This window comes from Microcaecilia unicolor, chromosome 6, assembly GCF_901765095.1.
Source record: "Microcaecilia unicolor chromosome 6, aMicUni1.1, whole genome shotgun sequence".
Classification (NCBI taxonomy): domain Eukaryota; kingdom Metazoa; phylum Chordata; class Amphibia; order Gymnophiona; family Siphonopidae; genus Microcaecilia; species Microcaecilia unicolor.
Window position 1 is genome coordinate 333,198,443 of NC_044036.1, and position 141,608 is coordinate 333,340,050.

General features: G+C 45.5%; 1 protein-coding gene and 1 long non-coding RNA gene across 7 annotated transcripts; one reads left to right on the forward strand and one right to left on the reverse strand.

Moving 5' to 3' along the window:
- Positions 1-22,258: 22,258 nt before the first annotated feature.
- FAM20A (FAM20A golgi associated secretory pathway pseudokinase) lies at positions 22,259-104,510 on the reverse strand. Of its 6 annotated transcripts, none has more exons than XM_030208491.1 (11): positions 103,731-104,223; positions 60,633-60,820; positions 54,421-54,471; positions 52,744-52,822; positions 46,416-46,504; positions 44,716-44,856; positions 38,748-38,928; positions 36,106-36,215; positions 31,145-31,226; positions 29,096-29,155; positions 22,259-22,866 (listed from the first exon to the last, which is right to left on the reverse strand). In XM_030208491.1, exons 1-11 carry the CDS (start codon positions 104,069-104,071, stop codon positions 22,632-22,634), a joined length of 1,557 nt encoding a protein of 518 aa, XP_030064351.1. In that variant the 5' UTR covers positions 104,072-104,223; the 3' UTR covers positions 22,259-22,631. The 6 variants fall into 6 exon arrangements, with proteins under 6 accessions (XP_030064351.1, XP_030064352.1, XP_030064354.1 ...); XM_030208492.1 differs by having other exon boundaries at positions 44,716-44,831; positions 46,416-46,508; positions 103,731-104,217; XM_030208494.1 differs by lacking the exon at positions 44,716-44,856 and having other exon boundaries at positions 103,731-104,224.
- LOC115473489 lies at positions 84,758-99,127 on the forward strand. Its single transcript, XR_003942669.1, has 3 exons — positions 84,758-84,846; positions 94,548-94,553; positions 99,117-99,127. It is a non-coding gene; the product is annotated as an uncharacterized LOC115473489 (long non-coding RNA).
- Positions 104,511-141,608: the final 37,098 nt, after the last annotated feature.

A 141,608-nucleotide genomic window follows, 5' to 3' on the forward strand; every position in this document is an offset into this window, starting at 1 on the left:
TCTGGAGTAATGCCTTCAGTGCAGGTGTTAACTCGCACGGAAACCATTACTTCCTTGCCCAGCTAGTAAAACCCGTGGTGATGCTTTCTGAATGGGCCCTTGAGTGTGTTCATATAGTTGCAACTAGTCAGCTGTAAAGTAGTGGACTCTTTTTAACAGAACATCTGTTGCACTAAATTGTTTTTAGAATTATTTTATAAAGAGTACTGGGAAGCCACAGAACTGAAATCACGTTTCCATTATGTAACTTCCCTCTATTCCAGAACCTGTGGGATAGTTGTGTCTATCAACCAGCAGGTGGAGATAGAAAATACTGAGGAGCTGGACTGGATGCCAAGAGAGAGATGTCTCAGCTCAGTTTTCCGATCTCTGTCTGAGCTGTCTGACTTCTGTGATTGTGTCTTGTAGGAATTTCCCCAGGGAATTTGATAGCAAGCTCTCTGCCACTCTGCGGGAGCCTAGGGCTCCTGTTTACCCTACCCACATGACCATCTGTTTTCAGTGACGTGAACGATGTACCAGAAGTCTGTTCTTAGCTGTCCTTATTTACCTTGCTCTCTGTCTTTGGGTCTTGAGGCGCGTGCTGAATTTATTTTCCACTTTTGTTTCTAGCCTCACCGTATTGGACTCAGGATGTCATCTTACAGTTTCACTTCATCTGTTCTTCTTTTGTTCTCTCGATGACTACCGTATACTTTTGTGTCCTCAGGGGACTCGAGTGACACTCCTGGGAGTACAAATCCCAGCCGATGCTTGATAGGTAACCGTCGTTCTACCACTTCTACGTACCCTCCTACTGCCTTGGTTCGATATCTCTCCCCAGTCCTGTCGTCCTCAACTGCCTCCTGGGTTGTTAAATTGCAGATCCCTCCAAGCCATAACATAGTAACATAGTAGATGACGGCAGAAAAAGACCTGCACGGTCCATCCAGTCTGCCCAACAAGATAACTCATATTTGCTGCTTTTTGTGTATACCCTACTTTGATTTGTACCTGTGCTCTTCAGGGCACAGACCGTATAAGTCTGCCCCGCACTATCCCCGCCTCCCAACCACCAGCCCCACCTCCCAACCACCGGCTCTGGCACAGACCGTACAAGTCTGTCCAGCACTATCCCCGCCTCCCAACCACCAGTCCCGCTTCCCACCACCGGCTCTGGCACAGACCGTACAAGTCTGCCCAGCACTATCCCTGCCTCCCAACCACCAGCCCCGCCTCCCGATCCTGACTAAGCTTCTGAGGATCCATTCCTTCGACACAGGATTCCTTTATGCTTATGATCATATCCTTACTTTGTCTTAAAATCCTCTGCTTGACAGAAAATTTGGATAAAAAATTATGTCTGCCATCAGGTTATGAAGTTGTTTTCAGGGCAAGGCCCACAAAGACTGGAGAAAGTCTTGCCATCAGAACTTCAACTAGCAGAGCTGACTCCTCTCTTTTTCTGCTCTTAGACACTTGTAGTTTGTGTTCAGGCTCTTATTTATTTGTTGCATTTGCGTCCCACATTTTGCCACCAATTTGCAGGCTCAATGTGGCTTACATTACACTGGCCATTTCCAGATAGAGAATTACAGGTTATATTACATTAGGGCAGATGAGTGGTACAATAGAATACAGAGAGGTATTGCATTGAAGATCCTGAATGAGTTATAGAATAAGTTAGATAGTCACATATAGAAGTTACTTAATGAGTTATAAGTTATATAATCAAATATAGAAAGTTCATTTCTGGCATGAGAGACAGTTCGATCCGGCATAATAACTAAAGTGGTAGTGTACCGTATTTTTCGGACTATAAGACGCACCGGACCATAAGACGCACCTAGGTTTTAGAGGAGGGAAATAGGAAAAAAAAATTTGCTTTTTCCCTCCTCTAAAACCTAGGTGCTCCGGTGCGTCTTGTCCGAATCCCTCCCTCCGAGTTCGGGATCGCCCTCCCCCCGGCCCTGTCACCACTTCTCCCTACTCATGCGATCTTCCCTGGTGGTCTAGTGACGTCGGGGCAGGAAAGAGCCCCCTCTTTCCTGCCCAGTGCGCTGCGCTCCATCCTCCTGTATGCATTGCTGCCTGACGGTCTCGGCGAGATTCAAAATGGCCGCCAAGAATTGAAGTCTCGGCGGCCATTTTGAATCTCGCCTAGACCATCATCACAGGCAGCATACAGGAGGATGGAGAGCAGCGCGCTGGGCAGGAAAGAGGGGGCTCTTTCCTGCCCCGACGTCACTAGACCACCAGGGAAGATTGCGTGACGTGAGTAGGGAGAAGTGGTGACAGGGCCGGGTTGAGGGCGATCCCGAACTAGGAGGGAGGGAGGGAAATCTCTACCTTGGGACTATAAGACGCACCCCCCATTTTCCTCCCAAATTTGGGGGGAAAAAAGTGCGTCTTATAGTCCGAAAAATACGGTATATTGTGTAGCTTTATGAGGGGCAGTGAAGGTTAAATCTGATGTAAAGATTCTGATGTAAAGGCTCCTATTCCTTTGGTCTTTTTTATTATGTTAACTGTCCTCCTTCTCTGAACCAGCTGCAGTGGGACAACTATATCCAGACCCTGATAGATGCAACAATTCATTACCCCAACATTCTTCTCTTAGGTGATTTTAATACCCCATGTTGATACCCTGAGTCATCCCTGTCTACTCTTGCTGACCTCGATTTTCAGCAATGAGTTTCTTTCCCTACCCATAAAGGAGGACATACACCAGATTTGATTATTTGTCAGTGTGACTCAGCCCTGTTACCATCTTTCACCTATTCACAAATTCCTTGATCTGATCACTTTATCATTCGTTTTTACATATCGCTCTCACTTCCTCTATGTATTCAGCAAACACCTCCTAAATTTTCACGATTTCTTGCCTAGATGGATTCTTAGAATTTTCTATTTCCCCCTCTTTGTTTTTTTTTTTATCCATCAGATTTTGACTCATTAGGCCTTGAGTCTATGGTAAATAGTCTTCTATGATCCTGTTCTCTGCGTTGGATGAGATTGCTCCTCAAGAGCTGAAATTCCTTGTCAGGTTCATATAAGCAACCCTGGTATTATTCAGGACTACACTTATTAAAAAGACAAATTGTAAAGCAGAACGCATATGGCAGAAAACAAAATTGGTCGATAACCTAATTGCCAAACTAAACTTAGAAATGATCATTTTCAATTAAAGAAACAAATGACTGTATTTGAGGGATCATGTAAACAAAACCTCCGATTTGACTAAGGAACCATTTACAATATTCTGTAGTCTAACTTCAAGCAACTCTACTGGACCATTCAAGCACATTAGGTCCCTCAGCTGAAGAGCTTGCACAGTATTTCTCTAACAAGGTGCAGGATCTTGTTAGTTCCCTTTTTTTTGTTTGTTTTTGTTTTGTTACATTTGTACCCCGCTTTTTTCCCACTCATGGCAGGCTCAATGCGGCTTACATGGGGCAATGGAGAGTTAAGTGACTTGCCCAGAGTCACAAGGAGCTGCCTGTGCCTGAAGTGGGAATCGAACTCAGTTCCTCAGTTCCCCAGGACCAAAGTCCACCACCCTAACCACTAGGCCACTCCTCCACTGTTGCTACTATTTGAGATTCTACATGGAATGTTGCTATTCCACTAGCAACATTCCATGTAGAAGTTGGCCCTTGCAGATCACCAATGTGGCCGCGCAGGCTTCTGCTTCTGCTTCTGTGAGTCTGACGTCCTGCACGTACGTGCAGGACGTCAGACTCACAGAAACAGAAGCCTGCGCAGCCTTCTACATGGAATGTTGCTAGTGGAATAGCAACATTCCATGTAGAATCTCCAATAGTAGCAACATTCCATGTAGAATCTCCAATAGTATCTATTTTACTGTCATAGTAATGCTTGAATGTTTTCACTTATATACACTGTCAGCTAGCACATTTGCTTATTTCCGATCTGAGGAAGAAGGGCAACCTTCGAAAGCTAATCAAGAAATGTATTAAGTTATGTCCAATAAAAAAGGTATCATCTTATTTTCTTTCCATGTTTTATTTTGTTTGATTTTTATAGATTCTACATGGAATGTTGCTATTCCACTAGCAACATTCCATGTAGAAGTCGGCCCTTGCAGATCACCAATGTGGCCGCGCAGGCTTCTGTGAGTCTGACATCCTGCACGTACGTGCAGGACGCCAGACTCACAGAAACAGAAGCCTGCGCAGCCTTCTACATGGAATGTTGCTAGTGGAATAGCAACATTCCATGTAGAATCTCCAATAGTAGCAACATTCCATGTAGAATCTCCAATAGTATCTATTTTATTTTTGTTACATTTGTACCCTGCGCTTTCCCACTCATGGCAGGCTCAATGCGGCTTACATAGGGCAATGGAGAGTTAAGTGACTTGCCCAGAGTCACAAGGAGCTGCCTGTGCCTGAAGTGGGAATCGAACTCGGGTCCTCGGTTCCCCAGGACCAAAGTCCACCACCCTAACCACTAGGCCACTCATCCTTCTGGCTGCCGGCCCTTCCTCAGCCTCTTCCTTGTTGCCCCCACTGGTTACTGGCATGCAGGTGCAAACCCAGCCCTCTACCCTCTATCTCAGCAAGTCCTTGTGGTCTTCATTTATTTATTTATTTATTTGCTGCATTTGTATCCCACATTTTCCCACTTATTTGCAGGCTCAATGTGGCTTACAATGTATTACAACAACAATCACATTAATGGAATAAGAATTTCAGAATATAGATACAGATAAGGTGCATAAGAATATCATGACAATCATATTAACGGAATAAGAGTTTCAGAATTATTACAAATAAGGTGCATAAGAATATCATGTAGGATTAGAAGTGGATAATTAGATAAGGCATAATATAATGATATCAGGACAAGATACAATATTCAGTAATGAGGGTGTAATTAAAATAAATTAGAAGAGTTCCATAATAGTTGTTTCTGGTGTAGTTTAGGAGTCAGATCGTTATGGGGGATCCTTTTTGTATGTCTTTTTGAACAAGTAAGTCTTCAGTAATTTCCAGAAGGTTGTCAAGTCGTGTGCTGTTTTTATGGTGATCGGTAATTATAAGTACATAAGTAATGCCACACTGGGAAAAGACCAAGGGTCCATCGAGCCCAGCATCCTGTCCACGACAGCGGCCAATCCAGGCCAAGGGCACCTGGCAAGCGTCCCAAACGTACAAACATTCTATACATGTTATTCCCGGAATTGTGGATTTTTCCCAAGTCCATTTAGTAGCGGTTTATGGACTTGTCCTTTAGGAAACCGTCTAACCCCTTTTTAAACTCTGCCAAGCTAACCGCCTTCACCATGTTCTCCGGCAACGAATTCCAGAGTTTAATTATGCGTTGGGTGAAGAAAAATGTTCTCCGATTTGTTTTAAATTTACTACACTGTAGTTTCATCGCATGCCCCCTAGTCCTAGTATTTTTGGAAAGCGTGAACAGATGCTTCACATCCACCTGTTCCACTCTTCCCCTCAGCCGTCTCTTCTCCAAGCTGAAAAGCCCTAGCCTCCTTAGTCTTTCTTCATAGGGAAGTCGTCCCATCCCCGTTATCATTTTAGTCGCCCTTCGCTGCACCTTCTCCAATTCCACTGTGTCTTTCTTGAGATGCGGCGACCAGAATTGAACACAAGGTGCGGTCGCACCAATGAGCGATATAACGGCATTATAACATCCTCACACCTGTTTTCCATACCTTTCCTAATAATACCCAACATTCTATTCGCTTTCCGAGCCACAGCAGGACACTGAGCAGAAGGTTTCAGTGTATTATCGACGACGACACCCAGATCTCTTTCTTGGTCCGTAACTCCTAACGTGGAACCTTGCATGACGTAGCTATAATTCGGGTTCCTCTTTCCCACATGCATCACTTTGCACTTGCTCACATTAAGCGTCATCTGCCATTTAGATGCCCAGTCTCATAAGGTCCTCTTGTAATTTTTCACAATCCTCTTGCGATTTAACAACTTTGAATAACTTTGTGTTGTCAGCAAATTTAATTACCTCACTAGTTACTCCCATCTCTAGGTCATTTATAAATATGTTAAAAAGCAGCAGTCCCAGCACAGACCCCTGAGGAACCCCATTAATTACACTTCTCCATTGAGAATACTGACCATTTAACCCTACTCTGTTTTCTATCTTTTAACCAGTTTTTAATCCACAATAGGAAAGTACCGCCTATTCCATGACTCTCCAATTTCCTCTAGAGTCTTTCATAAGGTACTTAGTCAAACGCCTTTTGAAAATCCAGATACACAATGTCCAACCGGCTCACCTTTATTCACATGTTTGTTCACCCCTTCAAAGAAATGTAATAATCCATGTTGGTTTTGTCTTATCCATGCTTTTGAATATGCTCTGTAATTTTGTGGCTTGTTCACTGGTGGTTTTATTGTTCCCCAAATCACTTTGAATCTCTTTGACACTACAGTTCACCCTGTAGAATCACTTCGATACCACAGAGTTATATTAGATTATATTAGATTATATATATATATATGAGAGCATTTTCCATCTCACAGATAGGCTGCAGAGAATACCTTCTCCTGCTTTAGACTTAGCCTGGCCTCAGAATGACATCCTATAGTATATCTCCTATCAAACTGAGCTCTCTTTTTCATCAAGCACTGCCATTTCCTCCCCTTTGAACTTCGTGGGTGTGGCTTGGATCTCTTTCAGGGAGAGAAAACTAACAACTTATAGCAGCAGCTTCAGAGAGCATTTTCCATCTCACAGATAGGCTGCAGAGAATACCTTCTCCTGCTTTAGACTTAGCCTGGCCTCAGAATGACATCCTATAGTATATCTCCTATCAAACTGAGCTCTCTTTTTCATCAAGCACTGCCATTTCCTCCCCTCACCCTCCCCACTGACAGTTTGAACTTCGTGGGTGTGGCTTGGATCTCTTTCAGGGAGAGAAAACTAACAACCAGTGTTGCCAGGTGGGCGGTTTTACCGCCCAATTGGGCGGTTTTCCGCGACCCGCCGCGGGAAATTTTTGCCCGCGGCGGGTTGCGGTTTTTTGGGCTGGTTTTTGTGCTTCGGGCGGTTTTTTTCGGCCGCGGGGGGGCGGGGTTAGTGACGTTTTTGGGTGGGGTTAATGACGTTTTGGGCGGGGTTAGTGACGTGGGAGGCGGGGCCGATGACGTGGGAGGCGGGGCCGATGACGGGGAGGCGGGGCCGATGACGTGAGAGGCGGGGCCGATGACGGGGAGGCGGGGCCGGTGACGTGGGAGGCGGGGCCGGTGACGGCGGGGGCGGGGTTGATGACGCGGGGGTGGGGGTGTCAGGGGCGGGGTTTGTGTTTGGGCGGTTTTTGGGCTGTTTTTTGGGCTCCAGTGGGCTGGAAAAAAATTTTCCACCTGGCAACCCTGCTAACAACTTATAGCAGCAGCTTCAGAGAGCATTTTCCATCTCACAGATAGGCTGCAGAGAATACCTTCTCCTGCTTTAGACTTAGCCTGGCCTCAGAATGACATCCTATAGTATATCTCCTATCAAACTGAGCTCTCTTTTTCATCAAGCACTGCCATTTCCTCCCCTCACCCTCCCCACTGACAGTTTGAACTTCGTGGGTGTGGCTTGGATCTCTTTCAGGGAGAGAAAACTAACAACTTATAGCAGCAGCTTCAGAGAGCATTTTCCATCTCACAGATAGGCTGCAGAGAATACCTTCTCCTGCTTTAGACTTAATCCTACCCACCCTACCCCTCTACCCACCCACCCCTAGAGTGACATGTCTTATATAACCTCCCTATCAACCCACTCATTACTTTACCTCACCCATTTCTATTCTTCTATCACCTTCTCCCACTACTCCAACCAGAGTTACACCTAATCACACTGACCACCCTTCAACATCTTCTGTCCTTCTGTGACTGTTCTCTTGTGCTTGACTGCTTAAATATTTTAAATTTAAATGCTTTACTTTTTGTCTATTAGATTGTAAGCTCTTTGAGCAGGGACTGTCTTTCTTCTGTGTTTGTACAGCGCTGCGTACACTTTGTAGCGCTCTAGAAATGTTAAATAGTAGTAGTAGTAGTAGATTCCGGACTCACCTTCTCCCTGCAAATTTCTAGCATATGCAAAACTAGTTTCCTTGTATTCCACCAGCTCTGTTCCATTCACAGATTCTTCCGTTAAGTCACCTTTCACTCGCTAGTCTTATCTTTACTGGTTACTCGACTATTGCAATATCATATACATAGGATGCTGTCAGTCATGTCCAAAAAAACTGCAATCAGTTCAGAACACTGCTACAAAATTTGCTGCTTTCACAAATTTGACCACATTTCCCCACTATTACAAAACTTTCACTGGCTTCCAATTGAAAAATGCATTCTGTTCAAGCTACTTGCCCTCATTTTTAAAGCCCTTAGACTTGGTCTCCCCCAGTATCTGGCATCTCTTATCATCCCTTATTCCCATGCCCGTCTTCTCCGCTTCTTAAACGACCACTAGTTTGTCCTTCCCAATTCAAAAAGTGCCCAACTCGAAGTTACATGTCATCATGTCTTTTTCTTTGCTAATGCTTTCCATTGGAACTCTCTCCAACTTCCTATTTGATCAGAATCGTCTTTTTAAAAATCTTCAAGCAGGTATTAAAAGCCTGGTTCTTCAGACAATCATTCAACTCTGCAGTACGAAGAACAAGGGCTTGGCATTGGTTTCTCTGGCTTTTATTCTGTTACTCTTATCTGGTATTGTTTTTGCCCTCCCCCTCCCCCTACTCTTCCTCTCTTTGTCTCTGTTCCCTGCCCTACCCTCAGCTTGATTGAAAGGATGTCTACTGTGACTCTTTCCTATCAGAATGTGTAGTTCCTTTTCCTACTTTTGATTTGTGATTAGTTTATGTAAACCGCTCAGATCTGCAAGTCATCTTGGGCGGTACAGCAAGTTTTATTAAACTATATCTCCAGCAGGTGGATGGACACGCTTCTCAACCTCTAGTTCTGCCTGATTTGCTGCAGGTCCAGTTGGTCAGCTAGTTCCCAGTTGAGCTTTGTGGGTGGCTTAAGTCTGCAAAGTCATATATGGAGATCCCTGTCTCTGGTTCCCCTGCGAATTTACTGCTTCCCTCCCTTCACTTCTCCCTTGTTTGCTGTGGAGCTCTCAGTTTCCAGCACAACTTTTATATTAAAAAAAAAAAAAGAAAGAAAGAAGGAAAGGTTTTCTGGAGAACGTGGGACAGAATAGCGGTCCTGAGCCTTTCTTATCTGTGGTGAGACTGAGCTTGAGGGGAGCAGCCGGCAGTAGTAAGTCTGACTAAAGTTTGATTCGGACCCACTTGGAGGGCTGCAAGTTCTACTTGGTTCTACTCTGACTAACCACTTGGGACTATTGTGCTGCGCTTTTGCTGGTCTGGGTGAATGGCAACTTCTGCTGTGGGACCTACCAGCTGACGCTGGGGCGTAAATGCATGCAAGTCAGGGATATGGGGGAAATGGGCACCATTTTTTCGGGGCAGACTGGCAGTGAGGGACAGGCTTTTCTGATCATGTGTGGAGCATAGCTGCCATTTTACAACCTCAGGGCTCAGCAGAGCATTCAGCTGCAGTTTATATTGCAGGGGCAGTCAGAGTTGTTGGAAGGTGCTTCAGTTTCTTACCCCGCTGCCCCTTCAGCTCCTAAGAGACCTCGTTTAGCTTTATCTACCCACTCCTGGAGGTCTATCTCTGCTGCTCCCTCTTTATCAGATGCGGCCTTGGTCTATTCAGAGGAGCCATTAGAGGATGCCAGGATTCAACCCACTCTAGTTATTGCTTTTAAACATCTCACAGGTTGGGGAATAGTGGAAAGCTAAGGAATGGAAGGAGAAGTTAGGTCTTACCTGATATTTTTCTTTCCATTAGTACTTCCCTCTATTTCGGAGGCCCGCCCGAGGTTTCTGAAATGTTTAGTCGGTGTGAAGTAATGGCTCAAATAACGACTGTCACCTTGCATGGTGCTTCCTGCATGTCTCTTGTTCTCTACAAGTTGTCCAGAAATGAGAGAGGTCCACACATGTTCACTCAACTGGTTAGTGTTAGTTTAGCGAGTTATTTAAGGTTGTTGTGTTTATTCTGAGTTTCTCCTTGGTGCTTGTCTACATAAATACTGTGGAGCTGAGCTGGACTGGATGCCAAGAGAGAATATCTCAGCTTAGTTTTTAGTTTTTTATCTCCACCTGCTGGTTGATGGACAAGACTATCCCACAGGTTCTGGAATAGTAGGAAGGACTAATGGAAAGAAAATGATCAGGTAAGACATAATGTGTCCTTTTGCTACTTTAACGTCATGTGTAAATTTTTGAAATAATTATTAAATAATTGTGTTTGTTGCTCTTTTCTTAGATCAGCTTTAGTGCTTTTTAACAGTCTGAAAGGTGCCCAGTGCAGTGGCTTTGTGTCTTGATTTGTCCAGAGACATGCTAACGTTAAAAGTGAACCAATGAAGGCCAACCTGGGATGTAAAAAAAATTACACTTAACATTTAATTCAACCTGATCAATGAAAAATTTGGAAAGCGCTACAAAATTTGTGCATATATATGGTTTTGACCATTTTCTGATGTTACGTTATATTGAACACTTGGAAATACATAATATAAATTAAATGTTTCTCTGTGGTTTTGATATTTGTCTAAAGCCTTAGCAAAGCAAGTATTTTCATATAGTTGAAGCCATTTTGTTATAGTTTGCCTGCATTTGTAATCTGAAAACAAAAATGGATATAATTATCATTTATCAATCAATGGAGAATGGAATGCTATCCTACTGAACTTATCACTTTGAACCCTCTAGAGTGTCACCCTTCCTCTGCCCTCATCCTGATCACACATGTTGAAAGGAATGGATGCAAAGTATTGTATGTAAGGTAGCAGAGGAGAGGAAATGCCATGAGCTTCTATAGGCAGAAACCCTTTTCGCTACTTGCAGAAGCTTTTCATTTGAGAATGCTATTGCATGCGTCTGATGAAGTGGGATCTCAAATGCTCATGCCTCAAATTGGTTAGTCCATCAAATATCATCAACCTCTTTGACATTTTTAGGACTCAAACAGTAGTTATCTTTAAGGTCATAGCTAACCACAAAAGATACTGGGAGTTTTACTTCTCACTGTGGTGATCAGGTATTGTTGTTTGATGTTGACCATTGTGCTTCCCATTTTAAGACAAGCAATAACTATATCCCAGTATCCACCAGTACCTAATTAAACCAACTACACAAAAGCTGGGGAAAACCGAATCATTCAAAAACTACTCAATACACAACGTGCATATGCAAATTAATGCACTCCCGAAGCCCATAAAAACAACGCAAGATTTAACTATCTTCCGAAGACTATTGAAAACCGACTTATTCAAGAAGGCATACCACAAACAACCGTCCTAATTACTAAACAATAAGATTGAAGAATAAGGCTGGATGGACCTTAATCACACGATCGAATAACCTCAATGCTTTTAATAAACAATCCCACTTCTAATCTAATATCGATTACTATGTAACCACACAATGCTGACTAACCTCATTGCCAAACATCACTTTTACCCTAATGTTGACACCTACGCAAGATCATAATGTATTCTTATACCATGTATGTAAATACTGACTGTAAAACCATGTGCAACTCTGTAGACCAGAAATGGCAAATGCCACGACGGCAAAAAATAAGCCACATTGAGCCTGCAAATAGGTGGGAAAATGTGGGATACAAATGCTACAAATAAAATAAAAATAAAATAAAAATATGCAAATTAATGCTAGAGAAGAGTCCTCAGAGATGTGACTCGCTCATGTGGTGGTCTAGAATATCTAAACCGCTATAGAAGGTGGATGTTTTTCGTTCATTGGGCCTTCTTGTCACCGCATGATAACTTTTTTACTTGAGAATCAATTTTATAATCTTAAAATATCAACACCCAAATTTAACGGCTATATTGGAAGAATCCATAACTGAAGTGACAACTCGCGGTACTTTAATTATTTCCTTAATATTTGAGCAAGACTTAAGTTCACTGATGAGATTGTACTTTAAAAATCTCCAGAAACCATTTTATGGTCAAAGAATATGGATCTATCCTGACGTTACTAGAGTAACTCAGGAAAGACGTAGAAAATTTTTGTTACAGAGGGATAGAGTGAGAGAAATGGGAGCTTCATTTCTACTCGCCTACCCCTGTAAATGTATTGTCAAATATTTGAATAACAAGTATATTTTTTATGATCCTGAACAATTACAGGGTTTCGTAGATAGGAAAAGCTTGAACTGAGAATAATTATAAGAAATAGCGAGAAAATATCAGAAGTAATGCCACTGACAAATAGACAATGTTTCCTTTTATTAATCTCTCCTATATGATTTTCACTGCCTTTTCCCCCTCTGAAGATTGAGGTCTGAGAAAGAGATATGATTGTTATAATATTATTTGCTTGAGACCTGTGGGTCCAGATGTTTATTTTCCTTTAATATGATCTCTGTATTTTCACAAGTGTGTTGTTATTACAACTTGTATATTGTTTAAATAATAATAATAAAAAAAATATCAATACCCAACACACCGTGCACAACATGCAACTTGCTACATATCAAAATGTACACTAAATTACACACAGGTCTCTAAAACATACATACAAATAACTGCAATGGCCCTTACTGAAGTATAATAAATCACAGTTACAACATTTCTTAATAACTAACAAAATATCGAAATGAATCAAAAATAGACTTTTCACTTACCTCAGTGCTGCTGGGTTAAGAATATCATGCTTGGCAGCACTGCGAACGGCATCCTTCCATAAATGATGACTACCGTGTCCAGCTATGACTGTTGAAGACAACTCCTTTCAGCTCCCTTACATGGCCAACGCTGCATGTTTCATTAGTGGCTGCTTCAGGGACTTGGGTGTGGTGTGCCTTCTCCTCCCAAGTGTGGTTGCCTGAAACAGCAGCTGGCTGGGCCTTCTCCTGCCAGTCATTATTAAGATATTTTGTAACTGTGGTGTATTATACAGTTATTTGTATGACTGTTTTAGAAACCACAGTGTGTATTTAGTGTACGTTTTGATATGTAGAGAGTTGCATGTTGTGCACTGTGTATTGGGTATTAATATTTTGATATAACATTATAAAATTGGTTCTCAAGTGCAAGTTACCGCACGGTGACATGAAGGCTTGATGAATGAAAAACATATCCACCCTTTATTTGGTTTTAGACTGGGATATAATTATACCTGGCTACAATCTATTCAGAAAAGACAAGAGTAGGAAAAAAAGGGTGGGGGATTGGCAATATATGTTAGGAATAATATTAAAGTGACAGAATTGCAGGACATGTGGGTTAAGGAAGAAGCACTGGGGCTTAATCTGGAAAGAGGGAATGGAAAAAGTATGAGGAAAGGCTAAAGCGGCTAGGGCTCTCCAGCTTGGAGAAAAGGTGGCTGAGGAGAGATATGATAGAGGTCTATAAAATAATGAGTGGAGTTGAACGGGTAGATGTGAACCGTCTGTTCACGCTTTCCAAAAATACTAGCACTAGGGGGCATGCGATGAAGCTACAATGTAGTAAATTTAAAACGAATCGGAGAAAAGTTTTCTTCACTCAACATGTAATTAAACTCTGGAATTCGTTGCAAGAGAATGTGGTAAAGGCGGTTAGCGGAGTTTTAAAAAGGTTTGGACGGCTTCCTAAAGGAAAAGTCCATAGACCGTTTTTAAATGGACTTGGGGAAAATCCACTATTTCTGGGATAAGCAGTATAAAATGTTTTGTATATTTTTGGGATCTTGCTGGGTATTTGTGACCTGGATTGGCCACTGTTGGAAACAGGATGCTGGGCTCGATGGACCTTTGGTCTTTCCCAGTATGGCAATACTTATGTACTTATTGGTATGATATACAGGCCTCCAACACACTCAGAAGAAATAGAGATTTAATCGAAGACATTCACAAGATAGCTAGGAAAGGGGAAGTAGTACTGATGGGTGATTTTAATATGTCAGACATTGATTGGAGCATCCCTGCTGCTGGATCGTCTAGAAGCAAGGGATCTTGGATTCTCTACAGGAAGAATTGTTCCAGCAGTTGGTAACAGAACCCACGTGGAATGAAGCTATTCTGGACCTGGTGCTTACAAATGGGGAGAGTGTTTCTGATGTTAAGGTGAGTGTTCATTTGGCATCTAGTGATCACCAAATGGTGTGGTTCAATATTAAGACACGAGGAGAGGACTTATTCAAGATTGAAGTTTCCAGACGTCACAAGAACCAACTTTGACGAGATGGGGAATATCTCAAGGAAGAGTTAGTTGGATGGGAACAGCTGAAGGAAGCAGAACAGCAGTGGGCGAAACTGAAAGCGCTTTTAAAGGCGACAAACCTTCATGTTAGAAAAGTATGTAAAAGTAAGAGGAAAAGAAGGCTGCTTTGGTTCTCAAATGTAGTAGCTGATGAGAGAAAAAAAAAAGGTTAGCCTTCATAAGTTACAAGACAACAGAAAGAGGAAGACAGGCAAAAATATTGAGAAAAGCTCAGAGAAGTTTGAAAAGCTGTCAAGAAAGCAAAGATGATAATGGAAGAAAAGATAGCTGGTACAGTAAAACTAGGGGACAAGACATTCTTTAGATATGTAAGTGATAGTAGGAAGTGCCAGTATGGCATAGTGAGGCTTACTACTGTTGACATCTTACTGCAAGATGCAGTTAAAAACTGGATGATCAGTGTTTTCAAAATGAAATAATTCAGAAAGTGACCATTAAGATCTGTTTTAGCAAAATGGCGTTTAGCGAAGAACATAAAGTTGTGATTAAATTTTTGTGACAAATTAAGGCATATGGCGCAGGGAGTTTCTTGGTTGGACTAATACCTTTTGAAAGGTCATACTAAGGGTTCCTTTATCTAAGCAGTGGTAAGCCCAATTCAGGCTTACCGCTCGCTAAACAGGAATTCCTTAGCATCCCTCCGGACCGGCCCAGGATTGGACTGATGGGTTGTGCACGCCTTCCAGAAGGTTGGAGACTGAGAAAAACTCTGACTCTAGCGAGCCAATAAGAGCCCTGGTCATGTGACCCTAGCCCCAGTATTTTCTCAGTCTCCCAGCAGGTAGGAAGTGAGCCCATTAGTCTCTCTCTTTCACTTTTCTGACTTTTGTCTTCTATTGGCTTTGATTTTGGTTTCTGTGCCACAGGAATTCTTTGGGGCTTGTTAGAATTTACGGCCTCTTTAGAGTGCAGCCCCAGGGGTGTTATACTCGGGTGCCCCGAGTCCTTCCCCCTATTCCTCCCCACCTCCCTTCTATTACTTGATTCCTTAAGGGAAGGGTTCCCTTTTTGGTTAGCAAAAGGGATTATCTTTGGGAGAGGCAGCCAGATTGAAAAAAAAAAAAAAAGAAATCAGATATCCTAGTGTTTCTCCTTGCTTCTAGTGAGCAGCCTGCTCTGTTTTCTGTTCTGTGCGTTTGTGTTGTGTGGATCAGCTGTTTAAAAAAAAAAAAAAACGGAGCAAAGACACGAAGAGAACAGCACTAAAGTATTCAGAGGCAAGGTTTCTTTTATTTTCACTTACCTTTCCGTTTTCGGGGGAGTGTTTTTGGTCTTAGTCCTATTTCCGTCGGCAGAGCAGGGCCTTCAAGTAAAAGAATTTAGGCGCGAATTGTGCGCTAAACAGGAATTACTGCTGGGCTACCGCAGCAGCCTGGCGATACTTCCCACCCCTAGCATGTTTAAACAATTTTAAAGTATTTTGAAATTATGTAAGGGGTCCTGTCTTTTTATTTTTTTTTTCTGGTCTGTATATATTGGAAGAACTAAACAATCAATGTGTTTGTGGTTAAACAGGCATAAAAGCCATCTAATACGGGACACTAACAGCTCCCTTGATGGAACAGTGTATTATCCAAGGCCACAGTGTAGAACACCTTACATGGAGAATTATTGACCATGTTAGACTTGACTGGCTTGGAAGTGGTCATGAATGCCAAATAAAGTATTGCGAGTCGTGCCGGATCTTCACATTAAATGAGATTCATTAAATTTTTTAAATGCGGACTTAGAAGGTGATATGAGTTTGGCATTAGACATTGTGATTGGTTATATTTATCCAATCGCTGCCTGATACTTAAAATAATCAAGTGAAATTTATCTCCACCCCGTCTCAATCCCCTAAAACAGTGATGGCGAACCTATGGCAGCGTGCCAGAGAGGGCACGCGCGCCGTCACCTCAGCCAATCAGGCCTCCCTCCCACCCACCCAGCACCAAGCCGCCCGCCCTCCCTCCCTCCGAGCACCAGGGCCCCCCCCCCCCTCCGAAATTTAAGTCATACCTGGTCGGGGTTAAGGCGGCGTCGGCAGTGAAAAGCACTGGCTCGGCGCGCCTTCAGCCTTCACTTGTCTCTCAAGCACTGGTCCCGCCCTCATTTCCTGTTTACGCAAGGGCGGGACCAGCGCTTGAGAGACACAGGCTGAAGGCGCGCCGAGCCAGCGCTTTTCACTGCCGACGCCGCCTTAACCCCGACCAGGTATGACTTAAATTTCGGAGGGGGGGCCCTGGTGCTCGGAGGGAGGGAGGGCGGGCGGCTTGGTGCTGGGTGGGTGGGAGGGAGGCCTGATTGGCTGAGGTGACGGCGCGCGTGCCAACAGAGGGCTCTGCGTGCCCTCTCTGGCACGCTGCCATAGGTTCGCCATCACTGTTTTAGGGGATTGAGACGGGGTGGAGATAAGGTGCCAGCATTAGCTTGCTACTTTTGTTCATTTTGTGTGTTTTTCATTGCAACTGTGCTGCTAAAGCTACAAAAAAAAAATAAACCTCTAGCTGAACTAGTACATCTGTTCCTTTACAAGTCTGCTTGACCGTTTTGTCTGGACTTTGTAGTGTGCAACTTAGTGGCCACATCAAGACAGTAACCTGGGGTTGAATAGAATGCTCTCCAGCCACAGAAAGATGTTATAAATTACCCAGGCTCTTGTCCTGTTAATTGCACGTCTTCTGCATGCAAACAGTGATAATATGGTTGGACATATGCAAAAGTGTTAATCTGGTAAAAGTGTTGTCCATAAATTAATTCCTCCCTAACACATTTTATCAAAATACACTGTGATCTCCAAATGATACAAACATGTTCCTCGGAAGCCTCAAACAAACAAAATGCCTATAGAAAGTTTTAATAAAGCAAAAATACTGTCATACCAGTCTGTCCTAGTTTACTAATGGAAAGCATCATAATAATGACCTCAGTTTTAATTAGACCTACTGGTAATAGTTACTACAGCAAAGGTGACGTTATATCAAGTCAGTTTGTAATCAGTCCAGTGTTGCAAACACCAAGTAATGCTGACTGAGTCTACTGAATAATTTCATGCTTTAAGTACTCATTCATCCTACCATGCTTCCAAAAAACAAAAAAAAGATTTGTTATTGTGCAAAGAGGAAGACTGCTGACATCAACCTTATTTTCTGGAAGAGGTAGTTGCTTAATCCAGGCCGTCTTCATCATGTTCCACTTGCCATTCTTACATGTGTTACGATCACCATCATTTCATGGTGCTGATGGGCAGCCACATTCTAAAGGTCTGACTAATTTAGCCTGAACGGATTGATGTTTATGCCTGGCTGTGTGGTTTTTGTAGCATCATCACAGCCATGATATAATGATGGCATGTCTTGCATATCTGGTCACTCAGTACAGACTGGACTGGTGCAATGTATGGGCTGTGTGGAATATTGTGAAAAATTGTAGCTGAATGGTGAAGGATGATCACTTTCAAACTCAAAGCTGTAAATAGTGATGGAAAGTTTTTTTTTTGTGTGTGTGTGTGTGTGTGTGTGTCCATCCATCTATCTGTCATTTGTTCAGGAACCCTAAGTCTGAACAAACCTAGCTGTAGCCATATTGAAATATGAGCTTCTTGGTTTTAAGTAGCACTTTTCAACACCACATTTCATGTTTTGGCTTAATGCATACGGATGTTCCACTAGCTGTGATTTCTGGCCAACAAACTTTGCTCCTCAAGCTGTGGTGTTGCGCTGGTTCAATATATTAAAGTTATCAATTATCAGTTGTGATCAAATTTCAGCCAGAGTCTTCCTTGAGGCAGGATCAGTCCACTCAGTTCCCTACTTGATTGCACCATCAATTCTGTTTAATGCACTTCATCCAGCAGCATTTGTTGCTATAAATATAATGTCCAGACAAATACTATCTTTTATAACCTTTTTGGTAGCTTGGATCTACATTTAATGTAAAATGTTATGTAGGTGGCAGTTCCGATGAAAATCTATGCTACCAAAAAGCCATAACGGTTGGCATTCATTCAAGGGGTCCTTTTTCAAAGCTGCGGCAAAAGGGGACCTGCGCTGGCATCAGTGCGTGTTTTTTATGTGTGCCAAGGTCCCCTTTTACTGCGGAGGGTAAAAGGCAGGTTTCCCTTTTCTTAAAGAAAAGGCCGTGCGGGGAGAGCACTTACCACCACCCGTTGAGATGTTGGTAAGGGCTCCCGCGGTAACCAGTCCAATTACTACTGGGTACACACCAGAACTACAAAAATTGAAATATTTTGCAACAGTGGAAATGGTGCGTGCTGGGGAAGGGAACTACCGCTGGGCTGCTGTGGTAGCCCGGCAGTACTTCCCTTTTAGCGAGCAATAAGCCCATGTTCATCTTACCACCGGTTTGTCAAAGGACCCCTTGTTTTATTAAATGGCTGGATGTTTCGAGTGATGCTTAGATGGCAACTTGGCTGTTATGAACTATGCATGCACACATCTTGTGAAGACAGTCGGGGAAAAGTTGCATTATCCAGTGGATGGATTCAAAGAGCTATTTGCTTTCTACTCAGTCTCATGAGCACGATCAGATCTGCAAGTTGTGTTTACAAACAATAAATAGTGATTCAAGGTCTTATTCCATTAAATGGATCGCTGTCTCTGAACTGAAATGAATGGAACATTCTACTTTCACTAAAGTACGGTGGTGGTGTTTTACCTTTATTGAGCCAGGGTTTAGTAGATCTGAACACACGGTATACTAATGCATACATTTGAATTATATTGCCTAGAGAGGTTTTAATAAAGATGGGGCTGAAACATTGGTGCACTAAACTGAAATGTGCATACAAATGGAATTGTCTGTAAATCTGATTGGTTTACTGATTTCACTGCAGAATATTTTCCCCCTAATCTCATGGTAGAAGTCTTGTACGTAGCCATTGCTGTATAGCTGTACTGAGCAGCTTTGACCTGTACATGTTTTGGTTTGTATATAGCCCTCTCTGTCTCTATCCCCCCCCCCCCCCCCCCAAGAATATATTCTGCAGACAAGTAGTCTGTTAAAGCATTGCTTCTCAGCCTTCTCGTGAAGGCACCTCTAGCCAGTCGGGTTTTCAGAATTACCACACTAAATATGCATAACCTAGATTTGCATATCTTGATGCCCAGGTCATTAAAGTATTCAAATTATAGACAGTTGCAGGACAGCTAGTAGGTTTGATCAAAAATCTGAAAAGCTGATGTGATATTGCTACTTCTGCCTTCTACAAAATCATGTTAAGCTACATTTCATTCATTTATGTAATCCATTGCAGAAGAGGAAGGAATGTCCATGTCGAAAAAGATGGATGTCCTTATTTAGACCTGGTACTTGGCACGTCCAGGTTACAGTAATATGCTCTCACTGAGCAGTTCTCCACCGGAGGGAATAAGGGAAGCTACAGCTGGTATTTTTCTGACTCTGGAGTGCTCACAATGTAAAATATTAAAAAAAAAGTAAAGTACAAACACCTGCAGCATGATTTAATCTGACCCAGTATAGTTTTTCTTATGATTTGAATAGGCAACCTTTGGATCCCTGTAATGGTTCTCAGTTGATTGCTTGAATATAAGAATATCAATACTGTGTGAGACCAGTGGTCCATCTAGTCCAGTATCCTGCTTCCAACAATGGCCAATCCAGGTTCAGAAGTACCTGGCAGAAACCTTGGGCCCCTTTCACTAAGCTGTGTAGGCGCTTATGCTTGCCCAACGTGTGCCAAATTGGAGTTACCACATGGCCCTTGCAATAATTTCAATTTTTGTATGTGAAACATTTTGTATTTTTTATTTTCTACAGGCGCCAAGTGGCGCATAGGTCATTACCACCCAAATTCTTTACCGCTAGGTCTATGGCTGACGGTAAAGTCTCAGACCCAAAGTGGATGTGTGGCAATTTTGGGCAAAAAAAGGCATTTTTTTTGCAGGCACGCTGAAAAATGGATCTGCGCGCACCCAAATCCCGCACCTACAGTACCGGAAGCCATTTTTCAACACAGCTTTGTAAAAGGACCCCCTAATTAATAGCAACATTCCATGCTACCAATCCTAGGATAAGCGGTGGCTTCCCCCCATGTCCATCTCAATAACAGACCAAGAACTTTTCCTCCAGGAATTTGTCCAAACCTTTTTAAAACCCAGATATGCTAACCGCTGTTACCACATTATGCTACACTTTCACATGGACAGCTGTGGGGCTATTTTATAATACGGCTAGACCTCTGCTGCCACACAGATCACCATGTCCCTTCCTTTGCCCTGTTCATTAGGCATTTCAGTTTGTAAAATGGATGTTCACGTTGGATGTAGCCAACATTTAGACATCCATTTCTCATGTATTTATTTATGTATTTAATGTGTGTATGTGTTTTTTAAAAAATTTCTTATGTGTTTTAGAATAGCCTGAATGTCAGCAGACCTTATTCTAAAATACATGAGACATGAACATCCCCTGTTCTGAGTTGGACAACCTTTCTGAAATTCTACTCTCTGGGTTCCTTTTACTAAGGTGCACTGACAAATGGCCTGCGGGTTTTGGATGCACATAGAATCATTTTTCAGAGCACCTGTAAAAAAGGTCTTTATTTATTTTTGCTGAAAATGGACGTGCGGTCAAATGAAAATTGCTGTGTGTCCATTTTGGGTCTGAGACCTTACCACCAGCCATTGACCTAGCAGTAAAGTCTCACGCGGTAACCAGGCAGTAATGACCTATGTGCGCCAAATGCCGCTTGGCGTGCATCCAATACGCGCAGCAAAAATTATTTTTTGGCTGCGTGTATTGGATGCATGGCAAAAATCAAATTACCGCAAGCGGTAGCCGTGCGGCAACTCCATTTTGGTGCATGGTGGGGACCCATACACGCTTATGCGGCTTTGTAAAAGGGTCCCTATATGTTCTCTCATTAAAGATAAATCTTTATTAAATGACCAATGTAAAATAAATGATGAGGGTAACCATAAAAATCAACAAAAATGAAACCCAGCGCCGAAATAAACTTGTAAGATTTATCTGAAGATCAAGCAAGCTTATAGATTGTAGTTGATGCAAGACCTCAGTGGTGGCTCGTTTCATAACAGCAATTCCACTCAACACACTTGCCTCATAGGTCTATAATGTTGTTTAATCAACAGTTCAATTTACTTCATGATATCATATAAACTTTTTTTATACATTATCATAAAAACGTTAAAGACAGTTAGTGGGCAGTTACTAGGTTTGGGGGTATTGTCTGTGAATCTAGTTCCCCTGAAGATACGAATGCTGCTAGCTAAGGGGCCATTTTACTAAGCTGCGTAAGGATCTACATGCACCCAATGCGTGCCAAAATGGAGTTATCACATGACTACTGCGTAGCTATTGTAATTTCATTTTTGCCACGTGTCCAATATGCGTGGCTGAAAAATAATTTTTATTTTCTGCTGGGCATTTCAGATGCATGCATGTAGGTCATCATTACTGCCCGGTTACCGTGTGAGACTTTATCGCTAGGTCAATGGCTGGCGGTAAGGTCTCAGACCCAAAATGGACGTGCGGCAATTTTCATTGTGCCGCACTTCAATTTTTGGCAAAAATTTAAAAAAGGCCTTTTTTTACAAGGGCGCTGGAAAATGTGCGCATGCCCAAAACCCGCGCCTACACTACTGCACTCCATTTTTCAGCACTCCTTAATAAAAGGACCCCTGTGTGCCTTAAAGAGATGAGCACCAGAAATCAGCAGTAACTGGTGTTAAGTGAACCAAACCCTGATCAGCGATATGCGAAACATGCCATGTTGTCTAGCAGTCCTACAACAAGAAAGTCAAAAGCTATGTGGCTTTTAAGATGTATAAACTATATCTTGAAGTCCATTGAAATAAGTGTTGATTAAATGACATTATTGACCTATGAGGAGGCAGGTGAATTAAGAGCGGAATTGCTGTTGTGAAATGAGTCGCCATTGAGGTCTTGCATCACTTACCTATAAAGGTGGCATGATTGGAATTAGGGATCATATAATGAAATTCCACTTGCTGGAATAATTTATTGAGAATGCCAAACATAGAAATAGTTTTTCCATTGGCTGGGTAAACTACTTCCTGGCCCTTTTTATCCAAGCCTGCCCTTTAGGCTGCTAATTGATGGGTCATAATCATTGAGACTTGTCCAAACCATTCCAAGACTCTTCAGAGGTGAAGCTGTCTTAATACAGATGGAATGATGGGTGTAGCAAGGTTCAGTACTCTTTGGCAGGTTCTGTGCTGTTTTTAGTTACCAGCCCAGCTTGCTAAGGTTTGGAAAGATTATGTTTATCTTGAGAAATTCCATCTCAGAGTTCTAAAAAGTGGACCTTTGCCTGGTCCGAAGTCTCTGTTAACCCTGGGTCACACAGGCTCCTCGAAACTGTCTTCAATCACCACTTGCTTTTCCCCGTTTATCTCTATGCAGCTTTTTACTGTGTCAAGTATTTTTTGTAGTCGTCTATCCAGAGCTAAAAGATGGGGCTCGGTCAGGATGGGTGCCAGGAGATCCTGAAGGAGAGACTCTCTCATGACATCACTGAGTCGATAGTCTTCTAAAGCCAAGAGCTTCAATCGCTGCAATGTTGTCTTCCTTATCCTGGGGGGAAAAAGTGTACAATTTAAGAATGAATGTTTTTCTGTGGGGAAAAACATTCTTTTACCCTCATCATTCAAAAGCCAAAGTGGGAACGTTATTCCAAAAAAATCTAACTGCTTCTTTCTGTACAAATAGGTGGGAAATTCTTGTATCTACACAACTGAAAATTGTTGGTGTACTGCTTGATACTCTGCTTAACTTTGAAGTCTCAAATTCAGTAACTGTTTTATCGCAGTTTGTAAAAAGCAATCTTGTTTGCAAACTAAAGCCTCTTCTGATCAAGGATTATTTTTGTACGGTATTGCAATTTCCCACTTATCCTGGAATGGCCTGTGGTTGGGGCTTCCTGTTTCATCTGTAAAAACACTTCAAATCGCTAAAGGTTCAGCAGATCAGGTGCTGCTAGGTACGGATCGATATGAGCATATTACTCCATCACTATATACCTTGCACTTGTTGCTACTTGTAGGGAAAGTTAGATACGGAGGGGTATTTTGATATGATGTATAAATACGATTTTTGATGTTTTGCTGAAAGCATCTAAACATCTACACCCTACAGCAGATGTGGGCAACCTTTATACACAGAGGGCCTCATGGACTGCAACGTCATATAATGTTAGAACTGGAAATGCACAGAACTCCATCAATGACGTGATAAATCAGTAAAAATTTTATGAAAAACAATGGAAACAAACTGCTAGAGTGGCTATTCTGAAAATATTTGCAAAAATACAGTATTTAAAATCATCAAAACTCTGGTTAATGATGTTTTCTGTGTATACGTCCCATGGTCTCGAGGGCCACATAAACTTCAATTGCGGCCCATCCCTGCCCTAGAGGAAAAGAGGGACAGGGAAATATGATGCAGATGTTTTGAAAGTTGAAAGGTATTGATATACAAACAGATGTTTTCCAGAGGCAGGGAAATGGTAGAACTAGAGGACATGAACTGAAGTTGCAGTGTGGTAGATTTAAAATCAGGAAATACTTTTTTCTTGGAGAGGTGAGTGGATGCTTGGAATGCCCTACCAGGGGACGTGGTGGAGACAAAAATAGTGACCAAATTCAAAAATGTGTGAGATAAACACAGAACATGGAATCAAACCAAAAATTAAATGACCTTCACAGTTTAAACAGGGCATAGAGTGAAATTGATGTGGACAATCTTACGGCTATTCTAGAACAATCGGTAGATTATGTTACTGGACGAGCGACGCTGATAGTCTCTTGTTTTTCAACAAGACCTTAATTCAATCATGAGACTATATTTTAAATCAGCAAACCATAAATTTGGAGGTGAAAAAAATATGGCTTTATTCAGATGTGACCAAAGTAACTCAACAAAGGAGGAAATTGTTTCTCTCTATGAAATTAAAGACAATAGAAATGGGGGGAATCTTTCCTTTTAGTATATCCATACAAAATATGTATTCTATATGCCTGATCAGCATAAGTCTTTTCTAGACTCAACAGCGATAGAGACATTGAAAAGTAGAATGAGAATTACGGCACATTTTTCCCCTTTAATGTTAAAAGATTTGAATTATAATCTTCACTTAATTCCTAACCCCTTCTTTTCAATATTTGAGGTCTAATGAAGCCAACATATACTATGATTTATGATTTTTGTAACAGAAATGTTCCTAATGGCTGTATTTTACTTAACAGATTATTCCTGTTTAAGTTGTTGAAAATTAATAAAAAATAAACATAAAAAAAACAGGGCATAGAAAGAAGTAGGCTGCATGAAGCAACGGGTACAACTGTGACCACCTTGCTGGGCAGACTGGATGGACCATTATGGTCTTCATTGACTGCCATTTACTATGTTGTATGCCGTGCAATGATGCTTTGCACTTCATAGAAGACATGGAAGGTGACCTGAATGGAGCAGCAGGTAGAATCACCTTCCTAAGCAGACTGATGGGCCATTTCAGATTTTATTTTCCTTCATCAGTTACATTGTGTTACAGTGCAACACTGTTTCAATTAATAGTGCAGTTATGCAATTAACATTGGATGAGGGATTTTGGAAGTTTAGGAAGAATTACATGTTGCCTATATACATTTTATCTTTTGATTTTGTGGAATGTTAAGATTCAAATTTTCAGCTTTATGAGCTGTTCTTAAATGCCCGCAGAAGTAACTGTGTCTCATTATCCATTTGAAACCCTTCTGTAAAGCTGGTGTTTGCATGCCACAAGTACACAAATTAGAACCTGATCTGTTAATGCAGTTTATGCTAAAGTATTAAACACTGAAACAAGCAGGTCGAATTATACCTATGCCATGGGATGTTATCATCCTGGTTGAGCAGGAAGTTTTGCAGACCTGTATTGTTTAAATGCCTGAATGCAAAACAGATAGTAACATAGTAGATGACGGCAGAAAAAGACCTGCACGGTCCATCCAGTCTGCCAAGAAGATAAATTCATATGTGCTACTTTTTTATTTGTACTGTCCTCTTCAGGGCACAGACCGTATAAGTCTGGCCAGCCCTATCCCCAACCCCCAACCTCGCCTTCCACCACCAGCTCTGGCACAGACTGTATAAGTCTGCCCAGCACTATCCTCGCCTCCCAACTACCAGTCCCGCCTCTCACCACCAGCTCTGGCACAGACCGTATAAGTCTGCCCAGCACTATCCATGCCTCCCACCACCGGCTCTGGCACAGACCGTATAAGTCTGCCCAGAAGTATCCCCGCCGCCCAGCCCCGGCACAGACTGTATAAGTCTGCCCAGCACTAGTCCCGCCTCCCAACCACCAGCCCCGGCACAGACCGTATAAGTCTGCCCAGCACTAGCCCCGCCTCCCAACCACCAGCTCTGCCACCCATTCTAGGCTAAGCTCCTGAGGATCCCTTCCTTCTGCACAGGATTCCTTTATGTTTATCCCACGCAGGATGATCAACCTGTGTGTGTGTGTGGGGGGGCGGCTGAACCTTAGGTTCCAAATGTAAGAAGTCTGCATGAAAACGAATCGACACACTCGTTTCACGAAAAAGGCATTTGAGAGCAGTAGATTAGTATTCACAGGTCCTACATGTCTCATAGACGGTACTGAAGTTTCATGAGCAGTACAAAAGCAATGAATGTTTTTCACAGATAACGAAGATTAGCTTTCTGGTGCTCTGCAAATTAAGAGTAATCCGTTTGACACCACAAAATTCCATGCACTGATTCTTTTTTTTTTTCCACTTCTCGATTGGATTATTGTAACATTATCAGGCTTATTTTCGAAAGAGAAGGGTGCCCATCTTTCGACACAAAGCCGATTTTGGGGGTCCTCAACTGCTTTCCGTCGCGGGGATGACCAAAGTTCACGGGAGCGTGTTGGCACCGTAGCGAAGGAGGGACTGGGGTGTGAGTAAGAGATGGGCGTCCTCGGCCGATAATGGAAAAAAGAAGGGCGTCACTGACGAGCACTTGGCTGACTTTACTTGGTCCATTTTTTTCTTGCGACCAAACCTCAAAAAGGTGCCTGAACTGACCAGATGACCACTGGAGGGAATCGGGAATGACCTCCCCTGACTCCCCCAGTGGTCACCAACCCCCTCCCACCCTAAAAAAAACTTAAATTTTTTTTTTTTGCCAGCCTCAAATGTCATACCCAGCTCCATGAGAGCAGTGTGCAGGTCCCTGGAGCAGTTTTAGTGGGTGCAGTGCACTTCAGGCAGGCGGACCCAGGCCCACCCCCCCCCCTACCTGTTATACTTGTGCTGGTAAATGTGAGCCCTCCAAAACCCACCCGAAACCCACTGTACCCACATATAGGTGCCCCCCTTCACCCCTTAGGGCTATGGTAGTGGTGTACAGTTGTGGGGAGTGGGTTTTGGGGGGGGCTCAGCACCCAAGGTAAGGGAGCTATGCACCTGGGAACAATTTGTGAAGTCCACTGCAGTGCCCCCTAGGGTGCCTGGTTGGTGTCCTGGCATGTGAGGTGGACCAATGCACTACGAATTCTGGCTCCTCCCACGACCAAAGGGCTTGTATTTGGTTGTTTTTGAGATGGGAGTCCTCGGTTTCCATTATGGCCGAATGACCAAGGTCAACCGATTTGGGCATCCCTGACCATATTATTGAAACGAAAGATGGAAACCCATCTTGTTTCGTTAATAGGGGTTTCCCCACCCCTTCGTGGAGCCGTCCTGCGAGGACGCCCTCATGAAAACTTGGGCACCCCGTTCGATTATGCCCCTCCACTTATGCAGGTTTACCACATTCCACACTGCGGAGGTTACGTCTTCAGAACACAGCCATAAGGTTATTATGTCGGGCTCATCGATCAGATCACATTTCCCCTGTATTAAAAAATATCATTGTCTCCCCATGGAGAAGGGAATATTATATATAAATAGCATTAATTATATTCAAGGCTTACTCCGGACTATACCTTGACTGCCGTTCTAGGACACTGCGGTTCTTGAAGGAGCAACGGTTGGTTCTCCCTAGCCCTAAATTTGCGTATCTCGAATCCACATGATGTAGCCCTGTTTTCTTTCTTTCTCCACGTATCTGGAACACTCTCCCTCCCCTTCTACGTGGAAATTCTTCCCTGAAAAACTTTAAGGCTGACTTAATAACTTGGCTTTTTGAGCAAGCGTGCGGAGGGCTGCCTGACAAAACACCAGCTATTAAACCATTTTTCCTCTTTTCTTTTAATCTTTGTTTTATAGACCCTTTTGAATAAATCTCTCCTTTCCCCTACCCTTGACCACTCCTTAATTATTTGTTTGGTATGAGTGTTATGCTTTCCTATTTATGATGGAGTGCCTTTCTTTTGTTCTTTTTAGCCTGTACACCGCTCTGCTCTGCTAGTCAGAGCGGTATAGAGAGTTTTGGAAACAAATAAAAAGAATAATAATGTCATACAGATAGGGGGAAATTCTACAGATGGCACTGAATGTTAGGTGCTACTTCTGCATCAAATTTTCAGTGTGAAAAAATCATTCGAAAGAATGCAAGGCGCCGACACAGGGCAGAAATGGAAGATCTGCACAAAAGTACACGCGGATCTGCAAAGGAGGCGTGGGCATGGGTGGACCAGGAGTGGAGATGAAAACGGTAACGGAGTTCAAACATGTGTGGGATATGCATAGAGGAATCCTGTGCAGAAGGAATGGATCCTCAGAAGCTTAGCTGAAATTGGGTGGCGGAGCAGGTGGGGGGAAGAGGGGGTGGTGGTTGGGAGGCGAGCATAGTGGAGGGCAGACTTATACGGTCTGTACCAGAGCCGGTGATGGGAGGCGGGACTGGTGGTTGGGAGGTGGGAAATACTGCTGGGCAGACTTATACAGTCTGTGCCCTGAAAAGGACAGGTACAAATTCAAGGTAAGGTATACACATATGAGTTTGTCTTGGGCAGACTAGATGGACCATGCAGGTCTTTTTCTGCCGTCATCTACTATGTTACTATGTTCCCTTACAATGTGCGTAGTGTTATAGAATTTGGGCGATGTGCACCCAACTTGCTCATGGAGATTTACATCTGGTTTCAGTTGGTGTAACTCCTCGCACACAAAGTTGAGCACCAGTGGCGTACCAAGGGGGGGCGGTCCACCCCGGGTGCACGCCGTGGCACGTGCCTGCTCCGAGTTCGCTAAATTTCGTCGCTCGTTCGCTGCAGCTCCCTCTGCCCCGGAACAGGTTACTTCCTGTTCCGGGGCAGAGGGAGCTGCAGCGAAGCGAAGTTTAGCGAACTCGGAGCAGGGGCGCGCCGTGGCACCCCCCCAGCGGCGTGCACCTGGGGGGGTGTCATTTCACCGGAGGGGGGGGGGCGCATTGGTGCTCTGCCCCGGGTGCCATCCAGGCCAGGAACTCCACTGTTGAGCGCAAATCCCAGCACGACAAACTAATTCAATAAAAGGTGCTGATCTGGGATCGCCCCCTATAGAAGACCCTTTGCTGATTTTTTTTTTTTGGGCACTGAATTTTGAGCGCCATTTATAGAATTTTCCCCATAGTGTAGTGCGCTGGTGAATACTGATTATTTTCTCAGTCCATCTTCAAAACTTCCTGCTCAGAGAAGCTTGGCTGAACCACGATATCTGGAAGCAAGTTGAATATGTGAATACATCAAATGAATGGGTAATGAAGCAGTTTCAGGTTGACAAACTTGTGTAGAGGAGCTTCTGCCTTGCTACTCACCAATAATTATATTTTCCCTTGCACCCCCCCCCCCCCTCTACCTGTGACATCGTCTAGAGGAGAATGATGTAAGTCTTACATGCAGCACTGGTACAGAGGTGCAAGGATGGAGATTTCATCTTGTGAGTGCTTCCCAAATCTGGAAGACAAGGGAAAAAAAAAGCCATGTTATAATTCCAAATGAATCCATACTGGAAGTTAGCAGGTAGGGAGGAGCCCTAGCAAAACAGAACGAATACAGTCAGATTGTAAATGTGTTTGATACAGTAAGATTTCATTGCCTAACTTAGGGGCTGTTTTACTGAAGTGTGATGAAACCTGGCTTAACATGTTTTACCATGCGTGCTAAGCTCAGATTTAACGTGGCACTAATTGGGGGATTGATAAAAATATTTTAATGCAGGTCATTGGGTGGCAGAGCTGGTGGGGGGAGGCGGGGCTGGTGTTTGGGAGGCGGGGCTATTGCTGGGCAAGACTTCTACAGTCTGTGCCCTGAAAATGGCAGATACAAATTAAGGTCAGGTATACACAAAAAGTAGCACATGACTTTATCTTGTTGGGCAGACTGGATGGACCGTGCAGGTCTTTTTCTGCCGTCATCTACTATGTTACCGCGTTACTATGTTACCTGCATACAGTTAATGTAGGAGCAGCCTCTCCTATTTAGGAAGCAATAGGTACCTGCCACATTAAGGGTGCCTTTTACCAAGCAGTGACATTGGCATGTGGCCATTTACTGGGGGATCCCTTACTGCTCCCTAATTAGAAGGCAGTAAGGACTCCGGCGGTAGCCTGGCAGTAACTGGGCAGTGTGCGGAGCTGCCCGATTACTGCCTTTGGTGCTAGAAAATGCAAAACTGTTTTCAAGCACCGGAAATGGCACACAGTGGGAACCAGACCTACCAGTGGGCTTCTCCGGCAACCCAACGGTAGAGCCACATTGCTGCACAGCAAGTCTGCGGTAGGCCCACCACGCTTTTGTAAAAGGACCCCTTCCTGCATTATCCAGTATGCGTGCACTAATCAGAACGCGCTAGCTGCACAACAGGGAACATGTCCATTCTCTGCCCATGATAAAAAAATATTTTTAAAAATAAGTAACACATGGGTTATTGCGTGCTAACAGGTAAAATACTGCAAAACGCTTTAACGCATTTTGCGGTAGCTTAATCATGGGCACTAACCCCACATTAAGGACCTCTGATTTCAAATCCTATATAATAATTCTCACCTCCAACGTTCTGACTTGCCTGGGACCGTGGCTCATTCCAAGTTGGTCTGCTAGGCTCCGTAGATCAGGCTGACATTACCGTAGCCATTATGATGTCAACTTCAAAACCCGGGGGAAAAAAAACATGCCTCACAGCTGATCCATGTCCAGAGGAGGGTCGCTGGACATGGGTGGCTGGAGGGGGGGCAGGGGAGAGAGGAGGGTCGCTGGACATGAGTGGCTGCAGGGGGGGGCAGGGGGAGAGGAGGGTCGCTGGACATGGGTGGCTGGAGGGGGGGCAGGGGGAGAGGAGGGTCACTGGACATGAGTGGCTGCAGGGGGGGCAGGGGGAGAGGAGGGTCGCTGGACATGGGTGGCTGGAGGGGGGGCAGGGGAGAGAGGAGGTTCACTGGACATGGGTAGCAGGAGGGGGGGCAGGGGAGAGAGGAGGTTCACTGGACATGGGTGACTGCAGTGGGCGCAGGGGGAGAGGAGGGTCGCTGAACATGGGTGGCTGCAGGGGAGCCGAGGAAAACCTTGCTAGTGCCCATTTCATTTGTGTTAGAAACGGGCCTTTTTTACTAGTTTGAAATAAAATGCAGAACAAAACAGAATTTTGGCCAAAGAGGAGATAAAGAAGGTTTTGGTTTCTAAAAGAATGTAAAAACAGCCAAATGAAATCAAGCCAAGCTGGGAACCAGTGCGCAGCCCAAAAGCTGGACAGGTAACGACGCAACTTCCTCTGTGGCTTTCTTTTCACTTTTTTTTTAATTCTGGAAGAGGGAAGCATCCGTAAAACAAAACCCAAAGCACTGGTCAGTGTTTTTAGGGAAAACTATCATTGTTCAAGAAGAGGGAAGTGATGATTCCAGCTCCTTATTTTAAAACGTTACAAATGCACAATGTACTTTAACAAACCCTCTGGCATTGTCGAGGTGAATAAGGAACCCATTCTCCTCAAACTTGGTGAACATCTCATAATGGTGGCGATCCATATTCCCTACGATAAAACAAGAGAGAGAAAGAAATGTGTCTTCCTTTGCCTACCTTGTGCGTACTAATATAAAAATATAGTGCATCATTAAAAGAGGGTGTGTGAAATGTTGACAGCCCATGCAACTCGCACTCTTTTTTTTTTTGGGGGGGGGGGGGGGCTTGATACATTTTCCCACATGCTTCTTCTTTCACATTGCTCCTCACACACGATACAGTACTACTACTGCTACTTATCATTTTTATAGCGCTACTAGGCATAAGCAGCGCTGTACACTGAAAAAGAAAGACAGTCCCTGCTTGACAGAGCTTACAATCTAATCAAGACAAACAGGACAAACAAGGGATAAGGGAATTACTTAAGGTGGGAATTCTAAAACAGACATGTGAATAGGAGTTAGGAATTAAAAACAAACTCAAAAAGGTAGGCTTTTAGCCTAGATTTAAAGATGGCTAAAGCTGGAGCTTGATGTACAGATTCAGGAAGTCTATTCCAGGCACATGGTGAAGCAAGATAAAAGGAATGGAGTCTGAAGTTCGCAGTGGAGGAGAAGGGTACAGATAAGAGAGATTTACCTGATGAACGGAATTCTCAGGGAGGAGTGTAGAGAGAGATAAGAGTGGAGAGGTACTGAGGAACCGGTGGTGGGAGGCGGAGCTAGTGGTTGGGAGGCGGGGATAGTGCTGGGCAGACTTATACGGTCTGTGTCAGAGCCGGTGGTGGGAGGCAGGGCTGGTGGTTGCGAGGCGGAGATAGTGCTGGGCAGACTTATACGGTCTGTGCCAGAGCTGGTGGTGGGAGGCGGGGCTGGTGGTTGGGAGGCGGGGATAGTGCTGGCCAGACTTATACGGTCTGTGCCCTGAAGAGGACAGTACAAATAAAAAGTATCACACATGAATTTAGCTTGTTGGGCAGACTGGATGGACCTTGCAGGTTACAATAAGAGGAGTTTAAACTGTATGCGGAATCGGATAGAGAGCCAATGAAGTGATTTGAGAGGGCTGATATGAGCATAGTGACACTGGCAGAATATAAGTCATGCAGCAGAATTCTGAACAGATTGAAGGAGAGAGAGATGGTTTAGTGAGTCCTGTGAGAAGCAAGTTGCGGTAGTCTAAGTGAGAGGTGATAAGAGTTTTGGTAGTGAGCTCATAAAGAAAGGGACACATTTTGGTGATGTTATAGAGAAAGAAATGACAGGTTTTGGCAGTCTGTTGGATATCTACAGAGAAAGAGAGGAGTCAAAGATGATCCCAAGGTTACAATCTGATGAGACAGGGAACATGAGAGTGTTATCCACAGAGATAGAGACTGGGGGAAGAGGAGAGGTGGGTTTAGGGGAAAAGATAAGAAGTTCAGTCTTGGCCATATTTAGTTTCAGATGGCAGTGAGACATCCAGGCAGCAATATCAGACAGGCAGGCTGAGACTTGGGCTTCGAGTCCTGCTGAAATTTCAGGTGTGGAGAGGCAAATCTTGGAGTCATCAGCGTAAAGGTGATACTGAAAACCATGTGAGGAGATCAGAGCACCAAGGGAAGAAGCATAGATGGAGAAAAGAAGAGGTCCCAAGACAGAGCCCTGAAGTACACCAATTGATAGTGGGATAGAAGAGGAGGAGGATCCACCAGAGCATACACTAAAAGTGCGATGGGAGAGATAAGTAGAAAACCAAGAAAGAACAGAGCTTTGAGATCCAAGTGAGGACAGCGTATCAAGGAGTAGGTGGTAGTCAACAGTGTCAAAAGCAGCAGATTGTACAAGAAGTATGAGGATAGAATAGAGACCTTTGGATCTGGCCAGGAACAGATCATTGGAGACTTTAGCAATGGCTGTTTCAGTTGAATGTAGGAAGTGAAAGCCAGATTGAAGTGGATCAAGAATAGCTTGAGATGAAAGAAAGTCTGAACCACACATTCAAGTATCTTGGATAGAAAGGGAGGAGGGAGGTGGGACAATAGTTAGAAGGGCAGGTAGGGTCCTATGAAGGTTTTTTGAGGAGTGGTGTAACTACGGTATGTTTGAAGGCATCAGGAACAGTTGCAGTGGAAAGTGAAAGATTGAGGATATGACAGATAGAAGGGATGATGGGAGATAGTACAGGGGTTGAAGGAGTGTTGACAGAATGGACTGAGGAAAGGAGGTGGAGGTGACTTAGTTGAGAACTGAAGGTTAATCTTGTGAACCTTATCATGAAAGTGCTCAGCCATAGTTTGGGGAAAAAGTGAAGGAGGAGTGGTTGGAGGTGAAGGCACTTAAACTCTCTACCTTAAATGCTTTCTCCGCCTAGGTCTTTGGCAGTGGCAGCAATTCATGCAGGCTGTCTGTCTGAGCCCGGAGTCTGCTCTCTGATGCACCCCACCCCCTTCTGACCTAACTTCCTGCTTTCCACAAAGGCAGGGCACAGCAGAGATCAGACTTCCGGCTCGGGTAGATGCCTTGTGTGAATCGCTGCTGCTGCCAAAGACCTGAGCAGAGAAAGCATTTAAGGTAGAGAGTTCTAGACTTGGTGCCAGAGGAGGGTTGAGGGAGGGGGGTCAGTTTGCCCCTGCCGGGGCATCAGAGTACTGCACTATAGAGTAAAAAATAAAAAAGGCACCCTCCAGTGGTCCACTGCTTTAATGCCTCTTGGAGAAGGCAGGAGGCCATTGAGAAATCTCGTTGTGTGTGTTCTTTTTGGCGATTTTTGTAAGGGAACTCCAGAGAGCGGCAGGATGCTGCTGATTAAAAAACAAACAAAAACGAAACAAGGACAACCACATTGTACCACATACAAATGAGTCCCACGTACAAACCTGGCATCATCGGGAGGCATGTTGTCATTGCACATAACTCAAGAGGATCCACGTACATGGAGAACTCAATAGATCCCACGGGGCAGCAAACAGAGATAAAAGAAGTGGGAAAAGTAAACCAGGCTTAGCCAAAGAACTGGGACCAAACAAATAATTAATAATAAAATCAACACAGTTGATTTAGATTGAAAAACAGAAGGTTTGAAATAGCAACATAAAGTTGGTCTTAAAAAAGACCGTTGTGTCAAACCGTAAGGCACTGGAATGAGCACTGGTGGTCATCTGGTCAGCCTTCTGTTTTTCAACCTAAATGTAAAATTAGACCATCAGTCTTTCCTTAAGACATCCTCACTTTAATATTCCCTTATCTCTTGTTTGTCCTGTTTGTCTGTCCTAATTAGATTGTAAGCTCTGTTGAGCAGGGACTGTTTCTTCATGTTCAAGTGTACAGTGCTGCGTACATCTATAGAAATGATAAGTAGTAGTAGTAGTGTTTGGGATTCCGGAATCTTGCTATTCTTTGGGATTCCACACAGAATGTTGCTACAGTGGGATTCCGGAATCTTGCTATTCTTTGGGTTCTGGAATGTTGCTACTCTTTAGGATTCCGCACAGAATCTTGCTACTCTTTCAGATTTCGGAATCTTGCTACCCTTTGTCCTTATGCCTTGTTTGTCCTGTTTGTCTGTCCTAATTAGATTGTAAGCTCTGTCGCGCAGGGACTGTCTCGTCATGTTCAAGTGTACAGCGCTGTGTACGTCTAGTAACGCTATAGAAATGATAAGTAGTAGTAGTAGTAAGACATAAGACTCCTGATGCAGGCTGCCAGGCCGAAACGCAACCTTGTGTCGAGTCATTTCTAAGGAAACATTAATAAACTGTGTTGATTTTATTATTAATTATTTGTTTGGTCCCAGTTCTTTGGATAAGCCTGGTTTACTTTTCCCACTTCTTTTATCTCTGTCATTGCACATAATCCAGACCCGTGCGATAATGGTGCACGTGCAAGCAGTGTTTCACTCTACACCAAAGGATCTCCATGTACTCATGGCATCTGGTGACTAGGCAAGGCAATATAAGCAAGTGCCTAGAATGCCAAATTTTGAAGGCATCCAAAAACTAGAATCTCCTTCCTTGCCTACCCGTCTTCAAGAGGGATCTCCTCTCCTCACTCTCGTTTATGACATCCATAAACATAACCCAATAGCCAGTTTCCACTGGAGAGGTATTAGAAGAGAGGAAAAACGCAGGTTCAACTGTTTAGGGCGGGAGGAATAAATACACCTACTTGCTTGAAATGTAATATATCTGATAACACTTATTATCATGCATTTTGGAAATGCGCAACCGTACAACGGCTTTGGAGAAGACTGAAGGATTTTCTGTCTCTTCTGATGCCGGGTTGATTTACAGGAACATCTATCCAATTGGTCTTGGACTGCCCCGGATCATTTAGGGGCCTGAAAGCGGAGGAAATATTACTCTGCCGGAAACTTTGCTTGATACCACGGAAATGTATTTTGCAGACATGGACTTCTTCAGAACCCCCTGAGTTTTAGCACTGGCACAACCAGGTACACCAATTAATGGTGTGGGAAGCGCAGGAGGCCAAAGGCTCTTACAAAAGAAAAACTCGCTTTCTTAAGATATGGGGACCATTTATAAATAAACTCACACACCAGGGTAGGAGTCTTGTACTTAATAAGCTGTGAATGCCCAAAGCAGCAAAGCATGTTTGAGCAGGGAAGTTAACATAGTGTTACTATAAGGGGAGGGGGGGGGGAGAAGTGGAGGGGGGATAGAGAAATACCGGGTGGGGGGGGAGGGTAGTGGATTGGGTAAATTTAAATTAGGATGCATAAATACGCACATGAGGAATATCACTCTTTGGTGAGGGGGGGGGGGGGGAAGTTAAAAGTTTGAAAACGTTGTAATATGTACACACTGTTGATGTGCTGATTGCGGGATATTTGTTTGTTCTGTACCATGTGCCTGTATGGAATAGCACCAGTGTTCATCTTGTCTTCAATAAAATTGTTGAAACATAGAAGAGAGGAAAAGCAAATTGAAGTCATTCTCTTGTTCAGCATACCTATTAAAAAGTCGAAAATTGCCATGTCTATGATATTCAGAAGCCTGTTGCTGTTGTTGTATGGGTAGTGCTGTTTCAATGTGTTGCAGTAGAATGGATTCACTTCCCACCTGATAGACAGAAAGAAACCGATCAGTCCTGAAACTAGACGTGTGGATGAGGCTCCTACGCTGCCCCGGAGAGCAGCGGACCATAGGAATTACAGCAAAAGCAAAGCCAAAAAGAAAAAAAAGTGTTTGAATTCAGTTTAAGAATGATCTTCAATTAACAACGATTGACAATCATACAAAGGCAATATCAAAGTGATATCCATCAAAACATTTAGATTTGCCATTTATCATTCTTGAAGGTTAACTGTCATAAATAGTTACATTTGTACCCCATGCTTTCCCACTCATGGCAGGCTTAATGCGGCTTACATGGGGCAATGGAGGGTTAAGTGACTTGCCCAGAGTCACAAGGAGCTGCCTGTGCCTGAAGTGGGAATCAAACTCAGTTTCTCAGGACCAAAGTCCACCACCCTAACCACTAGGCCACTCCTCCACTGTTGCTGCTATTTGAGATTCTACATGGAATGTTGCTATTCCATTAGCAACATTCCATGTAGAAGTCGGCCCTTGCAGATCACCAATGTGGCTGCGCAGGCTTCTGCTTCTGTGAGTCTGACGTCCTGCGCAGGACGTCAGACTCACAGAAACAGAAGCCTGCACAGCCTTCTACATGGAATGTTGCTAGTGGAATAGCAACATTCCATGTAGAATCTCAAATAGTAGCAACAGAATCTCCAATAGTAGCAACATTCCATGTAGAATCTCCAATAGTTTGTTACATTTGTACCCCGCGCTTTCCCACTCATGGCAGGCTCAATGCGGCTTACATGGGGCAATAGAGGGTTAAGTGACTTGCCCAGAGTTACAAGGAGCTGCCTGTGCCTGAAGTGGGAATCAAACTCAGTTCCCCAGGACCAAAGTCCACCACCCTAACCACTAGGCCACTCCTTCTCCATGAATGCTAGAACCTCTTCCAGCTCACTATCACCTTTTGCGTTTCAGCAAAACTTATATCTGGGCACCTGAGGCTTTTCTCCTTGAAACACTTGTGTTTCTTCCAAGCCCATCTGATAGCTTCTACTTTCCTTATGTGGATTTTTTTTCTGCACCAAACGTGCCTATGAACATATATCATCTGGATGGTTGAATGGCAAAGCTATCGTACAGTTATGTTTTCTTGGTGTCTGACTCAGAGCAGAAAGTGTATGTGTCATTTGTTGTCTATCCTCATAGAATTTCTTTTTTTTTTTTTGAGGTAGAGAGCTGTGTCTCAGCAGAAATTTGAGGTTATGCTTTGAGACTGAAGCCAGAAACCTCCAGAATGGAGCCTGAATTCTTAGCATTATAGAGATTATCCAGCCCCAGAGCTCTTCCTGCACAATAGAGCACCAATTCTCCGTGTGGGTGGCAGGGCTTTTCGGGGGGGGATCTTCAGACCCAATAAACAGAGCAGCACAAAAAGGCAACACTTCTGATTGAAAAGGCTCTAAAAGGCACTGGGAATGAGAGAAACTGGCATTGGATTACTCTAACTGGAACCGGACAGTTCAGCACCCTTAATGTCAGTCCTTGGTGGTTATTCTCAGAAGCTCTATTCCTGTTTCGAACATTTGAAAACCAGCCTCCCACTTTGTGCTCAGCCCCTGCCCCCAAAATTAACAGTCTCCCTTGCTGTGGCTGGCGGGGATCCCCAAGCCCCAGCAGCGGAAGATCTCCCCCTCCTTCTCTGGTCTGGAGGACAGAACTCTCCAAGCTCTGCAGATGGCAGCAGTGTCCCTGAGCTGCTGCCATAGCTGCACCACTACGGGGGAGGGGGGGGAAGGACTGGTAGCTCAGGGACACTGCTATCATCCTCACAGCTTGGATAGTTCTGGCTGTTAAGTTGGAGCAGAGTAGGAGGAGAAGGTCTTCAGCCGCTGGGGCTTGTGGATCCCTGCCAGGTCAACTATTTATATTTTACATCCGGGTAGAAGGCAGGGTTGCCAGGTGGAAAATTTTTTTCCCACCCAATCCAGCCTAAAAACAGCCCAAAACCCGCCCAAACTCAAACCCCGCCCCTGACACCCCCACCCCCGCGTCATCACCCCCGCCCCCGCCGTCATCACCCCCGCCCCCGCCGTCATCGGCCCCGCCTCCCCCGTCATCGGCCCCACCCAGAACGTCACTAACCCCGCCCAAAACGTCACTAACCCCGCCCCCCGTGGCCGAAAAAAACCGCCTGAAAACCGCCCAAAAGAAAAAAAAGAAGCCCAAAAAACCGCAACCCGCCGCGGGCAAAAATTTCCTGCGGTGGGTCGCGGTAAAACCGCCCACCTGGCAACACTGGCTAGAAGGCGAGATGCATGTTCCACCGGAAGGGGAGGGGGGACTGGAAGAAAATTTGGTGCCCACCCACTTTAGGCTCAGGTTCACCCCTCCCCCCCCCCCCCCCCCCCAGTCAGCTGTCTGGCTATGCCTCTGCTGCACCTTCTGAAGCATATTCTAAGTAGAACTCCATGTCTGGACTAGGAGGAGTGGATTCCTCATTGGAAGAAAAGGCTGCAATTAGGACCTGTGCAGACAAACCAGCCGCACTATCATTCATTCACTTACGCCTCCTTTCCTGTGAAGGTGTAGGAGCGAATCCAGGGGTTGAGCACTGACACCCTTGGTGCAAGTTTGAGAGACGGCAAGAAGGCAACAAGAGCGCCTTCTAGGAGGTGAGGATTCCCACACACAGCATACTCCGCTTTACACATGTACAGACACTTGGCAAAGAAACACACATTGTTTGCTGCAAGAGACAAAGGAGAAGAAGTCAGCCCTGCACATTGCAAAATATACCAGTTGAAAAGAAGGACACGATTAATAAAATCCTAGTAATTTTTCTTTTGTCCTTGGTAAACTCAGTATTGTCATCTGAGTTTCAGTGTATTAGTCCTTGGAGGGTTGCGATGTTTCATGCATTTGGCTGCCTGGGCTCAGGAAGAATTACCATGCTTTGCAAGAGGTCCCCCTAGTGGCAGGGCAAGAAGGTTTTTGTGAAATTTAAGAAGAGGCTTATAACTTTGTTGGTTAGGTAGATATGTAATTTGGATATGTGGGATAGAGAGAAAGATTGATTGGATTTATATTGTATTGAATGGATCCTAAGGAGCTTAGCCAAGATTGGGTGGCAGAGCCGGTGGCGGGAGGCGGGGATGGTGCTGGGCAGACTTATACGGTCTGTGCCAGAACCGGTGGTGGGAGGCGGGGCTGGTGGTTGGGAGGCGGGGATAGTGCTGGGCAGACTTATACGGTCTGTGCCCTGAAAAAGACAGGTACAAATCAAAGTAGGGTATACACAAAAAGCAGCACATATGAGTTTATCTTGTTGGGTAGACTGGATGGACCGTGCAGGTCTTTTTCTGCTGTCATCTACTATTGTATTGATCTAAACCACATGAAACATTTTCTCATATATGCAGTGGAATTAAACAAGTACATAAATAAAATATACAGCTTTTTCCAGCTTACAGTAAACAAATGGATGTACAATAACCCAGCACAGCTAGTGGAGGAAGGGAACCAGGAAAGAGAGAGGACACTTTAATCATGCATCTCCCCATCAGGATTCGGTCCAGGACTGGCCCATTTCTCCTTGCCTTCCCTACCCCCATCATACAACTTTTCCCCTTCACCTCCTTACCCACCATGATCCAGCATCTTCCCTACACTCTTCCCATGTCCACAGCTTCTCTCCCTCTTTCCTTCCTTCTGCCAGGCTTGTTCTGCCCTGCCTTTTCCAGAGCCAAAAGGAAGATGGATCCAGTGCCAGTACGAATTCCTTATCCACAGGCCTGTGCTTGACTCCTGCTGTGTCCCGCTACCCTTCAATGCAGGACTTCCTGCCAGCGGGAAGGGAATGCAGCAGCACATGGTTGGAGACCCTGCTCTGTGCTGAAGCCATTTGTCCAGAAGTGGGAAGATAGGAAAAGGGGGAGGGGGAGGAGAAGACATGCTGTATTCCTGGTATTCTGCAACCCCTCTCTCCCAAATGCTGGTGTCCTATTTGTATTATTTTGGGGATTTAATACATCACTTTTCATCAACATCAAAGCAACACACACACAATTCTAACATTCAACAAACACGAAATACAAGGCAGGGAAATGCACAGCACAACATTTTGAACTGAAAAAGTACAGAGATACAAAAGGAGGGGCTTAGAGGGCATCACATTCCTGATCCTGAAAACGGATCAACCCAAATTAACCAAAGTCACATTAAGCTAGATGCAAATATCTACAGTGGGGGAAATAAGTATTTGATCCCTTGCTGATTTTGTAAGTTTGCCCACTGACAAAGACATGAGCAGCCCATAATTGAAAGGTAGGTTATTGGTAACAGTGAGAGATAGCACATCACAAATTAAATCCGGAAAATCACATTGTGGAAAGTATATGAATTTATTTGCATTCTGCAGAGGGAAATAAGTATTTGATCCCCCACCAACCAGTAAGAGATCTGGCCCCTACAGACCAGGTAGATGCTCCAAATCAACTCGTTACCTGCATGACAGACAGCTGTCGGCAATGGTCACCTGTATGAAAGACACCTGTCCACAGACTCAGTGAATCAGTCAGACTCTAACCTCTACAAAATGGCCAAGAGCAAGGAGCTGTCTAAGGATGTCAGGGACAAGATCATACACCTGCACAAGGCTGGAATGGGCTACAAAACCATCAGTAAGACGCTGGGCGAGAAGGAGACAACTGTTGGTGCCATAGTAAGAAAATGGAAGAAGTACAAAATGACTGTCAATCGACAAAGATCTGAGGCTCCACGCAAAATCTCACCTCGTGGGGTATCCTTGATCATGAGGAAGGTTAGAAATCAGCCTACAACTACAAGGGGGGAACTTGTCAATGATCTCAAGGCAGCTGGGACCACTGTCACCACGAAAACCATTGGTAACACATTACGACATAACGGATTGCAATCCTGCAGTGCCCGCAAGGTCCCCCTGCTCCGGAAGGCACATGTGACGGCCCGTCTGAAGTTTGCCAGTGAACACCTGGATGATGCCGAGAGTGATTGGGAGAAGGTGCTGTGGTCAGATGAGACAAAAATTGAGCTCTTTGGCATGAACTCCTCGCCGTGTTTGGAGGAAGAGAAATGCTGCCTATGACCCAAAGAACACCGTCCCCACTGTCAAGCATGGAGGTGGAAATGTTATGTTTTGGGGGTGTTTCTCTGCTAAGGGCACAGGACTACTTCACCGCATCAATGGGAGAATGGATGGGGCCATGTACCGTACAATTCTGAGTGACAACCTCCTTCCCTCCGCCAGGGCCTTAAAAATGGGTCGTGGCTGGGTCTTCCAGCACGACAGTGACCCAAAACATACAGCCAAGGCAACAAAGGAGTGGCTCAGGAAGAAGCACATTAGGATCATGGAGTGGCCTAGCCAGTCACCAGACCTTAATCCCATTGAAAACTTATGGAGGGAGCTAAAGCTGCGAGTTGCCAAGCGACAGCCCAGAACTCTTAATGATTTAGAGATGATCTGCAAAGAGGAGTGGACCAAAATTCCTCCTGACATGTGTGCAAACCTCATCATCAACTACAGAAGACGTCTGACCGCTGTGCTTGCCAACAAGGGTTTTGCCACCAAGTATTAGGTCTTGTTTGCCAGAGGGATCAAATACTTATTTCCCTCTGCAGAATGCAAATAAATTCATATACTTTCCACAATGTGATTTTCCGGATTTAATTTGTGATGTGCTATCTCTCACTGTTACCAATAACCTACCCTTCAATTATGGGCTGCTCATGTCTTTGTCAGTGGGCAAACTTACAAAATCAGCAAGGGATCAAATACTTATTTCCCCCACTGTATTCTGGGCGGATGCCTAGTCTGCTTAGTAGCAAGGATTCTGTGAAAGTTCACGTTGCTATACTACAGCATGTGAAAAACATAAAATGCAAACTAAGAGACAACGGGCTCATTTTCAAAGCACTTAGTGCTTTGAAAATATGCCTCAGAGGAGGGTGGGGGGAAGAGGGGTTGGTGGTTGGTGGTTCGGAGGCAAGAATAGGGGAGGGCAGACTTGTATGGTCTGTGCCAGAGCCGGTGATGGGAGGCAGGACAGGTGGTTGGGAGGTGGGAAAAACTGCTGGGCAGACTTGTACGGTCTGGGCCCTGGGAGAGACAGGTGCAAATCAAGGTAAGGTATACACATGAGTTTGTCTTGGGCAGACTGGATGGACCATGCAGGTCTTTTTCTGCCGTCATCTACTATGTTACTATGTTACTATGTAAACTGTTCACTTGAAACTCTTAAGTTATTTAAAATCATTTAACTGGCCAGGAACAGCACCTAGCTGGTTAAAGGGTTCTTAGCTGGCTATCTCCCACTCAGTGGCGTAGGAAGGGGGGTCGGTGGGTCGGTCCGCCCCGGGTGCACGCCGCTGGGGGGGTGTCGGCTCCGCTGGTTCCTTGCTCCCTCTGCCCCGGAACAGGTTACTTCCTGTTCCGGGGCAGAGAGAGCAGGGAACCAGTGGAGCCGACGCACCTCCCAGCCACGTGCACTCAGGGCGGATCGGCGTTCCCGCCCGCCCCCCACTTTTGTATGGCAGTAAGAATGCGCACCGAGGGGGGGGTGCGCCGTGCTGCACCCGGGGGGGGGGGGGGGGTGCGCAGCGGCGACCTGCCCCGGGTGTCAGCCACCCTCGCTACAGCACTGCTCCCACTGAATATTGCTAATTAGGGGCTAGTAGATAACTGGTTAAATAACTTGATATCAGGGGCGTAGCCAGACACTCAATTTTGGGTGGGCCTGGGCCCAAGATGGATGGGCAGAAATACCCCGCCCCATCCCACAGGCGATTTGGTCTCTCCTTCTCTCATATGTTCTCTCAAACATCCCCCCTCTCCCGCATACCTTTTAAATAGCAGATTTTCACCAGCAGTGAGCAGCAACTAATACACACTGCTCATGTTGGCCCCACAGCCTTCCCTCTGATGTAACTTCCTGTTTCCACATACGCGGGAATACATCAGAGGGAAGGCTGTGCGGCCAGTGTGAGCAGTACGCATCCGTTGCTGTTTGCTGCGGGCGAAGGTCTGTTATTTACAAGGTATGCAGGAGGGACAGTTGTTGGGAGTTTTCAGCTGGTGAGGCTTGGCAATCCCTTCCAGCCACATCATAGGCGTGCTGCTACTGGGTGGGCCTGAGCCCAAAGTGGGTGGGAATGGGCCCACCCTTGGCTACGCCACTGCTTGATATAACTGGATATCTGCTGATTTTTAGCATGGGTTTGGCAGCCATTTTTGGCCGCTTGTATTGCTGGAATATCTTTGGTCAGTTTGAACGTAACTGGCCAGCGCTGAATATCGGCCGGACTAACTCCTGCAGTCTGAATATCGGCCCCTATATCTTTATTATGGAGCATATTTTAAACTGTCACTGGACACTAGATTTCGACAGCTAAACAGAGAAGCAGTATTATCCACTTGAAACAAAAAACAGAATCATCAATGGCCTGAAAACTGAGTACAAGCCCTTTCAAAATCTGCTCCTGGGTTATAGATGAGAAAGGGAAAAGGGGAGACTGGATTTTTTTTTTTTGTTACATTTGTACCCCGCGCTTTCCCACTCATGGCAGGCTCAATGCGGCTTACATGGGGCAATGGAGGGTTAAGTGACTTGCCCAGAGTCACAAGGAGCTGCCTGTGCCTGAAGTGGGAATTGAACTGAGTTCCTCAGGACCAAAGCCCACCACCCCAACCACTAGGCCACTCCATGGACTATACAGGTCTTTTTCTGCCTCTGGAGGAGGAGGAAGACCCTGGTAGGGTCTAAGGGTTGAGGGCTGAAGACTGGAGGCCCTTTGGGAAATTCATGGATTGGAACACGGGGTACAAGGGAAAGGATGCAGAAGGGGCCATAGGGGAAGAGAGGATAAGGAAGGATGCAGGTTCGGGGTTGATGACACTGAGAGAGGCCATAGGGTGTGATGTAGGGGCAGGAGGAAAAGGACACAGGATTAGGTGCCTCCTCACAAGTTTTTGGCCAGGATGGTGGCTAAACAGGCAAAAAAGGCAGCAGCAAAATACTTGGGTGCATAGGGAGATAAATTCTGGGGACTACACCTTGAAAAGGATAAAAACATGAAAGAACGGGTCCAGAGGATGCTTACTAAAATAGTTATTGGTCTTCATTAGGGGGATAGACTTAAAGATCTGAATATATATACTTTGGAAGAAAGATGGGATGGGAAGATATGATAAAGAAATTTACTGTAAATACCTCTGTTGAAGTTTTGGAATGAAGGGTCATAGCAGCAATCTAAGGAAATATTTCTCTACAGAAAGGGTGGTAGATGTGTGAAACAGCCTCCCAGTGGAGGTGGTGGAGACAAGGACTACATTCAAATTCAAGAAAGCATGTGATGGTCTTTATCTGCCATCAATTTCCATGTTTCTATGTAATGGCCTTGCTTGACTTTCTATCACCTTTGCCCTTTGCAAGGATCAAGAGGTGAAAGTGAGGGTCAGATTGGTAAGTTCACGGGAGTGTGGGATTTTCTATTTTACCTGGAGATATAAAGAAAACACTTTGTAAGTCTTCATTGCTTGCCACGTCTAGGATTTCCTGGGTGATGTTAATCATCCTTCCAGCCACTGGGGGCACTCGTCGAAAATCCAGGATCCTACACAGAAGAATGTTGATAAATGCTGAACATTAATTTAGGGACACAAGAAGATGTGAGGAACATATGTGCACCTACCATGCCATGATTACTACCTTGGCAGGAGACTGGAATAGTTATAGAAACAAACTACAAACAGACTCTTTCTGAGGTGGCTTCCTACAGCTTTCAGAGTACAAGGCCAGTTGAAATTCTGATAGTTATTTTTATTTATTTACTATAATAAAGCTCACCCTCAACGTTCTGAGGACACTGACGTCAGTGAAGCCAAGCCACTGACTTCAGTTCCTTCAGGTTCGTGGTGGTGAAGCCACCGGGCCCCGCCCTCGCGTCAAACGTCATGACATCGAGGGCGGAGCAAACGTTGAGGGTGAGTTTTATTACTGTACCTGTGCTCCGCCCTCGCGTCAAAACGCGATGACGTCGAGGGCAGCCCAGGAAAATCGCCACCCACACAGAGCTACGACAACGCTAACAACAGCGGCAGCGCACGAACCAGCTACAACGGCGACGAGCCATGGGGCGGCCCAGGAAAATCGCCACTCTTCTCCGTATGTGAGTCACCCCCCCCCCCCCCAAAAAAGCTAGCGCCCGTTTCATTGCTCTGAGAAATGGGCCTTCTTTCCTAGTATGTCAATAATTTACTTGACTTAAGGAATTTTGCTGCTTTTAAGCCTAAGAACAGTGGTTTTTTTTATACTTTAGACATTAATATGCTCACTAATAAACTTATATTTTGCTTTAGAGACTGTTTCATCACTATTAAAGAAGAAGAAAATTATGGAAATATTGTCTGTATCCTTGAATATTTAGACAGCTTATAAAGCTATTGTCTGTATCCTGTGTAATTGCTCTGCTCACATGAAAAGCTTCAAAGAGAGCAGCTGATCCACAGTGTAGTTTTAGGCCAGATGTACTAACCCAGGGCTTCCCAATTCCAGTCCTTGAGAGATGCAAATGGGTCTGATTTACAGATCAAATATGCAAATTATCCAAATGTATGTGAATGCGTCTAATGGATATTCATTGTGATGACCTTGCTTGTAACCTTGAGGACTACAATTGGGAATCCTTGTACTGAGCATTTTATCTATAGATAAACAATGGGGAAAAATTCCTCAAGTACATTTGACCCTAAGTGGCCCAACTCTAAAACAATAACACTTAGCAGTCCAGGTTCCCATCTTATTGACTTTGTATTCTCTTTACTTTACTTTCTCTCTCTCTCGTCATATTCTTTCAACTTTCTGTCCTTCCTTATTCTACAATGAAACTACACAGAACAATCCCCTGACTTCCTCTTTCCAAGTAATTTCACCTGCTTGGTTGGTCATAAAAGGTGACCTACTGAGAGTAAACAGGAAGACTCTACAACAGTGTTTCTTAGCCTTCTCCTAAAGGCACACCTACCCAGTTGGGTTTCTGGATTAGCACAATGAATATGCATGAGATAGATTTGCATACACTGAAGACCCACTGTATGCAAATCTATCTCATGCATATTCATTGTGGTAATTCTGAAAGCTCTACTGGCTTGGTGTGCCTCTAAGGGAGGATTGAAAAGCACTGTTCTCCAACACATACCTATCCAGATGAAAGGCAGCAATCTCGGCATTGTGTCTTTGAGAATCAACAAAATAGAAAACATCTTCAGGGGTCTCCTCCTCTCTTTTCTGTCTGAAAAGAATACCGAGTCAGAAGACAAAGAAAAGAATCATTTAACTGTGAGAGGTCGGGTGTGTGGGTCAAATATAGAGAGAAGTTGTGGGAGCAATATGACTGGAGATCGACTATTGGGTAAAGTGGATGGGCCAATAAAATTCTTTTACGGAAGTTGGCTTAACAGGAAAGAGAGTGGGTGCAGATGTAGAAGGATGAGGCCCTTGATCGCAGGATGTCTTTAGACAGAGAAAGAAAGAAAGAAAATAAAGTAGAGATTTCGAAGGGGATAGGGTTGTCACTGGAGCCACATTCAGGTTAATATGACCCAACACAGCTGTGTTTTGGCAAGTGCCTGTGTCAGGGGTCCTCAATTCTCTATGAGAATAAGCTCAATGTATTTGCACAAACACTAGTCTCCTCACACAATAAGTTGATCCAGCAAAGACTCTACTTTACTAAGCTCATGTTTTCATAAACTCTGGAATTCGCTACCAGAAAAGGTGGTTAAGGCGGTTAACTTACAGGCTTATTTTCGAAAGAGATCGCCAGCGATCTTCCGAAACAAATCGGGAGATGGTCGGCCATCTCCTAAAACCGGCCAAATCGGTATAATCGAAAGCCGATTTTTGGACACACTCGCCGGCATTCCGTCGTGCAGGCGGCCAAACTTCAAGAGGGCGTGTCGGCAGGGTAGCGAAGGCGGGACGTGAGCATGCTTACAAGATGGCCGGCTTCAGCTGATAATGGAAAACAGAAAACCGGCGATGACGAGCATTTGGCCGGTTTTACTTGGTCTATTTATTTTCACGACCAAGTCTCAAAAAGGTGCCCAAACTGACCAGATGACCACCGGAAGGAATCGGGGATGACCTCCCCATACTCCCCCAGTGGTCACCAACCCCTTCCCATCCAAAAAAAAAACCCACTTTAAACATTTTTTTGCCAGCCTCTATGCCAGCCAACTCCATGACAGCAGCGTGCAGGTCCCTGGAGCAGATTTAAAGCCAGGTGCACTAAACTGCACGGAAGAGTCCTTCCCTTACCGATCCCTTAGCGAATCGGTAAGGGAAGGGCATGCATGAAGGAAATCGCATGCAAATGAGCTGCTCATTTGCACGCGAATTTCCTTCCCTAGGAGGGGAAGCCAGTTGGCCAGCTTGTAAAAAAAAAGGATCTTGCTGATCAGTTATGTTATGACTTACTTGTTCTGGAGTGCTGTATTTTGTGATATTGTTTTGAGAAATGTTCAATAAAGACTTCATACAAATTAAAAATGTCCCTGATGTGCACTTCCCTTAATGGCCGACGTTCTCCCCGAACGGGGAAATCAAAACTGTTTTTGCTCATAGCTTTTTTAGTAGTAACAGTGGGATTTGAATCGGCCACCTCTGCATTACAAGACCAGTGATGTAACTACTTGGCCACAGCTCCACTTAGTTAGATGTCCTTCCCTTTTGATTATACCCCTTCAGGTCTCTCTCAGCCAACCACAGTGCCAATCACCGTGCCAATCACGGTGGGCTTAAAATCTTTTGTCTTACCAAGACCTGGACAAAAATGGGTGATGAAAGTTACTTTTATGCTTGTCTTCCCCTGGGTTATGAAGTTATCTCTCATGCTAAATATTCCAGAGCAGCTGGTGGCCTTGTCATCATCTACTCTACTGATCTGCAATTAGCAGAGCTGCCTTCTTTGTTTCCAAGCTCTAACCTAAGCTTCGATCTGCTAGCGAGACATTCTTGATTTAAGAGACTTCAATACTCATGTTGATACACCTTCTCATCCCCATTCAAGATCTTTATTGACAATCCTTACTGATTTGAACCTACGACAGTGGGTCTCCTTTCCAACTCATAGAGTGGATCATATTCTTGATCACATCATTACTCTGAGTGACTTGTAATTGTCTCCAAATGCTTCTTTTGTACTTTGGTTCCTTGGTCAGATCACTCAGAACTTTCCATTTTCCTCTCCCTCCCTCAACATGTCGAAAAACCAAGTCCTAAATTTTCTAAGTTCTTGGCTAGAGTGGACTCTCATGTCATTCCTTGCTTCTTATTCCCCAGACTTTGATACTCTTGACCTTGATGATATGACTTCCAGTTTCCACTCAATTTTGTCATCTGTTTTAGATCAAGTCACCCCTCAGAAATTAGTTGCTACTTGTGACAAAATAGTAAATTTTCCAGCATATGAATTATTTCATGAAGTGTATTTCTCTAGTTTGGCCAGCAGGTGGTGCATATTTAATTATAAATATAAATATAAAATTAATGGAAAATAGAGTGACCCTGCAACTCAACGAATATATTCAGAAATTCTCCATCCTGCACGAATCGCAGTCGTGCTTCCGTTCAGCTCATAGTATTGAAACGGTCCTTCTTACCTTAATATCCAAATTCAAACATGAAATAGCAATTGGAAACCATATCCTTCTCCTCCAATTTGACTTATCCAGCGCTTTTGACATGGTTGATCATACAATCCTAACCAAACTTCTGGACAAAATTGGGATTGGCGGCAATATCATAAACTGGATAAAAAGTTTTATTACCTCAAGAACTTACCAAGTCAAAGGGACTACAAACATATCGTCCCCATGGTCATCTGAATGCGGGGTGCCGCAGGGATCTCCACTTTCCCCAATACTTTTCAACCTCATGATGATTCCTCTAGCACGGTTGCTAACTAAACATGGTCTCAATCCCTTCATCTACGCTGATGACGTCACCATATTTATCCCCTTTAAATCCAATCTATCTGAAATTGCTGATAAAATCAATACTGGAATGACCACCCTAACCTCTTGGGCTAACGCTTTCAAGATGAAATTAAACAAAGAGAAAACACAATGCCTAGTCCTTTCATCCCAATACTCTCCACTTCTCCCAACTATTCTTAGCACCCCTGATGTCAAACTCTCCATATCAGACGACCTAAAAATACTTGGAGTAATTATTGATAACCATCTATCATTCGAAAACCATGGTAAATCCGTCTCAAAGAAAATGTTCAGCATGATGTGGATTCTGAAACGAGTAAAATCTTATCTTCCCTTGAACACCTTTCGGAACCTAGTGCAATCCACAGTACTCACACACGCAGCAACAGTGTCTTCTCAGGATGTAAGACCCTAATTTTGAAGAGGCTACAGACTACCCAAAACATGGCAGCCAGACTCATCTTTGGCAAGTCAAGATTTGACAGCGCAACACCTCTTTGAGAGAAGTTTCACTGGCTTCCCATTAGAGAAAGAATAAATTTTAAAGTCCTCACTATGATTCATAAGATCATTTATGGTGAATCCCCTAACTGCATGAACAACCTTATCGACCTACCAGCCAGAAACAGACCATTGTCGTCTCGCACCCACCTTAATTTACACCTCCCAAATTGCAAAGGTATCAAGTAAGCCTCATTGAGCCTGCAATATGCGTGAAAGCGCAGGGTACAAATGTAATAAATAATAATAATTTATATTTAAAGCTGTTACAGAGAAATGACTGTTGCTTTTTTAGTTAACACAGAGAAGAAGTAGCCTGCAGTGATGTGTCCAGCTACTTTTAAAACTTTGTTCTGGGATCTGATTGGCCCAGGAGCTCAAATTCAGCTAGGATGTACTGGCTTTTTCTCCAGTCTTAGCCATGGAGAAGAGAGAGAAAGATCTCTTTGCTAAGACCCTGTGAACAGCTGGAGCTTGGCAGGAACTCGTAGACAAGGCAGGGCTGGAACTTGGCAGGAACTTGGAGACAAGGGAGAGCTGTAGCTTGGCAAGAACTTGGAGACAAAGCGAGGCTGGCTCTTGGCAGGAACTCGGAGACAAGGCAGGGCTGGAGCACGGTACAGACAAATCAGGGCTGGAAATTCAAAGCAAGGCAAGGCTGGAACTTCAAGGCAAGGCTAGGTTCAAGGCTAGACAGAAATTATTTTAGCTTGTGGACTGCCCAGTTCTGTGAGTCAGCTTGGGCGGTATAGCAAGTTTCAAAAAACTATAAACTATTGTGTGAGGAGCTGAGTTTTGTGCAAACATATTGAGCATATTCTCATAGCGAATTAAGGACCCCCCTCCCTCTGATGCAGCACTTGCTGAAACACAGCCATGTTTGGTCATCAATTCATTATTAACCTGGATGAGGCTCCAGTGACATCCTTATCCCCTTGGCTGTCTCTGCTTTTTGTGCTTTTTGCAGAATGTTTCGTTCATAGATATGCACCTGGCAACATTCAGCGTTTTTTTTAACACTGACTGTGGCTGGCTAAATTAACCCCAGATATTCAATGTGGACTCCAGCACTAAATATCCAGGGCTAAATGGTGCAGCACTGGCCGTCGGAACTTATGTGGGTCCCAGCCGATATTCAGCAGGGCCCACATAAGACAGTTATGTGGGCTCTGGCTGAATATCAGCTGGGACCCTGTACCTCCTGAAGCAGCTCGTCTCCTTCCCTTCCCCCTTCCCCCAGGTCATCACCAGTATTAAGCCCCCAGTCCCCCCGAACATTCCCCTCAACCCCCATCTCCCCTGTGGTCTAGGTAGGTCCCCCAGGTCTACCTATATCTCTGGTGGTCCAGTGGGGGGGGGGGGGGTGGTGATGGAAGCAGGAGCAAAGTCCACTCGATCCTGCTGTTTGCAGACGGTTTTGAGTCTTGTGGGCTGGGGGAAGGGGAACTTTTTCAGGGATTGGGAGGGAGATTGGGGGGGGGGGACATAAACTTTAAAACCTCGTTATATGGGTCCGGCCAATGTTCAGTGTCAGGCCCGAAAAGCTAAGCGGGTGATTTTAGGACAGCTTTTGAGCTGTCCTAAATTCATTCGCTTAGCTATGCAGGTCCTGTCACTGAATATTGATGGCACCCACTTAATTCCCAGCTCCTCCCCAGTGCTGCCCCCCTAAACCGCCCCTGACCTGCCAACGTTTAACATGGGCAGTCAGAGACAATATTCAATGGCAAAATTCAGTTTAGTGCCGCTGAATATTGGGGGTTGGGTGGCTCACCACGATTTAAGTGGGACAGAGCCTCTCCTACTTGCTTAAATCACTCTGAATATTGGCCAGATAGTAGATGATGGCAGATAAAGACCTGTATGGTCTACCCAGTCTACTCCTTCTTTTCTCTTCGGAGTTTGGAAGGGTGAACCCCATTCCTCCTGATCAAGACCATGCAACTCCCTGCCACAGCTTTAGAGAAGGATCCTCTGAGCATCTTGGGGTGTGCAAGAGGTAAATTCAACCCTGACAGTAATTTGCATCCCTCTGCTTCTGTTATTAACATCTTTAGGTGGCTCTTTTATTCAGTCCCTCTCACCTCCTCCACCCATAATCCTGGAATACAATTTACAATCTTGTCTTTTTGTTTGCTGTTGATAAATTTGGATTTGAGTTCTTTTGGCTCAATTTAATTATTTGCCTTTCCAAACCTACTACTACTACTACTACTATTTAGCATTTTTATAGCGCTACAAGGCGTACGCAGCGCTGCACAAACATAGAAGAAAGACAGTCTCTGCTCAAAGAGCTTACAATCTAATAGACAAAAAATAAAGTAAGCAAATCAAATCAATTAATGTTTACAGGAAGGAGGAGAGAAGGGTAGGTGGAGGCGAGTGGTTACAAGTGGTTACGAGTCAAAAGTAATGTTAAAGAGGTGGGCTTTCAGTCTAGATTTAAAGGTAGCCAAGGATGGGGCAAGACGTAGGGGCTCAGGAAGTTTATTCCAGGCGTAGGGTGCAGCGAGACAGAAGGCGCGAAGTCTGGAGTTGGCAGTAGTGGAGAAGGGAACAGATAAGAAGGATTTATCCAGAGAACGGAGTGCACGGGAAGGGGTGTAGGGAAGGACGAGTGTGGAGAGATACTGGGGGGGAGCAGCAGAGTGAGTACATTTATAGGTTAGTTGAAGAAGTTTGAACAGGATGCGAAAACGGATAGGGAGCCAGTGAAGCGACTTGAGGAGAGGGGTAGTATGAGTAAAGCGACCCTGGCGGAAGACAAGACAGGCAGCAGAGTTTTGAACCGATTGGAGAGGGGAGAGGTGACTAAGTGGGAGGCCAGCAAGAAGCAGATTGCAGTAGTATAAACGAGAGGTGACAAGGGTGAGTTACATTCAGTCCTAGTAGGTATTTTGATGATTTGCTCACCCTCCAGTTCAATTTACCATAATCTCTGGGTTATCTATGCTAGTTGCACATTGGAAGGAAGTGACTGCTAATTAGGGAAAGTATCTAGCGTGATCCCCTAGCGTGATCCCTTACCTCATGGGTTTGAACATAGCCTTTCCAAAGTCTTGGAACCTCAGAACCAGTTTCAGGTGGACCCCGCTGGGCTTCACGACTTGAAAGAGAGAATTAGGAGAGAGTGGGAAATGGATAAATAAATATCTACAAGCCTAGAAGATTTATCCTAAGGAGATTCTCTTCTTGTGCATTAAAAAATGACACATTAAACAGTTAGGCCCCTGTCAAAACAGAAAACCCCAGATGAGTCCGTAGGAATGCTGCCCAAGTTACTCTTACAGATCTTTTGTATGTTAAAATGTTACAAAGACGGAGGAAGGAACCGAATGCTTCTTGAATAACTTGACAATGGTCCAAAGTACTGAAACTGTCCGATTGGTTTCAAACTGACCGCACTGCCATAAAATGTGCATTTTTGGTCCTTCTTCAAATAGAAAGTGGCTGTCCTCTTATTTGTGTGATAGTCCATCCACCCAGTGGCGTAGCAGGGGGGCTGCCACCCGGGGCGGGGTGGTTCGCCGTTGCACCCCCCCCGGGTGCAGCACGATGACACCCCCCCCCCGACCAGCTCCCGCACCCTACCTTTAAAAAGAATATCGGGAGGTGAGGCGCAGCGCCTCGCGCCTGCCCTTTACGTAAAAGAAATGTGGACCGTCGGGCCTTCTCTCGCTCTGTCTGTCCCGCCCTTGCGGAAATAGGAAGTTGCGTCAGCGGAGGGCGGGACAGATAGAGCGAGGGAAGACCCGACAGTCCACATTTCTTTTACATAAAGGGCAGGCACGAGGCGCTGCGCCTCGCCTCCCGATATTCTTTTTAAAGGTAGGGTGCGGGAGCTGGTGTGTGAGGGGGGTGTCGATTTGCCGAGGGGGGGGAGCTGGCAGGGAGCACCCCGCCCTGAGCTGACACCCGGGGCGGACCACCCCCCCCCTTGCTACGCCACTGCATCCACCATGAACTCATCGTCCCTAGCTGAACACCCAATGTGTCTTTCAATGCGGGACTTTCTCGCACGTCTAATGTGTCCCTAAAAGAGGGTTTTTTTTTCCTTTTTGCAAGTCCGGTGCTAATTTTTTCATTAGCACATGGGACTTGCAAAAGAATAACGTGGGAACGCTTTCCGCCTTCTATTTAAAAAAAATTTTTTTGGGGTGGGAGGGGGTTGTGGGGAAGTAAGGGGAGGTGATCCCAGATTCCCTCCTGTGGTCATCTGGTCAGTTCAGGCACCTTTTCAAGGCTTGGTCATTAACAAAAAGGGACCAAGAAAAGTCAGCCAAATGCTCGTCAGGAACGCCCTTCTTTTTTCCATTATCGGCCGAGGACGCCTATCTTTTAACCACGCCCCTGTCCCGACTTCGGTACACTGCCGACACGCCCCCTTGAACTTTGGCCGTCCCCGCGACGGAAAGCAGTTGAGGATGGCCAAAATCGGCTTTCGATTATACCGATTTGGCCGCCCTTAGGAGAAGGGCGCCCATCTCCCGATTTGTGTCGGAAGATGGGTGCCCTTCTCCTTCGAAAATAAGCGGGATAGATTCCCAAAGTGATGCAAAAGAGTCAATAAACATTCTCATAGGATTTATCCCAGCATTTGCTTCAACCTTCTACAAACTGCAATGGAATGAAGACAGCTCTCCTGTAACCTCTTATGGCAAATGTAATAATATCAACACGACAGCAGAGGGAAGCTGTACTTACTCTGGCTACAGTCACATGTCCCCAGCAGAGCCTTTTCATCTGGGCTGTAATCTGCAAAACAAGAACAGCTCATAAAATTTTCATTTACACAGCACCCTAAACCGCCATCTGCCGGATTCTATATATTGCGCCTAGAGATCTGCACTGAAATCTAGGCGTATTCTATAACAACGTGCGTAACTTAATTGGTTTAAGCCAATCAGCATTTTTAACAGCTCTTTACAAGCAATAATGAGCACTAATTGGCAATAATTAGAATTTATGCGCACAACTCGCTAAGTGTATTCTGTAACGAACTGCACCTAAATTCTAATGTATGCATTTCAAAAGGGGCGTGGCTATGGGCGGAGAAATGGGCATTCCGTGGGTGTTCCCAAATTTACACTCCTAGTTATAGAATATGGCCCAGTGCCATAGGCGTAGACTGGGGGGGGCGAGGGGGGGCAATGCCCCCCCAAACGACGATGACGTGGACTGGCGCTAGAAGTGAAAAAAAAAAACCAAGCAGGCACGCGCTCGTCTCCGTCCGCTTCGCTGCTTCCCACCCGAAAGGAAATGACATCAGAGGAAGGCGGGATGCAGACAGAGAGGGCAGGGAAGCAGTGAAGCGGACGGAGACGAGCGTGTCTATCTACCCCCTCTCTTCCTACCCTCCGGCGCAGGCAGCACCAATCTTCTCTAAGTCTTTCTTGTTCCTGGCAGCGGTAGCGACGTACACGCTGCCTTCAGCTCTGTCCCGCATAGGTGGGAACAGGAACTTGAAGAGAAGGCTTCCGGGGCAGACCGAAGGCAGTGTGTACGTCGCTACCGCTGCCAGGAACACAGAAAGGCTGAAGAAGACTGCTGCCTGCACCGGAGGGAGGGAGGAAGAGAGGGGGTAAACGGAGTCACGATCCTGGACCTCGCGGGGGGGGGGGGGGGGGGGGGAGCAGAGGGAAGGTGAATGGGACTGGGAGGGTGGAGAGCAGAGGGAAGGAGTAAGAGATGGATGGGACTGGGAGGGGTGGGTGGGGAGCAGAGGGAAGGACCAGGAATTGGATTGAACTGGACTGGGAAAGGAGGTCAGAGGGAAGGAGCAGGAGATGGATGGGACTGGGAGGGGTGGGAAGCAGAGGGAAGGAGCAAGAGATGGATGGGACTGGGAGGGGTGGGTAGGGAGCAGAGGGAAGGACCAGGAATTGGATGGGACTGGGAGGGTGGGAAGCAGTGGGAAGGAGCAGGAGATGGATGGGACTGGGAGGGGTGGGAAGCAGAGGGAAGGAGCAAGAGATGGATGGGACTGGGAGGGGTGGGTGGGGAGCAGAGGGAAGGACCAGGAATTGGATTGGACTGGGAAATGAGGTGAGCAGAGGGAAGGAGCAGGAGATGGATGGGACTGGGAGGGGCGGGGAGCAGAGGGAAGCCTACTGGAAAGAAGACACTGCATAAAACAGAAGACACTGGGACCAAAGCGAATAGAAAAACTAAATGATCAACAAGGTAAAAAAGTATTTTATTCAGAATATATTAATTGAAATATGTCAGCTTTTTGAAATGTGCATCTGTGATATTTTGCCTGTAAATTTCAATTCTTTCCTCCATATTAGCATATTCATTTGCATATGTATATATGCAAATGAATATGCTAATATGCTCCGCCCCATCCTTTGCCCCCCCAAATGAAACAGTCAAACTACGCCTATGCCCAGTGCGTGTAAATCTACGTGTTGGTGTAAATGGACATGTGTAGTTTTAGACGCTGGGATATCAGCTAAGCGTATTCTATATGCCGTGGCTCAATCTAGGCACCGCTTATAGAATAAGCTTAGGCGGAAATGTTTACCGCATGGATTTTTAGGTGCCTTATATAGAATCTGGCCCCATAGGTGCAGGTGCAGTGATTCCCTGACCCTTAAAGAACTTACAATTTAATCTGATATCTGAGTCACAAGGACCCTTCTACTAAACTCAGACATCACAATCCCCTTTTCCTTGGAGTGATACTAGACAACCACCTTTCACTTGCAAACCATGCTATATCCACTACAAAGAAAATGTTCAATATGATGTGGATACTGAAACGCGTTAAACCCTATCTCCCCCTGAAAACGTTCCGGAATTTGGTGCAATCCACGGTACTTACCCATGCCGCGACTACTGTAATAGCATTTTCTTAGGCTGCAAGGCCCATATCCTAAAGAAACTTCAAACGGCCCAAAATACAGCAGCAAGACTCATTTTTGGCAAATCACGCCTTGAATGCGCAACCCCTCTCCGTGCAAACCTTCACTGGCTCCCTATCAAAAAGCGAGTCAACTTCAAGGTCCACACATTAATCCACAAAATTATCCATGGTGAATCTCCGGGATATGTGCTCAGTCTGATCGACCTGCCTACCAGAAACAAGTCTGAATCTTCACGAAATTACCTCAACGGCAGAAAAAGACCTGCACGGTCCATCCAGTCTGCCCAACAAGATAAACTCATATGTGTTACTTTTTGTGTATACCTTATCTTGATTTGTACTTGTCCTTTTCAGGGCACAGTCCGAGTAAGTCTGCCCAGCACTATCCCCGCCTCCCAACTACCAGCCCCGCCTCCCACCACCGGCTCTGGCACAGACCATTTAAGTCTGCCCAGCACTATCCCTGCCTCCCACCACCGGCTCTGGCACAGATCGTATAAGTCTGCCCAGCACTATCCCTGCCTCCCAACCACCAGTCCCGCCTCCCACCACCAGCTCTGGCACAGACTGTATAAGTCTGCCCAGCTCTATCCCCGCCTCCCAACCACCAGCCCCGCCTCCCACCACCGGCTCTTGCACAGACCGAATAAGTCTGCCCAGCACTATCCCCGCCTCCCAACCACCAGCCCCGCCTCCCGCCACCGGCTCTTGCACAGACCGTATAAGTCTGCCCAGCACTATCCCTGCCTCCCAACCACCAGTCTCGCCTCCCACCACCGGCTCTGGCACAGTCCGTATAAATCTGCCCAGCACTATCCCTGCCTCCCAACCACCAGTCTCGCCTCCCACCATCGGCTCTGGCACAGGCCGTATAAGTCTGCCCAGCACTATCCTCGCCTCCCACCACCGGCTCCCACCATTTTCGGCACTGGTATCCCACCCAAATCTTCCTTGGTGAAGACCGAAGCATAGAATTCATTTAATCTCTCTGCTACGGCTTTGCCTTCCCTGATCGCCCCTTTTACTCCTCGATCATCTAGCGGTCCAACCGATTCTTTTGCCGGCTTCCTGCTTTTAATATACCTAAAACAATTTTTACTTTGTGTTTTGGCCTCCAATGCAATCTTTTTTTCGAAGTCCCTCTTAGCCTTCCTTATCAGCACTTTGCATTTGACTTGACATTCCTTATGCTGTTTCTTATTATTTTCAGTCGGTTCCTTCTTCCATTTTCTGCAGGATTTTCTTTTAGCTCTAATAGCTTCCTTCATCTCACTTTTTAACCACGCCGGCTGTCGTTCGGTCTTCCGTCCTCATTTTTTAATGCACGGAATATATTTGCTGGAGGCTTCTTTGCTGATATAGCATTAGGAGTCTACAAAAACAAATAAAATGAAACGTATAGCTTATGAATGTAATTACAAAAGATTAAAAAATGGACAGTCGAAGTATAAGAAAAAAAAATTAAAAACATAAGTAATACCAAGTTATCTGATATAAAAAATATATATAAAAAAGGTTATATGATATAAAAAAACAAGTTATTGCTGAAATTGTGAACACATAAGTTACATTTAAAAAGGCTATATTGTTTTCATATCACTACAACTGTTTCTATCACATTCATATGGACATTTCACCACATGGCGTTAATACACTTGTGTTGTAAAATGGTTTTATATATTTTTGGTCACATACTAATGTTCACGTGGAGGGGCATAATTGAACGAAAACGTCTATCTCCATGGGCGTTTATCTCCGAGAACGGGTCCGTGAAGGGGCGGACCGAACCGTATTTTCGAAAAAAATAGACGTCCATGTTTTATTCGACAATTTGTGAGCTGGGCGTTTTTGTTTTTCAGTGATAATGGAAAATGAAAGCACCCAGCTCAAAAACAAATAAATCCAAGGCGTTTGTTCGTGGGAGGGGCCAGGATTCGTAGTGCATATGCCAGGACACCAACCGGGCACCCTAGGGGGCACTTTTACAAAAAAAAAAAAAAAAAGGTAAAAGAGCTCCCAGGTGCATAGCACCCTTCCCTTGGGTGTTGAGCCCCCCAAATCCCCCTCAAAACCCACCGCCCACAAGTCTACACCATTACTATAGCCCTAAGGGGTGAAGGGGGGCACCTACATGTGGGTACAGTGGGTTTGGGGGGGCGGTTTGGAGGGCTCCCATTTACCAGCACAATTGTAACAGGTAGGGGGGGTGGGCCTGGGTCTACCTGCCTGACGTCCACTGCACCCCCTAATAACTGCTCCAGTGACCTGCATACTGCTGCCAGGGAGGTGGGTATGACATTTGAGGGTGAACATAAAAAGTTGTGAAACGGCATATTTTTGTGGTGGGAGGGGGTTTGTGACCACTGGGGGAGTCAGGGGAGGTCATCCCCGACTCCCTCCAGTGGTCATCTGGTCATTTAGGGCACTTTTTGGGGCCCTATTTGTGGAAAAACAGGGTCCAGGAAAAGTGCCCTAAATTCTCGCTAAAAACGCATATTTTTTTTCCATTATCGGCGAAAGGCGCCTATCTCTGATCGGCCGATAACCACGCCCCAGTTCCGCCTTCATCACGCCTTTGACACGCCCCCATCAACTTTGTCCGCATCCGCGACGGAGTGCAGTTGAAAACGTCCAAATTCGGCTTTCGATTATACCGCTTTATTCGTTTTTGTGAGATAAACGTCTATCTCCCGATTTGGGTCGCAATGTAGGCGTTTTTCTTTTTCAATTATAAGCTGGAAAGTCTACACTGATTTCATATTATCACAAGAGCTTTTATTGCATTCAAATGGATATTCTACTACATGTGGTTAATATACTTGTGTTGCAAAACGCTTTCGCTTTTTTAACCGTAACTTACGTGTTCACATTCAGCAATAACTCATTTTTTTATATAACCTCTTTGTATATCATTTTTTATATCAGATAACTTGGTATTACTTATGTTTTTTATTTATTTTTTTCATATACTTTGACTGAACATTTTTTTTATCTTTTGTAATTGCGTTCATAAGTTATATAAGTTTCATTTTATTTGTTTTTGTAGACTCCTGATGCAGGCCCTCTGGCCGAAACATAACGTTGTGTTGAGTTGCTTTGATTTTTAATAAACACTGTCTTACTCAAGATTGTATGCGTTCCAATCTCTGGAAACCTTGGTCTTTTTCCCCACTCCTCTTTCTCTCTGATAGTGATGGGCAGTCAGAAAATTTTCGTTTCGTGTCTCTTCTTGTGTCATTGCCAGGAACGTTAGGTTTATTCATTTTCTTTTGGCCATTTTGTCGCCACGGAAGCAAAGTCATTGAGTGAGTGCCCTTTCAACAGAGTACATACTGTTTGCAAAGAGGGCACACTCTTTCGGAAAGAGGGCAAACTCTTTTGCCAGCAAGATTCACGCATGCCCAGTGGTTCACACGTGCACAATGGTTTGAATGTGTGCGCTACCATGGCAGGGCACTTTCTTTTGAAAGAGTGCACATTCTTTGCAAATTGTGTGCATTCTTTCAAAAAAGTGCACACATTGACAAACAAAACTCTCCCAAAATGTGTGTGTGGGGGTGGGCTTGCTCACTTTCTTTCATTAACGACATGCAAAGACATTTGGGGACCATTTTACTAAACTGCGGGAAAAAATGCGGGTGCATCTTTTGGGTGTGTGCGGGGCCAGTTTTTGCCACGGCCTTTTTTTAAGGGGCCGGAAAATGGACGTGCGGCAAAATAAAAAGCAGCACGTCCATTGACTTCATGGTAAGGTCTCACACGCTACCCGGGTGGTAGGCATGCGGTATGCACCCACTGCTGTTTACCGCTGGCTAAGCGCCACGCGGTAGAAAATAGAAAATTATTTTCTTCTACGCGTTTTCAGCGCATGCCAAATTCAGAATTACCGTCCGGGGCACACGGTAGCCAGGCAGTAATGCTGATTTGGCATGCGTGTAGGCCTTTATGCACCTTTGTAAAAGGGCCCCTGGATATGCTGTTAACATTTCTCATGTCTTTGTAAACGACAGCCCCGTCCTTAATGTTTGATGTACTATTTAGCTCTTACCAGCGCTGATGGTGTTAAAGTTGCTGATATCTTCCAGAAGTTTGGGAACTGTAAGACTGTCTCTAGGATACAGTCCAGAATGACTGATTTCCTGGTGGAACCGGAGCCAGTTTGCCTGCAGGTTCAGCTGTGCTGCCTGTATATCGGGGTAGGTCATGTTCAGCTCCTCTCTGTAAAACTTTTGTTTCCTGCAACGCAAATTTTTTTTTTACAGACCTCATCATTAAAAACTGAACTGCTTAATTCTATCGCTCTCCAAGTACAGGCCAAGATCACCGAAAGCCTGATACTTAACCACCTCCAAAACCTGAAAATGGTCAACTTCTTACGTGTGTTTGTTCTGTCTTTAGAGCAGATTATTAGACTTTTTTGATAATACTTTCGCTTTGGGTCCTGTCCAGTCCAGCTGCTCATTACCTGCTCTAGAAAAAATTCACTTATTTGGACTGGATATAAAATGTTTTAACTTTACAGATGTTCTTTATTATTTTCTCAGAAAGGCATCAGCTTCTCACATTCATATGATATTAGCCCAACAGAGCCAAACACTGCAGAAAGTTCAACCAACTCGTCTAACTCAACCCTTCTCAACCCGGTTCTCGGGACACCTGGGTTTTTCAGGATATGCACAATGAACATGCATGAGATAGACTTCCATACCAAAGAGGTAGTGCATGTAAATCTATCTCATGAATATTCACAGGGCCGCCGAGGGGCAAGGCCGCCCCGCCTCCGCACCCCCCCCCCCCGCCACTGCTGCCGCCCCCCCATCGCTCCCCCCCGCCGCTGCAGTCCCCGGTCTCACCTGCCTGCCTCCACGGCTCCGGGCCCCCTTCATTCAAAGCAGCAGTCGCAGATCGCGTCTCTTCTGGCCTTCCCTCCCTGTGTCCCGCCCTCATCTGATGTAACTTCCGGTTTCCGTGAGGGCGGGACACAGGGAGGGAAGGCCAGAAGAAAGGCGATCTGCGACTACCGCTTTGAATGAAGGGAGCCCGGAGCCATGGAGGCAGGCAGGTGAGACCGGGAACTGTAGCGCTGGCGGCCTGACCCCGGCGCCGGGCCCCCGTTGGAGGCCCAGGCCTGGGGAATTTTTTTCCCCTCTGCCCCCCCCCCCTTCTCAGCGGCCCTGCATATTCATTGTGGATATCCTGAAAACCTGACTGGCTGGGTGTGCTTCAAGGACTGGGTTCAGAAGCACTGATCCAGCTCAGTGTTTCCCAAGTCCAGTCCTGGACTACCCCTTGCCAGTCAGGTTTTCAGGATATCCACAATGAATATGCATGAACTTGATTTGCAAAAACACTGCCTCCATTATATGCAAATCTCTTTCATGCATATTCATTGTGGATATCCTGAAAACCTGACTGGCAAGGGGGTACTGCAGGACCGGACTTGGAAAACATCGAGCTGGCTGACACAAAAAAAACGTAGTCAGGATCACGACATGCATGTCTTTTCTTTTCCTATTTTGCATTTCATTTTGAAATCGGTTAAAAGGGAATTCTTGTAGTTAGGACCTAAATTTAGATACGAATAGTGTGTCCAGTTTATAGAACAGGAGTGCCTGCATGTGTCATTAGCATCAGTAAATGACAATTACATGCATAAGTGCTATTCTATAAATGGTGGACCAAATTCTACAAATAGCGTCAAAAAATCAGCGCCAAAAAAATGAAAACAGTGAGTGCTATTCGAAAAATGGTGCTAAAAGTTAGGTACTCTTTTTTGTTCAAGAAATATTTGTTGGAGATTCTACAGTTTCCCCCTGAAGCTATTCCTCCCTTAAATAAAACTCATTATTTACCAATATCTAATCAAAGTCGAGTAGATCAAGTTGGCCTTGGGGAAAGTGATACAAAATCATGAAATTCAACAAGGATTGCAAGATAGTTCAGCTTTGTTGGAAGAATCGCTGAGTGAAATGACTTCAAGACGTACTTTAATAGTCTCATTTGTATTCGAACAGGATTTAAATTCTGCGCTAAAGTTATACTTTAAGAATTCTACAAAACCTTTTTGTGGACACAGAATCTGGATCTATCCAGACGTAGCAAACTCCACACAGGATAGAAGGCGGAAATTCTTAGCATTTAGAGATGAAACAAGATCGATAGGTGCAAAATTTCTGCTAGCCTATCCGTGTAAATGTATAATAAGACACTTGGACAACAAGTATATCTTTTGGGAGCCCAGAACAGCTGTGATTATTTCTGGAATTAAAAGAGTACCCAGTGGACCCAAGGACTGAGAAAATGGGATCAACATGAATAGAGAGAATACGGCCAGGCCAGTTTCTGGATATACTAGCCGTTGAGCCCGTTAAAACGGGCTAGTGTGGGGTTTTGGCAAGGCCCCCTCCCCTCGCCGCTGCCCCTCCCCCCCAGGGCGCCGCTACCCCTGCACCCGGCCCGGGCCCTCTCTTCGGTATTGAACTTACATCGGCGAAACGCAGGCAGCACGCAGATCAGCTGAGCTCCCGTCGGCCTTCCTTCTCTGCCTGTGTCCCGCCCTCGTGTGACGTAACGTTGGCGAGGGCGGAACACAGGCAGGGAAGAAAGGGCGACGGGAGCTCAGCTGTTCTGCGTGCTGCCTGCGTTTCGCCGATGTAAGTTCAATACCGAAAAGAGTGCTCAGGCCGGGTGGGGGGGGGGGCGGCGGTGGCGATCTCGGGGGGGGAGCCGTAGAGGCGACCTCGGGGGGGGGGAGCGGTAGCGACGTCGGCGGCTTCGCGCAGTTTCCCTCTCTGTCCCACCCCGTCATCACGTATTGACGCGGGGGCGGGACAGAGAGGGAAGTCTCTACTGCGCATTTGCAAGTGAGTCGGTCACTCGCCATTTATGTGTTTGGTATTATTTTCCTTATTTGGTTCTCCTTACCTTCAAACACGCTCCCCCCTAAACTTTTCTCCCTTTTTATTTTTGGTCTAAGAAAGAGATATTTAATTTCTTAACTATTAAATTCTTCTATTTACCTACATCTCTCTGTATTACAACTTGCAAGTCAACCTTGTATAACTTGTAAAGTATAAATAAAATTGTTGAAAGTAAAAAAAAAAAAAAAAGTTAGGTACTCTTAGCAAGCTGAAGTTACAAAAAAAAAAATGTAATGATGAAATCTAATCACCACGAGCCAATACAATTTGAAGTGATTCAAATGAATATAGTGGAGAAAAGGACCTCAGTAGTCTACGCCTGGCAGTAGAACATATTATTCTCGATGCCAGCTTCTTCAAGACTCCGTTATTATCATCGGTCAAAAAACTCCACTTGTTTATTCATTGAATCAATTATCACTCCATGAATCTTATGGGTATTTCTAAATAATTATGACTCTCTACGGCACTTCATAAGGTATAGACTATGCCACGTAGATCTCTGCCCAACGGGGCTCTCTGTTTCACTCTATCGTTGAGCATCCTCAGGGGGCTAAGTAACTTGTAGCCATTCAGTGTGCCTGAAAACGTACAAAATAGCGTCCACTGTCTCTAGGACGCCGACACAGTGGACGCCATTTTGTAAGTTTTCAGGCACAGTGAATGGCTACAAGTTACTTAGCCCCCTGAAGAAGCTCAACGATAGAGTTAAAGCCTGACTGGATTTTGGTTTTGGCACTGAAACTGGACTAAAATCGAGGTTCAGTATTTTTGGCTAAACCTGAAACTCTTGCCTCCCCCTGTGATTACTACCCCCCCCCCCCCGCAATCACGCTATACCCCCTACATCCCACCCGACCACCTGCAGGCCCTCGCTGGGCCTACCTTAAGAAGCCCTAGTGGTCTAGTAGCCTGTTCAGGGGCAGGAACGAACCCCACTCTTTCCTGCCTAGTGCTGTAGCTCAGTCAAATGGCTGCCAATGACAAAGTAGGCCCAGGAGAGGGGTGCTGCCGGGGGAAGGGGGGGCCTTTTGGTTGGGTAAGGGGAGGGAGTCGGGGCTATTGCGAAGCAATTTCATTTTCAGTTTTGCTTTTTACTTAAACTGAGCGGCCAATTTCAGTCGCAGATTCAGTTTTGACAGAAACCGAGCATCTTGGTTTTGGTCAGGCTCTAGTGTGTGTTTGTGTGTGTGTGTGTGTCTGTCTGTCTATGTGTGCATCTCTGTGTGTTTATTATGTGTGTATGTGTGTTTGCATATGAGTCTTTTTCTATGTGTGTGTGTGTGTTCTTATTTGCGTGTAAATGTGTCTTTGTGTCTATGTATATAGACAGACAGACAGATAGACGGATGGAGCCTCCCCCGTAGGGACCATCGCTTGAGCGAAATGCACCTAAAAAGCACCGAACATTCTTATCTTGAATTGATGGATACGAAAAACCTATTACATGATATGACACAATTGTATATTTTCAAATTTCTACCCATCTGTCTTTATAACGTACAAGAGAGGTTACAATCTCAATATAAAAACAATGCACATATAACATTAACACTACCACACCAAACTCTACCATATCAAATACAACTAACAAATACACAGCAACATAAATGCCCATCACACAGCAGATCCTATATAATAAAACACACCTCCAACATTCTGAAGCTGACTGCATGGCTGAGGCATTCCTGCTCTCTGTATTCATCTCCTGAATTGACATCACGTACTTCCGGGTTCGTCACAAGCAGAAGTGACCAACCACACGAGGTTTCTCGGCTTCAGAATGTTGGAGGTGCATTCTATTAAATAGGATTGGTCAGTTCCTTGAAGCACAGCCAGAGCTCAGCGTCCTGCACAGTAACGCTCAGACACCAGAGAGAGAGGGGGGGGGGGGGGGGGCTGACACCAGAGAGAGAGAGGGGGGGGGCCTGACACCAGAGGGAGGGAGGGGGGCCTGACACCAGAGAGGGGGGGGGGAGGTATCTCTGTCACACACACACTCTTTCTCTCTCACAGTCAATGTCTTTCTCTCTCTCTCACTGTCACACACTGTCTCTCACACACGCTAGTCTCACACTGTATCACATTCACTCTCTATGTGTCACACAGTCACTCACACACTCTCTTGGTCTCATACAGTCAGTCTCACAGAGAGTCTGTGTCTCACACACACTCTCTCTCTCGCACACACTGTATCTGTGTGAAACACACACTCTCTCTCTCACACTGTGTCTCAAATACGCACTTGTACACACTCTCATTCTCACACACACACTCTCTCTCACAGACACACTCGCATCCAGACTCACTCTCTCTCTCACACACACACACTCGCACATTCACTCTCTCTCTCACACACAGTCACTCTCACATACACTCTCTCAAACATACACACTCCGAGGAAAACCTTGCTAGCGCCCGTTTCATTTGTGTCAGAAATGGGCCTTTTTTACTAGTAAAATCAATAAAACATTGTATCTGAAATCAAAAGTAATAAAAAATAATACTGACAGAAGCAATAATCCTTGTAACCAGATCTATGAGCCACTGAGAATAGCTTGCCAGGTGCCCTTGGCCTGGATTGGCCACTGTCGTGGACAGGATGCTGGGCTCGATGGACCCTTGGTCTTTTACCAGTGTGGCATTCCGCATTACTTATGCACTTACGTACTTATAATAATAGCTTCAGCTGTACTTTCTTGGTAGTTAAGTTAACCCACTGCCTTGTCTCCTCACTCACCTTTATTTTGGTAGATCTTAAATTCGTAAGAAGATCTCACGCACCCTATATTTTTCTCAGTTGGTTTCATGAACAAGTACGAGCAGTTTGGAAAGTGACTGAACCATCTAATCTCTGCCTCGCTGGCGAATGGCAACATGCGCCTAACATCACCTATTTATCAGCAGAATAAACTGGGCTTTTGGAAGCTGCTGATTTTAATTACTGTTTATATCCATGCACATCCAGATTTAATAACCAGTCAGGATAGGAAACTGTCAGCGGAATTGTACAGAGACGTCTGACACCCTGTGCGGGCCTCTGATCACACCTCCTTTGTCGTACAGGGAAGATGAAGACAGTGGTGTAGCCAAGGGTGGGCCTGGGTGGGCCCATGCCTACCCACTTTGGGCTCAGGCCCACCCAGTAGCAGCACACCTATGATGTGGCTGGCAGGGATCCCCAAGCCCCACCAGCTGAAAACTCCCAACAACTGTTCCTCCTGCGTACCTTGTAAATAGCAGATTTTCACCTGTAGCAAGTAGCGACTGATACGCACTGCTCGCACTGGCCCCACAGCCTTGCCTCTGATGTATTCCCGCCTATGCAGAAACAGGAAGATGCATCAGAGGGAAGGCTGTGGGGTCAACATGAGCAGTGTGTATTAGTTGCTGCTCGCTGCCAGTGAAAATCCGTTACTTAAAAGGTATGTGTGGGGAGATGGGTTGTTTGAGAGAGGAGAGACCAAATCACTTGTGGGACAAGGCAGAGGTCTTATGCCCACCCATTTTGGACCCAGGCCCCCCCCAAAATTGGGTGTCTGGCTAAGCCCCTGGATGAAGAGAAGGGAAAAAAAAAAAGAAAAACCAAATGTTTAGACCTCTTGGTTGTTAATTTTCTAAGGAGTCTATTGTGAGTCCAGCATGCTGGAGGGCATGCACTGGGCAGAGATCACAATTCCATGCATAAATTATGCAACCTTATTTAATTTTATTTATTTACAACACTTAGAGGCCCTTTCACGAAGTGGAGGTAAGCCCAATGCTGGCTTACCGCTCGCTAAACTATAGACCTCTCTACCCTCATCTCCCCTTACGCTCCTACCCGTAACCTCCGCTCACAGGACAAATCCCTCCTCTCAGTACCCTTCTCCACCACCGCCAACTCCAGGCTCCGCCCTTTCTGCCTCGCCTCACCCTATGCATGGAATAAACTCCCTGAGCCCATACGCCAAGCCCCCTCGCTGCCCATCTTCAAATCATTGCTCAAAGCCCACCTCTTCAATGTCGCCTTCGGCACCTAATCACTACACCTCTACTCAGGAAATCTAGACTGCCCCAACTTGACATTTCGTCCTTTAGATTGTAAGCTCCTTTGAGCAGGGACTATCCTTCTTTGTTAACCTGTACAGCGCTGCGTAACCCTAGTAGCGCTTTAGAAATGTTAAGTAGTAGTAAGTAGTAGACTAACATATGCATCCAGCTTCTCCTACTTAGGCGCGCAACTGTGGAATGCGTTACCAAAAACCACAAAAATAATATACGACGTAACTAATTTCCGAAAATTGCTAAAAACCAACCTGTTCAATAAAGCATACCATAATGATCTATCCTAAATACTAGACAACAAAACTCATACCAGAACTGGACTAAACAGAACTCTCTATCAGTGGCATAGCCGGGGGGGGGGGGGGGGGGGTGCCAGGGGAGCGGCTGCTCCCCCAAATGGAGTTCTGCCAGCTCCGGCGCCTATTTTGTTCTCAATGTGTTGCATTGAAAATGTGTGCCAGCACTGGCAGAAGTCCGGTCTCGCTCCCCCCCGCGTCGTCATCCTGGCTCCGCTTCTGCTCTCTATTCTTGAATGCCTAAGTTACTCTGTCACGACTGAACCTTAACGCATTACCATTTTATTTGTCATCGCAAAAATGAATTCTTTTTACTTGATTGCCTAATCTACTCTGAGGGGCATAATCGAACGTCACCGGTGAAATAGATCACTGGCGATCTATTTTGGTGGCGGCGCTACAGCTGGCCAGAACCGTATTATCGAAAAAGATGGCCGGCCATCTTTTTTTTCAATAATACGGTTTAGCCCAGCCAAACGCCAGAGTTCGCTGGGTTTGAGATGGCCGGTTTTGTTTTTCAGCGATAATGGAAAAAAATGCTGGCGATCTCCAACCCGGCGACATCCAAGGCATTTGGTCATGGGAGGAGCCAGCATTTGTAGTGCACTGGTCCCCCTGACATGCCAAGACACCAACCGGGCACCCTAGGGGGCACTTCTAAAAATAAAAAAAATATATACAAATACCTCCCAGGTGCATAGCTCCCTTCCCTTGGGTAATGAGCCCCCCAAATCCCCCCCCCCCCAAAATCCACTCCCCACAACTCTACACCACTACTATAATCCTTATGGGTGAAGGGGGGCACCTAGATGTGGATAGAGTGGGTTTTTTTTGGGGGGGGGTTTGGAGGGCTCAACACTTAGCACCACAAGTGTAACAGGTAGGGGGGGATGGGCCTGGGTCCACCTGCCTGAAGTCCACTGCAACCAACATAAACTGTTCCAGGGACCTGCATACTGCTGTCATGGAGGTGGGTGTGACATTTGAGGCTGGCATACAGGCTGGCAAAAAAAGTTTTTTTTTATTGGTAGTGGGCGGGGGGGGGTTGGTGACCACTGGGGGAGTACGGGGAGGTCATCCCCCATTCCCTCCGGTGGTCATCCGGTCAGTTTGGGCACCTTTTTGATTAACTGATACTGATTAATGCTGCTTTTTTTTTTTCATTATCCGCAAAAGCCGGCCATCTGTTAGCCACGCCCATGCCCGCCCCTGTCCCGCCTTCGCTTCGCTGCCGACACGCCCCCTTGAACTTTTGCCGGCTCGGCGACGGGAAAGCGGCAATGGTGTCAAAAAAGCAGCTTTCGATTATACCGATTTCGCCACTTTATGTCGGAAGATCACCGGCGATCACTTTCGAGAATAAGCCTGTCTGTCATCTACGAACCTTAATGCAATATAACTCTGTATTTCTCCTTCCGGAAATGGCGATCGCTATTACGGAACAATGTAAGCCACATTGAGCCTGCAAATAGGTGGGAAAATGTGGGATACAAATGCAACAAATAAATAAAAAAATTAAAGGGAAGTACAGTGCAGCAGCCCAGCGGTAGTTCCCTCCCCCAGTGCATGCCATTTCCGGCGCTGCAAAAATATTTAAATTTTTGTAGCGCCAGTGTGTACCTGGCAGGCAATCAAAGGGTGGCAGTAAGTGCTCCCCCCCCCTACCGAAATGTTCATGCAGCAAGTGCTTCACTTGCGGCATGGCGATTTCTTGAAAAAACTAAAGAAACTTGCCTTTTACCCGCAGCGGTGAAAGGGGGCCTCAGTGCATGTCAAAAACACGCACTGACACCAGCGCAGGCCCCCTTTTGCCGCAGCTTTGTAAAAGGACCTCTCAAAATACCAGCAATCACAGGATAGCAGCTAAGGGCTACATTCTATATATGGCACAAAAAAAATCTACGCCAAAAAAAGTGCTAGTCTATAAGCCATAAGTACATAAGTAATGCCACACTGGGAAAAGACCAAAGGTCCATCGAGCCCAGCATCCTGTCCACGACAGCGGCCAATCCAGGCCAAGGGCACCTGGCAAGCTTCCCAAATGTACAAACATTCTATACATGTTATTTCTGGAATTGTGGATTTTTCCCAAGTCCATTTAGTAGTGGTTTATGGACTTGTCCTTTAGGAAACCGTCTAACCCCTTTTTAAACTCTGTCAAGCTAACCGCCTTCACCACGTTCTCCGGCAACGAATTCCAGAGGTTAATTATGCGTTGAGTGAAGAACTATTTTCTCTGATTTGTTTTAAAATTACTACACTGTAGTTTCATCGCATGCCCCCTTGTCCTAGTATTTTTGGAAAGCATGAACAGACGCTTCACATCCACCTGTTCCACTCCACTCATTATTTTATAAACCTCTATCATGTCTCCCCTCAGCCGTCTCTTCTCCAAGCTGAAAAGCCCTAGCCTCCTTAGTCTTTCTTCATAGGGAAGTCGTCCCATCCCCGCTATCATTTTAGTCGCCCTTCGCTGCACGCACCTCCACTACCGCAGGCCATTTTTCAGCGCACCTTAGTAAAAGGACCCCTAAATCTTAGCTGCAAATTTCTGGACCATTCTTCTAGCTTTGCTAGATCCCGCCTCATGCTATTCCACACTATCAAAGGTGTCTACCTTATTACAGAGTTTTGTATCATCTGCAAAAAGGCAAGTCTTATCTGTCAGTCCTTCTGCAACATGACTCGCAAAGATGTTGAAAAGATCCAGGCCAAGAAAGACTGATCCCTGTGGTACACCACTGGTAACATGCTTTTCCTCTGAGCAAACTCCATTTATCACCACCCTCTGTCTTTTTCCACTTAACCAGTTTCTAACCCAGTCAGTGACTTTTTGGTTCAGACTGAGGGCACTCAGTTTATTTATCATTCGCCCCTGTGGGACCCTGTCAGAGGCTTTGGCCTAGTGGTTAGGGTGGTGGACTTTGGTCCTGAGGAACTGAGTTGGATTCCCACTTCAGGCACAGGCAGCTCCTTGTGACTCTGGGCAAGTCACTTAACCCTCCATTGCCCTATGTAAGTCGCATTGAGCCTGCCATGAGTGGGAAAGCGCAGGATACGAATGTAACAAAAATAAAATAGATACTATTGGAGATTCTACATAGAATGTTGCTACTATTGGAGATTCTACATGGAATGTTGCTTTTTCACTAGCAACATTCCATGTAGAAGGCTGCGCAGGCTTCTGTTTCTGTGAGTCTGACGTCCTGCAACGTGCAGGACGTCAGACTCACAGAAGCAGAAGCCTGCGTGGCCACATTGGTGATCTGCAAGGGCCGACTTCTACATGGAATGTTGCTAGTGGAATAGCAACATTCCATGTAGAATCTCAAATAGTAGCAACAGTGGAGGAGTTGCCTAGTGGTTAGGGTGGTGGACTTTGGTCCTGGGGAACTGAGGAACTGAGTTCGATTCCCACTTCAGGCACAGGCAGCTCCTTGTGACTCTGGGCAAGTCACTTAACCCTCCATTGCCCCATGTAAGCCGCATTGAGCCTGCCATGAGTGGGAAAGCGCGGGGTACAAATGTAAAAAAAAAATAAAAATCTAAGTTCGCCACATCTAGCATTCCCCCTGAATCCAACTGTTACCACTCTTGGCCACACCTCAAGGATGTTTCCACATTCAAAAATCCTGGCAATAATGCCTTATGCATGTGTCAGTGTGGTGTGGCCATGTTTTAAATGTGTCTCTTCTCATGTCTTATTTATTTATTTAGAAAACGTTTAACCTGCACTGTCTTACCATTCTAGGCTATTTCCAATAAAAACATACACAATAAAAATATAAAACAACGCAATGAAACAATCCGGAAATCGGAATAATGAGTGAGGTGATTCAATTTGCAGATGACACAAAACTATTCAAGTTTGTAAAAACACATGCAGACTGTGAAAATGTGGACAAATGCAAAGCGATGCACATTGGGAAGAATAATCCGAATCATAGTTACCTGATGCTAAGGCCCACCTTAGGAGTCAGCACTCAAGAAAAAGATCTAGGTGTCATTGTAGACAAGAAACAAAACTAGTTCGGTTTGATTGCATAGATCAGAGACGCTGCTCCGATCTTCTCCGCTCAACTTCGTTTCGAGTACAATTGAGCACTATAGCTTCAATTTATTGGTAAGACACACATATTGTTTTTACATTTGGATAGAGGAGTGCGGTAGCCGTGTTAGTCCACTCTTAAGGTTATCAATAGAAATCAAACAAAATAAAACATGTAAAAGAAAATAAGATAACACCTTTTTTATTGGACATAACTTAATACATTTCTTGATTAGCTTTCGAAGGTTGCTCTTCTTCGTCAGATCGGAAATAAGCAAATGTGCTAGCTGACGGTGTATATAAGTGAAAACATTCAAGCATTACTATGACAGTAAAATAGATACCATTGGAGATTCTACATGGAATGTTGCTACTATTGGAGATTCTACATGGAATGTTGCTATTCCACTAGCAACATTCCATGTAGAAGGCTGCGCAGGCTTCTGTTTCTGTGAGTCTGACGTCCTGCACGTACGTGCAGGACGTCAGACTCACAGAAGCAGAAGCCTGCGCGGCCACATTGGTGATCTACAAGGGCCGACTTCTACATGGAATGTTGCTAGTGGAATAGCTAAATGGCTGTAAAGCAGATATTCAGTTGCACATGAGGGAAAAGTCTCAACTGCTATGGCTATGTTTGCACATGAATGTTCATTGTATAGCACATAGAAAAAGTCATCATAGACTTGAAAAACCCTCTAGTATATACTCAAAAAATATTTTTTTAATTTTTTAAATCAATCTGTGTGTAGGTCTAATTAGACTTGAAACTCTGTGATCATATCAAAATAATATCAGAAAAATGACGATAACAAAAATAACATCACTTAGCTTATCACGAATCATGGAATGATGTCGTTCTAATAAGGCGGTGGATCCAAAAAAATATATATTATGAATGCATTGGTTCCTACGGTCCCGTTTCGTAAATCTTCATCAGGGAACCCGCTAATTCATGGAACCCCGCACCTAAATCGCTATATTTGCAATGCAATTCCCACGAAACTCGTGTCTTCTTTCCAGAAGACACGAGTTTCGTGGGAATTGCATTGCAAATATAGCGATTTAGGTGCGGGGTTCCATGAATTAGCGGGTTCCCTGATGAAGATTTACGAAACGGGACCGTAGGAACCAATGCATTCATAATATATATTTTTTTGGATCCACCGCCTTATTAGAACGACATCATTCCATGATTCGTGATAAGCTAAGTGATGTTATTTTTGTTATCGTCATTTTTCTGATATTATTTTGATATGATCACAGAGTTTCAAGTCTAATTAGACCTACACACAGATTGATTTAAAAAATTAAAAAAATATTTTTTGAGTATATACTAGAGGGTTTTTCAAGTCTATGATGACTTTTTCTATGTGCTATACAATGAACATTCATGTGCAAACATAGCCATAGCAGTTGAGACTTTTCCCTCATGTGCAACTGAATATCTGCTTTACAGCCATTTAGATTATCTAGTATAGTTAGCAGAGAATCTGTTAGGTATTTTGATATTTTGCTAGTGGAATAGCAACATTCCATGTAGAATCTATGGAAATCAAACAAAATAAAACATGGAAAAGAAAATAAGATGATACCTTTTTTATTGGACATAATGTATTAAGTTATGTCTGATACATTTGGATAGAAATAATAATCAACATACGGCAGAGAAGACTCCTGACGCAGGCCAGTACGGCCGAAACACAGCTGTGTCGAGTCCCTTTCTCCCTGCTACAGTTTGGCTAATAAAGTTGATTCTTCATTTTTACATCCAAAGTGTCGTCTTTTTTATGTAATTTTTGATTTTGATGGATTTATCTTTTAAGTACATATTTTATGATTAATTTTAAAATTTGACGTTTTTAATATATATTTTTTTATTTTTATTCTTATATTTTTTTGTTTTTTGTTTTTGTTAGTCATCTTCGCTGTTTTGTTTCTTGTTGATTTCCTTGCGAAGACTGGTTTCTTCTGTTTTTTGTACTACGTCATTGTAGACAATACACTGAGATCTTCTGCCCAGTGTGTGGCAGTGGCCAAAAAAGCAAGCAGGAAGTTAGGAATTATTAGGAAAGGGATGGAAAATAAGACCGAGCCTACTATAATGTCTCTGTATTGCTCCATGGCGTGACCTCACCTTGAGTATTGCGTTCAGTTCTGGTCACCGTATCTCAAAAAAGATATAGTAGAATTAGAAAAGGTTCAAAGAAGAGAGACCAAGATGATAAAGGTGCTGGAACTCCTCTCATATGAGGAAAGGCTAAAGAGGTTAGGGCTCTTCAGCTTGGAAAAGAGATGGCTGAGGGGAGATATGATTGACGTCTACAAAATCCTGAGTGGTGTAGAACAAGTAGAAGTGAATCAATTTTTTACTCTTTCAGAAAGTACAAAGACTAGGGGACACTCGAGGAAGTTACATGGAAATACGTTTAAAACAAATAGGAGGAAATATTTTTCACTCAAAGAATAGCAACAGTAACATAGTAACATAGAAAAAGACCTGCACGGTCCATCTAGTCTGCCCAAGATAAACTCATATGTGTATACCTTACCTTGATTTGTACCTGTCTTTTTCAGGGCACAGACCGTATAAGTCTGTCCAGCAGTATTTCCCGCCTCCCAACCACCAGTCCCGCCTCCCATCACCGGCTCTGGCACAGACCCCATATAAGTCTGCCCTCCCCTATCCTAGCCTCTCAACCACCAACCCCTCTTCCCCCCACCACCCAATTTCAGCTAAGCTTCTGTGGATCCATTCCTTCTGCACAGGATTCCTTTATGCCTATCCCACACATGTTTGAATTCCGTTACCATTTTCATCTCCACCACCTACCGCGGGAGGGCATTCCAAGCGTTCACCACCCTCTCTGTGAAGAAATACTTCCTGACATCTTTCCTGAGTCTGCTAGGAAGTATTTCTTCACAGTGGTTAGAGTATCTGAGTTTAAAATTGGTTTGGACAAGTTCCTGGAGGAAAAGTCCATAGTCAGCTATTGAGACAGACATGGGGAACAGTGGCGTTCCTAGGGGGGCTGACACCCGGGGCGGATCGCAGATGCACTCCGCCCCCCGGGTGCAGCGCCCCCCCCCCCCAGAACAGCACGACGCCCTCCCCTGGCGAAAGAACCCCCGATCCCCCGGTGAAAGAACCCCCCCCGGGTGCACGCCGCTGGGGAGGGGTGCTGCGCGCCTGCCGGCTCTTCGTTTTCATGCTCTGCCCCGGAACAGGAAGTAACCTGTTCCGGGGCAAAGGGAGCATGAAAATGAAGACCTGACAGGCGCACGGCACCCCTCCAGCAGCATGCACCCGGGGCGGACCGCCCCCCCCTTGGTACGCCACTGATGGGGAACCACTGCAGCAGAGTGAAGAACAGCAGTGCCGGTGGAAGATCTATTCTGCTGGCAGGACCTTGGGATCCCCGCCAGCCAAGGTAGTTGCAGTTGTGGCAGGCAGCAGCGGTGGCGATCCTGGGGGGGGGGGAGGTGGCAGCCCTGCCCCGGGCCTGGCTTAGCCTCTTGGCGGCCCTGGTAAGCATGCATTAGTGTTTATCACAGCTTAGTAAAAGGACCCTTTAATGAACCAGCAATCATCATCTTACATTCTACCTGCTCGATTTTCTGCTCTGCCATGTTCTGTCCCTCATTTCCCTCCCACACAGTTTGGAGGAAAGTTTTCCCGCCTGGCGGGAAACATATTCCCAGGGACACAGCAGAAAAGCAGATGTATTTCATCAGGGACAATGTGCATGGCTGCAACCTGTTCCTACTAACAGGAGTCCTATCTTGCCGTTCTATGATCCCAAGGACTTTTGGTCAAAGGCTACTCAGTTAAACAAATAATCCTTTCCACTGAGCTGAGAAGAGATCGGGATACTTTTCAGCGTGACTCGCGTTGCCTCCCTTAGCATGTCCCTCTCGCAGGTGAAGCTGAGTAATGTTTGCAGAGGTTTTGGATTCCTGTGTACTGCAGAGTCCCCATCCAGAAAAATCCAGGTGACACTATGGACCAAACACACCTTTGATACATGTAACTTATTCCTAAAGGTTTTCTGTTCAAAAACTCAAATGAACCACAACAGGGATAAGTCGTAGGGCTCAGCCCAAAGAAAACAACAGCACATCCATCTTGTATTCTTAATTCTTCAAGTGTTGCAAAATTAATTTGCTTGACCAAACCTTCCTTTGTATTCAATTTCACCTACTAAAGCACCAACACGCAGCACTTAAGCTGATACTAAGGCAGGATTAACCCTTTAGTGGGCCCTAGGCAAACAAACAGGTTGCCCCCCCCCCCCCCATAATATATATATACATTTTGAAACCGCTTTATCCCCCAAACCTCCTGGCAATAATCACATCATATCCCTCGCCTCATCAAGCCCTCTGGCATATTCACCTTCATCACCCCCTCCTAATCCCCGCCAGCGGAAAGGAAGAGTCACTTTCTTCTTCCTCCTCCTCCTCTGCAGTTGGCTGCTTGAGGCTGGCCAGTCTTGTGATATGGTAGCTCTGACAGGAAAAGGAAAGGGAAATGGGACTTGATATACCGCCTTTCTGAGGTTTTTGCAACTACATTCAAAGCGGTTTCCATATATTCAGGTACTTATTTTGTACCAGGGGCAATGGAGGGTTAAGTGACTTGTCCAGAGTCACAAGGAGCTGCAGTGGGAATCGAACCCAGTTCCCCAGGATCAAAGTCCACTGCACTGACCACTAGGCTACTCCTCCACTAGCAACATTCAATGTAGAAGCCTACCCTTGCAGATCAGCAATGCGGCCGCGCAGGCTTCTGTTTCTGTGAGTCTGACGTCCTGCACGTACGTTCAGGATGTCAGACTCACAGAAACAGAAGCCTGCGCGGCCGCATTGCTGATCTGCAAGGGCAGGCTTCTACATGGCATGTTGCTAGTGGAATAGCAACATTCCATGTAGAATCTCAAATAGTAGCAACAGAATCTTAATAGTAGCAACATTCCATCTAGAATCTCCAATAGTAGCAACATTCCATGTAGAATCTCAAATAGGGAAAGGGAAATGGGACTTGATATACCGCCTTTCTGTGGTATTTTGCAACTACATTCAAAGCAGTTTACATGTAATGAGTTCAAGACTGGATAAAAGTGAATGGACAGGAAAACCCCTGAGGAACATGAAGAAAAATGGTTTATAGACTTTACCTCCAGGAATTTATCGAAGCCCTTTTAAAAGCCAGCTACATTAATTGCTGTTACCACATTATCTGACAATGAGTTTCAGAGCTTAACTATGCATTGAGTGAAAAAAATTTCTCCTATTTAAGGGGTCCTTTTACTAAGATACGCTGAAAAATGGCCTGTTTTGGGTGTGCGCAGAATTATTTTTCAGCGCACTTACAAAAAATTTCTTTTAAAAATTTTTGCCGAAAATGGATGCGCGGCAAAATGAAAATTGCTGCATGCCCATTTTGGGTCTGAGACCTTACCGCAAGCCATTGACCTAGTGGAAAAGTCTCATGTGGTAACCGGGCGGTAATGGTCTAAATTGAACGCATGCCAAAATTGAAATTACCGCAAGGGCCGCATGGTAACCGAGCAGTAGCTCCAATTTGGCACGCAATGGGCACACGTTGGCGCCTACGCGGCTGAGTAAAAGGGCCCCTAAGTCTGAATACAAAGGGAGGAATTCTGCAAAGTGGCACACAGAGGTAGGTGCACTTATAAGGAAGGACAAAGCAATGGAAGAGTAGACTTTTGCAACAAACACAATTGTGGTTCCGGAGAACAGTGAAGATGACGGTCACAAGCGACAATGTGAAATGGTGTAAAAAGCTTTAATATAGACAAGGCACGACTCGACACGGGCCGTGTTTCAGCTGACCCGGCCGGCACCGGGAGTCTGATGCCTCCAGACAGTTGATGCTCACAAAGTCTGCTCGAGACATAAAGGTTTAATCACACACACGATGTTCACAATTATTCATGCTTATTCTTGGTTATTTTATTATTGTTATGCTGTTAACAAAACTGTAAGCTTTATGTTAAACTGTGCCTGCTGTACACCGCCTTGGCTGAATCTCCTCATAAAGGTGGTTAATAAATCCCAATAAATAAATAAAAATGCACACTGCGATATACCCAAATGTGGAGGGAGGACTGAATCCAATAGCTGAAGAAGGTTTTTGGTTTTTAACTTTGAACTACGGTGCACCCAGATTCACAGAGCAGTGAATTATAATGGCCAGGGTCTTGGTTTGATGGTTTCTGAAGCTGAGGGATGGCTGTGTCCAGATGGAGGTAAATCTTGTGCTCCCTACGTAGGGTTTGGACAGTGGCATCTATGCTATAAATTCTTACTTGGCTGGCTACAGCTCTTGCGCACTTCCCTGCTGCTTAGCCCAGACTCTGTAATTACCTGCATTAACAGGGGATAATTGTGGTCTTCTCGTAGGATAAGCCTTGTCATGTTGCAGCCTCCCCTAGATACACAGACCATAGCAATTTTGAAAGTGAGTAATCGTGGCATTGAAATCTATACCTGTGTTTACTGGGGCAGAGGGAGGGGAGGGAATAGCTCCCGGTTGTTCGTATTTTGACAAAAACAATCAAGAGATGCTCCTGGATTCAGCCATAGCACTTTGCACAGTGAAATCAGAAAACTGAGGGCACACTGAGTATTGGTCACTAGGTGTCGCTCTTGTGTAACGATAGAGATTCTCTCCTCCTCTAGGAGCTGTGAAGGCTACCTCCGCAGCAGTGCCACTTCAAGGACAAATCAATACAGTTGCACCGAGGCCAATGTTCCTGAGGACCATCCAGTTAGCTGACCTGTATATACATAAATCCTAGAAATGGACTTTTCTATTTGACTGTGCAATTTATCAATTCTGTTTTTTTTAAGTTCAATATATCCATCTATCCTGCCAATCCAATTTCCTTGGTGAGTTCCAAAAACCGCACACATGACGTACAAGAGTACAACTAACAACAACTTGAACTAATCCACAAGACCAGTGGCTCTTTTTCAGGACGAAGGTGAAAGGCTGGCTCTCCCAAGACTTTAATTTATTTTTGTTTGATTTTTTAATATACTGCCTTTCTGTGGTATGATGATCAAAGCAGTTTACATATTGCATTCAGGTACTTTCTCTGTCCCTAGTGGGCTCACAATATAACTTTTGTACCTGGGGCAATAGAGGGTTAAGTGATTTGCCCAGGGTCACAAAGAGCCACAGTGGGAATTGAACCCAGTTCCCCAGTCCATTGCACTAACCACTAGGATACTCCTCCACCTGCTCACTCTTCATCTGGACTAGCTTTCTACAAAATCTGTAACTTAGACCGGCTCCTGGTATCATATTCCACTATACATACCTTGGGGTCATCTTCGAGTCCTCCCTCTCCTTCTCTGCACATATTCAACAGACTGCTAAAACCTGTCGTTTCTTTCTCTATAATATCAGCAAAATTCGCCCTTTCCTTTCTGAGCACACTACCAGAACCCTCGTCCACGCTCTTATCACCTCTCGCTTAGACTATTGCAACTTGCTTCTTACAGGTCTCCCACTTAGCCATCTCTCTCATCTTCAATTTGTTCAAATTTCTGCTGCTCAACTAATATTCCACCAGTGTCGTTATGCTCATATTAGCCCTCTCCTCAAGTCACTTCACTGGCTTCCTATCCATTTCCGCATACAGTTCAAACTCCTCTTATTGACCTATAAGTGCATTCACTCTGCAGCTCCTCAGTACCTCTCCACTCTCATCTCTCCCTACATTCCTCCCTGGGAACTCCGTTCACTGGGCAAGTCTCTCTTATCCGCACCCTTCTCCTCCACCGCTAACTCCAGACTCCGTTCCGCTTATCTTGCTGCACCATATGCCTGGAATAGACTTCCTGAGCCGGTACGTCAAGCTCCATCTCTGGCCGTCTTCAAATCTAAGCTAAAAGCCCACCTTTTTGATGCTGCTTTTAACTCCTAACCCTTATTCACTTGTTCAGAACCCTTATTTTATCATCCTCACCTTAATATTCCCTTATCTCTTGTTTGTCCTGTTTGTCTCTCCTAATTAGATTGTAAGCTCTGTCGAGCAGGGACTGTCTCTTCATGTTCAAGTGTATAGCGCTGCGTACGTCTAGTAGCGCTATAGAAATGATAAGTAGTAGTAGTAGTAGTCTTTGGGATTCCGGAATCTTGCTACTGTTTGGGATTCCACACAGAATCTTGCTACTGTGGGATTCCGGAATCTTGCTACTCTTTGGGATTCCGGAATCTTGCTACTCTTTGTCCTTTTCCCTTATTTGTCCTGTTTGTCTGTCCTAATTAGATTGTAAGCTCTGTCGAGCAGGGACTGTCTCTTCATGTTCAAGTGTATAGCGCTGCGTACGTCTAGTAGCGCTATAGAAATGATAAGTAGTAGTAGTATACATGATTTTCAAGGCCCTCAGAGTACTTAAAGAATAAGTTAACCCTTTACACACCTTTAAGACCTCTAAGGTGCTCTGAAGGATCATCACTATTTGTACCCTCATCAAAAGAAATTGTACGATGTGAAACCCACCAGTGAGCCTTCTCAGGAGTAGCCTCCACGCTCTGGAATTTACTCCTAGAGGGGCTACGTATAACTCGAGACTATACTTCAGGAAGCAGGTGAAAGCCTGGCTCTTCTCCCAAGCCGTTAATACATAGGGTGACTGACTATACACCCATTCTGCACGTGGACAAGCTTGCTACACACACTGTAACTTAGATCAGTTCCTTATCTCTTGCTTAATTATCCAACGAGCTTGCCTTGAGTTTAGCTAACCACCAAATTATTCCAACTGACTCTGTTCCACACATCTTGTTCCCATCATATACCTGCTCTTGGTTCCTCAGCTATATGGTAAGCCGTATTGTAGAAAATCTTAGCATCATATCTAAGTTAGTTGAATGTTCTAATTCATTCTTATTAGGTGTATCATTAGTATTATGCTAACATTGTATTATATCTCTGGTATTTGAATTCCAGGGTAGTTCTATTATTAGGTTTCAATTTACTGTTTTGAAGTTTACCTCATGTATTGCATTTATGTTTATTCTTGGTTATTTTACTATTGTTATGCTGTTAACAAAATTATAAGCTTTACGTTAAACTGTGTACACCACCTTGGATGAATCTCTTCATAAAGGCGGTTAATAAATCCCAATAAATACATATAATTTACCTTCAGTTTAGCCACCCATCTTGTGGAGGAGTAGCCTAGTGGTTAGTGCAGTGGACTTTGATCCTGGCGAACTGGGTTCGAATCCCACTGCAGCTCCTTGTGACTCTGGGCAAGTCACTTAACCCTCCATTTCCCCTGGTATAAAATAAGTACCTGAATATATGTAAACTGCTTTGAATGTAGTTGTAAAAAACCTCAGAAAGGTGGTATATCAAGTCCCATTTTTCTTTCTCTATTTGAGATTCAACATGGAATGTTGCTATTCCACTAGTAACATTCCATGTATAAGCCTGCCCTTGCAGATCAGCAATGCGGCCGCGCAGGCTTCTGTTTCTCTGAGTCTGACGTCCTGCACATACGTGCAGGACGTCAGACTCACAGAAACAGAAGCCTATGTGACCGCATTGGTGATCTGCCAGAGCAGGCTTCTACATGGAATGTTGCTAGTGGAGGAGTAGCCTAGTGGTTAGTGCAGCGGACTCTGATTCTGGGGAACTGGGTTCAATTCCCACTGCAGCTCCTTGTGACTCTGGGAAAGTCACTTAACCCTCCATTGACACAGGTACAAAATAAGTACCTGAATATACATAAACTACTTTGAATGTAGTTGCAAAAACCTCAGAAAGGCGGTATATCAAGTCCCATTTCCCTTTATCTCTATGACTTTGTCCAATGCAGCTACTCTGTCCTTATGTCTCAACTGCACTTGTTCCCTCGGCTGTGTATTAGTGTTTCATTCTATTGAACTGACACTATGGGCATTATATCTGTTATTTAGTTGTTCTAACGTGTGCCTGTTCAGCTGAGCCATTTTTATTGTGCTGACATGATGTTTATCATATTTGTGCTATTTGACTGAGCCCACGGGGACGAGGACAAACTTGTCCCCATGTCATTCTCTAATGCAAATCTCTTTCATGGATATTCATTGTGGATATCCTGAGAACCTGATTGGCTGGGGTCCCTTCAGGATCAGGTTTGGGAATCACTGGGTTAAAACCTTACTTATCATATGACACAGAATCATGTCACTTTAGGGCGCACCAACCTCCAAAGTCAGCTGCTTCAACCAGTGGCGTAACAAGGGCGGAGTGGTGGGGGCCGTCCGCCCCGGGTGCACACCGCTGAAGGGGGGGTGTCGGCTCCACTGGTTACTTCCTGTTCCGGGGCAGAGGAAGCAGGGAACCAGCGGAACCAACAACCCCCAGCGGCGTGCACACAGCAGGCAAGAATGCACTCGGGGGAGGAGGGGCATCATGCTGCACCCAGGGGGGTTGCACAGCGGCGGTGGCAGCCGCCCTCACTACGCCACTGGCCTCAACTCATATTGTCGACAGATTCCACTATCTTTTGCTAAATGCTTGTTCCTCTTTGTTTGTGTTATGGGCTAAACCATTAACCGTCCCGAAGGGCTTCGAGAAAGATTTTTCCTGTACTGCCAAAATGTTCTTGACTTTTGGACAGGATAAACATGACCCTCAGGGACAGGAGGGTCACAGGTATCTGGCTAAACAAATACCATCACCTTATTTATAGACATCATGTTCCCAAAGGATTTAAAAAGTTAAAGCCTATAATAGCTATCTCTGCAGAAAAACAAAATTCTCGTCTGTTGACAAATGTTTGAAGGCTTATTAGTTGGAATATGGAAACCCTCTGCTCACGGGAGCAGAGGGCTTAACGTTGACTGAGTAGACCATGAAAAGGAAGGGGGAGGGTAAGAATTTTGGGTGAAGTTTGTGGGAAGGAGAGGCAAAGGGTTAAATAAAAATAGGAAAGAGGTTAGGCGTAGGAAAGTGAGCATTGGGTGATAAGGGAAAAGTTACAGGGTTAAAGCTAGGAGGATAAGAATATTTGGGTGGGGGGAGGGGGTGGGATTGATTGTGAGATTTGGAATGTTCATTTTGAGCGGAAGGGGTTTCTTGCTTTGTGAAGGAGGGTGGCGGGAGTTTTGCCCCACCGGGTCTCCCATGTGGTTTGGTGGTAAGGGATGTTAGGATTGGGTGGGTGGGTGGGGAGTCCAGTTTATTAGTAGGAAAAGTATGTTAATGGTGAAGAAAATTGTGAGATAGTTTTCAAAGTGGGGGCCAATTCAGGCCTTTCCATGGGTAGTCTTGTGTGCGGCACCGTCATGAGACAGCATTATGGGTCATGGATGGGAGTTAGTATGTAACCATCTAGCTGCAGGCTTTGGAAAGATTGTGGTGTTTAACTTGTGTGTTAAAGAATTACATTTGTGTGTTTTGCAATGTTTAAATAATAAAGCTGCGGCCAGGTTTTGCCAATTTAGAAATAACTGTGTGTTGGGATTTTTTTAGAGTGCAGGTGACCTGAACTGATGAATGGGAGTGCGAATGCCAATGTTATTATTTTTAAAATGGAATAACCTTTAAAAGGTCATTCATCTGATTTCTGCTTCTTCACTGCCTTTTACCTAAAGAATAGGCTATTGATAAAGACATCCAAACACCGATCTTTCAGTTTCTTTTGTCAGCAGGGATCTCCAAACTTGTCGTCAAATTATGAAGAGGGCTGAGGGCGAGCATAGACCTTTCCTGGGAGTATCAGAGTTTTGCCGCTGAATGGGAGAGGATCCCTTTCCGAGTTTTCTCAGTGGGGAAGGTGGGAGAGGGAGGAATGTTTATTTAACTTTTGTTTATTTATATACTTGGATTATGTACTGCCTTTTTGATGAAATTCACCCAAAGCAGAGTGCAGCAACAATAAGTCGAACGCAGGTAATAGACAATTACAGCAGTAAAAAATATTCAAATAACAGTACATGTGGTATGGTATAGTATGTTACTTACAATGTCAACACAATACACAATAAAATATTTTAATATAAAAAGGTTAATTTAAAGAAAGTTGCCCATGAAGTTAGAAAGGTACAAGACTATCATCTCAGCTAGGACAGGACTGCATAAGCAAGTCCTGGTACAGTAGGTATTAGTCCTTATGGGTGTGACTAGCAACTTAGTTGCTTCTTCCATTAAAAGCTTGGGGAAGAACCAAGCTTTTATCTGCTTCCTGAAATAGAGATAGCCTTGCGTTGAGCAAAGCCTTTCAGGGAGTACATTCCAGAGTGTGGGGGCTACTCTGGAGAAGGCTTGCTGTGTTATGTAATTTTTATTAGATTTTAATACTTATACAGATATTATAATATTGCAAAGTATAATACAGCCATTAAGTAATGAGATTAACAAATCAGGAAATCAAAGAAAAAATTCTCTTCTTATACAAACATAACATGGCTTCCTTAGACCTCAATATGAACTGGGGGGGGGGGGGGGGGTAGGAATCTAGTGAATTTAACATAACATACATAAATCATTACAACCTTAATTATGGTTCCGTCATTCCTTACTTCTTTATTCTACTCTACAGATTGTTTACTGTCTAGGAAGGTCTGAAGCTGATTAGGCAAATAATAAACATATTTTATCTGATTTAGTCTAATAATACATTTACAAGGATAGGCCAGGAGGAACGAAGCCCCCAATTCCAAAACTTTTGGTCTCACAGAGAGAAATTTTTTTCGTCTTTCTTGAGTGGACTTAGTCACGTCCAGGTAAAGCCAAATTTTTTGACCACCAAACAAACGGTCAGTTGATTTAAAATAAAGACGCATTATTGCATTTAAGTCCTGCTGAAATACAAATGAGACAATTAAAGTCCCTCTTTCAGTTACATCTTCAATTGATTGTTCCAAAATGTCTGTGACGTTTTGCAGGTCTATTGACTTCTCTGAGTCTATTTTTTTTCATTGTAGATGGTATATAATAAATTTTATTCAACTGTGGAAACACTTCTTGAGGAAATTTCAAATTTTCTTTTAAGTACCTACAAAACATGTCATTTGGGGAAACTCCCAACAGTCTAGGAAAATTCAATATTCGGAGATTTAATCTCCTATTATAGTTCTCCACTTGCTCTATCCTCCTTCTTAAATCCATATTATCCTTTATCACAGCGATTTTAAATTCTTCAGTTTGTTTAAACTCTCCCTGCAAGGCCTCAATTTTCAAAGAAAAATCTTGTTTCACCAACTCATGGGAGTTCTTCACCTCCTGTATATTTGCATTCAAAATCTTTACCTCTTCAGAAGATTGTTTCAATATTTTGTCCATCTCTACAAGCTTCAGCCAAATCTTACCCAGGCTCACCTCCATCTCTCTGGCAACCGCAGATTTTTCCTCAGATTCGAGCTCCCCTCTGGGCTCCTCAGGATCACCCCTTCTGAGGTCCACAGGAAACCCCGTTCGAATCGCGGCAGTTGCAGGGCAAGGAGGCGTCATAGAGATTGGAGAAGGCTTGCTGATGGGTGTCATGTCACGTGAGGTCCTTCGGAGAGAGTACACTCTTTGGGAGGACCTTAGCGGCCTTGGAAGTGTGCAGATGGCAATCCTGTTCTTCACGTATCCTGGCCTTCCTCTAAAGGCCTTGAAGGCCATACATAGAGTTTTACATTTAGCTCTATAATGTACTGGTAGCAAGTGAAGATTTTGCGCAAAGGGTGTGATGAGGCCATGTTGCTCGCAACCTTCTATTAGTCTCGATAAAGCATTCTGAATCAACTGGAGCTGGTGCAGACCCTTTGGAGTCAGGACAGTGTAGAATGCATTACAGTAATCCAGTTTTGAAGTTATCACGGCGTGAACTACTGTGACAAGACTTGCCTTCTCAATGTATTGAGAGAGAGGCATGTCTGACCCTTTTGATGATTTAAAAATGATGGGGGAAGGAGAGGCAGGGGCAGGGTGGGTAGGGCTCCCAAGGATGTGGCATATAGTAGGAGTGCCAATAATATTTCTAGATATTTCAGAAGCTAAAACACTTGCTTCTGTCTCTTAAGATGTAGGGGAACATTTAAGTGTGTGGCACACCTTCTTCGCTTCCTCCCTTTCTAACTCACATCCTCTCTCCTGCCCAACTTACATTGCACCCTTTAACCTTCTGTTGGCAGGAATTGGCCTTCTTGCCGAGCCGCAAGTCAATGGCTCCTCCTCTTCTGCTGATGGGATTTGCCCAGCCTGGAGTCACCGGCACCATGGTCCTCTTTCACGTCTGATGATAGGGCTTAGGAAACCCTGCCTACTTTTCCGCCAATGCCAGAGGGAGAGGGAAGTAGGATGTAGGGGCAAGCCCCTTTGCTTATATAACCACTAACAGAGCTGGTAACAACCTCAGCACCAGATACTTCAAGCCATGTATCATCAACACCATGAGCTGTGCCCTGATTCTACCATGGTCCTGCATCAGCAAGACGGACCTGCTTATGAACTGTTTGCCCATTGCAGTCACCTGACAGACATTCTTGCACAGTGATATGCACTCCAGGTCAGGCTAACCCAGCCACTTTGGAGCCTGGGCATGGAAGAAGGCCACCAGGTTCACATCAATGAGTTCCGGCAGAGAATACTTTTGGATGAGGTGTTAAACTGAGGTACTGTTTATTGTGGACACACAGTTAATCCCAGGCAGTGCTGTTCAAGGGGTGATGGTGGTGCCCTGAGTTAACTGTTGCTATGCACCCACCCACCCCATGTCTGCTTTAAAGTCTCCCCTCCTCCTCCTCTCACTGGCCTCAGAACCCTCCCTGCCTCGTTGGCATCTTCTCTACCTGCTCTTGTACAGTGCATTCACTGTGATCGTCTCCATACTCATCCACTGGCACTACCCCAGGTTTAAATGCAAGAACTGGAAGTACCTGTTCTCATATTTAAACCTGCAGCAGTGCCAGTGGCTGTGCAGAGAAAGGAGCACAGCGGTGGGAACAAAACTGCCTTTGTGAAGGCTGAGCCAGCGAGGCAGATTTTTGGCACCTTTGAACTTTGGCGTCCGGAGCTGGTGCCTTGTGCCTTGAGCTGGCCCTGGCCCCAGCGCACTTTCCTCAACAAGGATGTTAGCCCTGGACACTCCCAGGATTACTGCTATAGCTAAAGGCGTCTCTGCACCCGAGTCACTTCACCCACGCATCATAAGTCAAGCCCAAAGCAAGTTTGCTATTTCCCCACCGTAGTAATTTCCTTATCTCTTATTTGTCCCGTTTGTCTGTCCTAATTAGATTGTAAGCTCTGTCGAGCAGGGACTGTCTCTTACATGTTCAAGTGTACAGCGCTGCGTACGTCTAGTAGCGCAATAGAAATGATAAGTAGTAGCAGTCTTTGGAATTCCGGAATCTTGCTACTCTTTGGGATTCCACACAGAATCTTGCTTCTCTTTGGGATTCCAGAATCTTGCTTCTCTTTGGGATTCCAGAATGTTGCTACTCTTTGGGATTCTGCACGGAATCTTGGTACTCTTTGGGATTCTGCACGGAATCTTGCTACCCTTTGTCCTTATCTCTTATTTGTCCTGTTTGTCCTAATTAGATTGTAAGCTCTGTCGAGCAGGGACTGTCTCTTACATGTTCAAGTGTACAGCGCTGCGTACGTCTAGTAGCGCTTTAGAAATGATAAGTAGTAGTAGTAGCAGTAGTAGTAGTAGTATTCTCTGCCTTCAGCAGTGACCGCCTGTTTTTCTACCTGTTCTGTTATACTGCTTAGTTGGAATTTTGTATAGTTATTGGACTTTGTGTCTCTCGTTGCAGATTCACTCCCAGAATTACTGACAACACTACCCGCCCTCATCATAGGTCAACCCAAAGCAAGTTTGTTAATTATTCTCTGTCTTCAGCGGCAATTGTGCCACGGCAGCATGTGGCAAAGGAGCACACATAAAGACCGTGCTCCTTAGGCGTCACTCCTTAGGGTGAACAACGAAGGGGTGAGCGTAACACAACCATGGCGCGGTACTTTAATATTTCTTGATGTGGTTCTTGTGTCGGTTGAGCTCCCTTCTCTGTTCTGATCTTTTTCTCTCTTTCTATTTTTTCTGCTCTTCTTGGAAACCTACTACTACTACGTATCATTTCTATAGCGCTACTAGACGTACGCAGCGCTGTACACTTGAACATGAAGAGACAGTCCATTCTCGACAGAGCTTACAATCTAATTAGGACAGAAAAACAGGACAAAAGAGATAAGGATAAAAAGTAGCAAGATTCCGGAATCACAAAGAGTAGCAAGATTCTGTGCGGAATCCTAAAGAGTAGCAACATTCTGGAACCCAAAGAATAGCAAGATTCCAGAATCCTAAAGACTACTACTACTACTTATCATTTCTAAAGCGCTACTAGACGTATGCAGTGCTGTACACTTGAACATGAAGAGACAGTCCCTTCTCGCCAGAGCTTACAATCCAATTAGGACAAACAGGACAAATAAGGGATAAGGACAAAGAGTAGCAAGATTCTGGACTCCCAAAGAGTAGCAAGATTCCATGCAGAATCCCAAACAGTAGCAAGATTCCGGACTCCCAAATAGTAGCAACATTCTGTGCAGAATCCTACTACTACTATTTAGCATTTCTATAGCGCTACAAGGCATACGCATAGAGTAGCAAGATTCCATGCAGAATCCCAAATAGTAGCAAGATTCTGGACTCCCAAAGAGTAGCAACATTCCGTGCAGAATCCCAAACAGTAGCAAGATTCTGGAATCCTAAACACTACTACTACTTATCATTTCTAAAGCGCTACTAGACCTACGCAGCGCTGTACACTTGAACATGAAGAGACAGTCCTTTCTCGCCAGAGCTTACAATCCAATTAGGACAAACAGGACAAATAAGGGATAAGGACAAAGAGTAGCAAGATTCTGGACTCCCAAAGAGTAGCAAGATTCCATGCAGAATCCCAAACAGTAGCAAGATTCCGGACTCCCAAATAGTAGCAACATTCCGTGCAGAATCCCAAATAGTAGCAACATTCTGGAACCCAAAGAGTAGCAACATTCCGTGCAGAATCCCAAACAGTAGCAAGATTCTGGAATCCCAAACACTACTACTACTTATCATTTCTAAAGCGCTACTAGACGTACGCAGCGCTGTACACTTGAACATGAAGAGACAGTCCCTTCTGGCTGAAATCTCTTCTCATCCTCCAATCTATCTCCTCTTAGTCTACTGCTCTCCTTTGGAGCATGTCTATCAGACTTTAGCAGATGCCTCAGCCTAATTTCCCAATCTTCTTGTGATGAGTTACTTTAATACTCATGTGGACTCTATGGACACCCACGCTCTGCATATTTGTCGTCTTTGATCTCAGATTTAGGTCTGGTGTAGCATGTTTCTTTTCCAACTCACTCTGCTGGCCATACTCTTGACATGATTATTTCACCCCAGCATTCTTTGTTTAGTCTCACTTCATTATGCTCTGCACTGTTATCTTGGATCTGATCATTATTTTCTTTCTTTTTTGATCTCTGTCTGTACCTCAGTTATTCGTCCTGTTACTAAAGATTTCTGGTCTAGATGTCTTGGTAAGATAGATCCTCTCACTCTTCCTTCTATGTGTGATTATCTCCCTATTAACTTCTTGGACATACCAATGAATGAGCAGGTAGATAACTGGAATACTGCTTTACATGAGGCTGTTGATAATACTGTCCTACTTTCTTTGGTTAAATGTCAGAAGTCAGTTTGCCAACATTGGTTTCATGCAGGTTTAAAACTTTGTCAACGTCAAGTCGGGAGAACTGAATGCCAATGGCGCAAAAACAAATCAGAGTCATTTAAGAGGATGGCAAGAAATGCACAACAGTACTGTGTATCGCAACTGCGAGCTGCTAAACGTACATTCTACTGGAGGAGTAGCCTAGTGGTTAGTGCAGTGGACTTTGATCCTGGGGAACTGAGTTCAATTCCCACTGCAACTCCTTGTGATTCTGGGCAAGTCACTTAACCCTCTGCTGCCCCTGGTACAAAATAAGTACCTGAATATATGTAAACTGCTTTGAATGTACTTGCAAAAACCTCAGAAAGGCGATATATCAAGTCCCATTTCCCTTTCCTATTGGAGATTCTACATGGAATGTTGCTACTAATTGAGATTCTAGATGGAATGTTGCTACTATTGAGATTCTGTTGCTACTATTTGAGATTCTACATGGAATGTTGCTACTATTGAGATTCTGTTGCTACTATTTGAGATTCTACATGGAATGTTGCTATTCCACTAGCAACATTCCATGTAGAAGCCTGCCCTTGCAGATCAGCAATGCGGCCGCGCAGGCTTCTGTTTCTGTGAGTTTGACGTCCTGCACCATTGTTTGTCAAAGTTTTCTTTTTTGGTGGAAACCAGAAAACTCCCCAAACCCCTGCTTCATGTTTTTCAGATTCCATTGGCTACATTCCATATTTTTCAGTGGATCTAGGGCAAATCCAGCATTCAAATGAGGGGGAAAGCTGTCCACTTTGCAAGCCCAGCAAGCTTAAGACAAGATTCAATCTGCACAGACATGACATGAAGATAGCCGGTGCCAGTCAGGTTCCCACCCCGGTGGGCCAGCATTTTACAAGACCAGGACACTGCACCAGTGATTTCAAAGTTGGAATCCTGAAAGGTAACTTTAAAACAATACAGGAACGTAAGATCTTTGAAGTCAGAATGATTGAATATTTTGACACCCAACAGACAGGACTTAACAAGGATCTGGGTTTTCTAGCCCATTATAAACCACAAAATTGTATTTCTCTGTTTACCAACCTCCTCTCAACTATCCGCATCCATCCTGTTAGAATATCAATGAAATGCTTTGATGTCCCCTGCATACCTCCTACCCACCCCCACCCTCCCACCCTGTCAGACTGTCAAAGTAATGCTTGGATGTCTCACTCATATATACTATCTGCTATCACATTTGCTTATTTCCAATCTGAGGAAGAAGGGCAACCTTCGAAAGCTAATCAAGAAATGTATTAAGTTACGTCCAATAAAAAAGGTATCATCTTATTTTCTTTTCCATGTTTTATTTTGTTTGATTTCTATTGATAACCTTTAAGAGTGGACTAACATAGCTACCACACCTCTCCATTTCAGAATCTAAATCTCAGTTTGCACATTTTGCATTATACCTGCCTAACGAATAAGATAAACACCACTTTTGGAAAACCACCAAGGAAGGCTGCCCTGATATAGAAAGTACAGGAGGTTGTAAAGATGGTTTGCTTACGGTTTCATACATTTTCTGCTGAATTATAGAGTAGCTAGACTGGAGGATGCAGAGCTACAGGAAATAAATGTGAGAAAGGTGAAGACAAAAGCCACCTGACAGATGGTTCAGTAGATGCTTCAGTCCAGTAGGGAACATAGCAAATCCTGTTCCACCGTCTACCAGGCTCCTACATTTCATCAAACATTCATTATTTGGCTGTTTGTGTTCAGAAGGCTGGCAGTTCAAGTTTTTTTCAGTCCCTTGTTTTCCTCAGAGGATGAAGCACACATCTGACTTTCAGGGCTGCCAAATTACCCAGTACCAGGCTGGAGATTTTAGTACCGTCCTGGATTTCTGATCACCTCACCCTGGTGCATTATGGGACTTGCAACATTGATTTCAATGGGCAGGATCAGCCACTACAAATCCCATACTGCTTTGGGATGTAAGTTCAAAATCAGGTCTAGCCAAAAATCTCCAACCTGGAACTGAGTAACTTAGCAGGTCTGGAATTTTTGGCTGTAGTCTGAACTTCAGCAAGCCGGTCAGCCAGGGGCAACTTGGAGCGGAAGCCTATTTTGGGAAGTACAAACTCCCCCTCAAATCACAAGTCAGGAACCTTGGAATACAGTTAGATTCAACACTTGCTCTGATTCCCTGGATCCTAGCAACCTTCACGAGCTGCTTCTACTATTTGCGACAGCTACGCTGCCTCTCTCCTTACATCGAGAAGGTAAATCTTATCCCAGTTGTGGATGCCATGGTAACATCAAGACTGGATTACTATAATGCAGGGGTGTAGCTATGTGGGCCACGGGGGCACGGACCCCCACAGATTACGCCCTGGACCCCTCTACATTTGACCACCCCCGCATCATCAGGTACCTTGTTTGCTGGGGGGGGGGGGGGTTCCTAATCCCCGTCAGTTGAAGAGTCTTCTTCAGCGCCAGTCGACTCCGGCGCCTTCGTTGTGTGATCATCTGTTTCTGATGCCTTACGTCCTGCACTGTGCATGTAGCCCCGTGCAGGACGTAAGGCATCAGAAACAGATGATCACATAACGAAGGCACTGGAGTCGACTGACGCTGAAGAAGACTCTTCGACTAGCGGGGATTGGGGACCCCCACCAGCAAACAAGGTACCCGATGCGGCGGCGGGGCAGGGGCAGTGGCGGCGGCAGGGGGGGTTGCGGTTGCAGCAGCGGGGGTCAGCCCAAAGTGGCGGGGGGGTCGGCGGCGAGGGAGGCAGGTAAACAGTGCCCCCCCACCTCAGGCTGTGGCCCCCCCTCCCGCCGAGGTCTGGCTACGCCCCTGCTGTAATGCACTCAACAACAGTCTGATTTAGGGTTACCATATAGCTCCAGAAAAAGGAGTAGGGACGGGTAATCCACTTAGGTGGATGAACAACAAAATCCCACAAATCAAATGAACGAAAAAACAGGAGTGGGAAGTGGACCTATGACTCCAGAGAGGTTAAACGAGAAAAAACTTTATTACAGACTCGACACAGATCTATGTTTCGGCCACAGGCCTGCCTCAGGAATCTCTGTAAGAAGTAGTCAAAAGGAATGCCTCTGAGAGATAAGGAGGGTGTCTCTAGAGTTTAGTGCGCACTCATTTATACGCGAGGTAAAAACGCTAGTGCACCTTAGTAAACAGGGCCCTTAATTTTAGATGGCTAACTTTCATCCATTGTTGAATTGAAATGATAGCGGGGATGGGACGACTTCCCTATGAAGAAAGACTAAGGAGGCTAGGGCTTTTTAGCTTGGAGAAGAGACGGCTGAGGGGAGACATGATAGAGGTATATAAAATAATGAGTGGAGTGGAACAGGTGGATGTGAAGCGTCTGTTCACGCTTTCCAAAAATACTAGAACTAGGGGGCCTGCGATGAAACTACAGTGTAGTAAATTTAAAACAAATCGGAGAAAATTTTTCTTCACCCATCGCATAATTAAACTCTGGAATTCGTTGCCGGCGAACGTGGTGAAGGCGGTTAGCTTGGCAGAGTTTAAAAGGGGGTTAGACAGTTTCCTAAAGGACAAGTCCATAAACCGCTACTAAATGGACTTGGGAAAAATCCACAATTCCAGGAATAACATGTATAGAATGTTTGTACGTTTGGGAAGCTTGCCAGGTGCCCTTGGCCTGGATTGGCCGCTGTCGTGGACAGGATGCTGGGCTTGATGGACCTTTGGTCTTTTCCCAGTGTGGCATTACTTATGTACTTATGTCCTCTACTTGGCTCACTTTTATTACATAGAGCAGTGATTTAACCTATTGTGATGTCATAGTGGCTCATTCCACCAATAAGAGCCAACCTCATTAGTGATGTCACAATGGCTTGACAGGTGCCCTTGGCCTGGATTGGCCGCTGTCCTGGACAGGATGCTGGGCTCGATGGACCCTTGGTCTTTTCCCAGTGTGGCATTACTTATGTACTTACGACTGTAGATATAATCTTAATTTGTCCACAGTTGCTTTCACTGACTACTCAGTTGAGATTAGAACCCGAATGTTGTCTGTGTAGATTCTGAACTGTACATTTAAACAGTTCAGCAATCTACACAATGGTAGAAGAAGGATGTTAAACAAGACAGCTGATAAACAAGATCCCTGGGGCACACCTGTTAATATTTTAACATTGTCAGATTTGTCAAAATTAATTACACAACATTTTCTAATTTGCAGAAATGAAAAACCAACTCAGAACATTTCTATTCAAACCGATTGATTTTAATTGATCACACTGCTGTAGTTGACCGATCATATGAAAAGGTGAGGAAATATCCAATTCAACCAAAAACACAAGCACTGACCTTTATCAAAACTCGTTCTGATATCATCAGACAAGGAAAGTGGCAATGTTTCTGTGTCATGATTTGTCTGAATATCAAACTGATTAGGATCCAAAATTGAATGTTTTTCAAGAAAATCAGTTAACTGCGGTCTGTGCCAGAACCGGTGGTGGGAGGCGGGGCTGGTGGTTGGGAGGCGGGGCTAGTGCTGGGCAGACTTATACAGTCTGTGCCAGAACCGGTGGTGGGAGGCGGGGCTGGTGGTTGGGAGGCGGGGATAGTGCTGGGCAGACTTATACGGTCTGTGCCCTGAAAAGAACAGGTACAAATCAAGGTAGGGTATACACAAAAAGTAGCGCATATGAATTTATCTTGTTGGGCAGACTGGATGGACCCTGCAGGTCTTTTTCTGCCATCATCTACTATGTTACTATGTATGTATGTATGTAACTGAGCGTTAAACTACTTTTTCCATAGATTTTGCCAAGAAAGGTAAAGAGGAGATAGGCTTGTAGTTATCGACTACATTCATGTCAAATGCACAAATTTTTTTAAAGGGGTTTAACGGCTTTCTTTAATCCAATTGGGACCATTTCTGTGTCAAAACATTTATTTATGATATTAGCAAATAAAGGAACTGGTAAATCTATACAAAACACTAACAATTATCCAACAACAATAAATATTTGTGAAGGAGAAAACCCCTCAGAACCTGTCGGACCTTAAGTCCTAGGTGTACAACGAGGCTAGGGTTACCATATGGCTCCAGAAAAAGGAGGACGGATTGAGCCAGCCAGGTTTTACTTCCATTGCTTTCCATTGAAAGCAATGGGCAATTACTTCGATTGAAAGCAATTACTTCCATTGAAAGCAATGGAAGTAAAACCCGGCTGGCTCAATCCGTCCTCCTTTTTCTGGAGCCATATGGTAACCCTAAACAAGGCAGAATATGGCCGTTGATAGTTTCTATCGTGTTTTTTTTTTAAAGCTTTCTCCGTTTTTTTTCCTGTTCTCTTTTTTCTTTCACTGTGTTTTTAACGTGCATCTACTGCGCTTCAAAAAAATAATGTTTTAAACTGATAATCACTAAATAATTCTGAAAAAGCGCCCATGAAAGCAAAACAAAAAATCTGTTCAGTTTCAAGGTTATAGAACAGCACTTAGCTTTTGTCCGACGGTGCCACCGTTTCACCTCAAAAGTGGCTTCCTCAGGGACTTTAGTGCTCGTTCTCCTTGCCTTGGCTGCTCTTAGATTTTTTTTTTTCAGTTCGCCCACTTCTAAACAAACAGCGCCATTTTAGAAGTGCTGTTCTATATCCTTGAAACTGAACAGATTGATGCTTTGCTTTTATGGGCGCTTTTTCAGAATTATTTAGTGATTATCAGTTTAAAACATTATTTTTTTGAAGCGCAGTAGATGCACGTTAAAAACACAGTGAAAGAGAAAAGAAAAAAAACCCGGAGAAATCTAAAAAAAACCCCATGATAGAAACTATCAACGGCCATATTCTGCCTCATTGTACACCTAGGACTTAAGGTCCGACAGGTTCTGAGGGGTTTTCTCTGTCATAAATATTTATTGTTGTTGGATAATTGTTAGTGTTTTGTATAGATTTACCAGTGTCCAGCACCAGTTGTTCCTGCATCATTTTCCAGAACTGATAAATCTCTCAGAGCCGTTACTACCGAAGGATTACAAACATCTAGCCTACAATGACTACTACTGATAGGAGAAAAAAAATCATGCTTGAACTGATAAATTCTGAAATTCAGACCATTGATCTGTAAAAGATAATGAAGTATAAGGTTACCTGTAGAAATGACACGCTCATAGCTATTTCTCCCAATTCTTTCTCTACTTAAAACATTTTCCTACTCACTATTAAATCCAGTTTAGTTATCGCCTGCCAGATAATTTCCAGTGTCACTGGTGCTCTTGGAACAGCACTGCCATTTTGTGGGGTTGCAGACTCACCCGAGTGCCCAACAGGAACCTTCAAGGATTCCAAAAGCAGCTCCTTCCCAGGGCAAGACCGAGATGTGTGAATCGTGCTCTCTGGTGTACACTCCTGTGTTGGAGCCAGCCCCGTTTTTATTTTCTTACATTTGTACCCTGCGCTTTCCCACTCATGGCAGGCTCAATGCGGCTTACATGGGGCAATGGAGGGTTAAGTGACTTGCCCAGAGTCACAAGGAGCTGCCTGTGCCTGAAGTAGGAATGGAACTCAGTTCCTCAGGACCAAAGTCCACCACCCTAACCACTAGGCCACTCCTCCACTGTTGCTACTATTTGAGATTCTATTGCTATTCCACTAGCAACAACATTCCATGTAGAAGTTGGCCCTTGCAGATCACCAATGTGGCCGCGCAGGCTTCTGCTTCTGTGAGTCTGACATGCAGGATGTCAGACTCACAGAAACAGAAGCCTGCGCAGCCTTCTACATGGAATGTTGCTAGTGGAAATAGTAGCAACATTCCATGTAGAATCTCCAATAGTATCTATTTTATTTTGTTACATTTGTACCCTGCGCTTTCCCACTCATGGCAGGCTCAATGCGGCTTACAACTTATATACAGGTACTTATTTGTACCTGGGGCAATGGAGGGTTAAGTGACTTGCCCAGAGTCACAAGGAGCTGCCTGTGCCTGCAGTGGGAATCAAACCCAGTTATTATTCTTACCCCTCTGGTTATCCATTATTGCAAGAGGTAAAGCAGTCTGTACGCAGGAGCAGGTTAAGAGGAGGTAGTTCTACACACAGCTTCTAAATGGAATTTTATTTTTAAATTTTATATACTGTCTTCCTGAATTAGCTATCCAAAGTTCCAAAAGTACAAAGACTAGGGGACACTCGAGGAAGTTATGTGGAAACACCTTTTAAAACGAATAGGAGGTAATATTTTTTCATTCAACGAATAGTTAAGCTCTGGAACTCTTTGCCGAAGGATGTAGGGTTAGTGTATCTGGGTTTGAAAAAAATTTGGACAAATTCCTGGAGGAAAAGTCCATAGTCTGCTATTGAGACAGACATGGGAAGCATGTAGTATGGGATTTGTAGTATGGAGTGTTGCCACGATTTGGGTTTCTGGAAAACAGGATACTGGCCTAGATGGACCATTGGTCTGTGGTGGGAGGCGGGGCTGGTGGTTGGGAAGCGGGGATAGTGTTGGGCAGACTTATACGGTCTGTGCCTGAGCCGGTGGTGGGAGAAGGGGCTGGTGGTTGGGAGGCGGGGATAGTGTTGGGCAGACTTATACGGTCTGTGCCTGAGCCGGTGGTGGGAGGAGGGGCTGGTGGTTGGGAGGCGGGGATAGTGCTGGGCAGACTTATACGGTCTGTGCCCTGAAAAGGACAGGTACAAATCAAGGTAGGGTATACACAAAAAGTAGCACATATGAGTTTATCTTGTTGGGCAGACTGGATGGACCGTGCAGGTCTTTTTCTGCCGTCATCTACTATATGTATGGCTACTTTTATGTTCTTTTGTGTCTAATCTCAACAGCACGTCATTCAGCTCTATCAACAGAGCTCAAACGGGAAGAAAAGAAGTCCTGCAGCTCTTTCTGCGGAGTGTAAATGTGAATGTGAAAAAGGAGGACACATTGATCCAGTCCGGGTTTTGCTTCCATTGAAAGCAATGGAAGTCAAACCCAGACTGGCTCAATCTGTCCTCTTTTTTTTCCAGCCATATGGTAACCCTAGTCTGACTACAAAAGGTCTGCACCAGCTCCAGTTGATTCAGAATGCTGCAGCAAGACTCATAGGAGGTTGCAAGCGACGTGACCACATCACACCATTTTTTGCAAAAACTTCATTGGCTACCAGAACAATACAGGGTTAAATTTAAAACTGAAAGGAAATGGCCCCCGAGTATCTGAAGAATAGGATGATCCTCCACACACCGCCAAGGACACTAAGGTCCTCCCGAGGACTTTCACTAACTACACCCTCTCCAAAAGACATTACACGATGTGATACCCGCAAGCAAACCTTCTCTGGAGTAGCCCCCACACTGGAATGCATTGCCTGAAAGGCTCCGCTTAACACAAGACTATCTCTACTTCAGGAAGCAGATGGAAGCTTGGCTCTTCAACCAAGCCTTTAATGGTAGAAGTAACTAACTTGTTAATCTCACTCACACACACAAGGAGTGACACAGGATGCACAAACTGCAGCAGGACATGTTTGTCCACTCTGACCATAGCAGAGGTAATATTTAACCATCTCTCTGACCTCATGTGCACCTTTCTTTACTACTTACTACTACTTATCATTTCTATAGCGCTACTAGACGTACGCAGCGCTGTACACTTGAGCATGAAGAGACAGTCCCTGCTCGACAGAGCTTACAATCTAATTAGGACAAACAGGACAAATAAGGGATAAGGATAAAAAGCAGCAAGATTCCGGAATCACAAAGAGTAGCAAGATTCTGGAACCCAAAGAATAGCAAGATTCCGGAATCCTAAAGACTACTGCTACTACTACTTATCATTTCTATAGCGCTACTAGATGTACGCAGCGCTGTACACTTGAGCATGAAGAGACAGTCCCTGCTCGACAGAGCTTACAATCTAATTAGGACAAACAGGACAAATAAGAGATAAGGGAATATTAAAGTGAGGATAATAAAATAAGGGTTCTGAACAAGTGAATAAGGGTTAGGAGTTAAAAGCAGCATCAAAAAGGTGAGCTTTTAGCTTAGATTTGAAGACGGCCAGAGATGGAGCTTGATGTACCGGCTCAGGAAGTCTATTCCAGGCATATGGTGCAGCAAGATAAAATGAACGGAGTCTGGAGTTAGCGGTGGAGGAGAAGGGTGCAGATAAGAGAGATTTACCCAGTGAAGGGAGTTCCCGGGGAGGAGTGTAGGGAGAGATGAGAGTGGAGAGGTATTGAGGAGCTGCAGAGTGAATGCACTTATAAGTCAATAAGAGGAGTTTGAACTGTATGCGGAAACGGATAGGAAGCCAGTGAAGTGACTTGAGGAGAGGGCTAATATGAGCATAACGACACTGGCGGAATATTAGTCGTGCAGCAGAATTTTGAACAGATTGGAGAGAGATGGCTAAGTGAGAGACCTATGAGAATCAAGTTGCAATAGCCTAAGCGAGAGGTGATAAGAGTGTGGATGAGGGTTCTGGTAGTGTGCTCAGAAAGGAAAGGGCGAATTTTGGTGATATTTTAGAGAAAGAAACGACAGGTTTTAGCAGTCTGCTGAATATGTGCAGAGAAGGAGAGGGAGGAGTCGAAGATGACCCCAAGGTTACAAGCTGATGAGACAGGAAGGATGAGAGTGTTATCCACAGAAATAGAGAAAGGGGGAAGAGGAGAGGTTGTGGTTTAGGGGAAAAGATAAGAAGCTCAGTCTTGGTCATGTTTAGTTTCAGATGGTGCTGAGACATCCAGGCGGCAATGTCTGACAGGCAGGCTGATACTTTGGCCTGTATTTCGGCTGAGATTTCTGGTGTGGAGAGGTAGATCTGGGAGTCATCAGCGTAAAGATGATACTGAAAACCTTGGGATGAGATCAGAGTACCAAGGGAAGAAGTATAGATGGAGAAGAGAAGAGGTCCCAGGACAGATCCCTGAGGTACACCAACTGACAGTGGGATAGAAGTAGAGGAAGATCCACTAGAGTATACGCTAAAGGTATGCTGGGAGAGATAAGAAGAAAACCAGGGAAGAACAGAGCCCTGAAATCCAAGTGAGGACAGCGTATCAAGGAGTAGGCTGTGATGTACAGTGTCAAAAGCAGCAGATAGATCGAGAAGGATGAGGATAGAATAGAGAACTTTGGATCTGGCCAGGACTTTAGCAAGCACTGTTTCAGTTGAATGAAGGGGGCCAAAGCCAGGTTGAAGTGGATCAAGAATAGCTTGAGATGAAAGAAAGTCAAGGCACCGGCGGTGAAGAGCACGTTCAAGTATCTTGGATAGGAAAGGGAGGAGGGAGATGGGGCGATAGTTGGAAGGACAGGTAGGGTTCAATGAAGGTTTTTTAAGGAGTGGTGTGACTATGGCATGTTTGAAGGCATCAGGAACAGCCACAGTGGACAGTGAAAGATTGAGGATATGACAGATAAAAGGGATGACAGTAGGAGAGATAGTGTTAAGTGGATGGGTGGGAATAGGATCAGAGGAACAGGTAGTTAGTTTCGAGGAGGAAAGAAGATGTGTAGTTTCCTCTTCAGTGATTTCAGAAAGGAAGAAAGGAGGCAGGGGTTGGAGGGCTGAGAGAATGGACTAAGGGAAGGAGAGGTTGAGGTGATCTGGTTGAGGATTCAAGTTTAATCTTGTGAACCTTATCATGAAAGTACTCAGCCAGAGTCTGGGGAAAGAAGAGTTGGAGGTGAAGGCACTTTGAGGAGAGAGTTCAGTGTGGCAAAGAGACTCTTTAAATTAGTCACTTTATTTTCTAAATCCTCTTACTCTCTTACCTATCTATTATTTATTTATTTATTTGTAGCATTTGTATCCCACATTTTCCCACCAATTTGCAGGCTCAATGTGGCTTACATTTGCCGTAGTGGTGGTTGCCATTTCCGGGTAACAAAATTACAAATGGTGTTGCGTTAAGGTGCATACATACATGGTAACCTAGATGGAACATCACATACGTGGAACAGTTCATGGTATATATATATACCGTGTGCATACATACATGGAAAAGAAGAATACATTATGGTATTGCGTGAAGGTTCCTGGGTGATAATTGGATTATAACATACATTAGGTCATCGACTATGGAGAGACCATATTTGACATAAGGATTGTAGTGATAGTATTTGTTCATTAATGGCAAAGAGGTTAGTCAGTCAAGTGATAAGGTTTCGGTTGTCTCTAGGTCGTGTATAGTCTTATTATATAGTATTTAAGATGGATGTTTATGGTATGCCTTCTTGAACAGATCTGTTTTCAGTAGCCTTCGGAAGATGGTTAGGTCTTGCATTGTTTTTATGGTCTTCGGTAGTGCATTCCATAGCTGGGTACAGATGTATGAGAAACTGGTCGCGTATGTGGATTTATATTTTAATCCTTTGCAGTTAGGGTAACGGAGATTAAGGAATGTGCATGCTGATCTTTTTGCGTTCCTAGTAGGCAAGTCTATTAGGTCTGACATGTAGGTTGGGGCTTCCCCGTGAATGATCTTGTGGACCAGGGTGCAGACCTTGAACGCAATTCGTTCTTTTAGTGGGAGCCAGAGTAGTTTTTCTCTTAGGGGTCTGGCACTTTCGTATTTCGTTTTCCCAAATATGAGTCCATCTTTGCTTATACCCTATGCTGTCAATTAAAATGTTGTATTACATATTATGTTGACATTGTAAGTAGTATACTATGCCATACTTTGTATTGTTATTTGAATATTTTTACTGCTGTAATTGTCTATTTCTCATGTTGGATTTATTCGTATTGTACACCGCCTTGAGTGAATTCCTTCAAAAAAGCAGTAAATTAATCCTAATAAATAAATAATTTATTAGGATGAAACAGTGTGACAAGGCAGTGGCCGTAGCTAGAAGGTTGCTAGGCTGTATAGGGAGAGGCGTGACCAGCAGAAGAAAAGCGGTGTTGATGCCCCTGTACAAGTTGTTGGTGAGGCCCCACCTGGAGTAATGTGTTCAGTTTTGGAGGCCGTATCTTGCGAAGGATGTAAAAAGAATTGAAGCGGTGCAAAGAAAAGCTACGAGGATGGTATGGGATTTACTTTACAAGACGTATGAGGAGAGACTTGCTGACCTGGACATGTATACCCTGGAGGAAAGGAGAAACAAGGGTGATATGATACAGACGTTCAAATATTTGAAAGGTATTAATCCGCAAATGAACCTTTTCCGGAGATGGGAAGGCGGTAGAACGAGAGGACATGAAATGAGATTGAAGGGGGGCAGACTCAAGAAAAATGTCAGGAAGTATTTTTTCACGGAGAGAGTAGTGGATGCTTGGAATGCCCTGTGGGAGGTGGTGGAGAGGAAAACGGTAACGGAATTCAAACATGCGTGGGATAAAACATAAAGGAATCCTGTTCAGAAGGAAGGGATCCTCAGGAGCTTAGCCTTGAATGGGTGGCAGAGACGGTTGGGAGGCGGGGCTAGTGCTGGGCAGACTTATACGGTCTGTGCCAGGGCTGGTGGTTGGGAGGCGGGGATAGTGCTGGGTAGACTTATACGGTCTGTGCCAGAGCCGGTGGTGGGAGGCGGGGCTGGTGGTTGGGAGGCGGGGGATAGTACTGGGCGGACTTATACGGTCTGTGCCCTGAAAAAGACAGGTACAAATCAAGGTAAGGTATACACAAAAAACTAGCACATATGAGTTTATCTTGTTGGGCAGACTGGATGGACCGTGCAGGTCTTTTTGTACTGTCATCTACTATGTTACTATGATTTAGTTCATACTTTTTTCAGTAGTAGCTCAAGGTGAATTACATTCAGGTGCATTAACACAGCAACCAGATGTTACCAAATGATTGTAATCCCTGACTGTCACAAAGAATTATTCAATAACCATACCCATCTCAGAAGAAAACTACTAACACATCCTTTTCAAAAAAATCTTACGGGTAATCACCACTGTTACCAAATGCCTCAATCTGATTATAAATGTTTAATAACAATGTAACCCTTTTTGACTGTTGAATGTAAGCCACATTGAACCAAAACTAGTTTTTGGCAGTGGCGTACCAAGGGCGGGGTGGTGGGGGCGGTCCGCCCCGGGTGCACGCTGCTGGGGGAGTGCAGAGAGCAGCTGCATGCCTGTCAGCTCCGCTGGTTCCCTGCTCCCTCTGCCCCGGAACAGGTTACTTCCTGTTCCGGGGCAGAGGGAGCAGGGAGCTAGCAGAGCCGACAGGTGCGTGGCTGCTCTCTGCACCCCTCCAGCGGTGTGCACCCGGGGGGGGGGGGGTCATGCTGTACCCGGGGGGGTGCACATCAGCGATCCGTCCCGGGTGGCAGCTGACCTAGGATCGTCACTGATCCACATGGTTATAGAATACACCCAGTTCGTGCGTAATTTACGCATCAGCATTTACAGCAGGTTTTACTTGGCATAACTGTCCCTGACTAAATTTAGTCGCGCGGACAGGCGCTCGGCATATTCTAGAAACTGCGTGGAAACAGGCTTATTCTATAAAGTACTTAATAGAATATGCCTAGGCGTATTCTAGGCGTGATATATAGAATCTAGTCTGAAATGCCCTCCTCTCTCCTGGGACCCAGGAATACCTGCAAATTATTTCTGTCAATTTTCTGATAACCAGTTGAGAATTAAAAAAAATTCTTCAGCCCCTCCTGGTTTTAAAATCTCGTTCTGGGGGAGACCGTAAAAGTCCCAGACCTCAGACAATCTTTTTCGCTCAGCGTCGAGCATTAAATGTGGACTGATGCTGCTCGATCCCTATCAGAACCGGACCTGAATATAAGTAAACAGTGAAAAAGCAGAAATAAGTGAGAAAAGAATTGCCGAGAACTTCAAGCCAGAGTTGTTTCTGTCTAGGTTTTATAAGAACAAGGCGCTTTAAAACACCTTTTGGGCTTGATACATTTATGTTGTACTTCGTTCTATATCTTAACCCTCCGTTGCCTGAAGCACAAACTTAAGATGAAAGCAAGTCGCTCTGAGCCACCACTGAAAAAGGCATAAACACAATCTCTACCCCCCCCCCCCCCCCAGATGTCCCTCTTCTGAAAATGTGGTGCTGTGAAAGATGTAGACAGTCAAGACTGAACTAAAGGAATAGCGCGGGTATTTTAGGCGCGCAAAAAGATGCAAGGAAGTAGGGGAAGCGAGGAGGAGGAGGAGGAGGGAGGAGGACCACCCACCTGTTCCAGCGGCTGACCTGCCTGCGGTAGCTGCGGATGGCTTTGGACCCACTCAGTAGGTGATCCTCGGTGTCCGGGAGCGGCTGCGGGGCGCCGAGGTGCAGCGGATGCAGAAAGAGCTCCCGTAACTTGGAGGGTGCCGGCCGGGACACGTTGTGCGGGACGGGCGAGGGGTGTGAGGTGCAGGGGCAGGAGGAGGGAGGCAGTGGCCGGCCGGTCAGCAGTAGCAGCAGCCCCCCGCGCCGCCGCACCTCGGGCCAGACGTGGAAGTACAGATCGGCAGCGAGCAGCGAACAGAGCAGCAGCAGCGGCAGCAGCCGGTCCCTCCGGAGCCTCCCCATGCCGAAGGGGGGTGGTGGTGGCGGTGGTGGGGTGTTCTCAGCCCATGCCCCGGCCCGGGATCTGCAGCTGGAGAGGAGCCTACACTGCCTGGAGCGCCGATCTGCAGGCTGGGAAGCAGCAGGGCGGGGGAGGGAACTGCGGGAAAAAAACACCTCCCCGGGGATCCCCTCCAGGTACTCCTCCCAGAAACAGGTTTTAAAAGGGGAGGGGGGGGGGGGGCTCACAGTAACTCAGTAATTAAACCTCCTCCTGTCCGTGGGAAGCAAGCGGCCATCACAAAAGCATGAGAGGCGTCGGTGCTGAAGATTTCGGTCGAGATGCGGAGGAACCTGGGTTCGGCTCGTGTGAAGCCAGAGTTCGGTCCCTTGTCGCACCAGCGGGACACCTGGACTCAGCGGCCGGGGAGCACGAACTGTGGATTGGAGAAATGTCCCCCTCCCTCCCCCCGCTCTGCTTTGTGGAAAAAGAAAGATATGCGTTTCCCTGTGGGGGAGATAGAGAGTCCGTGAGTGGGAAGCCTCACACCCCTCTTCCATTCCCCCTTTTGAAAGAAAAGTGTGCTTTTTTTTTTTGTTTAAGCGCCTGAGATACTTTGCAATTTTGTTGCGGTGTCGGCGGTGGACGTGTAACTTTTTCACGTCTTTCTCTCCGCCTCTGTTTTAATTTCCCTGCTACTGACTCTTTCCAAAAACCTGTCAGAGAGGGCGGAGTCGCTCCTCTCAGCACTTTATCCGTTTTAATTTTCTTCGCAGTTTCCAAAATGACATTCTCTGACAGAGTTTTCGCACCCGCCCCGATTCAGATGCGTTCCACAGGGCCTTCCTCATATGTTTTTATTTCCTGACAGAAAAAAAAAAAGATCCCCACATCTCAGACTTAAAATGCAGGAGGACCCAGTAACAGGGCTCTGAGCCCCTCTCTAAAGATTATCAATAGAAATCAAACAAAATAAAACATGGAAAAGAAAATAAGATGATACCTTTTTTATTGGACATAAACTTAATACATTTCTTGATTAGCTTTCGAAGGTTGCCCTTCTTCCTCAGATCGGAAATAAGCAAATGTGCTAGCTGACAGTGTATATAAGTGAAAACATTCAAGCATTACTATGACAGTAAAATAGATACTATTGGAGATTCTACATGGAATGTTGCTACTATTGGAGATTCTACATGGAATGTTGCTATTCCAGTAGCAACATTCCATGTACAAGGCTGCGCAGGCTTCTGTTTCTGTGAGTCTGACGTCCTGCACGTATGTGCAGGACGTCAGACTCACAGAAGCAGAAGCCTGCGCGGCCACATTGGTGATCTACAAGGGCCGACTTCTACATGGAATGTTGCTAGTGGAATAGCAAAATTCCATGTAGAATCTATAGAAATCAAATAAAATAAAACATGGAAAAGAAAATAAGATGATACCTTTTTTATTGGACATAACTTAATACATTTCTTGATTAGCTTTCGAAGGTTGCCCTTCTTCCTCAGATCGGAAATAAGCAAATGTGCTAGCTGACAGTGTATATAAGTGAAAACATTCAAGCATTACTATGACAGTCTGACAGGGTGGGGGGATGGGGGTGGGTCGGAGGTATGCATGGGGACATCAAAGCATATCATTGATATTCTAACAGGATGGGTGTGGATAGGTGAGGGGTGGGGTGATCAACAGAGAAATACAGCTTTATGGTTTATAATGGGCTACGAACCCCAGATTGTTTTTAAGTCTTAAGTCCTGTCTGTTGGGTGTTAAAATATTCAATCATTCTTATTTCAAAGGTCTTACGTTCCTGTATTGTTTTAAAATTACCTTTCAACGAAAGAAAAATCTCCATTACATATCACCAGCCGACCTAATGGTTAGTATCCCATTCCGGGTTTCAGCCACCATCAGACACCATCTTACCTGAGATTATTCTGGCCCATTTTTTTGGCTTCAGAATCAAAAATTCTGGATGGGGGAGGGGAGGGAGGCAGGGTGCAGAACCAAAACTGATCTATAATTATTTCCCACAAAGGGGCTATAAATTCACAGCCAGGCATGAACCTCTAATGCACTGCGTTGATGTAAACTACTTTGAGTCCTGTGTTCAAGTGTCATATAACTACATACCCTCAAATTCTCCGTGTTACTAACACCCCAGACCAGGGGTGTATCTGCGTGGGGCCAGGGCGGCCTGGGCCCCCATAGATTTGGCCCTGGACACCCCTGCCGATGACCCTCTCCACCCCCCTCCTGCCGCCAACCTGCCGCTGCCTATCTTTGCTGGCAGGGGACCCCAAACCCCACCAGCCAAGGTCCTCTTTTCCATTGCAGCAAAGCTTCCTGTTCTGAGTCTGACGTCCTGGGGTCCCCCCCAGCTTTGCAACGGAAGGACCTCGGCTGGTGGAGGTTGGGGTCCCCCGCTAGCTTTGCAATGGAAGGACCTCGGCTTGCGGGGGTTGGGGTCCCCCGCCAGCAAAGGTAGGCGACGGCAGCGGGGGAGGGTTGGCGGCGGGAGGGGGGTGGAGAGGGTTATTGGCAGGGGAGGTCAAAGTTGGCGGCGGGGGGGGGGTGTCTGGCAATGGCGGGGGGGGGGGGGGGGGGGGTCGGCGGCGCTGAGGAGGGCTAAAATGTGCCCCCTCACTCTGGCCCCCTCTCCCGCCAAACTCCAGATACGCCTCTGCCCCAGACTACACTCTACTACAAAGAAAATGTTCCACTCAATGTGGAAACTCAAACGTGTGAAACTATTCTTCCTGAGGGAAACATTTCGCAACTTGATACAATCAATGGTACTAAGCCATGTAGACTACTGCAATGCAATTTATGCAGGATGCAAAGAACAACTCATAAAGAAACTTCAAACAGCTCAAAACACAGCAGCCAGCCAGGCTTATATTTGGAACAATGAGATTCGAAAGCGCCAAACCCCTCCGAGAAAAACTACACTGGCTACCAATCAAAGAACGTATTGCTTTCAAAATCTGCACCCTGGTCCATAAAATTATCTACGGAGAAGCCCCGGGTTACATGACAGACCTCAGAGACCTACCAACAAGAAATAACAATCAGATCAGCACGAACATATCTAAATCTCCACCACCCAAGCTGCAAAGGACTCAAATACAAATTAACTTAAGCATCCAGCCTCTCCTACATCAGCACACAACTGTGGAACACACTACCAAAAGCCGTGAAAACAACGGACGACCATCTAAACTTCCGGAAATCACTAAAAACCAACCTGTTCAAAAAGGCATACCCCTTCGACCCAACCTAAATGCCTAAACCTTGCAACACAACGAAACCAAACCCAGAAACAGACATTGCATAACTCTTCCTCTCTACGATCCCTCAGTGTGTCTATAACACATTGGGGGATCGGCTAACACCGTTAACAGTTATGTGAAAGCCACATTGAGCCTGCAAAAGGTGGGAAAATGGGGGATACAAATGTAACAAATAAAAATAAATAAATAAATATATTGCGCCTTGATTTCTGTGTGGAAATCAAAGAGTATTCTATAACCATTCTTCCCGAGGGAAACATTTCGCTACTTGATACAATCAATGCTACTAAGCCATGTAGACTACTGCAATGCAATTTATGCAGGATGCAAAGAACAACTCCTAAAGAAACTTCAAACCGCTCAAAACACAGCAGCCAGGCTTATATTTGGAAAAACGCAATTCGAAAGCGCCAAACCCCTCTGAGAAAAACTACACTGGCTACCAATCAAAGAACGTATTGCTTTTTTTTTTGGGGGGGGGGGGGTTGCCGGGTTCTTGAAGCCTGGATTGGCCGCTGTCAGACAGGATGCTGGGCTTGATGGACCCTTGGTCTTTTCCCAGTATGGTGGTGCTTATGTACTTATGTACTAACAATGCATGTAACTTCATTGGTTAACTAACTAATCAGCACTGTTAATTGGAAGATAACAAGCAATTATCAGCATTAATTGTGATTTACGCATACAACTTTCTAAGTGTATTCCATAGTTGAAAAGGGGGCAATGGGCGGGGCATGAGCATTTCTACAACCTGTAAACGCTATTATAGAATACACCTGCTCTACGTCTACTTTAGGTGACGGGATTTACAGCAAGTAAAATGGCCTAAATGGACTCGACCAAATTTGGTCGCATAGCGAGGCCCTCAGCGTATTCTATATACTGAGCAGAAAGTTAAGCTGATTCTATAAAATGTAGGCACAGTTCAGCGGATATGCCTAGGTGTATTTCATTTCAGCACAGATTTTTCATGCATCATATATATAACCTACCCCATAGCACATAAAAGCTGTTTTGTCTGAACAATGTCATTCAGTGTAAAAAAATGCAATGACATTGGAGAAACCAGGCAGATGCTAAAGAAGAGATTTAATTTACACGGACACCATATGAGAAATGCCAGTACTGATAAGGATGTCACGCCTGTGGGGCAGCACTTTGCAAAACCGGAACACTGTACTAGTGACTTCATGGTAAGAATCTTAAAAGGGAACTTTAAAACAATACAGGAACGTAAGACCTTTGAAGTCAGAATTTTGACACCCACCAGACAGGACTTAACAAAGATCTGGGTTTTCTAGTCTATTATAAATCATAAAACTGTACTGCTTTGAAAATCGTCCTGCTTTGTTACCCTCCTGTCTCCATGCATATCTCACCTGTCCCTCCTCCTGTCTCTCACCTATCCACCCCCATCCTGTTAGACTGTCACTGGAATGTTTTGATGTTTCACTTATATATACAGTCATCTACCAACATTTGCTAATTTCCGATCTGACGAAGAAGGGCAACCTTCAAAAGCTAATCAAGAAATGTATTAAGTTATGTCCAATAAAAAAGGTATCATCTTATTTTCTTTTCCATGTTTTATTTTGTTTGATTTCTATAGATTCTACATGGAATGTTGCTATTCCACTAGCAACATTCCATGTAGAAGTCGGCCCTTGCAGATCACCAATGTGGCCGCGCAGGCTTCTGCTTCTGTGAGTCTGCCGTCCTGCACGTACGTGCAGGACGTCAGACTCACAGAAACAGAAGCCTGCGCAGCCTTCTACATGGAATGTTGCTAGTGGAATAGCAACATTCCATGTAGAATCTCCAATAGCAGCAACATAAACAGTCATCTACCAACATTTGCTTATTTTCCGATCTGACGAAGAAGGGCAACCTTCGAAAGCTAATCAAGAAATGTATTAAGTTATGTCCAATAAAAAAGGTATCATCTTATTTTCTTTTCCATGTTTTATTTCTATTGATTACCTATATATCTGCAGATATAGAAAACATGGAAGAGGGATGTGAGTGTGCAAGGGAGTATATGAGGTCCAGTCCAGAGGCGTAGCTAGGTGGGGCACCAGGGGAGCAATTGCTCCCCCAAACGGACTTCCAACGGTGCTGGCACCTATTTTTCAGGTTGTCCGTCACACCTATGCAGTGCGTGCGCGTGTCTCTTCACTCCCCCTGGTGTCACAACCTTGCTACATTTCTGGTCCAGTCTTGATCATGGAAAAGTAACTTTAAGGTGGCACAGAGTGGATCTACCCCTGCAGGAGAAGACCTTCCACATCACTATCTGCTGAAGGACAGCTGAATTTGGGAAGGGGTCAGTAAAGATCCATAAAGTCAGAATGGGTCCCTGACTGTCTGCTGCTAAGGGTTGTTTTCTCTGAGTCACTTAGGATTGTTGTTTTGGATGTGAAAATGCAGCACCTTAATGAAATTACTGGCAACAACTCTTGGGGGTCATAAGTACATAAGTGTTGCCATACTGGGACAGATCGAAGGTCCATCAAGCCCAGTATTCTATTTCCAACAGTGGCCAATCCAGGTCACAAGTACCTGGCAAAATCCCAAAACAGAGCACTATATTTATGCTGTTTATCCCAGAAATAAGCAGTGGATTTCCCCAAGTCCATTTTAATAATGGCTTATGGACTTTTCTTTTAGGAAGCTAGCCAAACCTTTTTCTAAACCCCGCTAAGCTAACTGCTTTTACCACATTCTCTGGCAATGAATTCCAGAGTTTAATTACACGTCGAGTGAAGAAATATTTTCTCCAATTCGTTTTAAATTTACTACTTTGTAGCTTCATTGCGTGCCCCCTAGTCCTAGTATTTTTGGAAAGAGCAAACAAACGATTCACGTCTACCCGTTCCACTCCACTCAGTATTTTATAGACCTCTATCATATCTCCTCTCAGCCCTCTTTTTACTAAGTGGCATTAAGCATTAACACGGGCTTGCCGTTCATGAAAATGCACTACTGTGGGGGCGTGCTCAGGCATCCCACAGTAACGTTGGCATCTGCATACGCTTCCTGCTTGCTAAAAAATACATAAGTACATAAGTAATGCCATACTGGGAAAAGACCAAGGGTCCATCGAGCCCAGCATCCTGTCCACGACAGCGGCCAATCCAGGCCAAGGGCACCTGGCAAGCTTCCCAAACGTACAAACATTCTATACAATGAAGCCATAGTGACATCACTAATGAGGTTGGCTCTTATTGGTGGAATGAGCCACTATGACATCACAATAGGTTAAACCACTGCTCTATGTAATAAAAGTGAGCCAAGTAGAGGACATAAGTACATAAGTAATGCCACACTGGGAAAAGACCAAGGGGCCATCGAGCCCAGCATCCTGTCCACGACAGCGGCCAATCCAGGCCAAGGGCACCTGGCAAGCTTCCCAAACGTACAAACATTCTATACATGTTATTCCTGGAATTTTGGATTTTTCCAAGTCCGTTTAGTAGCGGTTTATGGACTTGTCCTTTAGGAAACCGTCCAACCCCTTTTTAAACTCTACTTTTTTATTTTTTAGCACTGGAGGAACATTTGGCGGCAGAGAGTAGGCATGCCCAGTAGGCGTAACCTATCCCTAGAGACCCAAGCGAAATCCATCATAAACAAAATGTCTCTCTCAATGTGGAAACTCAAACGCATAAAACCATTCTTCCCGAGGGAAATATTTTGTAGCCTGGTACAGTCCACGGTACTAAGCCACGCAGATTACTGTAATGGAATCTATGCGGGATGCTAGGATCAAATCATAAAGAAACTTCAGACCGCCCAAAACACAGCAGCCAGGCTTATATTTGGAAAAACACATTTTGGCAGCACCAAACCACTCAGAGAAAAACTGCACTGGCTACCAATCAAAGAACGTATCACTTTCAAAATCTGCACGACTGTTCATAAAATTATTCACGGCGAGGCACCGGGATACATGACAGACCTCATCGACCTGCCAACCAGAAACACCACAAAATCTGCATGATCATACCTAAACCTCCACTACCCAAGCAGCAAAGGACTCAAATATAAATCCATCTATGCAACCAGCTTTTCCTACCTAGGAGTGGCCTAGTGGTTAGGGTGGTGGACTTTGGTCCTAGGGAACTAAGGAACTGAGTTTCGATTCCCGGCACAGGCAGCTCCTTGTGACTCTGGGCAAGTCACTTAACCCTCCATTGCCCCATGTAAGCTGCATTGAGCCTGCCATGAGTGGGAAAGCGCAGGGTACAAATGTAACAAAAATAAAATAGATACTATTGGAGATTCTACATGGAATGTTGCTACTATTGGAGATTCTACATGGAATGTTGCTATTCCACTAACAATATTCCATGTAGAAGCCTGCGCGGCCACATTGGTGATCTGCAAGGGCCGACTTCTACATGGAATGTTGCTAGTGGAATAGCAACATTCCATGTAGAATCTCAAATAGTAGCAACAGTGGAGGAGTGGCCTAGTGGTTAGGGTGGTGGACTTTGGTCCTGGGGAACTGAGTTCAATTCCCACTTCAGGCACAGGCAGCTCCTTGTGACTCTGGGCAAGTCACTTAACCCTCCATTGCCCCATGTAAGCTGCATTGAGCATGCCATGAGTGGGAAAGCGCGGGGTACAAATGTAACAAAAACTATGGAACGCATTGCCAAAAGCAGTAAAAAGTACGCTCGACCACCTACATTTTCGGAAAGCAGTAAAGACAGAACTGTTCACAAGAGCATACCCCATCGACCCACCTAAAAATACCTGTTCACTTGCGACACAATGCAACCAAAGACCAGAACGAACATTACCTGACTCTTCTTCCCCCCTTTCTTCCCTAAGTTCCCCCCAATTGTACCTACCATACATGTACCTCATTCTACCACAATATCACTTTGTATTCATTCATACCATGTATTTGTTCAGACTGTCATCGGTAACGCCATTAACAGTTATATGTAAGCCACATTGAGCCTGCAAAAGGTGGGAAAATGTGGGATACAAATGTAACTAATAATAATAATAATTGGTTAGTGCAGCTACATTGCCGCGTGCCTACCAATTAGCATATGGTTAGCATATGAGCCCTTTCCGCTTGCTAAATACGTGTCTGTCAGGGCTCACGAGCTAATGGCCATGCACTAATTGGGAAATTCATGAGTGGCCATCAATTGAGGAAATGAAAAATCGGCCATTTTACAGTTGTACTAAAATTGGCCTTAGCGCGTGGGTTTCTCCACGCGCTAGTCATAGCGCAGTTCACCTTTCAGCGCTGCTTAGTAAATGGACCCACAAGGCCTTCAGTTCAGTGGCATAGGAAGGGTTGGGCGGTGGGGGCAGTCCGCCCCGGGTGCATGCTGCTGGAGGGTGCAGAGAGCATCCGCGCGCCTGTCTGCTCCGCTGGTTCCCTGCTCCCTCTGCCCCGGAACAGGTTACTTCCTGTTCTGGGGCAGAGGGAGCAGGGAGCCAGTGGAGCCGACAGGCGCGCGACTGCTGTCTGCACCCTCCAGCAGCCAAGAATGCACCCGGGGGGGGGGGGGGGCTTGATGCGCCAGGGAGGGGGTATCATTGCGCCGGGGGGGGGGGGGGGTGTCATGCTGCACCTTGGGGGGACAGACGCCGTTGCACCCGGGAGGCGGGTGCATAGTGGCGATGCGCCCCGGGTGGCAGCTGACCTAGGATCGCCACTGCTTCAGTTAACTACCTGTCTAAATTAAGAGACAATTATAATCGAGCTTTTCAGCTTTCAGTGGCAAATCCTGTAACTGGTCAGAACTTTCTCTGGTGAAAATAGTACTGGTTAAATATAATTACCAAAAGCCTTTTAAATTGAAGTTACTCCAGGAACCAGCCAATAGAAGCAGAGTGAGCATCTTGGTTTATGCCTGTTTCTGGTAAGCCCCGGCCTTTTTTTTTTTCATGTAAAATCAATTCTATTTGAGTGAAGCATTATGGGGATGGATCACTCAAGACATGATTTTGCAACTGACTGCTAAGTCTATGGGAAAGGGAAATGGGACTTAATATACTATAGCCTTTCTGTGGGTTTTGCAACTACATTCAAAGTGGTTTATTTATTTTTGTTACATTTGTACCCCGCGCTTTCCCACTCATGGCAGGCTCAATGCGGCTTACATGGGGCAATGGAGGGTTAAGTGACTTGCGCAGAGTCACAAGGAGCTGCCTGTGCCTGAAGTGGGAATTGAACTCAGTTCCCCAGGACCAAAGTCCACCACCCTAACCACTAGGCCACCCCTCAGGACCAAAGTCCACCACCCTAACCACTAGGCCACTCCTCCACTGTTGCTACTCTTTGAGATTCTACATGGAATGTTGCTATTCCACTAGAAGTCGGCCGTTGCAGATCACCAATGTGGCCGCGCAGGCTTCTGCTTCTGCGAGTCTGACGTCCTGCACGTACGTGCAGGGCGTCAGACTCACAGAAACAGAAGCCTGCGCAGCCTTCTACATGGAATGTTGCTAGTGGAATAGCAACATTCCATGTAGAATCTCCAATAGTAATCCAATGTAGAATCTCCAATAGTAGCAACATTCCATGTAGAATCTCCAATAGTAGCAACATTCCATGTAGAATCTCCAAAAGTATCTATTTTATTTTTATTACCATTTGTACCCTGCGCTTTCCCACTCATGGCAGGCTCAATGCGGCTTACATGGGGCAATGGAGGGTTAAGTGACTTGCCCAGAGTCACAAGGAGCTGCCTGTGCCGGGAATCGAACTCAGTTCCTCAGGACCAAAGTCCACCACCCTAACCACTAGGCCAGTATAGGCAGGTAATTATTATTATTATTATTATTATTATTATTTTTTAATCTGGGGCAATGGAGGGTTGGGTAACTTGCCCAGAGTCACAAGTTGCTGCTGTGGGAATTGAATCCAGTTTCCCAGGATCAAAGTCTGCTGCACTAACCACTGGGCTACTCCTCCACTCGTGGGACCGATGAAAGCAATAAGTTTAGGTCCCACTCTGCCATGCCAAACCCAGTACTCAAGGGATTGCCAAAGCCCAGGTTGTTTCATTGTAAGCAGAGGAACACCTCTTCCAAATATTTCTTCTGAAGCTGTGTGATTAACAGGTAAACCGCATTAAATGCTGTGAACCTTTAGCATTGCTTCATGGTTAATCTGCTTGTGTCTCTCTCCCTTCACCACACAAAGAGGCCTTAAATTCTTTTAAAGCTAGTTGAGTAAAGGCATTTAGAAATGACCTTCCTTCAGTCTAGTAAGTTGTCTAAGGGTATCTTACCAACTAATAATGCTCACATTTAATTCCTCCTGTCTGCACCATTTCATGCTTACGTGCGGTTTGCTAATCATCAAAACCACATTGATTCTACTCAATATTCAAGGCTTTTGTAAGGAAAAAAAAAACCATGCCCATTCTGGTTCCAGCTGAACTTTGGAAACAAAACAAAAAAAACCTGGCCTATTCATTGATTTTGTGTGTGTGTGTTTGACTCTATAGCAGTGGCATAGCCATGGCGGGGAAGGGGGGGGGGGGTCTGCGTCCCCCACTTTGGGATCAGGCCCCTCCAAACCTGCAGCCCCCATGTTAAATGGCTGGCAGGGATGCTGACGCCCCGCCAGCCAAAGAAATTCAGCGTCTGAGCTGCTCCCCTCCTCCTTGTACTGCTACTATAATGCGGAAGTCAGCGGCGTCGACGCTGGGACTTCTTGCACATGCTCAGTTTGCACATGCTCAGAGAGTCTCGGAATCGGCGGTTGGAGGCACGCCGCTGACTTCCGCATTGCAGCAGCAGCACAAGGAGGAGGGGAGTGGCTAGGGCACTGGATTTCCTTGGCTGGCAGGGCTTCGGCATCGCCCCCCAGCAAAGGCATTTTTAACACACATGCGGGGGTGGGGTGGGGTGGAGGAGGGAATGCGCCGCATCCCTAGTCTACCCTTGGCCCCCCCCCCACAATAATTGGAGTACTGGCTATGCCCCTGCTGTACAGTGTAGAGAATGCTCAGGAGTTGGGAATTTGACTGTACTGGGGGGGGGGGGGGGTTAACGGGTGGGGTATGAAGGAACTTACAGTGGTCAGGGTGGCCTGTCTGAAATTGTGAGGTCTTAGCTCAGTCTCTGGGAAAGAAATGCCTTCGGCAAATAAATCTACCTTGCACCCAGCTGTCATTCTAGGGTCTGAACGGTTGATTGGTATTTGACGCCCTTTGATAACTGGTTTGCAACAGAGGAACTGATCTGGAATTACAGTTCTGGGTGCCAGACAATGGAGCCAGACTTACAATTAACATTGTTCAGCAAAGTTCCACTAACTTAATTCCATAATGCATGCTTTTTCTCCCTTAAAGACCTTCAGAAAGCTCACAATGACTCAATCGTATTTAAAACATTTGACTGCATTCTCTTAATAATCCATTGCACAGAAAGACTCTTTCCATCAAGCTCTGGTTGCAGATATTTTCCTCAGTTAAGAAAGAAGAACTGACCGGACTTTGTTTAAAGTAACAGACTCGCTCACATTCAGCACACGGCTGAATCAGCACACGGCGCTGTTCCCCTGTGTCTCGCTGGCATCTCGTTTAATAAGTATTGTATAAATTAGGCTCCAATTCAGGGCCGTGCCAACACGGTAAGCGACATAAGCACGGCAGGTGAGCGCCCTGCTGCGCCATGCTTACCTCGCCCTCCCGCATCCCAACTGCCCGCCCTCTTCTCCCCCCCAACAAGATCCCTTTGAAATTTACCTCCATCCGGCACTGAAGGCGCGCCGCAGCGTCAGTGAAGGAGGCGGCACTCCCGACGTCTCTACTAGTCTTCCCTTCGCTCAGTGTTCCGCCTTCTTCTGACGTCAGAAGAAGGCGGGACATTGAGCGAAGGGAAGGCTAGTAGAGATGTCGGGAGCGCTGCCTCCTTCACTGATGCTGCGGCGTGCCTTCGCTGCCGGACGGAGGTAAATTTAAAAGGGATCTTGGGGGGGGGAGAAGAGGCTGGGCAGTTGGGACATGGGAGTGGGAGGGCAGCGATCATTTTCATGGGGGGGAGGGGAGGGGGGGTGCGCATGCGCGCCAACTGTTCGTCTGCGGGAGGGGGGGGACGCCAACTGATCTCCTGCAGGGGAGCGCCACAGACCCTTGGCACGGCCCTGCTCCAATTCGGAGAGATGCTGGACTCCAGTTTATTAGAAGCTCTCGGAACAATTGGTACTTAAAAATGGAGAAAGTGAAGGTAATCCTCTGGGTCCACTGGCTACTGGATGATATGGCTTAATATAAGAGCAGACTTACATAGTAACGTGAGTAACATAGTAGATGACGGCAGAGAAAGACCTGTATGGTCCATCCAGTCTGCCCAACAAGATAAACTCATATGTGCTACTTTATGTGTATACCTGACCTTGATTTCTATCTGTCATTTTCAGGGCACAGACCGTAGAAGTCTGCCCAGCACTAGCCCCGCCTCCCAACCACTAGCCCCGCCTCCCACCACTGGCTCTGCCACCCAATCTCTGCTAAGCTTCTGAGGATCCATTCCTTCCAAACAGGATTCCTTTTTGTTTATCCCACGCATTTTTGAATTCCGTTATTGTTTTCATCTCCCCCACTTCTGATATTATCAATAGTGGAAAGGTTAAACCTATCATTCAGGAATCCATTGAATCAGAGGAAAACGAGCCCCAGTCACTGCTGGACAAATTCTTTCTCAGGAGCAGTGACTGTGCTTCACTCCTTCCGGCCTTTTTCAATCATTGGCTGGTAAGGTTCGCCTCTTTGTGGATGATACCAAAATCTGCAATAGGATGGACACCTCTGATGGTATGGATAACATGAGAAAGGACTTAGTGAAGCTAGAGGAATGATCTGGAATTTGGCAGCTAAGATTTCATGCTAAAAAAATGCAGGGCCATGCATTTGGGCTGCAAAACCCCGAGGGAATGGTACAGTTTAGGGGGTGAAGAACTTTTTTGCCCGAAAGATGAGCCGGACTTGAGTGTGATCATATGTGATGACCTTAAGGTGGTCAAACAGGTAGAAAAGGTGACAGTGAAAGCTAGAAGGATGCTTGGGTGCATAGGGAGAGGAATGGGGAGTAGGAAAAAGGAGATGATGATGCCCCTGTACAGTGCCGTAGCGAGGGCAGCTGACACCCGGGGCGGGTCGCCGCTGCGCACCCCCCCCCCACAGGTGCAGCACAGTGCACCCTCCCCCCTCTGGAGCGCACCCCCTCCCGGAGCACGTACTTACATCGCAAAGCAGTGAGGGACGGGTGGTAGGGCCGATCCGCCCCGACTGCACGTTGCTGGGAGCTGCAGTCGGCTCCGCTGGTTCCCTGCTCTCTCTGCCCCGGAACAGGAAGTAACCTGTTCCGGGGCAGAGCGAGCAGGGAACCAGCAGAGCCGACACCCCTCCAGCGGCGTGCACCAGGGGCGGACCGCCCCACCGCCCCCCCTTCCTACGCCACTGTCCCTGTATAAGACTCTGGTGAGACCTCTTTTAGAATATTGTGTACAATTCTGGAGACCTCACCTTCAAAACGATATAAACAGGATGGAGTCGGTCCAAAGGGCGGCCTACTAAAATGGTCAGTGGTCTTTGTCATAAAGCGTATGGGGATAGACTTAAAGATCTCAATATGTATACTTTTATTCTTTATATATGTAATTTTTATATATGTATTTATGTGTAATTTTTTGAGTTGTATTAATAAATTACGTTCTTAACGATCTGCTTTGTACATTTTCCATCTTTCCTACTTTGGAAGAAAGGCAGGAGAAGGGAGATGTGATAGAGATATTTAAATACCTATGTGCCATAAATGCACAGGAGGTGAGTCTCTTTCAATTGAAAGGAAGCTCTGGAACAAGGGGGCATAGGATGAAGATGAAAGGGGTAGACTCAGAAGCAACCTGAGGAAATACTTCACGGAAAAGGTGGCGAATTTGTGGAAGGGCCTCCCGGTGAAAGTGGTGGAGATGAAAACGATATCTGAATTCAAGACAGCTTGGGACAAGTCCATAGGATCTCTAAGGGAGTGATAGGGAGAGTAGATGACATGGAGGGGCATAATTGAAAGGGACACCCAAGTTTTTCTGAGGACGTCCTCGCAGGACGTCCCCGTGAAGGGATAGGGAAACCCGTATTATTAAAATCAAGATGGACGTCCATCTTTCGTTTCGATAATACAGTTGGAGACACCCAAATATGGAAATTTAGGTCGTCCTTAGAGATGGTCGTCCCTAGACTTGGCAGTTTCTGATTTTCGGCGATAATGGAAACTGAGGACGTCCATCTCAGAAACGACCAAATCCAAGCCCTTTGGTTGTGGGAAGAGCCAGCATTCGTAGTGCACTGGTCCCCCTGACATGCCAGGACACCAACCAGGCACCCTAGGGGGCACTGCAGTGAACTTCAGAAATTGCTCCCAGGTGCATAGCTTCCTTACCGTGTGTGCTGAGCCCCCCCAAAACCCACTACCCACAACTGTACACCACTACCATAGCCCTTATAGGTGAAGGGGAGCACCTAGATGTGGGTACAGTGGGTTTGTGGTGGGTTTTGGAGGGCTCACATTTACCACCACAAGTGTAACAGGTGGGGGGGGGGGTGGGCTTGGGTCCGCCTGTCTGAAGTGCACTGCACCCACTAAAACTGCTCCAGGGACCTGAGTATGACATTTGAGGCTGGCAAAAAATATTAAAAAATTTTTTTTGAGGGTGGGAGGGGGTTAGTGACCACTGGGGGAGTAAGTGGAGGTCATCCCCGCTTCCCTCCTGTGGTCATCTGGTCAGTTCGGGCACCTTTTCATGGCTTGGTCATAAGAAAAAAAGGACCAAGTAAAGTCGTCCAAGAGCTCATCAGGGACGGCCTTTTTTCGATTATGGGGCGAGGACACCCAAGACCCACCTTCGCTACGCCTCCGACACGCTGCCGTGAACTCTGATCGTCCCTGCGATGGAAAGCAGTTGAGGACGCCCAAAATCGGCTTTCGATTATGCTGATTTGTGTAACCCTGGGAGAAGGACACCCATCTCCTGATTTGTGTCAAAAGATGGGCGTCCTTCTCATTTTGAAAATAAGCCTGATGGTCTTTATCTGCCTACATTTTCCTCTGTTTTTCTCTTTCTATGTAATCCTGCCTAAAATCTTTCCATTTCTAATGTATTCTCACCATAATGCTTTTGCTTACATTGTCGCATATCTTGACGTATATGGACTTTGCAAGTCAATCTTTTGGTCTTATATTTGTAGACCTATATTGGCTAATTTGCATAAATGCTTTGCTCCACAGCTGTTACTTAATTAGATAAAAATCCTTCCAAAACCTTGCTTGCTGAGTGCAATTATTTTTGGTGAACGCGCAGGATTGTCGTATTATTAGAAAGATTATAATTGTTTGCAGAGTTTTAAGCAGCTTTTCGAATAGCAGGAGAAGCGGAGCATTTGAAAAAGTGTCTTGCTGGGAAATGCATCTGACAGGGAGTAGAAAAAGACCAGAGAAGAAGGGTCTTAACAAAGGAAATATGTGTGTGAGTGTTTTTTTGTTTGTTTTTTTGCTTAGATTCTGAACAAAAATTCCAGCCCTAGACTGAAGAGTTGTCCAAATCTACCCTAGCGAGCCTGCAGCTAGTTGGGTTTTCAATAATAATTATGCACAAAAAAAAACCCACTTCTATCTACTGGTTCTTTTCAGGGGCATAGCCAGACTTCGCCGGGAGGGGGGTCCAGAGCCCGACGTGAAGGGGCACATTTTAGCCCCCCCTGCCATTGCCGACACCCCCCTCGCCGCCGCCGCCACCACCACCAGCAACCTTGACCCCCCCTCCCGATGACCCTCTCGAACCCCCTCCCGCCGATGACCCTCCCCCACCATCGCCTACCTTTGCTGGCGGGGGACCCCAACCCCCGCCAGCTGAGGTCCTCTTCTTCCTTAGTTCTGTTTTTGAGTTTGACGTCTTGCACGTTGTACGTGCAGGACATCAGACTCACAGAAACAGAATGAAGCCTTGCACTGGAAGGAGAGGACCTCGGCTGGTGGGGGTTGGGGTCCCCTGCCAGCAAAGGTAGCCGATGGCGATGGCAGGGGAGGGTTGGCGGTGGGAGAGCAGGTCAAGAGGGTTGTCGGCAGGGGGGTCCAGGGCCAAATCTACGAGGGCCCAGGCCCTCGTGGCCCCATGTAGCTACGCCCCTGTCTTGAATGCATTGCAAACTTCTCATGAATATTCAACTTGGATATCCTGAAAGCTCAACTGACTCTGGGGTTCATCTGGACAAATTTGGGTAGATTTTCTCTAGAGGCCACACAGGCAGCTTTTTCTATCAGTGATCTCCAAATACGGGGCTCATTTGTGAACATGAGGAGGCTCAAGTGACTTGGCTTTACTGCGTGTGTGTCTCTTTCTAAAAAGTGACAAGACCCTGTGCTCTGTGTGTGTGTGACTGAAGAGAGACAGAGAGAGAGAAAGTGAGAGAGAGAGAGAGAGAGAGAGAGAGAGAGAGAGAGAGAGAGAGAGAGAGAGAGACTGCATGCATGCATTTGTGTGCACATGTCTGAAGAGTGACCATGCATGTATGTATGTTTCTGTGTCTCCAGTGGGGACAGTCTCATATAAACAGTTTCCCTTTGAAAATTGGGGCTGGAGTGGAGAAGTACAAATGTACTTGTGCGTGTGTGAATACCAAGGGAAGGGAAGTTTCCAGCTTGCAGAATTTACCTGGCTAAATGTGAAGTTATCTAGGCGAACTCCTCTAAAAACGGACCCAATATGGCCTCCACTCTGTCTGTAGGCCTTTCAGAAGCACCAATGTAAGATAAATATCATTTTCTTCTACTTATGAAACTTTTTTCTCACATAAAGTGTTAAAGAATTTATACCCCAGACACAGGCATGTAAATCTCTCTCTGGGGCAGTTCACTCTTGGCATTTTTGATTTTCCACAAGAGGCAATGGAGGGCAGGGACTGGCTCAAGGGAGTGTGGTGCCCTGAGTCAACTTTTGTATCGGCACCCCCACCCCCGCCCGCAATCCGGTATCTTTCCTTCCACTCTCTTCCCCCTCCCCCCCCCCCCCCACTGATGACAATGAGAGTCAAAATCAGAGTCCAGCATCTCTGCTTCCCTCTTCCCTCCCTCCTACCCTGTGGATACTGAACTGCAGGCAGAGGGACAGGAAGAAGGAAGGAGAGATGCTAGACCAGGATTTTGGTGTCCTTTATCATTAGTGCCCTGGGCCAGTGCCTCAATTGGTCCATAGGTTGGGTCCGGCCCTGATGGAGGGTGAAAATGACTTGCCCAGTAGACCACTGCACCAGAGCTGTCAAGTTACCCAGTTCCAGGAGGGAGACTTTTTGGCCAGGTCTGTTTTTGGACTTACATCCCAATTTCATGTAGTCCTTTATTCTACCCATCAAAATCCAGGTCCCATAATGCGACAGGATTGAGTTGTCAGAAACTCAGGACGGTTCTGAACCACCAGGGGGCGAGATGAATGAGAGCATGCCACTGAGGCAGAGACATAACAGTAGCCTAACAGTGAGAGCACCCACTTTGGACTCAGGCCCACCCAAAATTGTGACACTTTTGCTGTGGCTCATAGTGGCTGGTGGAGATCTCCAAACCCTTGCCAGCTGAAGATTTTCTTTCCTTGGGCAGCCAGTGCTCTTCCAAATGTCAGTCAGCAGCTCTTGTCTTGAGCTGACACTGAGACCAGCCCTTCTGCACATGCAAAAGCACTGAGCTGCTGGCTGGCTCAAGGAGGAGATCTTCAGCTGGCAGGGTTTGGGGATCCCCGCCAGCTCAAGTATTTAATATTTGGGGTTTGTGGGCAAGGAGGGGTGGAGAGAGGAGCAAACTGGAGGGGCGCTGAATTCCATGCCCACCCACCTTGGGCTCAGGCCAGTGGTGTGCTGGAGCAGGCTCTCACAGGCTCGCAAGAGCCGGTTGTTAAGTTTTTAAAACTTTTGGGAGCCGGTTGTTAAAGTAGGGCCCTCCATGGCTACTTTAACAACTGGCTCCCAAAATGTGGGCTTGGGCCCCCTGCTGAATTCTCTTTTACTTTGCTGGTGGGGATGCTGAGCCCTGCCAGCCAAGTAAATAGACTGCTGCTGCTCCCCACTCCTTGTTTCCAGCTCTGAGCAGCAGGCTGGGACTTCTCCAGCATGTGTGAAACGTTCCAGCATGTTGCTCAGAGCAAGACGTTGGGAGTGGTGGCAGTCCATTTATTGGCTGCCAGCAAAGGTATGCCTAGTGTGCCCGCACGAAGGGAGGGAGGAGAGAGAGGCAAGTGTTGCTCCCCCCCCCCCCCCCGGCCACCCCTGGCCCTTCCAACTGCAGAGCTGGCTACGTGTTCGGAGAAAGAGCCTGTTGTTAAAATTTTACCAGCACACCAGGGGCGTAGCCAGACACCCAATTTTGGGTGGGCCTGGGCCTAAGATGGGTGGGCAGTAGAACCTCGCCCCATCCCACAGGTGATTTGGTCTCTCCTTCTCTCGCCTGCATGCCATATGGTCTCTCAAACATCCCCCCTCTCCCGTATACCTTTTAAATAGCAGATTTTCACGAGCAGCAACTAATACGCACTGCTCATGTTGGCCCCGCACCCTTCCCTCTGATGCAACTTCCTGTTTCCGCCTAGGCAGAAATACATCAGAGGGAAGGCTGTGGTGCCGGTGCAAGCCGTATGTATGTCACTGCTCACTGCTACTTACAAGGTATGCAGGAGGGACACTTGTTGGGAGTTTTCGACTGTTGGGGCTTGGGGATCCCTGCCAGCCACCCCATATGTATGCTGCTACTGGGTGGGCCTGAACCCAAAGTGGGTGGGCCTGGGCCCACCCAAGCCCACCCTTGGCTACGCCACTGCAGCACACCCCTGGCTCAGGCCCACCCAAAATTGGCCATCTGGCTATGCCCCTGTTTTATTATCCTGCATTGTTATGTGGTGTCACCAAAGAGGAGAAGCTTTTTTTTAACCTAATATGTCATTGGCTGACACTGTATCAGATTGGAAAATGAAGGTTGATGAGAAAGTTATGGTGATGATATGGTCAAAAACCAGAAGCTAGATTTAGGAAGGGGTTTCTTTCCAGCAGAGATGAGCACCCTAGGGTCGCTGAGAGATTTCCGTCTGGGCTATAGCTGAGTTTGGTTCTGGCTCACAGTGGCAGGAGCATATCACTTCCAGAAGAAGTAGCATTGTTGAGCTGGAAGCGATGTCGCCATTGGATGTCACTGGATATCACAAACTAATCTATAAAACAGGAACGGATCTCCCTTTCCCATTGCAGTGACGGCCCTTGGTCAGGGGCCACAATTCATGGCCTCTTTCCAAGTGAGGTAACGTGAATACTGTTTGAACTGAGATCCACTTCTCCCCTCCCTTCCCCTGGGCTGAGAATGTCATCTCCCCAACTTGCGCAGTACCGGCCAACCCACGGGAAGAAAGACCTGACCTGAGAAATGGAAGAGAACTTTTAGGAGCGAATCGAGACATAAAAAGTATGTTATTTATTTATTTATTGCATTTGTACCCCACATTTTCCCACCTATTTGCAGGCTCAATGTGGCTTACAGAGGTCGTGTTACGGCACTGCCATTCCAGGGTGTCAGATACAATTGTTGATGCAAAGAGATTGAGGATGGAAAGAAGTACTAAGAAGGTAGATATAGAAAGATGACTTTCGGATTGGGGTGGATTGGTGAGGTGGTATAGTTAAGCTATGGGTCCTCTTTGTAGGCTTTATTGAAGAGATACGTCTTCAGGGATTTACGAAAGTTGGATATTTCGTCGATTGTCATACCCCTTCTAGTGAGCTCAGTTTACCAAAATTCTTACTAGCATAACCAGTTCTAACGTGACCCTTTTCTTTCTTTTGTGATAAAACATGATATGACTTGAATGCCACATTTTGAACCTGAATAATATGTTTGGATCTAATTCACTTTAGAAATAGAAGGTTTAGTTTGAAAAGTCATTTGTCTTGAAAATGGATAAATTATAATCACAGATTTCAGAGTCAACTTGATGCTACACAACATCAGATCTAGCAGGGAGATAAACAATACATTAAGAAGACAACCTTGAGACACTGGCAGAAAGCACAGATAATAATATACTATTATCATAAGATATATCTTATCCAAAAACATCTGTGGGGGCCAATCAGCCTGTCTCGGCTATAGGGGAGCCAACGCAGACTGCAAAAAAAAACACAGTTGACCACAATTGCAGTGTAATGTCAAAAATGCGCGTATTAAATCAAAGTGTGCTGTCACACGAGACATCAAAGTCGTACTCTACAATCATCATCTCACAATTTCTATTGCTCCTTAAGGAGTTGGTTTGGACTTTGTAATCAACCAGCTGCGCAGTCTGCTCCTCCTGTACATTTTTCAGAATCTTGTGAAGCAAAATGAATAGTTTCGGTTGTGTTATAATGGCCTCAATCTTTATACATATCTCTATTTATTTATTTCTTTTACAAAATGTGTATCTTGCATTATCTAATAATCTAAGGGGCTCATTTTCAAAGCACTTAGACTTACAAAGTTCCATAGGTTACTATCGGGGCTCATTTTCAAAAGAGAAAAACGTCCAAAAAGCGGCATAAAAGTCCAAATTGGTATTTTCAAAACCAATTTTTAGATGTTTTTCTATGAAGTCCATCAGAAGTGTGTTCAAATCACAAAGGGGGCGTGTTAAGGGCGGGATCTGTGCAGTGGCGTTCCTAGGGGGGGCGGTCCTCCCCGGGTGCACGCCGCTGGGGGGAGGGGTGCCGAGCGCCTGTCGGCTCCGCTCGTTCCGTGCTCCCTCTGCCCCGGAACAGGTTACTTCCTGTTCCGGGGCAGAGGGAGCATGGAACGAGTGGAGCCGACAGGCGCGCGGCACCCCCCCCCCCCAGCAGGTAAAAATGCACCGGGGGGGTGTCCTTTTGCTGGGGGGAGGTGTCCTTTTGCCGGGGGGGGGGGCGCTGCACCCAGGGGGGGGGGCGCATCGGCGATCCGCCCCGGGTGTCAGCCACCCTAGGAACGCCACTGGATCTGGGCGTTTCTAACACTTGGACGTTTTTCTGCATTACGGAACAAAACGAAAACATCTAGGGATATAAGCTGGAAGTTTTGGTCTAGACCTGTTTTATTAATGAATAAGCCAAAAAAAGTGCCCTAAATGACCAGATGACCACCGGAGGGAATCAGGGATGACTTCCTGCCTTTATGCTGGCTCCTTCTACATCCCAATGGCTTGATTTTGTGTGGTTTTCACTAAGACGGTTTTTTTTCTTCAAAATGGACCAAAAATATAAATGCACAAAGCACAAAAACATCTAGCAAATAGCCATTTTTGAAAAAAAGAAAAAAGATAGACATTTTTCTGTTTTGAAAATGGCTTATATTCCCCACTTGAATTTTGGACGCTGTTAGCAAAATGTCCAAAGTTGGACTTAGACATCATATCAAAAATGCCCCTCCCCGTAACTTTGTAAGTTTGAAAATGTGCCTCCATGTGGGTTACAATAAACATTCATAATTATAAAAACATATAAACATCTCACACTAAAAACAAAATAAGTTCCTCATTAACCCCCCTCTGAGGTCCCCTTTTACCACAGCGGGTAAAAGGCTGTCTTTTTAGAAAGAAATGGCTGTGTGGCAAGCAGGGGTGTAGCCAGACAGCAGATTTTGGGTGGGCCTAGGCAAGAAGTGGGTGGGCACCAAATGTTCTCTCCCCTACCCCCACATCAAAAAAATATCTCAGCTGGTGAGAAAATGCTTCTCTCCAGTCTCCACCTTGGTAGTCTGCAGCAGGCATGCGCTGAAAACTGAGCATTCGAAGGTGCCAGTATTGTGGAGAGCAGCATTTTCATTACCATGTGCTACTGTTGGATGGGCCTGAGCCCTAAGTGGGTGGGCCACGGCCCACCCAGGCCCACCTGTGGCTACGCCACTGGTGGCAAGTGAACCACTTGCAGTGCAACTTACCGCCACCCATTGAGCTGGCAGTAAGGGCTCCCGCGCTAACCCGGCAGTAACCGGGAAGCATGTGGCACTGCCTGATTACTGCAAGGCATAAGAGCCAACTTTTCAAAATGATTGGGGGTGCTCCTCCCCCATCCCCCTCCCTCTCCCCTCCTCCCCCTCCCCTCCCTCTCCCCCTCCTCTCCTCCCTCTGAGTTCCAGGCCTCCCTCCCTCCCTCCGAGTTCCAGCCCTCTCTCCCTCCAAGGTCCAGGCCTCCCTCTTTCCGAGGTCCAGGCCTCCCTCCCTCCCTCTGAGTTCCAGGCCTCCCTCCCTCCGATTTCCAGGCCCCCTCCCTCCCTCCGAGTTCCAAATTTTAAAAGTCATCTTACCTCGGGGTCCCGGTGGCAGCAGTGAAAGGCATGCAGGCTCGGCGCTTCAGCCTTCCCTTCTCTCAGCTCTACCGTCAGGCTGCTGCGGTGGCCCAGCGGTAATTCCAGATTAGCAAGCGGTAAGTCCGTGTTGGGCGTACTGCCGCTTAGTAAAAGACCCCCTAAATCATTATTTATTTATTTGTCACATTTATATCCCACATTTTCCCACCTATTTGTAGGCTGAATGTGGCTTACATAGTACCGGAGAGGCCTTTGCAGGCTCCAGTGTGACAAATACAGGGTGATGTTGTGGTAAGATCAAGTTCATGTGGCACAGCCACACTAGGGAATCGTAACACGGAAGAGATGTGTTATGTCCATTACGTTCTTTGGTTTTGTTGTGTTGCCGGGATCCGTTATTTAAGTTGGATCGGTAGGGTATGCCTTTTTAAACAGGTTAGTTTTTAGTGTTTTCCGGAAGTTTAGGTGGTCGTTCGTAGTTTTCAAGGCTTTTGGTAATGCGTTCCACAGTTGTGTGCTTATGTAGGAAAAACTGGACGCGTAAGTTGTTTTGTATTTAAGTCCTTTGCAGCTTGGGTAGTGCAGATTTAGGTACGTTCGTGTTGATTCGGATGTGTTTCTAGTTGGTAGGTCGATCGAGTCTGTCATGTATCTCGGAGCTTCACCGTAGATAACTTGTGAGCCAGAGTGCAGATTTTGAAAGCAATGCGTTCTTTGATTGGGAGCCAGTGTAGTTTTTTCGCGGAGGAGTTTTGTGCTTTCAAATCGCGTTTTTCCGAATATAAGCCTAGCTGCCGTGTTTTGAGCGGTCTGAAGTTTCTTTAATGTTTGTTCTTTGCATCCCGCATAAATTCCATTGCAGTAGTCTACATGGCTTAGTACCATTGATTGTATCAGGTTGCGAAATGTTAGATTAGATTCAGTTTTCCAAGGTAGTACAATTCTGCATTACTGCTTTACACTGCAGTAGGACTCTAAGCTGGCAACCCTTGGGTATAGCGTACTTTCAATAATAAGGGATAGAGAGAGCCATTCCTGTTCGATAGATTAGTATGTAAACACTCCTGCCCTTCTGGTCTGCATAAGCTGAAGGTAACTGAAACAGGGGCAGTGGAACAGCCTTTTGGTTGAAGAGGTGCAAAAAAAAAAAAAATCAATCTCTGGACCCACCCCAACCTCTCGAATTGGGCAAAATATTGGTCGGTCCATGGTCCAGTGATTTGCATCCTTCCACTTCCTATGTGTGAACTTAGATGCTTCCTTGATCAGATGATTTCCAAGACCCTAGTAAATGCATTATCTGCTACTAGTCTGAAGCAGAGAAACAGAGAAAATGAAGACACAAATCGGGAGATGGCTGGCGATCTTCTGAACCTGGCCAAATCGGTATAATCGAAAGCCGATTTTGGCCGGCGCCAACTGCTTTCCGTCGTGGAGCCGGCCAATCTTCAAGGCAGGGTATAGAAGGCAGGATGGGGGCGGGGCAGGGGAGGGTTACAAGATGGCCGGCTTCGCCCGATAATGGAAAAAAGAAGGCCGGCTCTGACGAGCATTTCGCCGGCTGCACTTGGTCCATTTATTTTTAGGACCAAGTGTCAAAAAAATGCCCCAATTGACCAGATGACCACCGGAGGGAATCGGGGATCACCTCCCCTTACTCCCCCAGTGGTCACCAACCCCCTCCCATAAAAAAAAAATTAAAATAAAACATTTTTTGCCAGACTCTATGCCAGCCTCAAATGTCATGCCCAGCTCCCTGACAGCAGTATGCAGGTCCCTGGAGCACTTTTAGTGGGTACAGTGCACTTCAGGCAGGTGGACCCAGGCCCATCCCCCCTACCTGTTACACTTGTGGTGGTATATGTTGAGCCCCCCCAAACCCCCCAAAACCCACTGTACCCACAAGTAGGTGCCCCCTTCACCCCTTAGGGCTATGGTAGTGGTGTACAGTTGTGGGGAGTGGGTTTGGGGGGGGGGATTTGGGGGGCTCAGCACACCCAGGAAAGGGAGGTATGCACCTGGGAGAAATTTTTGAAGTCCACTGCAGTGCCCCCTAGGGTGCCCGGTTGGTGTCCTGGCATGTGAGGGGGACCAGCGCACTACAAATGTTGGCTCTTCCCATGACCAAAAGGCTTGCATTTGGCCGGGTTTGAGATGGCCGGGCCCGGTTTTCATTATGGCCAAAAACCGAAGCCGGCCATCTCTAAACCCGGCGATCTGAACATTTGACCTAAATGTTGAGATTTAGCCGGCGCCAACCGTATTATCGAAGGGAAAATTGGGCGGCCATCTTTTTCGATAATACGGTTGGCTCTGCCCCTTTACGGCACCAGCCACATAGTTGGCCGGCCATCTATTTGGCCGGCACCATTCAATTATACCCTTCACATGGTCTATCCTGTCTGCCCTTAGAGATCCTATGTACTTGTCCCAAGCTTGTTTGAGTTCAGATTCAATCTTCACCTTCATCACCTCCACTGGGAGGCCTGTTTCATGAATCTACCACCCTTGCTGTAAGGAAGCATTTCCTTAGATTACTCCTGAGCCTATCCCCTTTCAGCTTCATCCTATGCCCCCTCATTCCAGAGCTTCCTTTTGGTTGAAAGAAACTCACCTCCTGTGCGTTATATTTAAAATGTCTACAAAATCCTGAGTGGAGCAGAATGGAAGAAATCGATTGTTTACTTTTTCAAAAAGTACAAAGACTAGGGGACATTCCATGAAGCTACGTAGTGGTTTGTTTCAAAGAAACTGGAGAAAAAAAAAATATTTTTTCACTTAACGAATAATTAAGCTCTGGAACTTGTTGCTGGAGGATGTGGTAACAGCAGTTAGCATATCTGGATTTCAAAAAAGGTTTAGACATGAGGAAAGTCACTGTTTATCCCTAGGTTTGGAATCTTGCTACTCTTCGAGATTCTGCCAGGTGACCTGGATTGGCCACTGTTAGAAGGATACTGGGCTAGATGGACCATCAGTCTGACTCTGTATGGCTATTCTTAATTTTTTATGTTCCCTTCTCCCCCCCCCCCCCCCCCCCCCCCCCCATTCTTCCAAAGTGTACATATTGTGTTCTTTAAGTCTGTCCTCATACACTTTATGACAGCTCTTAGCCTAGTGGTAAAACTTACAATGGATTAGAAACTAGTGGTAAACAAGTTCAGTCTAGACACGGAAGGATTACTTGTGGGATACCACATTTTAAGTTCTGGGGCTGGTTATATTCAATGTCTTCCTAAGTGATATCATAGGGAGGCTGGAAGAGAAAATACAGTAGCGTGCCTTTTATCCATTAACTGGAAACTACCAGTAACTGAAAGAATCGCCATCAATGGGCCTTGATCCACTTCTATTGCATCTTTCCTGCCCCGAAGAGGCCATTAGACCACCAGGGTGTATTGAGGTATGTTTGGGGAGGGCACCCTGAGGCTTTGGGGAGGGAAGGCAAGGCTCGACTTACCTACACTTCCACGGGAATCCTGCAGGACCTGGGTCCATCCCCATGGAATCCCCACGGATCTGGATCCATCCCCATGGGATCCCCGTGGAGGGGACCCCACATTAACCGCCGCAGGATTCCCGCTAACCCATTCCCCTGCAGCTCTCTGTTCCACAATATCATTCCATTGCCAGACACTTTGCAAAATTACTCAAAACCCTGCAAAAAGACACTTAGCATATGGAGCAAACCTACCAAAGCGCCAACTCCCAGGACTCAAACTGTAAAATCCCTGCCTACAAAAGGCAGCACTGTAAACATTACACTGAGCTCTAGAGCACCAATACACAGACTGTCGGAGAATTAGAATAAGCAGGACAGTTACCGATTCCTGCACAGAAACCACACACCTAGGCCACACGTGGGCAGAGCCTCAGCTAATCCAGAATAAGGGATCACAAATTAGAAACTAATGGGCAGTAGAAAACTGAAATGGAACACTCTGCCCCTTCCCCCCCCTCCCCCCCAAAAGGCAGGCTCAAGAAAAATGTCAGGAAGTATTTTTTCACGGAGAGAGTGGTGGATACTGGGAATGCCCTCCCGCGGGAGGTGGTGGAGATGGAAACGGTAACAGAGTTCAAAAATACGTGGGATAAACATAAGGAATCCTTCTCAGAAGGAATGGATCCTCAGAAGGTTAGCGGAGATTGGGTGGCAGAGCTGGTGGTGGGGGGTGGGGCTAGTGCTGGGCAAGACTTCTATGGTTTGTGCCCTGAAAATGACAGATACAAATCAAGGTAAGGTATACACAAAAAGTAGCACATATGAGTTTATCTTGTTGGGCAGACTGGATGGACCGTACAGGTCTTTCTCTGCCATCATCTGCTATGTTACTATGCTATGTTACTATGTTATGAGTACTACAATACTGGAAAAAGAGAAATGGAAAAACCCTTTTCTCCTGTACTGTACAGAAAACAAACATTTTAGTGATTAGTATCCTAACCATATCCAATTTTCTGGAGCTATCGCTGACACTGGAATATCTTTTTGGTTCATACAGATGTGCACATCCCGGAAGGCAGACTGGGTGGAATTTCTTTTCAGGTTTCATTGTTAGTCGATAAGTAAATAAACTGGAAAAGGAAATGCTGGATTATCTCTCAAGGGAGAGTCAAGCTTCATAGCCACTACCTCAAAGGGTAATTTCCCAAGAAGAAATTTGAATATCTAAAATCCATGTGGAAAGTGAAAGAAGTTTAAATTAATTACATTTCTTGTTTAAAACGTATTTAACACTGAAGTATTCTTTCTGAGAAAAGCGCAGGTGAGATCCAAAGGCTTTCCTACATCTTACCTCAGTGCTGTCCAGATATTGCATCCTGCCCTTTCTTGAACCTTTGCCATTCTCTCTCCCCCCCACCCTCATTTACTCTCCCCATCTCTGTTGCTGTCTCTTTTTCATTCATTCTCTCTCTCCGTCTCACTTTCATTCACTTTCTCTCTCTCTCTCTCTCACTCACTCATTCAATCACTCACTCTCTCCATCTCTGTCTCTTTTGCACTCATTCTCTCCGGCTCCCTCACTCACTCTCTGTCCTTTACACTCTCTCTCTCTCTCACTCATTCACTCACTTTCCTCATCTCTTTGTCTCTTTTCACTCACTCTCTCTTTATCACTCTTGCTGTCACTAATTCAACCTCTGTTTCTCTTTCACGCACTCTTTCTGTCTCTCGTTCACTCTCTCTTTCTCCCTTTCTTATTTTCTTTCTTTCTCTCCCTCCCTTCCTTTCTCGCTCTTCCCTCCCTCTCTCAACGTTTCTTCTAAAGAAGCCCAGAACTATTTGCTTTGCCAAAGCCTCAATCACCCTAATGAGACTTAAGTTCCTGAAGCATTTGGCAATCTATCCCACTCAAACCAGTGAACATGTAGCAGGTGGCAGAGAAATAAGCTTCCAAAGCCACATCCTCTGTAAAAAGCAGGCATCCCTTCATGCATGCCATAACGTAAAACAGAACAGGATGACTTGGGCAGCAGTTTGAAACCCCAATCGAAAATATCACTGTGGCGTGCGCACCCCTGGTTTTTGGTCCAGGGGTTTCATGGTTCTTGTATCACGTTGTTCCCTCATCTCTCACATCCCCGTCTCATTTTGTCCTTCCAGTTTGCTCTCTCAAGAAATCTCATGTTATACCTCCTTGGGAACTACTTATACTTTTGCTTGGCTTCTCTTTCCGGGCAGGACGTTGGCTTTGTCCAAACGGATTTTGGCTCTGCGCTTCCGTATCACATCTGCATTTGATTCAGTTCTACTCCTTAGTTATTTGTTTGTGATCCCATTCGTATTTCTGCTCTGAAATGCATTCTGTAACATTTTTGCGTCCCGAGAGACTGAAACCTTATCCTGCACTACACCTACCCATTTCCTTCCACAGGCAAAGGCTGCTAAAAAAGGACTCATTATAAGGGGATGACTCACACTCAGTATCTTAAAAGACTTGAACTGTGGTCAGTGAGACCTCGAGGTCATCCAGCAGGAACTGAATCATCACCATGTCCGCTTTTGATCAAGCTGGCATGGATTTAGCCCTAGAGGAATCGGGTACTTGGCTTGAGGGCTTAGATAATTCTGTGACTTCCAGGGTCAATTATGGAAACTCTGCTGCCTATTCATTCGGAGAAAAACGTTAAAAAAGTGGCATGAATCAGCATTTGGATGTTTTGCATGCCAAAACGTTCAAATCACTATTTTCGAAACCCATTTTCTAAACGTTTTTCTATGCATTCATATCACTTGGATGTTTTTCTGTCATAATGGAACAAAACCAAAATGTCCAGGCTAAAATGAGCTAGACCTGTTTTAATAACGACTAAGCCACAAAAAAATGACCTCCAGTGGTCATTTAGTACCCTAAATGACCACTGGAGGCAGGGCCGCCGAGAGACTAGGCAGGGCTGCCCCGCCTCCGCCCCCCCCCCCCCCGGCGCTGCAGTCCGTGGTCTCACCTGCCTGCCTCCACGGCTCCGGGCCCCCTTCGTTCAACGCGGCAGTCACAGATCGCATCTCTTCTGGCCTTCCCTCCCTGTGTCCCGCCCTCGTCTGATGTAACTTCCGGTTTCCGTGAGGGCAGGACACAGGGAGGGAAGGCCAGAAGAGATGCGATCTGTGACTGCCGCTTTGAATGAAGGGGGCCCGGAGCCGTGGAGGCAGGCAGGTGAGACCGGGGACTGCAGCGCCGGCGGCCTGACCCTGGCACCGGGCCCCTCCTTGGAGGCCCGGGCCCAGGGAATTTTGCCCCCCTCTCGGCGGCCCTGACTGCAGGAATAAAAGAACCCTTCCCCAACTGACCGGAGCCATATTATTTCGGCTCTCATGACTTGTGCCGGGTCCCTAGCCTGTAAAGAAACCCTACCTGTCCAGTGGATTCCAGCCAGTTGGGTACCCCAGACACCCTAACACCGGCTCCAAGCTGGCGTAGGGTTTGCAGTGGAAAGAGAGCCTTTGCTTGGCCTGCTGTCTGCTGAGCATTGGGGAGGAATAGGGGAATAACCTCATCAGCATGCATGCTCATTACGCTGTGAGCCGGAGAGCTCCTTGGTTCACGAACTCTTCGACTCTGAGCATTCTGGCTAGCTAATGGCCTCTAGCACTCAGCATTTGCTTGTGAACATCAGGGCCTCAGTGGGAAAGTCTACATTGTAGGGGTTGACTTTAGGCTGGGAGTTAATTAGTTTACTAGTGTTTTATAAAGTGAGCTTACTTATCTGTAACAGGGATTTTCCGTGACCAGCAGGATGAGTCAGCCACATGTAGGCTTTCCATGGCACCACTGGATAATATCACCTACATTTGGCTGAGTCATCCTGCATGTCCAGGAAGACCATAGTAAATGACAGCAGATAAAGACCTGAACAGTCCATCCAGTCTGCCCAATCAAGATAAACTCATTTTACATGGTATGTAATACTTTATATGTATACCCACTAGAAACAGTCCCTGCTTTTCTCAGGGCACAGACCGTAAACGTCTGCCCAGCACTGTTCCTGTATTAAACATTCTGAAGCTAACGTCGAAGCCCCTTAAAATTTACACTCCAGTCCATCCATGTCTATTCAGTCACTATCAGGGCACAGACCGTAGAAGTCCACCCTGCACCGGTTTTACTCTCCAAATACCGGCGTCGCCACCCAATCTCTACTAAGATTCCGTGGATCCATTCCTTCTAAACAGGATTCATTTGTGTTTATCCCACGCATGTTTGAATTCCATTACCGTTTTCATCTCCACCACCTCCCGCGGGAGGGCATTCCACGTATCTACCACCCTTTCTGTGAAAAAATACTTCCTGACATTAGTCCTGAGTCTGCCCCCCTTCAACCTCAATTCATGTCCTCTAGTTCTACCACCTTCCCACCCCCGGAAAAGGTTCATTTGCAGATTAATACCTTTCAAATATTTGAATGTCTGTATCATGTCACCCCTGTTTCTCCTTTCCTCCAAGGTATACATGTTCAGGTTGGCAAGTCTCTTCTCGTACGGTTTGCAACGCAAATCCCATACCATTTTCTTTGCACTGCTTCCGGTCTTTTTACATCTTTAGCAAGATACGGCCTCCAAAACTGAAATCAATACTCCAAGTGGGGCCTCACTAACGACTTGTAGAGGGGCATCAACACCTCCTTTCTTCTGCTGGTTAAACCCCTCTCTATGCAGCCTAGCATCCTTCTGGCCATGGCCGTCGCCTTGTCACATTGTTTCTTCACCTTCGTATCCTTCGACACCAACACCCCAAGGTCTCTCTCCTGATTCAAGCTTACTAAACTCTCCCCTCCTATTCGGTATCTCTCTTTTGAGTTTCTACACCCCAAATGCATCACTCTGCATTTCTTGGCATGAAATTTTAACTCACAATAATTAAACAATCAGACCTCGCTTATATAATTCAAATACACATTAATCTTTTACTTTATAAACAATGGTTAACATAGATATTTGTGTGTATACATATCCTCTTGTGAACAATGTCATCCACTAATTATCCATCTCTCAGTCCATTCTTATTGCGCTGTTTTTCTCCATCTCCTTTGTAATAAAAGGTCCTTGTTATAACCAGCGCTAATAATATTGATCTCTTCTTTGATTCCTTGTCTTCTTATCTCAAGCACAAGTAAAGACCTCACAGTTCACTGCTCTTCTAAGCGTTCTCCTTTTCATTGAGCAGATCATTCCCTCGTGCCCCCAAACACAGGTAACGTTTCCCGTATATTGACACTGTTACACCTTTAAATAACACTTCCTTAGCTTCTCGATGCGGAACCATATTTCGATAACCATCTTCTTCAGGAGACGCGTCCTACCCCTTGAACAGAGTCCATAGACCATTACTAAATTGATGGGGAAAATCCACTGCTTATTTCTGGGATAAACAGCATAAACTGTATTGAATTTTTTCAGGATCTTGCCAGGTATTTGTGACCTGGATTGGCCACTGTTGGAAACAGGATGCTGGGCTTGATGGACCTTTGGTCTGTCCCAGTGTGGCAACACTTATATACTTATGTACTTGGGATTCTGAATGGAATCATGCTACTCTTTGGGGTTCTACATGGAATGTTGCTACACTTTGAAATTCTGCTTGGAATCTTGTTATTCTTTAGAATTCTAGAATCTTGGTACTCTTTGGGGTTCTGCTTTGAATGCTGCTACTTTTTGGGTTTCTGCCAGGTACTTGTGACCTGGAAACAGGATGCTGGGCTTGATGGACCTTTGGTCTGTCTCAGTGTGGCAATACTTGTGTCTATAAGCCCCTATGGGGAAAGGGAAATACCTACAGTACTTGAATATGAATTATCTTGGTTACTATTAAAAAGGTATGAGCTAAATCCACAATTTACCCTCCTCTGCCCCTCTCCCCCCAGGCAATATTTTCATTTGCAGAATCTTCTGGGCTTGAGGTGCTCCAAGGTTTGTCTGACCCATCCTAGTTTAAATACCAAAGATTTGGATCAATTTATTGCCAGTGTGAACCCTGGGTCCAAATTTTGTTTGTAACGAAAGATAAAGCCTTGTGATGGAAGCCTGTTACCCAGTCAGCAGCAACTGGGATCTGTCAGGTGAAATTTCCGCCTTTTAATCAGTCTAGATCAGGTGAAGTTGAGCCCCTACAATTTTCTAAACTTTAGGGTTTCTGGTTAAAGAAGATCCCAAGGATGTCTGTAGTTGTACTTTCATTGCACAACATCACTGAATTTTAATTACCAGAAGAAATTCACATAAAAGAGATGCAAGTTACGGGCCTTTAAAGTTCAGGCACCAACAGAGAGTCGGTCATTTAATATTTCAGGTCTGTGATGTATGGACATCTTTACTTTCAGTCTTCCTGTGCCATCTTCTGGACAGTTGGCAAATAGCACCGGACTTATTCTACATGCCAGGGTATCGGTGGTCATTTGTAGAACAGCCGCTGTATAGAATTACAGAACAAGGAAACAAAGGGGCAGACGATCTGCAAACTCCAAGATGGAAAATATACAAAGCAGATCGTTGGTGGATAAAAATGATTTTAATAATATATTAAAATATGCATACAATAGCCCGACACAGGCCGTGTTTCGCCCCACTGGGCTGCTTCAGGGGCTCTTCAATGTTTCTCCACAACCAAAGGAGGAGTGAGATGATAAAAGCAACTGTAATATAATATGCAGTTGATATCTTGAAAAAAACGACTCTCCCAGAGATATTGAAACAAATGATCAATAGCATACGATCAATCAAACAGTGCACTCTTTCCCGTACAGTTGCTTTTATCATCTCACTCCTCCTTTGGTAGTGGAGAAACATTGAAGAGCCCCTGAAGCAGCCCAGTGGGGCGAAACACGGCCTTTGTCGGGCTATTGTATGCATATTTTAATATATTATTAAAATCATTTTTTATCCACCAACGATCTGCTTTGTATATTTTCCATCTTAGAATTACAGAACAGTCTTGATTATCTGACCTTCAGTAATCTGACCATCTGGCAAATCCATCAACCCCCGGTGACATCATCACATTTATTTCTATTAAAAATCTTTGTTTTAGAACAATTTTTGAAAACTGGGATCTCTATGCCTTTGTCCGTGGGGTTTATGTAGCGTTTTTCATATCATCTGACTTTCCAGTTATCCACAACAGGTTGGACCTGTTTAGGTTGGATAATCGAGACTGTACTGTATTTACTTAAGGTTGACCTCTAGTGGTGAGAATAGAATATTTCACCTTTGGTTTTTGTTGTATATTCAGTTGTAATATATATGTTCATATGCAACAAATATTTTATTTTGCTTTCACATGACATAATGTATTCCCTTTAATGCAGCACTTATCAAGCTTTCTGTGAGTATGACCACATTATTGTGGCAACAGAAAGCACATGACCCCTGCAGGCATAGGCTGGTGATGTTCCTATGGAAAACTGATCCTAAATGTGGATTTTGCAACCCAATTTGAGGGTCATGACCCACAGTTTGGGAAGCTCTGCTTTATGATATGATATCAATCACCTTACTTTTCAACTATTCCTGCTTCCTTATCATCCATATGTTACATCTTTGCTTTACCCTTCAGTATCAATTATAATGTTCTATTACGTATTGTGTTGACATTGTAAGTAGTGTACTGTGCCATACTTTGTATTGTTTTTGAATATTTTTACTGCTGTAATTGTCTATTGCTCATGTTTGATCTATTCTTACTGTACACCGCCTTTAGTGAATTCCCTCAAAACGGTGGTAAATAAACCCTAATAAATAAATAGTATTTATATTCTGCTAACTCCCCAGAAACAGGTTCAAAGCGGATTACAAAACAACCAAGTAAAACCAGGGGCGTAGCTACGTGGGGCCACAGGGGCATGGGCCCCCACAGATTAAGCCCTGGCCTCCTCTACATTTGACACCTCCCAGCTGCCGAACTCCCGGCGCCGTACCAGGTACCTTGTTTGCTGGCGGGGGTCCCCAGTCGACTCCGGCGCCTTCACTGTGTGATGATCTGTTTCTGATGCCTTATGTCCTGCATGTACGTCCTGCATGGGGCTACATACAGGACGTGCATGGTGCAGGACATCAAGAGTTCGAAACAGATCATCACACAGCGAAGGCGCCAGAGTTGACCGGTGCTGAAGAATCTTTAGCTGGTGGGGGTTGGGGACCCCCGCCAGCAAACAAGGTACCTGGTGGTGACGCCCAGGGTTTTTGCAGCTAAACAGTGCCCCCCCCCCCACCTCGGACTCTGGACCCCCCTCCCGCTGAGGTCTGGCTACGACCCTGAGTAAAACAAAGGCAAAAAATTAACCTACTAAGAATTTCCTAAAAACACAAGTAGAAAATGAAATTACTGCCCGGGCCACACAGTAGCCGGGCGGTAACTCAGAATTGATGCACGTTGGGCACGTGTAGGCGCTTTCACCTGCTTAGTAAAAAAGCCCCAAAGTGTGATCCTATATAATAATTCTCACCTCCAACGTTCTGTCTTGCTGCCTGGGACCATGGCTCCTTCCGAGTTGGTCTGCTAGGCTCCGTAGACCAAAACCCGGGGGGAAAAACATGCCTCACAGCTGATCCATGTCCAGAGGAGGGTCGCTGGACATGGGTGGCTGGAGGGGGGCAGGGGAGAGAGGAGGGTCGCTGGACATGGGTGGCTGCAGGGGGGGCAGGGGAGAGAGGAGGTCGCTGGACATGGGTGGCTGCAGGGGGGGCAGGGGGGTCACTGGACATGGGTGACTGGAGGGGGGCAGGGGAGAGACGAGGGTCGCTGGACATGGGTGGCTGGAGGGGGGGCAGGGGGGAGAGGAGGGTCGCTGGACATGGGTGGCTGCAGGGGGGGCAGGGGAGAGAGGAGGTCGCTGGACATGGGTGGCTGCAGGGGGGGCAGGGGGGTCGCTGGACATGGGTGACTGGAGGGGGGCAGGGGAGAGACGAGGGTCGCTGGACATGGGTGGCTGGAGGGGGGGCAGGGGAGAGAGGAGGGTCGCTGGACATGGGTGGCTGCAGGGGGGGGCAGGGGAGAGAGGAGGGTTGCTGGACATGGGTGGCTGCAGGGGGGCAGGGGAGAGAGGAGGGTCACTGGACATGGGTGGCAGGAGGGGGGCAGGGGAGAGAGGAGGGTCGCTGGACTGGGTGGCTGCAGGGGGCAGGGGGTTGCTGGACATGGGTGGCTGGAGGGGGGCAGGGGAGAGTGGAGGGTCACTGGACATGGGTGGCAGGAGGGGGGCAGGGGAGAGGGGAGGGTTGCTGGACATGGGTGACTGCAGGGGGGGCAGGGGAGAGAGGAGGGTCGCTGGACATGGGTGGCTGCAGGGGGGGCAGGGGGTCGCTGGTCATGTGTGGCTGGAGGGGGGCAGGGGAGAGAGGAGGGCCGCTGGACATGGGTGGCTGCAAGGGAGCCGAAGAAAACCTTGCTAGCGCCCGTTTCATTTGTGTCAGAAACGGGCCTTTTTTACTAGTTTCTTTCATAAAATGCACTAAAATTTCTTTGCCACTGTGTTATCTAAAGTCTGTTTCTCCTGCTAATCTGTTTCACTTTAGCCCCAGATGTTGAGTATGAAACAAAAAAAAAATACCCTTTCTGGAAACAAATGAAATGTCCCAGTTGGACTAAACCCTGCATTCCTGCACAAATCTACTTTCAGCTGCTTCACTGGCTCTATCACAACATCTGAAATGATGTAAGATGGGAACAGTTTCATGCTTTTCCAACATAGGATCTTTCTGAGGGCTGTGCGAATGACGCTAAACTAGCTGACCACAAGTAATGCAACTGCCCATGGATCGGAAACTTGTCAACTATTAGCACGCAAGGAAATAAAAATCAGACCTGATCAGAAAGAAATACACAGTGTGGCATGAACGAGGCAGGGCAGCAGTCTGAACAAATGTACGAATAATGGGATTCATGGCGACTGTAAAATTCATCTGCAAAGGGGTCCATATTCAGCCAGTGGCACTCGCGTTTTGCTGAACGCCATCGCCATCATGCCCAGAAATGTAATGCCACACCTTGAATATTGTGTCCAATTCTGGTCGCCGCATCTCAAAAAAGATATAAAGGAATTGGAGAAGGTGCAGAGAAGGGCAACGAAAATGATAAAAGGGAATGGAACAACTTCCCTATGAGGAAAGGCTGAGAAGGTTAGGGCTCTTCAGCTTGGAGAAAAGGCGGCTGAGGGGTGATATGATAGAAGTCTACAAGATAATGAGCGGGTAGAGCGGACAGTCACCTCTCCCCTCTCCAGTCGGTTCAAACCTCTGCTGCCCGTCTCATCTTCCGCCAGGGTCACTTTACTCATACTACCCCTCTCCTCAAGACCCTTCACTGGCTCCCTAACCGTTTTCGCATCCTGTTCAAACTTCTTCTACTAACCTATAAATGTATTCACTCTGCTGCTCCCAGTATCTCTCCACACTCATCCTTCCCTACACCCCTTCCCGTGCACTCCGCTCCATGGATAAATCCTTCTTATCTGTTCCCTTCACCACTACTGCCAACTCCAGACTTCGCGCCTTCTGTCTCGCTGCACCCTACGCCTGGAATAAACTTCCTGAGCCCCTACGTCTTGCCCCATCCTTGGCCACCTTTAAATCTAGACTGAAAGCCCACCTCTTTAACATTGCTTTTGACTCGTAACCACTCGCCTCCACCTACCCTCCTCTCTTCCTTCCCGTTCACATTAATTGATTTGATTTGTTTACTTTATTTATTTTTTGTCTATTAGATTGTAAGCTCTTTGAGCAGGGACTGTCTTTCTTCTATGTTTGTGCAGCGCTGCGTATGCCTTGTAGCGCTATAGAAATGCTAAATAGTAGTAGTAGTAAGTGTTTGTTTACAATTTCAAACAACAACAAAACCAGGGGACACAAGATGAAGCTAGAATATGGTAGATTTAAAACAAACAGGAGAAAGTTTTTCTTTACTCAGCGTCTAGTTGGACTCTGGAACTCGTTGCTGGAAAATGTAGTGACAGCAGCTGGCCTTAGGGAGTTTAAAGGGGGTTTGGACAGATTCCTGAGGGAAAAGTCCATTGAACATTATTAAAAATTAATTTTTTTTTTTAAATGGGTTTTGCCGGGTTCTTGAAGCCTGGATTGGCCACTGTCAGAGACAGGAAGCTGGGCTTGATGGACCCTTGGTCTTTTCCCAGTATGGCGGTGCTTATGTTCTTATGTCATGTCTGGGCTTCAGCATTGAGGGGTCCTTTTAGGGGTCCATATAAATAGTGGAGCAGTGGCCTACTGGTTAGAGCACCGGTCTTGCAATCCAGAGGTGGCCAGTTCAAATCCTACTGCTGCTCCTTGTGATCTTGGGCAAGTCACTTAACCCTCCATTGCTTCAGGTACAAACTTAGATTGTGAGCCCTCCTGAGACAGAGAAATATCCAGAGTACCTGAATGTAACTCACCTTGAGCTACTACTGAAAAAGGTGTGAGCAAAATCTAAATAAATACAGGATGGGCTTTTATGTT

Coding starts and splice junctions, on each gene's coding strand:
- FAM20A (XM_030208491.1), bottom strand. CDS start 104,071: ATGGGGAGGCTCCGGAGGGACCGGCTGCTGCCGCTGCTGCTGCTCTGT. Junction 52,823..54,420: donor GACATGTGACTGTAGCCAGA/GTAAGTACAGCT, acceptor CTCTCTTTCAAG/TCGTGAAGCCCAGCGGGGTC. Junction 22,867..29,095: donor CCTCTGTACCAGTGCTGCAT/GTAAGACTTACA, acceptor TTTTCCCCCCAG/GATAAGGAAGACAACATTGC.